The sequence below is a fragment of the Mus pahari genome, chromosome 5 (assembly GCF_900095145.1).
Source record: "Mus pahari chromosome 5, PAHARI_EIJ_v1.1, whole genome shotgun sequence".
In the NCBI taxonomy this organism is placed as follows: domain Eukaryota; kingdom Metazoa; phylum Chordata; class Mammalia; order Rodentia; family Muridae; genus Mus; species Mus pahari.
This window is the reverse complement of record NC_034594.1, coordinates 43,086,960-43,228,846: the sequence shown is the minus strand read 5'-3', so window position 1 is coordinate 43,228,846 and position 141,887 is coordinate 43,086,960. Positions and strand designations below refer to the sequence as shown.

Sequence of the window (141,887 nt, the reverse complement as noted above, 5' to 3'; positions counted from 1 at the left end):
GTGAGAGAGAGAGAGAGAGAGAGAGAGAGAGAGAGAGAGAGAGAGAGAGAGAGAGAGAGATATGAAACAGAAGGGAAGAGATCTTAAGATGGAGGAAAGAGAAGGTAATAGAATAAATACACGGAACATAAAACTTGAAAGGAGGAGAGTTCTTGGGGTGAAGAAAAGCAAGTGGAAGAAGGAGAAAAGGAAAGGCAAGTAAACAGTAAGTACATATGAAGCTGCCACTGGGAACTGTACTGCTTTAGAGGCTAACCTAAGAGTTAAATTCGTCAAACAAACTAGCCACTCAGGGCTGTGGTACGCAGGTTGCAACTGAAGTATCAGATGGTAGTGAGACATCTGTTAGCATCTCGAGGCCCCAGTTCCCTTGCTCTGTAGATGTGATGACTGTCACCCAAGAATCAATCCACCTGGTGTTTGGAGGTTGTCACACAGTGTCCACAATTTTATAAGCTGTCTTTAGTCCATGCACTCTTATTGGTAAATCTGAGGTGCCTCAAAATTAAAAAAAAATTATTTTGTTTGTACATTGGTGTTGCAATGTTCTGAGCAGCAACACCTGACCTAAATGATAAACGTTGTTGACTCTCCCTAATTTCACTTAGTGACATTTACTCGAGAAATATTGCACTAAAATCAATTTAATTAATGTATCTAATCTAAAAACTCTGACTTCAAAATACATCTACAGCCAAAGGGTTCAGAAAGGACACTGTTAATCTTGAAAGATAATGATGACAAAGGCGATAATAGCCACACTTTTGCCTTGATTGACTGTTTTTTGTTTGTTTGTTTGTTTGTTTGGTTGTTTTTCTTTTAATTGCGGTACATGATTCTTGATTTATTCTTGATTTGGGAATTTTCATCTCACACTGTCCTCTTTGTGGTGCCCTTTTGCTGCCACTATGGCACAGTTTCTTAGAATCTGTATTCTCTCTCCAATTCCTAATGCAGACCCCCTTTGATATTACAGGTCTTCCCACTCTCTGACACTTGGGCTCTGGTTTCTGGGCATAAGAAATTTGACCTTGCTCTTGCAAATACAAATATTCTTCTGTTTATAGGTTGGAGAAAGAAGATGGTTTATTTAGTAAGGATGGAAGCAAGACAGAAGAAAGATTCATCCCCTGTGAAACAGAATACATCCACACTCTGGTACCATCTTCATTTGTTATTGTTCACAATCCGTTCTATCTAAACAACTCTTTTGAGACAATTGTCTTGTGGTCTGAATTCTGTGATGGAAAACTGTGATCCAGTTGAGGGTCTGGGATCTGAAATGGGCTTAATTCCCCAGTGATGGGGTAGAGATAATACTTCCTTGGTATCCTTATTGTGAGATTAGGATGTTGTCTGTTCATTGACATATGCTCATAGACCAAGAAACACTTTCCTCATTTCTAAGAACATCTAGAAAAGGATTGCCCATTCAGCAGGGGCCTTTTCTGAGAATGATGCCCTACCAGTGTCTCTTTGGGTGTCTACCAAGCCAGGGTAGTGGTTTTCTCAGTCCTTTCTTACCCTGTGCTGAGTCGAATGATGTGTTTCCTCAAAGGTTCAGGTGTTTGAATATTTGATCTCCAGTTGGTGGCATGATTTGGGTACTTAGGAGATGTGGCCTTGCTGAAGGATGTGTGTCACTAGAGGTGGGCATGAGGCTTCAAAGCCATGTGCCATTCCTAGTTCACTATCTCTTGGCTTCCTGCTTGGAGTTCAATATGTGATGCCTCTAGCTGATGCTTACTGCAACTCTCCCTTGGGACCATGAACATTTATCACTTTGGAACCACAAGCTCAGATAGACCCGTCCTTCTATTAGTTACTCTGGTCATGGCGTTTTATCAGAGCAACAGGAAAGCTACTAACACAGAGTCCAAATCTACATTTCAATAATGTTCCATCAGCAAATACTTATCATAGGAGATGTCACATAAGATGCATGCATTTTTGGACTATATTCAGAGGCTGAAAATCCAAAGGCTTTTATTCTAGGGTCATTTCACCTGTAAGGTGGCCCATTGGCTTGGATCCAAAGGATATCCTCATTTACTTGCAACATTAGGAGACAAATCCATGGAAGAAGTGCAAGGTTGGCAGTAGGTGGATGTGTAGCATAAAAACCACAGTAATCAACTACAAGGTCCTGTAGAGAAGGGAGGCTAGCCCAGGTTAAAAATTGGAGATAATGGACTTGAGGTAAACCTTAGAAAGTGTATATGTCAAGATGATGGCGACCAGTCAGTGATGAAAGAAAAAAGGAATGCCATGATCTATGAACTATGAACTGTACCGAAAGAGAAAGACATGCGTTCAGGAAGTACAGGAAGAACTATAACGCTATTGTAGAAAAGGCATGTTGGAGAAAGCAACTTACAGACTCATCACAAAGCGCCTTGCTCAAGAGTCTAAATGTCTTGGTGTTTGTCTGATACTTAGTGTAGGGTCTGAAACAGAAGATAGTTTCACTGTAGCTTTATTTTAGCAAGAAAAAATTGAAGGTGTGTAAAGCAAGGAAGAAACAGATGATACCAAATGGTTAATATAACAAGCAGACTCAATGCTCACTTTACTGATCATTGTAACCAATACTCTGAGAAGTAGAAATTGCCAGCTCCATTTTTTTAAAAATGAGGTATGGTTGTGTTAAATCCCACATCTAGGGCCACACCATTAGCCAGTGGCTAGTGCAGAATTTAACCCAGATTTATTTGCAACCAGAGCTGCCAACCTGTAACCATACAACAGGGAGGACTCAGTTTCCAGATGATCTTATCTTTTGTGGTATTGGGGATAATACCCAGAGACTTGGGGATACCAGGCAATTGCTCTGCCAGTTTTCAGATCAGAAAGATCCTATTAGGGTGATGTAGCAGTGGTGACAATAAAGACCAGAGTTGACAAATACTCTTAAGGAAGAAGTGTGCATAGATGTGGTGACTAAGGACAAGTCAGGGGTCCAGTTTCCTTGCTTCAAGGCTGCCTATTTAGGAGACTTATAGAAACATCAGTTTAAAAGAAAGTTACAAGGGAGCCTTGGTTTGGAGAGACAGATGATGAATTATTGATGAAGCCACAGCCAACACAGGCCTCCTGTTCTCTCTCCTCTATCTGATCCCCACTATCTCTGCCTTTTATTACCAGTGTCTGTGGAAGGCAGTAAGATGCATGTTTTAGTCCTATTGTAAGTCATGTAAGATAAGATTTATAAAATGTTCGAGAAGGTGAAGCGAGTGCAGGGGGAAAGGGAAAATTGGTGTTTAATGAGAACCCTCTGCTGAATTCATCCTCAGTCATGGGGATTTACTGCAATCAAATTTTCCTGTAAAAACACCATTCTACTACTGACTTTGCACCCTTCTCTCCACTGTGGCATCGGGCCCATGGCGCAGTTACAGGACCAAATCTCAGTAGGCAATTAAAATTCATGGTCTTGCTACTGCATGGCAGAACAATATAAATTGAAAAGCACAGCCTGGATACCATCTTGTGGTTTTTATTAGGGGAAAATTAGTGGCACTTTGATTCACGAAGGGCTTGTGGCAGGCCTGGGCCCTGTGGTGGCCCTAATATAGCCATCACTGGAATGCCAAGAGGCAGCCTGCTGTGTTAACAGATGTCATTCTGTGCCAAACTCACATAACTGAAAGGTTATGGGCCAATAAAAAAAAAAAAAATCTGTGGCTCTCCTTCTTCGGTTACGAGACGCAAGAGCAAGCATTTTAGAAAGCAAACTGCCTTATTTCCTGTTAAAATATGCCTGTCAGAATGGCCAGTTTCTATGGTGTGAAGTATTTTGTAAACACATCACGTCAGCATCCCTTTGTCTGGTGGATGAGCCTTACTCGGATATACACTTATTGCTGAATACCATTGCTGAATACCAGACCAGTGTGAGAAACTGACACAGGATGGGGTGACTTCATCATTTTTTTGTCAGGTTGGTGGCTTGCAATGGGGCAAAGATGTCTCGGAGTCAGAATGGAGAACTAGATGATAACACACTCTGGTGAAAAATATCTGGTCTAGCTACCTAACAGTTATTTGATTTGGTATGAGCCACCCAGCTGGTGAGAGCCTGCGCTGTGCTATTTGTGAGTAGAATTTATTTTTAAAAGGTTTCAAAGACCAGAAAGAAATTATTAAGGTGGATTTGTCCCCTTCCAGTTAAAGAACAAAACAACAAATCCAAGTTCATTCTGATGCTGATTCAACTTCTGCCTGAAATGTGCTATTCTAGTATGATAAATCCTGATCTAGAATGATAAATCCCTTCCCAAGTAGGTTTGGTTGACTTTCTGTCTTACTTTGAAAGTGTTAATCCCAATGCTTATTAACTATATAGGCTTAGTTATTTAGGTTAAGAATCTACAGTAATAGGGACGAGAATTGTGACTCCTTTTATTTTTTGCTTCCCCCTGGCACAAACTCATTGTGTGTCTTATCCAAACTAGTAGAATCTCGACATTTGGGTTAGCATCAGGAAAATGCAAATAATGGTGTTATCTAGGAAGTGTTTCAAGGAATCAATTAAAGCACAAAATTATCCTGCTAATCTCCCCTGCGGGGCTGTGATGCTGCCAGCTCAATGATACTGAAGATCATTATACATCCAATGAGTGGCACACAAAACTCTAGGCATTTTAGCATTTAGCATACCCCTATGAGCAAGGATGCTTATCTTCCCTTCAGTGTGAGCATCCTAGAATGCTCTATGGGTTTGCACAGTCATTCTCCACTCCTTGTCTTGTGGTGGCTTCTAGGGAACACAGGGGACAGAACACCTCAGAACCCAGTCTCCCATGAAAATGGACTGCAGTGTTCAAATGCCTAGAGTTAAGAATTTGCATATCTTCCACTCTGGAGGTTTCTTTCAAGTAGTAATCAGGTGGTTGACATCGAGGTGGGCTTTGTATCTATAAATACCTTCCAGTATCCAAAGTGAGAGATAATTTTCTGTAAAGTAATTTGGGTACTTCTTCTATTTCCTTTTGTGATGCTTAAAAGTACTGTTACATGTCTCAACTCCATATAGTGGACACTGTTACATCCCTACCTTATAAAAAAGGAAAGTTTCACGGAAATCACTCAGTATGTGGTAAAACAGTCTTGGAATGCCAAAGCACAAAACACAGGATTACACAGTTTCTATTAAAGGTTTTCATTTCAGCCCCTAACAAGTACTGCCTACACATAGGCAATGGGATTTTTTTTTTTTCTGAGAGTTGGGTATGATTATTATTGAGCAAAGTCATGGGGTTGAGTTGGGGTGGTGGGTAATATCTAGCCTCAAATTCTGATTCTGCCACACAGTTGTCCAATCCTAAACAGATTAGTCCCAATGTGCACCATTTGGGGGAAGAAACACTTCATGGGGTTGTAGAAAGTAAATGCATTAAAACTTAAATCATACATAGTGACAGAGGATAGATACACTTGGAGTAGCTTTAAACAATGGTTCCTGAAGATTAAAGGAGATGATATGGAGCTCTTAGAAGAAGTCTTAGCACAGAGTTGGTCTCTGTAAGTGGTAACTATGAGCCACATTGATACATTTTATGGAGTATTTCCCTTAATTATGACTTTTGATTTGCGGTCTGACCACATGGCATCCCGTTTTGCAAAAGTTATCCCAAATTGTACATTGGTCCTGATTTCCTATTTCTATGCCACATGTGGACTTCCCATCTGTTTTTCAAAGTTTTCTTCTTAAGGTCTTTTGTTTGTTTGTTTGTTTGTTTATCAGAGCTGTCATTTCTTTTTTTTTTTTATTTTCTTTATTTACATTTCAAATGCTATCCCGAAAGTTCCCTATACCCCACCCCCACCCCTGCTCCCCTACCCACCCACTCCCACTACTTGGCCCTGGCCTTCCCCTGTGCTGGGTCATATGGCTTCTACCCACTCTCCAAGTCCCATCCTGCCCATCTCTGCTCTGTCCATGGTCCTGACTCTACATTCTTGACTCCTTCAGTTACACCAGTCCTCATGTTTAAAGCTGTAGTTAAAATTCCAGGTCTTTCAGAAAACTCTCTCTCTCTGATCACTTTAACTTCAGTCCTCACAGATTACTTATATGAGTTTTGGAAGTGCTTCAAAGCCCATGTGAATAATGCTTGATTTTTTTCCCTCCCATGGAGACCGTCAACTGTGACTGGGGGTGAACTGCACAGGTATCAAGGATACACCATATTTAGAGGTTATACATAATCAAAACCTGCACTGAGTACATTGTTAACAATCACGTGTAATATTGGTACAATAATACATCAGTAAATACATAGAGAAAGAGTAAATAAAAACATGAATTTCTATAAAATAGGCGAACTTCTAGAGAATATTCCTATTTCCTATCAAAATGTTCACAAATGTGTAAAAATGTGCAAAGGTGTTTATGGCACCATAAGACATCAAAACACTGATATATATATATATATGTGTGTGTATATATATATGTATATATATATATATATATATATATACACACACACACACATATATATATATTCTCAATGATATTTGAAATTGCCAAGCAGTCATGCAGAGAATACCATGTAGCCTCTAAAAAGATCAAAATAGATCTGTAAGTATTGACAAGAAAAGACAACCATGCTACAATATGTGTAAAAAGTCGCAACATCTTCTATTACTTCATTTTTATAAAACAGAATGTATTTTTGAATATGTCTTATGTTCATTTATAAGTAGAGAAAAACAAATGCCCACTGATTTGTTAAAATGTCTCTGAAGAGTGAGATATTGGAGGTAAAGGCGTGGTTAGTAGGATCACTTATGTTTTGAGTACCTATACAACAAATACAACAATAATTCCTTGATGTCATGCATTTCATCAACCCAAGACAGTCATACATGCTTACAAGGAAAACCTTGAGTATGTTTTCTTATAGTCTTAAGGTTTTTTTTTTTAATAGAGCGTTCATGATTTTAAGAATTGAATTTTTCTTATGTGAATTTCTTCCCAGCCATATGTGCTATTCCAGTTGTGACATAATTCTTCTTTAAAAAACCAGTGCATGTACTCAGATTTCATCATCCTAGTAAGTACAATGTGAGTGATGATATTTTAAAATTATATTAGATCTTAAATGGCTTTGTACTGACCAGTCAGGATGGAGGGTATATCATGGCATCCTGGCAGAAACCAGGCTTGTCTTTAGCTGTGTGAATTAGTTGAAAGTGTCACTTGAGTCTGTCCTTCACTTGTGTCCTCTTGCTTTCCACTTTTCCTGCCTATCCTTGAGTCAGGGATAACACTGAAGGACACTGCTCATCCAACAGGGTGGCAGGGACAGTTGTTCTGCATGTGCTTTGGTCAAGATGAAGCAAAGTGAGTTGGCATGATGGAGGAGAAAGAATGTGAGCTTTGGAGCTGACAGATCCAGGCTTGGTACCTGACTCTGTCATTGTCTACTTGTGTGGCCTTATGCAAACCAGTAATCTCTGGGAGCCACCGATCATGTGTAAAATGACAATAGCAATCACTACATCTTAGACGTGTGATCAGGTAAAATGAGGCAATCTGTCAAGTGTCTGGGGCATGATTGATACTAATACATGTTAATAATTTTTACTCCCTTTCCCCCAAATCCTCCTTCTCATATGCCCTTGACTTACCTTAAGAGTGTGAGTCAGAGATTTTCAGTATCTATTATGCTAGATAACTTTCTCTGCCGGGACTGTCCACTTTTCTCTTGTCCAGTGCTGTGTCATGTGGCCATTGTTTCTCTCGATTAAAGGGATAATGTCTCGAACACCAATGTTTTCTTTCAGCATCAAATGCAAAATCGTGCAAAGCTTAAAGTACATCAAATACAGCAACTCAGCTATTCAGTCCTTAGTAGTAAGCTAGGTCAATTTTACCCCTTTTCCCTCAACTGGAAGTTCTTTGACCTCAGACACCAATGTTGATCTACTCTCTCTGTATTGCACAATTATTAGTAGATGCATCAAATACCCACTGACTGAATGACTGACAGGCCCAGGCATTGCATAACCTCTTTAGGTATGGACAAAGCAGTCTTCCAAATGGCCAGGAGGACTTGATATAAAGCTCAACCCTGATTGTTGGGGCTTAATTACCCTTCCTAAGCAAACACAGCTACACCTATGTTATTTCAGATTAGATAAGATCTTCCATCTGTAGCTATCCTTCATTTTCTCATTGGCTTTACTGGGGCTCATTAGTGTAATAGAAATAACTTGAGGCAAGTTTCGATGGTCTGCGACACAGGCAGATGTCCCTGAGCTCAGGGAAAGTACCTGGTCAGGCCCTGGGAGAATGAGAAAAAGCTCTGGAGAAGGCAATTGAGAAAGCTCCCAGCGAGACATTGTCTGCGGATCACTGGCCCGCTATCACATAAAGGCCCCATCTGAGCCATTACAGCCTATTGTGTCAATGTGTTTTCCGGGGGACTGTCATCCATAGATCACCACTGGCAGTGAAGGTTCCATAGGAACTGTTACCACTTCCAGTCGGTGAATTCTATTAGAGGTCCATGGGTTACTGCCAGTGAAGTTCATATTAACTCTGTCAAGAGGATGGTGATCAATTCCACAGAGTTTTGTGAACACACACAGAATACATTTCATCCTGTCATTTGAGTTTTGTATTGCACTTCCATGATCCCTACCTACTCCATGGTAAATCTATTATCATCTACTAAAATTGCTACAGAGGAAAAGAAATTTTTCCCATGCCATTTCAAGGCTGAAATACTTGTTCACTTCTCTTCTTCTCCAGTCACTGAAGATTTAGACATAACTGCAAGCCACTGACTTCTCCTCTGACTCAAAAATTAGAGATTGGGTGCCCACTGTGTGCCTGAAAACAAAGATAGCTATCAGAAGATACCCAGAATGCAATACATTAGTGTTCTGAGAGAAGTTATGACGCTAGAGACACATGATTAAGGAGTGTCATTATGAAACAAGTAACAAGATAAGACAGACTAACTGCTAAGTAGGTCCCCCACTTGGTACAATGGCTGTGTTTGCCAAAAGATGGGTGTGTGTAAATCCTGTGGGGCACTGAGCTTAATAGAGTAACTAGACAGGCCTTCCTAATCTGCTGTGTGGGTATTAGCAGTTGTACACTTCAGGAATTAGTCTTTCCCCTGAGGTAGCAGGAGATCCTTCTTGGTTGCTGGGGATACTCTCCAAGATCCCATGTAGATGCCTGGGGTCATAAGTAGAGTCAAACTTTTATGTACTATGATTTTGTCCCGTACATACCTGTAATGACGTTTACTTTATGAATTATTCACAGTAAGATTATAAACTACAACCAATAATAAAAATAGAACAATTGGGATAAAATTCTGTATGATATTGTGTGAATATGATCTACCCAAATAATCAGATATTAGTATTTTTAGAACGTGGTTGACCATAGGTGATGGCAACCAGGAAAAGCGAAACCAGAAGTAATAGGTGACTACTGTATATGCTTTGGGTCACCAGTTCAGGAAAAACAGTAAGTGAAGGGGGAGCTTTAGGATGTTGCTTTGATGAGCTGGGGTTTAGATGAGAGGCAAATCAATGGTAAAGTCAAGAGCTGGTAGTGCCCCAGGAGAGGAACAACTTTTGTACATGCTCAAGGTGGGAGAGAATAGCATCAGATCTCCTTTCCTTCCTTTCCTTCCCTGTAGGTGCTGCTCAGTGTAGGGTAGATATAGATATAGATATAGATATAGATATAGATATAGATATAGATATAGATATAGATATAGATATAGATATAGATATAGATATAGATGGCTTATATACATATATATTACACACATATGCTTTATATACATATATGGCTTATATTCATGTATTATATAATATATTATACATATCATTATATATACACATATATTAACAGCATCTCAATTAATTGTTATGTATTTCATCTTTCCTTTTTCCAGATCATAAAATATTAAAAAACAAAACCAGACACCAGACGTGGTGGCGCACGCCTTTAATTCCAGCACTTGGGAGGCAGAGGAAGGTGGATTTCAGAGTTCGAGGCCAGCCTGGTCTACAGAATGAGTTCCAGGACAGCCAGGGCTATACAGAGAAACCCTGTCTCAAAAAACAAAAACAAAACCAAAAAAACAAACAAAAAAAAAACTATAAAAAACAAAACCAGCTATCCTCAAGTCCATAGTTGATGACCATCTAACAAGTTACCTATTGCTTACATTAATGAGTCCGTGTTTTTCATATGCATAACAAACTCCATCTTACCACACCGACACCCTCTCTGGACTGTTCTCTTATCACTGGGATTTCTCTTGCCTGTAAACTTTATCTTATCTCCTAAGTCATTTCCATTTCTCCTTCTGTAGTTTTTCTCCGGATGGCTCCAGAGTCCCACCCACTCTGCTCATCTGCCACAGTCTGACAAGCAGGTACAAACCCATCTTTTCTAGGATGCCTTCCTTGTTAAGGTGTTGATGTAGTGCTCTTTTCTGCTCCCCATTTAAAAATCACCTTCACAGCTCATCTTTTCCTCAGTATGCCACGTACTCATCCATACGGAGTTTCATTTGGAGGTTACGCTCCCTGGTTAGATCATTCCTTTCTAAAGATGAAAGCTAGGCTTCTGTTTCTTTTACTGCTCCCATTCGAGCCTTGCGGCACCAGAATACAGTGTTGCTTGAAGCCTGTTTTATAGGGATGGTCAGATTCTCTCCCCAAACATGAAATAAACATTCTGCTTTTTTTTTTCTTAACAAAATTTTAAATGTTGCTTAAGCTTCCTGTCAGACCTGCAAATGTCTACTTGTTCATAATATAGCATTAGTGTCATTAAGTTAATATTAGTGCTGCTGTGCTCTTACAACCCTAATGCATCTTCGTGCAAATTTTATGTACTAGGGGCAGTGCACTGGATGATGGCAAGCGAAAGAGAGAACTAGGCAGCAAAGAAATGTGGTCCCTTCTCTGGTTATAGGTTAGCAAGGTAAGTTATATATAGGTTACCTGTTAAGTTACCAAGGTAAACTTGAAATAAGAAAAAAAGCCCGAGCAATTATGGAGGTCTTCTTTGATTGATGAAGATCCGTTTTCTCTGAGGCTTAGAAATCATTTACACCGATGTGGAAGGGACCAAGGAGAGGAGTAACTGTGTGCAGAAAGATCCTGTGGTAGAAAATGCTTCCGTGCCTTCATGCCTGGAAGGTCACTGTGGCTACAACATGGATGTGAGTATTGGTAAGAAATGTTATTCTTGGAGACACAGAGGCCAGGTCCCACAGAGCTTGGGTCTCAATGAGGATGGAACCGAAAAGTGACAGGAAGCTCCTGGGAAAGGATTGTTTTTCAGATAAGTTGGATATGGCTTGTAGAATTCACTAGGCATTAACACGCTGTTTCCATGGGACGATGGTTTCTACAGGGTGGAAAAGAGGTATTGTGAATACAGAATGCTTGTGCAATAGTTTTAGACATGGCCAGAAGGAAATCCAACAAACAACCTTCTACATCCCATTGTGTGGAGTTGGGAATGCCCAGAGGTCTGTAACTGGTCTGTAGGGCTGAAAAAGTATGAGCTACATGCTGTCAGCAAGGCTAAAAGCGGAGGGCCGTGAGCAGAGGGTCAGTGAAAGCTAGATAGTTGCAGGGAAATCTGAAGCTTAAGCCCCAGCGAGACCGAATCCCAATCATTACTAAGGTCAGAGTGCATAGGTCACACAGGTGACTTTGGGAGTGAGAGAAGTAGAGGTGGCTCCTGATGTCAGTGATGGCATATATGTAACATGAGAGAGTCCACCTCCCCAAAGCAGTGACAGAGAACTCAGTGACAGGGGTTCTGTCTTAATTGCCCAGCCCTGAGGAATAACAGTGTGCCCTTAACTTACACAAGGTAATCTAGCAAGGTAATAAATTATGATATCAATTATTATTTCAATCTGGTCAAAGAAGCTAGGCATGAAGGAGAGGTCATGTCTGTTGTCTTGCCACTGTCTTCTCTGAGCCTAAAAGACTACTCACATATATAGTTTCCAGACGTTCTGTATGTGTAGTGGATGTCTGGGGTGGAATTAAATGTATGGAAAAGCTCCGTTAGGGTTCCACTGCTGGGAAGAGACACAATGGCCAAGACAACTCATATAAAGGGCTGGCTTATAGATTCAGAGGTTCAGTCCATTATCATCATGGTGGGAAGCATGCCAGCATGCAGGCAGACACCGTGCTGGAGAAGGAGCTGAGAGTTCTACATCTATTTTTTCTTATTTAGTTTTTATTCATAATCATAAACTTAACTTTGCAATCCAGCTAGACTCAAAGAGGAATGAGGAAAATATGGAACCCAAAGAACTTCAGTGAGAGCAGAGATCATAGGACATTGCGAGCACATGGGGTAGGGGCCATCTCCTGAGCTACAGAAGGAATAGTTTGATGGGTAAAATGCCCGCAAGTCAAAAGAAATTAGAGTTGTCCACAGTCGGCAATGGTGATCTTCTTGCTGGTCTTGCCATTCCTGGACCCAGAACACTCCATGGCTTCCAATGTTTACACCTTCTTTCACCTTCCCAGAGACCACATGCTTGCCATCCAGCCATTCAGTCTTGGCAGTGCAGATTAAAAAACTGGGAACCATTTGTGTTTGGTCCAGCATTTGCCATGGACAAGATGCTTCAGGATGAAATTCTCATCCTCAAATTTCTCTCCGTAGATGGACCTGCCACCAGTGCCATTATAGCATGTGAAGTCACCACCCTGGCACATGAATCCTGGAGTAATTCTGTGAAAGGAGGAACTTTTATAACCAAATCCTTTTCTCTCCAGTGTTCAGAGCAGGAAAGTTTTCTGCTGTCTTTTGAACTTTGTCTGCAAAGAGCTCGAAGGAGACGCGGCCGTGATGTTGAAGAACATGGTGGGGTTGACCATGGCTGCAGCAAACGGCGAAAAGCAATAGTGGCTTTGCAAAGCCGAGTTCTACATCTTAATCCAAAGGCTGCCAGAAGGAGACTGTCTTCACACTGGGCAGAGCTTGAGCACTAGCCCTCAAAGCCCGCCAATACAGTGAAACACGTCCTGCAGCAAAGCCACTCCTCCTCCAAGAAGGCCCCACCTCTTAATGGTGCCAGTCTCTGTGGCCGATCATTCAAACCACCACAGTTAACTATATTGAAAGAATGGTTTAAGGATAATAATTACTGAACAGATATACTACATTAGTAGTATATAATTGGTGAACAGAAATGTTACATAGAAGGCATGATCTTTCATTTCCGTTTCCTATTTCAGATAGGAAAAACAAAACAAAAACAAAAACCAAAGAACGAAAACCAATAATAGATCACACCGAAAATAACAGTGCTTCTGGGGGGAAATTTTTGATTGAGAAAAAAAAAAAAACCAATTAGCACTGAGGCAACATGTAAAGAGACCATCAATAAAAACATCCATTTCCAATAAACGATGGTAACTTAGACATTAAAAAAAAAATCATGTCAACTTCCTACTAAGTGTAGTGTAGCACACATAGGGCTTGTTAAAGGGGTTATTCGTGAAATTAACAGATGACTGCCAGTCGTGGAGACAAGACCAGAGTGGGCAGAGATTGAGGAAGATTGTGTAAATGATCATTTTTAAGACAGAGGAGAATAGACCCATATGGTGTCCCCCTGTGGTTTGCTACACTGAGCTGAGCTAATGTATTTTATATCCAGCAGCCAGCGCTGCATGGTATGAAACATTAATGTGTTGGCAGAAAAGTCTGTGCAGATGACCCAGTGTGATGCTCTACTGACAGGATCCTTTACCAGACATAGATGGTTTGCTTATCATTCTGTAAACAGGTTTAGATATACAGCAAATTTGATTTTCCAATCTCAAATAAAGAGCAATAGATTACTCCTCCTCAATACACTCTTGGCCCCATGATGGGTAACAGATTTCTTTTATGTAGACCTGCGGTTCTCAACCTATGGGTTGTGACCCCTTTACGGTCACGTATCAGATATCCTGCATCTCAGGTATTTACACTATGATTCAGAACAGTAACAAAATTACAATATCAATGAAATAATTTTATGGCTTAGCATCACCACAACATGAGTAACTATATTAAAGGGTCACAGCATTAGGAAGCTTGAGAACCACTGATGTAGACTCTGAGGTGTCTAGATATCAAAAATATATATGCGTGCTAGTTGGTATGTTTAGCATTCAGATATTCAGAGATTTAAATATCAAAATTGGGACTTTCTGTTTGCTATTTCTTCAGGACAATAATTCTGTAAACCAGTGGTAGGAGCCTCTCATTCAAACACTGATTCCATGCATTAATGGAACCTATACAAATTGTGTTGGCTGGTTCAATCTCACACTCTTCGGGGCTCTGGTCACATACACCTGTGTTAATAAGTAAGGTGTTTGTAAGTTAAGGAATGCCTGCAGTTTATTTATATCTACAGGTTTTTTTTTTTTTTTTTTTAACGTATGGACTTCTCATTATCTCAAATGCTTTTTTCTTTCATTTAAAACTAACCTAGATCCATACTAAACAGGTCACAGATAAGTGAGATAAATGAATCCCAGGAATAGAAAAAGAAATAATGAGTTTTGTGGGCAAATCAAACATTACTCTCCTAATTCCACCATTAGCTGCTTAAAGATCTGTTGGTCACCTTCGGGTAGTACATACTGTAGTGCATTCTTTTTAATTTAATGTGATTTGATTGCAGTGGTTCTTGTGGAAAGACAAATATATATAACATCAATGTATTTTTATTAGCTGCCTCATACATAATTACTTTAACATAAGCTAATCCCTTATTGCTAAATCTTGACATTTCATAACTAGCAGAAACAGAACTTAAAACCTTTACATTGCACTCTCTAGTTATTATTTATAATGTTGATCAGGTTATGGAAATGAAATCAATATGCATTTACATATTTGATTTTTTAATGAAGGTTTTGAATAGCTGTCTATATTATCCTAGAATATAAATCAGATACTAAGTTAATATCCTGTAGAACTCCTGTGTTTTAAAAGGACTGGTTTGGTACTTGACATTCCTTCACATCCAACTTCTATGGTATCTGTTAGGACCCCACCTTTGTTCCCCAGAGTGAGTAACCCTGTGTCTTAGTTAAGGTTTTCCTTCAGTGTACAGACACCATGACCAAGGCAAGTCTTAGAAAGGACATTTAATTGAGGCTGGATTACAGGTTCAGAGGTTCAGTCCATTATCATCAAGGGGGGAGCATGGTAGCTTCTAAGTATGGTACGGTGCAGGCAGAACTGAGAGTTTTACATCTTCATCTGAAGGCAGCTAGTGGAAGACTGACTTCCAGGCGGCTAGGATGAGGGTCTTAAAGTCCACAGCCACAGTGACACACCTACTCTAACAAGGTTACACCTTCTAATAGTGTCACCCCCTGGGCAGAGCATATACAAACCATCACACCCTGTGATCATGGAAGGGGTTGTATGAGGTTTAGGCCCTATCCCAGGGGGCTCATATCTCTGAACTTGCATTATTTTGTATCTGCGTTCACTGCACCACGTCTTATTTCAACAACAGTCGACAGTTCTGATCTAAGTCCATTATGCTAAAGGAAAATTTTTCTAAGGATGGCCACTATTTCTTCCCAGAATGAGAATGTCCTATAGAAGGTACAAAATCTACAATCTTAGCTATTGCTCTTATGGACAAAGAGTGCAAATGGAGAAGCCATAAAAATATAAGTACATGAAAAATTAATGTAATGGGTTCTTTTGTCCGGGTGATTTTACTTGGTTAATAGATTATTGACAAAAGCCACAAGCAGTCATCTAGCATGAGGTAATCTAGTAAATTATAACTAAATATTTTTAGGTCATACATATGTTAGCCCATTACACATTGAAGCTCAGTTTACTGTTCCTTTTGATGCTATTGATCTATAGCTGTGTTTTGATAATCAGATTAAGTACATTTCCTTTGTACCACCCCCACAATCATCATGTAACTGTTTTCTTCAAAATGACTCTAGTGGGGGCTGAAGAAATGGAACAAGTTTTTGAAATCACTTTCTGCAGTTCCAGAGGACCCAGGCTTGGTTCCCAGCACCTATGTTACGTGACAGTTCATAACTATAACTCCAGTCTCAGTGAATACTACAACCTCTTCTGAGCTCTGTGGGTACCAGACAAGCACACGGTATACAGACATACATGTATAAGGAATTCTCATATGCATAAAACATTTTAAATTATTATAGTTTTTGAATTTGTAGTCAAAGAGTTTATGATTTTTCACGTGAGCATCTTTCCATTGTAACATATTTCCATAAAAGTACAGTGTCGTAAAAGTTTGAGCACGCTTACCCTTCCCTAAAAGGCCACCTCTCACTGGCTAAGCATCTTCAGGTGTCACATTTACTGCAGCAGATGTCTCAAGTCATTCTTTACAACTGTTTTTATTTTAGACTTTTACATCTAGTTAAGTGTATATCAAACTTCAGAAGTATCTCTCCTCTTCAAATAAGTATTGCTTTACACTTTTTTCAAATTCTGTGCTCTACTGGTTTCTAAAACAAATTATATTCTCACTTATTCATGGTTATTTTAAAAGCTATTGAATAGATGCATACATTTTCTCTATCTTATCTGTAAAAACATTTTTTTTAAATCATTCTTTGAGAATCTTCTGCTTGGGAAGGGAGCATGTGAGTAGCGTGTGGTGTCCTGTTTGCAGTGCATGTCTTTGTGTTTTCTCAGACAGAGCTGAGCCCAGGGAGTTAGGAGAGCTGCCCATTCCTTGTGATGTTATTCTTATCCAGGACCTATTGTTCTGCATGCCTTGAAACAATGTAACAATACTACAACAACAATAAAGCCATAAATAGAAGCCATAGCTGAGATAAAGGAAATGAGAACCAGGGATGTCTCAAGTTTAGGATCAACAGTGAGCTGAAATCCACAGGGTACAGTTGTAGTTCAGTAGGTATTGTCCTTAGCAGGATGACAACCTCGGGTGAGAAGACACCGCATCTCTCTGGATTTCCTCAACTAGAAAGAGCAAGACCTGAACTAGAACATGATTTCTGAGGTCTCACCCTGCATTTGTATGCCAGGATTTTGTGACTTGTGTTCTCTAGAAACCACTACGCTAGATATAAAGAAAATATTGGTTTCTATGACTGAGGCATACCTTGCACACGTAGCCGGTTATTTTGTAATGAGGGTACTGTGGATCATGGCATAGAAATGCAAGGAAGTATGGAATATGTGGTCTGTCTCCAGCAGATTGAGTGAGTCTTAAAGTTCACTAAGAGGCACATTCATCAGGACATAATACGCAGTTTGACCCAAAGTATAATCGTTTGTCTTGGTCTGAACTGCAAAGTCCCCTTTCACCAATGAGAGAAAAAAAATCCTTAGATATGTTTATTAATTCACTTAGATGTGCATGTCCAATTTATTTTGAAGAAAAATAACTTTCTAGGTCTTACATCATAATATGATTACATGAAATGTTCAAGGGGAAAGCAGAAACAAGACAAAAAGAGACCAAGGTAGCAAATCCCACAACCCAGAATTCATACTCCCAAGCTTGCTCAGGTAAAAAGCTATTTTAAGAGCGAGCAGGTAGATAAAGGGCTTCATTAGAGCATATCATCTCAAACTTATCATTTTAAGCAGTGAGAAGTGATTTTAATTTGACTTAAATTTAGCACAAAGAAGAATAAATTGAAGTGAAATGGAAGACTTTGCTGAACCAGCATGCGTCCTGTGGATGGCAGGAGGAGGACACCTCTGCCCCAGTTTGTCCCCTATATTTATGGTTATACATAAGGAGGAGCAGAAGTCAAAACACTAAATGGTAAACTTCCCCCAACACACACACACACATACACACACACACACTAATTTTTGTTTCGCTATGATGTAAAGTGTTACATCTGTATAACTCCAATCAAGCATGGGGACAGAAACTTCTGAGGCCAAAACTAAAGAAAGGAGCCCATACGTTACCGTTTAACACGTGAGCCTTGGGGAGTTTCTGAAAAGTTCACACTGTGGCTCTAGGTTATAAGCAGTGCATACCATGTGCCCCTTTGCCCACACCAAAAAAAATAAAAAATAAAAAAATAAAAAATCAATGCCTTTTAAAAACCATAGGGTGGCACAATGGACAGATATACGTTCAGTGCAGTAAAGATCTGCCCAGCTCCCATGCCCGACTCAGTAAGATCGTGCGCGTGGAGAACACACCTCATGAGAAGAAAGTGAAGCTTGAAGCTAGTCTGACCAAAGGTCTTTGGGGAGAACGTTTTCACAATGCACACATTGCGTTCACAAGTGGAACAAGTTCATCACTTTCAAGGAGAATGCAGGTGTGCTTCGAAGATGCAAGCTCCAAGCTCTGTGTCAGTGTCTGTCAGTTGGCTCCTCCCCACACTTTCTATCCCCTCCTTCCCAGAGAGGCTGGGACATCCTTATGGTACACTGTTACCCCAGAGAAGTCAAATCCCAGAGACAGTGCAATGACGCAACTTGCGCTGAGAAGCCACCTTGTCCCACTTATCTCAATTCGTTAACGCTCTCCATTTCCCGGGTTTAATACATGTTTGTGGGAAGTTTCTCAAATATACACTCTGAATTAAAGGAAAAAGTGTCTCCATCAACTGGTTCAGGACAGGCATTCACGATTCCTGACGGATTCATATAAATCCTCATGCCTCGTCAGTACATGACCTAAAGGGAAAAACATAAATAGGTTCTGAAATCCTCCCACGTAGCCTATTTACACGATTGCTTTGCTTTGCTAAGAGTTTGCCTCTTGTAGACCTTTAAAACACCTATTAGAATATTTATCAGTTATTAATGCATATGTGCATGTGTGCATTCACAGAAAGAGACTAGCTCTCTACTTACTTCCTGCTGGGACTAATTTAGGTTATAATATCTTGTATGTGGATTTGAAAATAAGCAAGTCCAAGAAAGTAACCAATAACCAAGGAGGGGAGGCCTCCCTCACTCTGGAAGAGAAGAAGCCTGATCAGCCAGGAGGTGCCGATGTGGAGCTCGCTGCCTGCTACATTGGAGTTTCTGGATTCAAAGAGCCAGCCTCCTAATAACCCAGACATAGAACTAGTGTTGCCCATCACTGAGTGAATGGATGTACAAGTGCCACCACAACAAAATGCCACAGACTGGCTGGCTTCAATGAAGAAATAGTTCAAGAAGCTGCAACCCAATCCAAGTTCAATGCATTGTCAAGATCAGCTTCTTCTGAGCTCTCTCTCTCTCTCTCTCTCTCTCTCTCTCTCTCTCTCTCTCTCTCTCTCTCCCCTCTCTCTCTCTCTCTCTCTCTCTCTCTCTCTCTCTCTCTCTCTCCCTCCTCTGTATCTCTCTGTCTGTCTGTGTGTCTCTCTCTGTCTCTTTCTCTCTATTGCTCTCATTTACAGGTAATCACTTTTTCCTTGTCTCTTCTTCTAATCTCCCTCTGTGTCTGAGAAGGTCACAAGTCACAATGGTTTAGGGTCTATACTAATGACATTTTAATTCAGTTACCTCCTGTCCCCCAAACACAGTCACATCTGAGGCTCCGGAAGTTAGATTTTCATCATCTGAATGTGGACGAGATATAATTTCAATCCGTAAAGTGTAGCATTCCTTAAGGGGGTGGCTCCCTGGCCACCCTGACTGCAACTGCTAAGTCAGAGCTGAAATGGCTAGGAGAGTAGCTCCCTTTCACCAGCACTGTCTTTACACGGCTTTGTGAGGCTTTGTGAAGTGCTTTGTTGTGTCGCTATTAAAGAGTTTGTTGCTCTCTGTGCCAGAGATGGCTGTATTCCAGCAAGGATTGGAGCGTTTCCTGTGCCAATTCTGTAATGAAGAAAAGAGAGAGCAGAAAATTGGGTATACTAGGACATCCAACCATAGCCATCAGATAGTTGGGAGTGCAGGTTTTAGTCTCATTTGGAGGTTTCGTTTGCATGGGAAGAATGTTATTTATGGGTTAATGTAAAGCTTGAATATTTTCCTCCTCATTCAATCCAACCTGAAGGGACTTGAATTTGAATGCTCTGAAATACAGTGAAGAGAGTCAAAATAGAATGGGTTTGCTAAGTTATCATGCAAGCTCCCCTTGCTGGCACTTGCAGTATTTTCTTTGGCTGACCAAGTACTTTTCTCCCTAGAAAGTAAACAGAAAACAGCTGTCTAAGAAATGGGTCAGAGCAAACGTATTTGGCCAGGTGCAGGATAAATAGATCATAGATTGGCTAAAATTGCCCTAAATAAAACAAAACAAATCTCTTGAGTGATACAGACCCAACCTAAAGGCTTAAAGACAAAAATAAAATAAAATAAAATAAAATAAAATAAAATAAAATAAAATAAAATAAAATAAAATGTACTAATGGGTAGTTCATACTCTATGTCCCAAAGCTTGATTCTTGGAATTATAAGTGATCAAAATATTTTTTAAAAAAAATCAACCCAAAACACATTTGGAGCAAAATTGTTACAAATTATGATACTCTATGATGTCATCTATCACAGAGGTATGGAAATCTGGAATCTAAACCATAGATGTCACCACACAGTGAATACTACTCCACGAGGTAAGAGAAGAACACACTAAGTTGATAATAGAGGCTTATATTTTAGAAGACAAATTAGTCTTTTTGTGACCAGGAAAAAAATGCAAGAAATACAGGGACAAAACAAACAGAGAGAAGGTAAGGGGATGGCTCCGTGGATAAAGCGCATGCTCTACAGGCAGGAATCACTGAGTTCAAATCTCCAGCACCCATGTATGAGCTGGGTGCAGCAGAGTGCCCTGTAACCCCTGTCGGGGTAGTGGAGACAGGCGGAACCCTAGAGCTTGCAGCCAGCCAGTGGAGCCTGAACGGGAAGCCCAGGTTCATAGAGGAACCCTGGTTCCAGAAGTCAGATGGGGAAACCATAGGGGAAGGCAGTTGAGGTTAATCTTCAGCTTCCACAGGTACATACATGGGCATACACCCTGTGCCCACAGACACCTACACAGCACCTCTCTCTCTCTCTCTCTCTCTCTCTCTCTCTCTCTCTCTCACACACACACACACACACACACACATACACACATGGGGGCAAAAATTTGACTTGAAGAGGAGGACAAAAACACCCTATCAATCTTATCAAAAGTGAAATAAAACAATTGTTTTGTGTTTGTTCACAAAGAAAATGAGATATTTAATGAATCCACTCGACAGAACATCCCTGTGACCTTTTTGGGGTTTTCCCCTATTGTGTTTCAATTGTCTCCATCCCTTGGTAAAATTAATATTGTTATAGGTATAACTGGCATGAGAGAATTCTAGAGTTCAGAGGTAACTTATGGATTTTCCCCTGGAACTCCTTTGATTTAGATGGTACTGCTCAGCCTCTCACTTCTCTCGTTGAAATTTTTGTCTTCTGCACGCAGCCATCTTTATTCTGTGCATCTTTAAATATCAACGGTTCTGTCCTTCACAGTCCTTTCTATGCCTGGGAGATCGTTGCCTTTAGCAACCTCCCTGTACTGATAACTCCTACTGCACATCTGTACCATAGCTCATAAATCCAGCTTGTTACTGGATTTAGAGTCTACTGTGACTCTAAGTGTTTTACATTCAAAACCAAACACCCCAAACTGAGGTTTTCAGCATCTTCACTTGTGGCCACTTTCCAAGATGACCCAGTGATCACAGCTCTTAGTGTTTATGCCACTGGATACCTCTGTTCATACCAGAGAGCACTGATCAGTGTCACTCAAGTGACACTGTGAAAGTGACTGCATAAGTTGGGTCTTAGAAGAAACTGTGGCTTCTTTAAGGTCTCTTGTACCCCACTCACTGTAGGAGAAGGCTGCCGCTATGTCATGAAAATGAGTCCCATAGAGAGACCCCTTGTTACAAGTGTTTCCTCCTGCTAGCAAACAGCATGAACTCGACACCCGCCTTGCCTTCTTCTAGACAGGAGACAAGCCTCAGCCAAGCCCTGATGCCTGCAACCTTGGCTAACACCTTCATTAACTACAGGAGACCCTGAGTGAACCATCGTTGAATAAGTCACTCTTAAACACAACCTCACAGAAACTACAGAATAACTCATTTCTATTTTGGTTTGGGTCTCTATGTTTGGCAATATTTTGTCATGTTGCAAATACATAACCAGCGCTCGAACAAGAACCTACAACACCTATTTCTTTCCTCAGTGGTCCGCACCAGAATTCAAGTTCATCAGTTCATACAATAACTAATGTCAGCCTCAGTCAAGGTAGTGACAAGAAGTGAATGGACTAAAGAGACATTTCAATCTGTCTGTTGGAATTTGGGAACAGGAGGTAGTGAAGGTGTTAGAGAAGGGTAGGGTTTTAGGGTGTTCTAGGTTTTCCTGATATTAAGTTTAAATGGTACGACAATGTCAATTATGACAGGATGAAAAACATATCAATGGGATGTCACCATTACTGAAGAATGCTGACAATCTTTTGCATTTTTGTTTGCACTCTTGAAATGTCCTCTATGTACATTATCCTATTTTCAATTTACAATAATACTGTGTGTTATTGGATTATTTTACAACATATGTAGCAAGAGGAGATATTTGTCTTAGCATTACTATTGCTATGTTGAAACACCGTGATCAAAGCAATTAGGGAGGAAAGGGTTTCATCACCTTACACTTCTACATCATAGTTCATTATCAAAGGGAGTCAGGACAGCACTGAAGCAGGGCAGGATCCTGGAGGCAGGAGCTGGTGCAGAGGCCATGGAGGGATGCTGCTTACTGGCTTGCTCTTCATGGATCGCTCAGCCTGCTTTCTTAAAGAACACAGTACCACCAGCCCAGGGATGGCACCATCCACAATTGCCTGAGCCCTCCCCCATCAATCAATAATTAAGAAAATGCCGTACAGGCTTGCCCACAACCCATCTAATGGAGGCTTTTTCTCAACTGAGGCTCCATGCTCTCTGATGACTCTAGCCTGTATCAAGTTGATATAAAACCATTCTGAACAATATTGTATATCTGTTAGGAGGAGATCATTTTATAGAAATTGTGACAGAGGACCCAGTGAAAAGTGACTCAAGCTGAAGACTGAGTTTATAACGAAAATGGCAGGAACAGGAACAGCTTTAGATAAGTGTGATTCCATCTTCAGCAAGGTGGGTGCGTCTATCTCTTAGCTTTGCTTCACCATTTCCTGGTGCTGTCACTCTCTGGCTTCACTCTTGTAGCATGGTGATTTCAGGCTCCCAGCCTGACTATACCCAGCATTAGATTAATGCAGCTATAGCCAATCTCTTCAGCTAAATTGTAGGAACATCCTGAAGTTCACTCTGATTGGATGTCTACTCCCAAGTCAACCATTACACTAACTGACTTTTAAAAAAAGGGGGGGGGGCAACCATTGTCCCCATGAAATGCTACATGTAAAAGCTGGGCACAAGCATTTGAGCCTCAGAGCTTACAAAAGAAGAAGTTGTTAGGTCCAAATGTAAACGGAGAGTGAAAACAAGATAGTGCTTAAGCTAAAATTAGAATCAATTGACTGAATACTGAAAAGTGTCATTGTACCCTATCATGGGAGGTGAACAGTCTCGAAGGTTTCAAGGAGAGAATGGCTTCCATGGCAGAGAGGAGAGAGGAGAGAAATAGAGGCCAGCTATGACCACATGGTGGTGGGGGATGAGGAGGGGGGAGCAAGGGGGCAAAAGGCAAGAGAGCAAGAATAAGAGTAAGAAGAGAGAGGAGGGGTCAAGCAGCCCCTTTCATAGTGGGCCAGGCCCACCTGGAAGTTGCCAGGTAACTGTGGGGAGGAGCATACCTGGCTGTTGCCAGGTAACTGTGGGGATGGAGTCCAGACATTATACCAACATCAGTCCTTCTACTCCCAGCTATCATTTCACTTCACGCTGGGTCAAAGCATCCTCTGCTCTACATGCAGTGAGTGGAGCCTTGTCTATGTCAATGCACTGTTGCTTTGCAATTCAGATGCCGCAAAGTTCCTTGGGACAGAACGAGAATGAGATAGGGGAGACCCCATAGCTGTGGGCACTGAACAGAGACCTCCTGACTTCTTTCCTGTGTGCTAAGACCCGGTTTTCAGCCTGGAGTCTGGGAGGGAAACCTCACTCCCACTGCAGGCAGGGAGGAGGCAGCCTCTGCTGTATGCTGTCATGCTGTCAGTAAGCATGTTTCCCTGGAGCAGCTGGCAGAGCATTTGTCCTTCAGGAGAGCACTGGGGGGAAGCCATCAGGGGATGCCTGCTCTGTGGAAGCTTCCCAAGCTCCCTACTCAGACTTCTTATTTGGCTGTCCTGGGTTAGCTTTGAGACCATCCAATGTACTCTAAGATTTAAAGACTTTTGGAGAACAAAAGCCCAATTTGAAAGCAGGTTCTCCAGCCCAGTCACACTGTCCATTGTGTGTTCCTTCTCACGTAGGATCAGACTTTATTTTTTGTCTTCCACGAGAGCTAATTAATTCTAGCATAGGGAAGCTAAAAGATATTTCTTCCTGACTTCTGACCTCACTTTCTTTTCAATTCAATGACTTTCACACATGATGTACTTCAGATACTTCAGGGCAAATAGTGTGCTGCAGTAACACAGTGAGGATGGAAATACCCAGAAAGACAAAAAGCAGGATTTAAGCCAGTATGCCATTGTAGTCCTCATTAACATTAGCAATGAGAATGGAAGTAACGAGCCTACATTCAGAAAGAAAAAATGGGCAAAATATACCCATGAATTTTTTTTTTAAAGGATGGACAGTAATACTTAGTGGTTGGTTTTACATAGAACACAAAGGAGCAAATTGAGAATTTCTGCCTTTTGGAATGTGTGCACACTCAGTACAAGGAAGAAGCAGCTCTTTGCATTTGAGATACCAAATGAAAACGAAAGTGACTTCAAGTTTTAGTCATTAGTTTTCACACATTTCTAACAATAACTTTCAGATATGTTTACACTCATCTTTTACTAATTTTGGGACATTTTCTGGTATAGGTGATCATAAATCCTGAGAGGACTATTGCTATCTTTTTGAAATGAGCAGTTTTTAAATTTTAAAATGGTGAGTCCTTGGTGGGTGAGGGGGGCCACTGTCACATCCCTGACATGCCCTCTCTTTCCAGCAGAGATGCTCCATACAGGTTTGGCATCCCATGGTTGCCACCAATTTATGGAGACTGTCCCATCCAGAAAGGGCACATCATCAAGTCTTTCTGCTAATTCGATCTTGTCTGCCTGGAATTTGTAATATTTTTCTTATATGGATAGGGAATATTTTTTGAGAGTGCACAGTCATGTTAAAGTAAATACCCTGGAGAAATACTTTCAATTAAAATTCAGAGAGTTTAGAAATCCAGGCTAGAAAGGATTTCCCTGACCTATAAAACCTAATAAGATTTTTTTTCTTTTCCATTGTATTCCTTCTCATGCCTCCTAAGTGTGTGAGGCTGTCCTGCTTTCCTACCTGGTGGCCCCATTTAGATATGCCCTCTAGACATCTCAGTCAGAAAATGGCTTTCAAGATTATTTAGAGAAAACTTGACATACTGATCTACTCTCAAACTCAATGATTTTTTTTTTTCTGGTGGAAAAGAGAAAGAAGCCACACACACATATGTGTGTGTTTGTTTTAAGTACATGTACATGTACTGTCATACCACGCACATGTACATGACAGTACATGTACACATGCATACACATGTGGCCATAGCTGTAAATGCGTGTGTGGAGGTCAGGGGTTGGTGTTGACTGCCTTCCTTGATTGCTTGACATCTTAATATTTTTATTTACTTAGTGTGGATGTGTATACATGTGGAGGTCAGAGGACAAGTTCCACCATGCGGGTTCCAGGGATCAAACTTGGGTTTTTAGGCTTGGTAGTCTGAGCCATCTTGCTGGGTCCATCTGTCCACCTTACATTTGAGACACATCTCTCATTAAAGCAGAGCTCATGGATTTTTGGCTGTCCTGGCTGGCCGATGAGCTTAGTGATCTCTATCTGTCGCTGTGCCTTTGGTGCTACAATTACAGATGTATGCTGCTGCACTCAGCTTTTATGTGGATGCTAGGGTTCTGAACTCAAGTACTATACTCATGATGGGAACTCTACCGACTGGGCCATTCCCATAGCCCAAACAGCAGCAGCAGCAGCAGCAGCAGCAGCAGCAGCAGCAGCAGCAACAACAACAACAACAACAATAACAACAACCTTTTAGTAAGGAAATCTCTGACTAGAATAACAACGACAACAACAACAACAACAACAACAACAACCTTTTAGTAAAGAAATCTCTGACTAGAATAAAATAAGTGGTGCATTTGGGAGCCTGAGACAGGAGGCTCACCTAGATCCAGGAAAGCTTAGGCTACATAGCTGTCACACTGTCTGAAAAACAACCACATAAACCAAATCAAATAGATGACAAAACTTCCCTCCAGTCACAACAATACAAACCAAGGAGAAGGTAAACATTGTGATGAAAGACTAAAGAAAACAAGGGCGGAACTGGAAAGATGGCATGGTGGTTAAGCGAGCTGCTCTTAGAGAGGATCCAAATTCAGTTCCTAGCACCAATAACAAGTAGCAGACAACTGCCTATAACCAGCTTCAGGGGAATCCTCAGCCTTCCTTTGGTGCAAATAACCACATGCAGATACACACACACACACACACACACACACACACATATGCAATTAAGAAGAAGTAAATCCTAAGGAAACAGGGACTGGAGACTTGAAGGCGAGCAGAGGAAGGATGCGACGTGTTGTTTCAGCACGTGGCTAGGCCGTTAGAAAGCGTCCTCTCTCCTGTATGGCTTCAGCCCTGGCATTTCATCTGTCACATGGGCTAAGGATGCATGGACTGAGAATTTCTTGGTGAGTTTCACACACACACAGTATATGTGACATATGTGTCCTGTTTAAGGGCAGTGCCTAAAACATAGCAACTTGCTCTAAAATACTAAATGCCTGGGCTCTTCTAAGGGAAAGAAACCTCTTTATCTGTAAATGTATCCTCATTAGGAATCTGGTTAAAAGTAAAGATAATCAACCCAAATTTGCTCAAACACCGATATTCAAGCCAAAAAAAAAACAAAACAAAAAAAAAACCAGGAGATAGGTGACTTGAACGCAGAGTACAAATGTTCATTAGAACTGATTCATTCTTTTTTCCTTTTTTAAAAATTTGGATATTTTGTTTATTTACATTTCAAATGTTATTCCCTTTCCTAATTTTCCCTCCCCCTGCTTCTATGAGTGTGTACCCTCTCCTATCCACCCCCTCCCACCTCCCTGCTCTTGCATTCTCCTACACTGGGGCATTGAGTTTTCACTGGACCAAGGGCCTCTTCTCCCATTGATGCCCGACAAGGCCATCCTCTGCTACATATGGCTGGAGCCATGGGTCCATCCATGTGTACCCCTTGGTTGGTAGTTTAGACCCTGGGAGCTCTGGTTGGTTGATATTGTTTTTCTTCTTATGGGATTGCAAACTCCTTCAGCTCCTTCAGTCCTTCCTCTAACTCCTCCATTGGGGACTTTGTGATCTGTTCAATGGTTGTCTGCAAGCATCCACCTCTGTATATGTCAGGCTCTGGAAGAGCCTCTCAGGAGACAGCTATATCTAGCTTCTGTCAGCATGCACTTCTTGGCATCCACAATATTGTCCACATTTGGTGATTGTATATGGGATGGATCCCCAAGTGGAACAGTTTCTGGATGGCCTTTCCTTCTTCAGTCTCTGCTTCACACTTTGACTCCATGTTTGCTCCTGTGAGTATTTTGTTAACCCTTCTAAGAAGGACTGAAGGACCCACACTTTGGTCTTCCTTCTTCTTGAGTTTCAGGTGATCTGTGAATTGTATCTTGGGTATTCTGAGCTTTTGGACTAATATCCACGTATCAGTGAGTGCATACTATGTGTGTTCTTTTGTGATACGGTTACCTCACTCAGGATATTTTCTACTTCCATCTATTTGTCTACAAATTTCATGAATCCATTGTTTTTAATAGCTGATGAGTACTCCATTGTGTATCCATTCATTCGTTGAAGGCTATCTTGGTTCTTTCCAGCTTCTGACTATTATAAATAAGGCTGTTATCAACATAGTGGAACATGTGTCCTTAGATGTACTACAGAGCAATAATGATAAAAAACTGTATGGTATTGGTACAGAAACAGACAGGAAGATCAATGGAACAGAACTGAAGATCCAGAAATGAACCCATACACCTATGGTCACTTGATCTTTGACAAAGGAGCTAAAAACCATCCAGTGGAAAAAAGACAGCATTTTCCACAAATGGTGCTAGTTCAACTGGCAGTCAGCATGTAGAAGAATGCAAATTGATCCATTCTTATCTTCTTGTACAAAGCTCAAGTCGAAGTAGATCAAGGACCTCCACATAAAACCAGGTAAACTGAAACTAATAGAAGAGAAAGTGCGGAAGAGCCTCGAATACATGGGCACAGGGGGAAAGTTCCTGAACAGAACACCAATGGCTTATGCTCTAAGAGCAAGAATTGACAAATGGTACCTCAAAGCTTCTATAAGGAAAAGGACACTGTCAACAGGACAAAATGGCACCCAACAGATTGGGAAAAGATCTTTACCAACCCTACATCCAATAGAGGGCTAATATCCAATATATACAAAGAACTCAAGAAGTTAGACTCCAGAGAACCAAATAACCCTATTAAAAGTGGGGTACAGAGCTAAACAAAAAAATTCTCAACTGAGGAAATCTGAATGGTCAAGAAGCACCTAAAGACATATTCAACATCCTTAGTCATCAGGGAAATCCAAATCAAAACAACCCTGAGATTCCATCTCACCCCAGTCAGAGTGGCTAAGATCAAAAACTCAGGTGACAGCAGATGCTGGTGAGGATGTGGAGAAAGAGGAACACTCCTCCATTGTTGGTGCGATTGCAAGCTGGTACAACCACTCTGGAAATCAGTTTTGCAGTTCCTCAGAAAATTGGACATAGCATTACTTGAGGACCCAGCTATATCACTCCTGGGCATATACCCAGAAGATGCTCCAACATAAAGTTGATTTCTGCTGTAGGTTAATAGGGTGTTCCAAGAGAAGCACTGGACCAGACATTTAGGAGACCTTCTGCCTAGAGGACTACAGGCCGTAGCCTGCACAGAGCACCAAGAGAGTATCTCTGTTAAATGAATGCCCTGTGTGACTCTCTGGAAATACAGCAACCACTATTGCTGAAGAACTCGAAGAAAGTTTTGTGGGACCTACCCCATGTGAGGGAACAGAGCTTTGTGGACAATGATGAAGTTGAATTAACAGAAATGCTCCCATGTTCGGTCATTATAACCCTTTCCATTGCTGAGGGTAACCTCGAGTCATGACCTCATTCTCTCTCATGCCAGTTTTAGTGAAGACGCTAAGAATAGCAAGTAGGATTCTTTTTATTGGATTTCCAGGGAACCCACGGGGGGTTGGGGGGAAGAAGAGAAACAACTGTCACCTTCAAAAGCTGAGCCCCATGTGGAAGAAGTCAAGCCAAGTGCCTAATGAACCTCAAGAAACAGGGCAAAAGAACTCAGAGAATACTATACAATTTCTCTGTAAAGGGAGCACAGATGGGACTCCTAGGTACAATGATGCAGAATTGTCCTTAGAAAAGATAGAAGCCTGGGGATGTAGCATCAGTGGCATTGTGCTTACTTATGATGCTTGAAGCCTTAGTTTCAACCCTAAATACCGAATATCCCAAGTGTGGTGGCCGAAGACTACAATCCCAAGGCTCAGGGAAGTGGAAACATTAGGACGAAATCACTCTGTCCTCCACTGTAAACTTGAAGCCAGCCTGAACTACATGAGTCTCAGGAAAGTATTAAGAAAAGTCAAGACAAAGGATCAGGGTTAGGGTTACGGTTAGGATTAGGGTTAGGGTTAGGGTTAGGGCTAGGGAAAGGGTTAGGGTTAGGGTAAGGGTTAGGGTTAGCACAAGGGTTAGGGTTAGGGCTAGGGTAAGGGATAGGGTTAGGGTAAGGGTTAGGGTTAGCGCAAGGGTTAGGGTTAGGGCTAGGGTTAGGGTTAGGGCTAGGGTAAGGGTTAGGGTTAGGGTTAGGGTTAGGGTAAGGGTTAGGGCAAAGTTCACTTCACTGATAGTGATAGAGCCTCTGATTACTTTACCTCTCAAAAGGCATGCCACACTCAAGCAGTCCCTTAAGACCAGCTACCAACTTCTGTAGTGACCTGGCAACAGTCCTGGAGCGTTTACTTCACTCTACTGTCCTTCCACCCCAGGCTCTCTGACGCCTAGAGAACCACTAGTTAAAACCTAACTTGTACTTAGTGGCTTCCTGTCCTGTGGCTACCTGCAATGGGCTAGGTAGCAAGACCAAGGTTACATTTTCTGGAACTTATTCTCCCCCCTATAATCTGTATTGTAAGATCACCTCACCCCATTCCCATTGTTCTGTGGAACTGAGGCCTCTGTCTTTTTTCTCTCAGGAAGCCCATCATGCTACACAAGGTACATTCTTTCTGTTATGTATTCTTATGCTCCTATCAGAAGATCCCACTTCAGGGCTCCATCATGATTCCCTATAGTCATGACTCTGTTCTATTAAGCTCATTGGAAGGGGAAAAACAAAATAAAAAAAAAGAAAAGAAAAAAGGAAAAGAAAAAGAACTACCTTCAAAGATGATAGTTTGCAATTTGTATTCAGATTTTAGCCCAGATGTTTCTTTGAGACAGCTTATTTAAAGGGTTTGCAAGGGTGTGGCACACTTTGGGCTGGCTCTAAACCTATTCTCCTCCTGACTCATTCTCTTCAGCATTTGCCATCTAGCATGTGCCAGCAGAGCAGGCAAGGGGTCCTACTTTCAGTCTGCAATTCATTCAACTGCCCTCTCAATGGAAACCATCTGTAGACATAACCTGGTAGCAACCGTTTTAGAGAAAAGCAATTTGTACTGTCATAGGGAAATGCTTGGCTAGTGTAATAGGAAATCTAAATGTAGCGTCTTTCAGCACACAGCCTTAGTTTTCTAGTGTAAGATGGTATCCAGGCAAGTATTCTTTCACTTTGCTTGACCTTGGGTCTTCTTGGTTATCCATTCATAACCAAAATATGACTGAGCAGATCTAGCTAGCTGAGGTAGACAGGAAAAGCTCCGGGAAGATATGGAGTGGCAGTCCCAACTGTAAGGTAAACAGATGCCTCCCCAAACAAGAGACTATTCCAGTGTTATGCTTGAACTGTACCTCCTCCTAAATGAACATGTTGCACTCTTTACCCCTTGGTCCTTGGGAGAATGGATATCTTTGGAGACAAGCTCTTGGTTGCAATCAAATTAAAACGGGGGTCATTTGTGTGCACCTTAGTCAATATGTCTGGTTTCCTTCCTTGTGAAGGGCCATCTATTGTTGCTGTCTACTGCTCTCTGACCCTGGCCACTTACTGTGCCATATTGATGATCTCAAGCCTCCCCACACCCTCCACCCCACGATGCTAGAGAAAAACAAAACAAAACAAAACAAAACAAAGCAAAACAGATCAGCCAAGGTCTTGCATACGCTAAACAAGTGTTCCAACACTGATCTGTCTGGAGCTTGCTATCACCTGTCTCAACATCCAGCGTGTTGGGATTACAGGTGTGTACCACCAGGCCTAGTAAAAACCTAGCGTTTTGAAGTTATTGAAATGTCTCGTTTGCTCACATATTCAGTTGTGTTTGCTACTTAGCTTCCAGCCTCAGTCTTCCTTAGAATTATTTCAGTGACATACAACTCTGTTGGTTATAATTCAGTCAAACTTTGCTGGGTCTTCCTTTCTCTGCAGGAACTAGGCTTGGTGAGTTTTTCTTGTGCTATTGATGTTTGCATTGTTTACCTAAATTTTCTGTTTATTTTCAGTGGGAGCATCTGTCTAACAGCCATCTGGTCTACCTTTGCTGGTGGCACATTGAGCCTGACTGTTGTGTGGATACACTATCTAAAATCCAAGGCTGGGAACACGGAGTTCTAGGATACTCATTGTAAATGCCATGTGGAATCTGACCGGCATTCAAATTTCCACCCAGAAATTTCTTATTTTCTTGGCAGCTCAGCTATGATTTTGTCCATATCTGTTTCATTTAGATCTGTCTTCGACTAACATGTCAGTTCTGAAAGGGAAAGAATCACATTCATCCTTGTAGGCCTAACCCTCAACCTAGTAGTGCTTGACAGAACAGGTTGTTGGCAGTTTCCGAGTAATTGAAATTATATAGCTCTGAATGAGAGAATCTTGGTAGTTGACTTACCAGAAATGAAAAACCTGTAGCTCAGTTTTCTTCCACCAGTTCAAATGCTAAAGGACTAAATTCACAGAGGTGAGATTTGTGTGTGTGTGTGTGTGTGTGTGTGTGTGTTCCAGGGACATTGATTAACAAAGCAAATTTACAAGTACTAATTTATAAAAAAAAAAAGCACTGTATGATCAGTATTTAATTGGAGCTTTAATATATAACTTTTATCTTTTATTAAATATAAATAGGTTTTTGTATTAAAGATATTATTTTTTATTATACTTATTCATATGATTCTCTGGGAGTAGAAATAATAGAAAAGAATAAAATTAAATAAAAATTGATACCATGTGTTTATCCACATGTTACCAAGGGCAATCTTGTATAAGTCAGTCCATTCTGAAAACGAAGTCATAGACCAGGGGTTGGCAGGGTAAGGACGAATCAGAAAGGGGAAATTCAAGGTTGCCAGATACTCACTTTAAAATGTCTGAAGGGGTTCTTGTTCAAGACTAAGTGATCTTTAAAGGTTGTTTAGTGCCAGGATGTCTTAACTCCTGACAATGTGGGAGAAGCTTGCAGATAACAAATTCTTCCTCACCAGAACTGCTGCTGGGTCATAACAACAATTCATTACCATTGGTGTTATGTAATGTGATGATATTAAGATCACATAGTTTCTCTTTAAAAGTGTAGCTTGAGCATTTGCTGATAGAGTTGTATTATGACTTAGCTTTAAATCCTACAAAGGTTCACTAGATAAAGATTTGGTCCTCAGTCTATGGAGATGTTAAGACATGGTGGGACTTTTAGGAACCGGGGACCAGTTGAAGTTTATGTCTTCATAAAGGAAGACCCTTGTCTCTTTCCCGTTACATCCCAGTTGCCAAGAGGTGACTATTTCTCCTCCTCCTCACATTCCCATCATGATGGACTGTGATGCCACAACCAAAAGAGATGAGGTCAAACAACTGTGGATCAAAAATCTCTAAAAGCACGAGCCAAGGTAAACCATTCTTCCATTTAATTTAATTTCCTCAATACTTTGTCACAATGAGGGGAAACTGATACAACCAGGGAACACCTTATAGAAAAACAGAGAGAGGTTGTGTGTGCTGGCACATGACAGTAGTCCCAGCAATCAGGATTTTGAGACAGGAGAATTATAAGTTTGAGGTCAGCTTGGGCTGTATAGTGAGATTCAGACCAGCTTGAACCAGAAAATGAGAGTTTGCCCTTAAAAAACAAACAAACAAAACAACAACGTACATACTGAACACTATAAGTTAAACATAGTATTAATATATATACATTTAGTTACTGAATACTAATATTCCCCAGTGTTCAAGGCCCTTGCATAAAGTGGTAGAGAATTTACATATAACCTCCACACATCCTCCTGTGTATTTTAAATCATCTTTTGCTTATTCATAATACTTAATACGATGTAAATGCTGTGTAAATACTTGTCGTACTGTATTGCTTAGAGAATCACTAAAGAAAAACGTTGATGCCTATTGAAGACATTCTTTGGGTGTATGAGGGCATTTCTGCCTCATAGCTGAATCTGGAGCTGTGGAATTCATACAAAAACCCAAAAGCACAGAGATTTTCTTAGAAATCTTAGAACTTTCATTTTCTTGAAGTGTATCTGACATCATTTGAAGTAACATTTCTCTAGTTTAGCCAATTAGACAGAAGCTGGTGTGATGTCCAAACACAACTGGAGGAAGAGGGATAGTATTTAAAACTTTTATTTTAAATATAAGTAAAATATAAATATTTTAAATAAGTATTTAAAAATAAAACATATTTTATTAGAAAAGATAAATGAATTATTTTATTCTTCACATGCATAACTATAATATACAAACATGTGTATATATATGTATATTCACCGGTATGTGCTGGTCCCTAAGCAGGCACATATATGTGAGTCTGTGTACAGGCAGAGTTTGACATTGTGTGTCTTCCTTTGATTACTCTCCTTTTATAGTAAGACAGGGTCTTTCACTTGAACCCAAAGCTCACTGACTCGAGTCAGTGGAGTTAGCCAGCTATCCACAGTGATTCCCCTGTCTCTGACTCCTGAACCCTGGAATTACAGGCAGGCTTCAGTGTCCACTTGGTTTTTAAGTGGGTGATGTGAATCTTAACTCCCACTCTCAAGCTAGTGGACCAAACATTTTACTCACTGAGTCCTCTGTCCAGCCCTAAATTGAGTACGTTATTTAAAAACTGATGTATTTCTACAGATGGTATGAAAATCTCTGTAGGATGCTCAGACAATTCTCAGAGAAAGTTGTCTCCTCAAAACAGTTCTGATGTAAGGCATGTGCAGAAAGAACAACTGGACAAAGGAACTCAACTAAAGCAGACATTCCTCAAACTGTGAGAACTGGTACTCACAAAGGAAAGGGAAATTAACCTGTGACACAGGGAGACAGGGTGGAGGTTCATTTGCAAGGTTAGGTGTAGAGAAGAGTCCTCTCTGGATTGCCCTGCTTTGGGTCTTTGCGAAATGGGACTGTTTTGTCTTCCCAAGAAGAGGCATCTCAACTTGCAGCAACAGTACGGCAAACAGCATTTGTCAAAAAGCCAAGATGAAATGACTACCCGGGGAAAACATGACCACATTTACTTAAAGCCATCTTTGACCAATATGAACAGCAAAGAGATGAGAGTTGGTGGAGAGCTGTGACCAGTCTCAGCTGGGGACTGAACGGTTGTGTCTCCATTGATGTTGTGGGGTAGGGTGTCCCAGTGGGCTCCTTCTGAGAAGAGCAGGGATCACCATGAAGAACTGCAATTCACTGGACTTTTCTACCCACGCTAATAAGCATTCTTGGTAAAGAAAATTCAGTAGAATTCAAAGGAGCCACCCGTCAGCAAAAAAAGAGAAAAAAAGGGAGAAAAACCTGCTGCTGACATTATTAATCTTCCAAATTACTCAGATCCATCATATACATAAAAACTCGTCATCAGGCACCTGTGGAGCAGGTATCCTTCACTTAAGAAATGGCCATTGTCAGCAAGGTTTGCGGCACAGAGACTTTCTATCAAATCAATCTTATTTTCCCATTGATTTCCATTACAAAATCTGAGGTGCATTCTGCTGTTAACTACCATTAATGACCTACGGAACTCTTTGGAAATGGCACATTTAAAAGAAAAATGATAACATTCCAATAAAAGTGGCATTGACATGTAACATATTAATAATAACATTGTGTTGCATTCAACATATCACAACAACAACACCAACAATAACAACAACAACAACAACAAAAAAAAAACCTTTCAGGGTGAAATATAAAACTGGCTCACATTCACAATGGGAAATAATCCCTAAAACATGGGAGCTTAATTTATCACTACCTTTATAACTGGCTCGCCATTTCTGTCCTTCTACAGGAAAAGTCATATTTTATCATTTAGAAAAATCTTTTCTCATTTCCTGCTGGTTCCTTTCTTTAAATCTTTGCTCAGAAACCCCTTAATGGCTTCTGATATAGTCTCTAGATGAGGGAAATCAGCCTACCAGGCTTAGTCATAGTGGTCCAACCCTGTGTGCCTGCCAAGATTCCCCACTGTTTTAGGGAACCGAGTGTCACCTGGAAGGAACACTACACAAGCAAGCACTGAATCTCATGAAGCAGAGGCTAGATCACTGGTTCTCAACCTGTGGGTCATGACCCGCTGAGGTGTCACATATCAGATCTTTATACCAAGATTCATCATAGTAGCAAAATCACAGTTATGAAGTAGCGATGAGATAATGTTATGGCCTGGGGGGAGAGGGGTCACCACAACATGAGGAACTGTATTAAAGGGTTGCAGCATTAGGAAGGTTGAGAACCACTGTGCTAGATGTTTCTAGAGCCTTGTCTAGTTCCTGGGACAGAGTACTACTGGGTGACTCTGTGATATGTCTGTGTTTATCATATTTTTTTCAATCTATGCCACTCACACAATATGCTGTTAGACTTGAGTATTTTACTGAATATATGTTGAAGGGCCCATTGAGTTTCAATGACTGTATATTCTTCATTAGTGCTTCTAAGGGCTAGTACTTACAACTAGATAAGTTGACTAATGAAATCGGTTTCCATAAGAATCATGCCATAATAGTGGCCTTAAACATCTAAACAACATAAATGCTGGGCTAGACATTTTTAACAATGGGCTTTTGCTGCCTTATTGAGTTCCTTACCTTTTCATCATGGTAGATAACTTTCTGTCAAGCAGTAGATCACTCAAGTTAGGGGGAGAAGCATATTGTCTCCCTCACCCACACTTGCTACCAGCAATGCACCTAAGTAATCCTTTTACCCAATCTGTCTGACCCAGGACAAAGCAAGCGTCAATGTTCTGGGTTGCCTTCGCCATTTTATGTTAAAATAAATGTTCTATTAAACTATTAACCACAGAATTCTGAAAGATTAAAACCAGAAAGACTGGTACCACTTGAAGTAACATTAGATGGGAATTAGCAAAGAGTTCTTGGTTAATTCAACCAAGACCAACATTTATTTGGCCAATCATCTTCAGAATTCTCAGCATGTCAATGTCTCAAAACTGAACCAATGCAGAGAGTGAGGTTCATGCTAACAAGACTCATAAGGAATGCTGTGGTGGTTTTGAATAAGTTTGTCCCATAGAAAATGGCAGAATTAGGAGGTATGGCCTTGTTGGAATAGGTGCAGCTTTGTTGGAGGAAGTGTGTCACTGTGGGGGTGGGCAAACAGACTCTCCTAGCTGCCTGTAAGGCAGAAGTCTCCTCCTAACTGCCTTTGGACCAAGATGAAGAACTCTTAGCTCCTCCAGCACCATGTCTTCCTGGACATTGCCATGTTTCCTCCCATGATGATAATGGACTAAACCTCTGAAATTGTAAATGAGCCCCACCTGAACATTTTCTTTTATAAGACTTGCCTTGGTCATGGTGTCTCTTTATAGCAATGGAAACCCTAACTAAGACACATTCACATCCAATTAGATTGTCTTTGTATTGACAGCAGCAGTCACTATGGTCACAGTGGCCATTTTCCTTAAGGAGGCACATCTTTTCCCTATAGGCTGAATGAGTCATATGAGTAGAAGATGACAACAGAGCAAAGACTAAGAGAGATGTTTAGTCTCTAGAAATCGCATTCTATCCATGGGTAGTGCTTTGAATGAGAAATGCCCGGGCCCATGCTGGGGGAGGTATGCCACTGTGGTTGGGTTCTGAGAGCTTAAGGCCTCACCCTACTTCCAGTTCACTCTCTCTGCCTCATGCTTACAGTTCAAGATGTGAGCTCCCAGCATTCTGCCCCAGCCACCACTGCCTGCCACTTGCTGCCACACTGTCCCTGCCATCATGGACCCCAAATCTTTGGAACTGTAAGCCAAAAATTAAGTTGTCTATATGTTTTCTTGGTCATGGTGTTTTGTCACAGCAACAGAAAAATAACCAATACAAGACAAGAGGTCACATAAAGTTGATTTCTTTTTCCTTGACACTGAATCACAGGGACAACTCTCTCTTCACTCTCGCCCCTCTTTCAATCTTCCACATTTAAACCTTGTCTTCTGCTTTTAATCCACTTCTCCCTCTTGCTAGATACTCTTGTTTACATGATGCAACCACAGAATGTTCTCTACTTTCACATTTTATTTTAATAAGAGTGTAAAGGAAGGGAATCATGACTAATTGAAAGTATTTTAGAATTATTATTGCATATTAATTAGACATATTAATGAGTTTCATTGTGATATATCTCTGCATGGAAAGTATTTATTGATGGTAAGACCATTGGTAAGTTGGTCTCTTATTCAAAGGTTTCTTCTTAATACTCCCCTTCCCCATGAAGACAAAGGCAATATAATGCAAATACATTCAACTCTGTTGTGAGATGAAACTGCAGATCTTGCAAGAAGTAGAAGGGTTCATAATGCCAATGAGAATGAGGTCAGAAAAGCCACTATCAAATAAGGGCTGCAGAGTAGAACTCAAAAGGAAGGTAAAATCAACAGGCAAGGTGACTATATTGTTGCATCAGAAAAGAAGACCTTGATTATGAAAGGATGGAGATCTTTGAAGAAATGTATGAAGTCTCCTATTTTCACAAAATGACACTCTTTTTCATTTTGCTGTTAATTAGACAAAGTGACTTAGGAGTTGACTAGTTCTCACCTCCCACTGTAAGGTTTATGTCTTATATACTAATAGGAAAAGACTGACTTAGAAGAGAAAGGACATCCGATTTATTGAAAGAAGCATAGTTTTGTGTGGGATGAGGCCCTTCAGAAAGGAGAAGCCAAGGAAGGAGTGTACTTTTGTGCTTAGGTTTGATGAACAACGGGCAGTTGTGTGCAAGTAGGACTGGACAAAGGGCATATGACTTAAACTAGGGGAATACTCAAGGCCTGCTGCTCACATGCTTCTGCCAGTGTAGGGCAGGATGTGTGTGTGCTGCATGATGTTCTTAGGCAAGACAGTGAGAAGTCCCAGGGTGATATTCTTACTAGCTATGGCTCACTGTGGAGGAAAAGAATCCAACTTCTGCCACAACTTCAGGGGAGTTAAGGAGGGGCCAGGGTAGCCCAGAAAGATCTTGCTTCATTTTCAACTCCAATTTCTCAGCACAACACAACAAATACTGTGGAATACTGTTTCCATACCCCAGACAGGTGCTTTGCATTTTATAGGCAAAAGCAAGTCAGTAAAATCGTGATCTTATTCATTGCATAATTAGCAGAGAGCTGAACAAAGATATCTTTGCTCTGCTAGCTCAGAACCACACAGACTAGGAATCTTGAGAGTTTTCAAATTTTCTTTCTTTTCTTTTCTTTTCTTTTCTTTTCTTTTCTTTTCTTTTCTTTTCTTTCTTTCTTTCTTTCTTTTTTTTTTTTTTTTTTTGAGAATTTCACATTTATGCACAAGGTCACATTTAAGTACAATTCCTCTCTCACCTGCCACCGATCCTTCCCCATTTTATCTACTCTTGGTTTTAAAACCCACTGAGTCCACTTGCTGCTACATGCATTTAACTTTAAGTTTTAGTTTCCAATAAAATTCCAAATAAACCTTTAAACAAACAAACAAACAAACAACCAATGCTGTAAAACTCATTCCCTGTTTTAAAAAGTCGATTTTCCTTGAAGACGCTCTACCAGACCTAAGCACAAAGGGAGAAGGCAGTTGTGTATAAATGAAGCTGAACTTATCTGGTGTAATGAACGCCTTCGTTACATCTGTGAGTGACATCAGCTACTTTCATGTTGTCAAGTTTCATTGCTCAGGAACAACTTAAGACAAGGAAGGTTTATTTGGGCTTATGGTTTTGGAGAGACTGCTTTGCCTGTGGCTGTAGGATCATGAATAGAGTGGTCCTATCTAGTGAGCCATGAAGTAAAGAGAGAAGAAGGTCTGGACATAGGCAGGTACATCTTTAGAGGCTCCACCACTTCCTATCTAATGTGGACCGTCAGGCCCCACCTTCTAAAGGCTCTGCCACCTCTCAAACACCTGGGTGGTGGATTTGAAAACTCAAACCATGACCCCATAGGGGACATTCAGATTTAAACCGTGGTCCTATTGACATAGTCAATTAAAATGTTTTAAAGATTTATGTGTACGGACATTTTGCTTACATGTATATATATATGTATACCACTTGTGTGACTGGTGCCTTCAGAGGTCAGAAGACATCAGCACTTCTGGAACTGGAGTTACAGATGGTTTCGAGCCACCATGTGGGTCCTGGAAATCAAACCAGGGTCTTCTACAAGAACAGCAAGCACTCTTAACTACTGAGCCATCTTTCTAGCCCTGTATGTTAAATTTTTATTATTATTATTTTAAATAGTTTCATTTCTGAATTCATGGGGTTAGTATTATTTACTCTTGGGTAGTACCCGCAGTACCGCTTCCAAAGCATTTCATTTATTAGCTTATTTAAGACAGACTCTGTGTAGCCCTAGCCAGCCTGCGCACACAGACATTCTGGTAGCTCTACTTTCCAGATGTTCAAGCTAAAGGCATGCACCACCACATCCAGCCATTATTACTGGAAACATTTTCATTAGTGTTTCCCAAGGCAATGTTTATGTAGGAGGCAGGTTATGTGGTTAAATTGGAGCAACACCTATATTTGAATTTAATAGACATGGGACAATGAGCAAAATACATGCGTTCTCTGAACTCCAGTATCTTCATCCATTAAAACAGATCAACATTTCATAATAGTAAAGACCTGATGTGAAAAGCTGAAAAATATCAGATTGCAAAGGATTTTGATAAGTACAGATTATTTTTGCTCCCTATGGTCTTAATTTATTGATCATTTTATATATTGGGATACTTTATGTGTTTTTGCAATATGAAACTAGGATTTCTAGTCTATTAAAAGTATCTAACAAAACTCCTAATATATATGAGAAACCTCTTTGTGAGTTGCTGGTCAATGGAGTCCAAGAGACTCCTAAAACAATTTAGGCTATTTCTATTGGCCTTGGTTGCTTACCCAGAGGTTGAAGGTAGATCCCTATTCCTGAAAACATATACTTTAGAGGTTGCACACAGAGGATCCAAGCTAGAGACAATCTGAAAGACTCTTCCATGAGGATTAGTTTTTATAGCATGGGAAGGCACTATGCAAACTTCCAAGAGAGGGAAGCAAGGCTACCCAGTTGGTATGCCTACAAATCTCAACAACCAGCACGGCACAGTAACCCCAGTGGCTCTCATCTTGGTAGTAATCAACAGCTCTCTAATTGGACTTAAGGCCTCTCAACAGGAGGGAGATCATGATTGGTACTGGTAACCTAGCCAAGTACCCAGGATCTTACAGGAGAACCTAGTACTGCTACTTATTTGGCCACCTTATCTGCATACCCACAGATGAGGGTGGCTCTCGCTCCTCATCAATAGAATGCCTCTTGATAACCCTAACAGAAAACCACAACTTGTCAAAACTGAGAGAACAAGTAATCTTGGGATGCCCTGCCTCAGTTGCTAAATCTACAACAAAATTCCTGCATCCAAGGCTCAGGGAGCATCAAGGAAGAAGAGGCAGAGAGATCTTAAGAGCCAGAGGACCAAGGAAATCTGCTGCGAGGCTGTGTCTTCTAAAAATGACAGGGAGCATTTCCTCAAGACTCAAACAAGCACAATACCAATAGACACAGTAACAGGGAAGGGGGAATTCTCACAGGGCCTACCCTGTAGACAAAACAAACGGCAGACAACTGCTGAGAGCAGGAGAGACAGACTTCATCAGGCATGAGCTCCCTACTGGCCAGCCAATACCAATGGGTCAGTCCTAAAATCAGATGCATACATGCAACACTAAGCGGACTGAATAGGTTGCACATATATTTATATATTCTCTCTCTCTCTCTCTCTCTCTCTCTCTCTCTCTCTCTCTTTTCAAAGAGAAGGAGACCATGAATTTGAGAGGGAAAGGGGAGAGGACATGAGAGGAGTTGGAAAGAGGAAAGGGAAAGAAGTAAATTTAATTAACAAATTAAAAATTATAATATTTAAATATGATGAATGTTGAAAGCATACATTTTAGAGTCCTTCGTTGCATACCCCCTTAGAACAAATTCGTTTTTTTTTTTTTTCTTCTTTTTTTTTGGTTTTTCGAGACAGGGTTTCTGTCTAGCCCTGGCTGTCCTGGAACTCACTCTGTAGACCAGACTGGCCTTGAACTCAGAAATTCGCCTGCCTCTGCCTCCGAAGTGCTGGGATTAAAGGCCTGTGCCACCATGCCCGCTAGAACAAATTCTTAAATGTCCTATAACACTTTGAAAAAGACCTCCAAATGTAATTTGTAAGATTTACTTTGTAAAGTGTCACTGAATGTTTTGTTGTTGTTGTTATTGTTGATTGTTTGTTGTTTGTGTGCTTTGTAGCCTGGATGCCTGAAAGTTACATGGGGAAAGCTTTGGCAGCAGTCTTGTAACCCACTGGAGCAATTTCTATAAACACATATTAACTTAAAACCAAAACCTCAAGGTTTTGCCATGTGGAGCCTCATGCAGAAGCCTTATACGTCAGACACTCCTGGACTTGAAGCACAGCCTGACCACTTCCTGCTTATCTGAACATCATTAATTTATATACTAAGCTTGGGGATGCTCATCCCTTAAGGTGAGAATCCCTATGCTGGTGTCCAGCTGGGTGAAAGGATATATGGCACATAAAAACATGGCACATAAAAACACGTCTGTGTACGTAGAGCAGAATGTGTGAGAAATATTTACCAAAATCTTCAAACTCAAAAGTTAAGATATACTTTGATCAAAAATGGCAATAAGCCGGGTTTGGTGGAACCCACACTCAGGAGTGAGAGGCAGGTCTACAAAACTGAGTTCCAGGGCAGGTCAGGGCTAAACAGGGCTCACACAAAACAAACCAACCAAAATCCAAACCAACCAAATAAAAATAGGAATAGTATAAATATAAAACACAAAAATTAAATTCCCTCGCGCCTTAATCAGCAAATTATGTGATCTCACCTTGATGTTTACCTATTGTATCCAAGGTTGCTTTTTTTTTTCTTTTTTTCCTTTATTACTCATATATACATCTACATTAAGACCTCCCAATGGATTTCTGCCCAAGCCCTACAACCAGATAGTGTTGGGGGAAGAGTGGACAGGGTGAGCTCTAACAAATTATTGCAAGGTTTTGCTATCTTGTTTTCTTCTTCTAGTCGCTGGCCTGTTCTCTATGGAGACTATTAGTTCAGGTACTATTTAATTTCTTTAAAGTCTGGGAACAGTGGACAGCAACATTTAATGCCCCTTAACAGTGACATACTACCCTAGGTGAATTGCAAACCATATTTTGTTTCTTCTAACAAGAATGGCAGATATTTGCATTCTTGTTCCTGTGATTGTTCCTAGGAAGCCCAGGCCTTTACTGCCATTTGCTCAAGTCATGGAGCTGATCAGAGGCAGCACATTGTAAGCAAGGAATCAATTATACAAAGAATTTTGTTTCTGTTACCAACAAGAATCTCAGGCACTAAAGGGCAAATAAACCAGCTTTTCTCCAATCTTAGTAATTTATTTAATTTCTTCTGGGGGAATGGGTGATCTTTTGTCTTATGAAACAAATGTAATATTGTTATCAATTGAAAGGAATGAGATGGAGTCGATTAAATTGTATTTCTTCCATTGAAGGTACGAGGTCGTTCTTCGTGTCTAAGTACTGAATTCTGTAGTTTTTCTAAAGGAGTCCAGCTTTCGGTGTATTTTGAAGAAGCCACACTAGCCATTTAAGGTCAAGCAAACAACTGGGCAACTCTTAACCACGTGCATTGTAAAGGTTTCCATTTCTGAGCTTGCGGAATCTCGAAATCTTTAGAGCCCTGCTCCATACCTGCTCCAGGAAGTTACTGGATAAACCTCTTGTAAGGATCTGCTAGCTAGCTGCTCCCAGCTCCAGTCTGAACCCTAATTCGACCCTTGCTCCCCCTATTCTCTTTCATGCACACGCTAAGATGCAGGACTCCAGACTCCTGGCCAGGTTTTAGGCTCGGTTCAGAGGAACAGGAGAGAGGTAGGCGATCGGCGGCGCGCACGGAGGCGCGCGGGTCGGGGCGGGGACAGCGTGCAGCGTCGGGGGCGGGCGCAAGCAAGTCTCCTTGCAGCTCGCCTTTGTTCTCTGCCATTGTGAGGCACTTCCTCCTCTGGCACTTCATTTCTGCAACCTGTGGGGAATTCGGAACTGGCTTTTGGGCTTTAGTCTGGGGTACGTGATGTTGTTCTGAGCCTGGCCTCTCCCTTGCTACCCTTCTTCCCCATGCTTGGCAGGAAGGCCGAGTGCAAAGAGCTACTTGCCCCCGACGGCTGCGCCGCCGCTCTACCGGCTGCTCCTGCAGGAGGCATCCTAACCCAGGACCGGGACCGCACCTCCCGGTCGGCCACCGCGGCAACCCGTCCCCTCATGGGGTACGGGCGCCAGCGGCTCGGGCGAGCTCTTCAGCGAGGGTCGGAGGCCAGCGCGTAGCCGGAACCCGGCCGCCTTGGCGTCCCAGGAGCCAGCGCCAGTGTCGCAGCAGCACTCCCTGGCGCTCGAGCTCCCCGGCCGCCTGGCGGACTCTCTACCCCCTTATATAGCCCTCTAAAAATAGCTTGCCTCGTACCGCCTTGTAAGGCAGCAGGGAGATCCGCAGCGCGCCAATCGGCGGCTGCCGTCGGGGCCAGGCCCCGCCCCATGGTCCTCTCCGAGTGCCGCATTGGTCCTCAGTGACTTCATGAGCCCCCTGTTTACCTTACATGGTCACACGCGGCCTAATGGACGCCCTCCTCCGAGATCCCACGGCTGCGCGCAAAGCGGGGCGGAGGGAGGGAGTTTGGGGAGGGGGAAGAGCAGGAGGAGGAGACAAGAGTGGAGGGGGGGGACTACAAACTAGCAAGGATGGGGTGGGGGGTGGGGAGGGAAGGGAAGGGGTGGGGGGGAGAGAAGCGATCGCGAGAAAAAAAATGCAACCTCCCAAAATAAAGAGCAAAGATTGCATTAGGAGCGAACAGCGCTGCAGATATAGATGGCAGCTTCGTGTCAGTGAGTTTGCGTCCCCCTTCCTGATCCACGAGCTGGAGTGATTAGAGCCCTGGAAGGGAATTGTTACTCCCGTGAAGTCCCCTTTTCCTGGCAGTCATCTGCACTGTACACGCTGGATCCCTCTCTCCATCCACCCCACTCACTCGCTCCTCTCTCACCTCCTCTCTCCCTCTCTCCTGCATTGATTTTTTTCTCTCCTTTTTTTAGTTGACTGAAACAAAACAAAACAAAAGGGCCACTGGATGTCTGCCTTCTTGTGGGGTGAGCCAGACAGACTGACAAACAAACAGACCCAGCTGAGCTCGGGGGAGGGTTTCTCCTCCGGTTTTGCCCGGCAGCAGCAGCATGGACGTGTTGGCTAGTTATAGTATATTCCAGGAGCTACAACTTGTCCACGACACCGGCTACTTCTCAGCTTTGCCATCCCTGGAGGAGACCTGGCAGCAGGTGAATGATTTAAATTACTTGTGTAAATCGTGTGGCGGCGGCGGAGACGCAGGGGCTTCGTTTGGTGTGGGCTTTGAGTTGAAATTTTTAAAATTATTTTTTCTTTTTATTTATTTATTTATTTGGCTGTGTGTTGTTTAAAATGTTTTGTGAAACAATCATATGCGCTTACCTCTCCACCCACCCCTAACCCCCTTAGTGTGCTGAGCTGAGCCGGTCCTAGCTGCCTGCATTTCTGTCACCAACACACATCCTTGCGTACACGTTGTTGGCTCCGCTGTTCCCCAGCAGAGAATTGCTGGCGAACTTCTGGGGTTTGGAGGAGCCGGGTGGGAAGGTGGTCGAGCAATGGTTGACAGGATACCACGTTCTTAGATGCAGGAGTTCTGACCTTAGTACTTAAATCAGCTTTATCCATTTCAACTGGTCCTGAAGACCGACTTGGGGGGGGTGTGCTTCGTCAAGGGGGTTGGGGAGGGAGCACGGAGTGTTTTTCCCAGTAATTTACCGAGTGTCAATAAAAGAATAGGAGCTTGATTTTTAGATTATACAAGGTGAGCTGTACGAAAAGAAGCCAGGTGACAAAAGATGCTTAAGGATACGTACAAGGAAGATGGGAAGATGTGTCTCTCTTAGGCTGACAATGTATTGTACGTTTCCCTAGCTAATGCCTCCAGAGAGCAGCCTATATACTGTGTGCTTGCTTTTTGTTTGTTTGTTTGGGGTGCCTCTCAGGTTAGCACTACCTTGGACAAAGGGTGATGTGTGCTTCCTTGCTTCCCTACTTTGTCTTAGAGGACTAGTTAAGAAAACTCCTAGGATGCTAAAAGGGTACCGGTGCCAAGTTCGACTTGGCATCTCCGGGAGGTTGAAGCCTGACTGGGGACAAGTTCACTGGGCTTTGTGAAGTGGAATAAAGAAAGTGCTGGTCAGTGGAAAGTGCTGGGTGTGCTGCGGAAACAGTGGTTTTTCCAGCAGCGATTAGGAGGTGCTGAGGGGGGGGACATTCTGCAGGGAAGATGGTGGTGGGTGGGGGCAGGGCAGCTGGGACTAGGGACACCATGGGTGTTTAAAAACTCTACAGTGTGCACCGTGGAAAGTCCAGGAAGACAGTCTGGATTTGCACGTTCAGAGTGTGAATTTGTACAGTCCATCCTGGAGAGAAAAAAAAAAAAAAAAAACAAAATACCCTTGCCCTTGGGGAGGGCCCTGCGATCCTTGGTGTGTGGCTGCTCATGTAACTTCTCTGCTCAGTGACAGCAGCTTGTTAAGGCTAATGAACGGCTGAGTTTCCTCTGCCAGGATCCAAAGCAGGGTTTGCCAGCTTGAGGCTGGGATGTAACAGTTGCTGCTTTCGGAAGAGATGCTAAGCTCATGGTATAGGGAGCCAGTGGTAAAGCGCTCACTCTTTTAAGACTGTGCCATTGTTACTAGTTGGTGCCTGGCTGGAAGCTGCTGCAGAGTTTTCCTCCAGGTATTCGCTGCCATGTCTGTGTGTCTGTGTAGCGCATGGATTCTAGTTGGAAGGCTGGCAGATGCTGTCCTTTGCTAAACACTCAGGCAGAATACTCACATCGTTTCTTTAATACGTCCTTTCCTGCTGTCCTTAACAAGAGCATGTCTTGTGTAGGATCTCCCTACATCCTTTCTTTTTTATTTTGATATGAAGCAAGCCAAAATGTTGCCAGAATCTCTTTTTTTTTCTAAACAGCCTTCTTTTCACCCTGTCAGCCCACGGGTGTGGAATCAGTTGCATATTAACTACAGTCTAGACTGGTTAGGGAAGGGAATCTGTTGATTTAGTCAGCGTGCCCGAGGCAGCCCTTGTTTGTGACTAACTGTTAAGCAGTGTTGGAGGGAAGAAAGTTGGCTTTATTTGTTACAACGTTCCCTCCAGATGAATCACACAACTTTGTTTTGGTTCCAGTTTTCAGGGTAGTAAAGCCTGCTCCTGGGGCTGGGGGTGGGGGCTTCTTTAGAGGAAACCTGCTTTTCTAGATCTGCCTAGAGGATCCAGAAGATACAGCTTCAAGGAAACATCACTGGCTTGACAATTAGGGGATGTATTAGATCTATTGTTTCCTCAGAAGCCAGCTCTGCTCTTCCTCTCCCCCTCCTTCTCCCTCCTCCCCCTTCTAGAAACCTCTAGCTTAGTTTTATTTTATTTTATTTTATTTTTTTAAAATACATCACCAGGCAAAGGAATCCTTACTTCCACCCTCTTTCTTATTTCTTGTCTCAACTGTCTCCAGCTGCCATCTTCTCTCATCTTAAAACCCCTCCCCAAGTCCACATGGAAACATAAGTTGCAGGCAAGCACTTCTAAACAAGGTACCATGGCCAGGAGCGCCCTGCCCAGGACTCTGTTCAGAGTTGCTCTGTAGAAGGGTGACTAGGATCCTGAGTTCATGCTTATGACGAAACCTTTAGCTTTTATCTCTTCCTTCTTCCCCATCTCCACACCCCCTTGCTTCTGACTCTTAGGGGGTAGTGGTGGTTTTATGCAACTGCTAGTTCAAAATTAACCAGATGGTGAAATTCTGAGACTCCTTTGCTCAAAACAGCTCTAGAAGGTTGCTACAAAAACCCCAGGCAGAAGGAAGTTTCCCTATGCTCTGGGGTAATCAGATTTTAGAGGTCAAATGAGGAATCATTATTGGATGTTTTTCTTAAAGCGAGCAGTATACTCGGGGACATGCGCACAGGAGGAGGGGGTGTGTGTATGGAGATCCTGATAATCTAATTTGGTTTCTAGAGAATGGCTTTGAATGATAAACCCAAGAACATCTGTGCATTGGAAGACTGAGGAGGGAGTGTTTGTCCTTGTTGCTTCAAACTTAGGCCGAGGGATAGTTTCCTTGGTCAGTGAGCCTGTGGCAAAGGCAGCGATGGAGACAGTACTACCTTGTTGTCACTTGCACATGAATTTGTGGACAGGGATACTCAACCAGGATTCCAGCTCCCACATGGACATCCCAGATCCACTGCTCCCCATCTCTGAGCTCTAACTGCATGCCCAAGCACTTGGCCCAAGCAATATCATCGCTGCCTGTCGTGTCACTGTGAATTATACCGCGTTTATGTGCTTATGTGCTCTGTTATTTATGACATTCATCTGACACAACTCTGAAGGCTGCCGGCCTGAAAACTTATAGGAAATATTTCAGAAGCTGTTTGATCAGACATTGAAAACAGCTGAGATTAGGACGGAAGCTAGAGTAGATTTTAGGGTACCATATGATGATAAAGGGAGATACATCCACAGTGTTACAAGAGAAGCTGGACTCTTTGAACTGGCTACTGACTCAGAAAGTAAAAAGCACTTCATATATAACACTTCCATTTTCTTCCAGACTCTACAGAGCTGTAGAATTTTTATAGAGTCTTTATTCCCAGCATGCTGTTTCATAAGGATAGTCCGTAATGACGCCGAGTATTATGTGCTACATGGCATTGGGGAGCATGGCATGAGTACTTGAAAACTCCTATGGAATTATGATCATTGTTAATGCTGATTCATAATTGGCAGATGGGGTCAATTTCAGGCCTCCGTTTTGCTTGGAGAAAAATTTTCCACTGCTACTGGAAACAAATAAATAAATCATAGAACATTCTCCCCTCCTCCCCCACTCCCCCATTGTTTTAAACTAATGGCACACTTGGCTTCTGTAAGGATTGAAGTGTCCCTGTAACTCTGCAATTTCATCTTGGTTTCAGGCATCCCGAAACACTTTTTATGAGGGCTTTTGGTATGAGGCATCTCTAGGGGAAAACCTACAGAAATGGTTGCCTTCCAAGAACAGCCTCGTAGTACCGGGGGCTGGGATTTGGTCTGTGAGCCACATTTTCCTCCCTCTGTGTGATCCTTCCCCTCACATTGCCTTCCACAGACCGGGCAGCCAGGTGCTGTCTCAGAAAAACAAAGCAAACTGCAGAGTCTGTGTATCCGCAGGTTTGCCACTGTCCCAATTTGCAGAAAACCTTATCATGAATTAGAATTTCTTGGCAACAGCACCACCCTGAGAAATTTGTAGACACAAAGGAGCCTTGGTAACCACATGGAAAGAATAAAATAGCTGGCTATTTATTTATTTATCTTTGTATGTGATTTGTGTGTTCGTCAATTAATGTAAATCTTTTTTTTTTTTTTTTTTTGAAACAGAAGCTAAACTGCCCTGATTCTCCAGCTTGTCTTTATAAAGATGCAGCCACTACAGAAACGTGGCTTTAAAAAATGAAAGCACGTGTGAGTGCCATCAGTCACACCTTGAGCCTTTCTGTAATAGATTCATTTTTATGTTCTTTTCATACACACATCTTCATGTGGGCACTTAATCCTTCAGTCTACCTGTCTGCCACTTGGTATTTTAAAGTAAGAAAGGGTATGAGTGCAGATGTTGCCTCTACACCTGTCCTTAAGAAGAGAGAGGAACTCACCCTTCTTTGTTCTCCATGTATCACACGCCCGTACTCACCACCCTGAGGAGAGAGGGATGATGGGGTGTGTGGGGGTCCTATCCCTTTAAAAAGCTAAGTAGAAGATACAGGCTGACAGCTTTGCCATGAGATGATTTATGGATGGGCATGTTGGAGACCTTAAGTGTTCAAATGTGGGCTCTTCTCTCCCAGCCCCCTTCTAAATAGAAATGCCTGTTGAAGCTAATTTGCTTCGCCACTTAAATGGAGATAGTTTAAAGAGGGTCAGAATGGAGCTTTTAATAGCCATTCTCTTACCAATCTGAAAAGTCTCCCTTCACAGAATCCCTCTTGTTTAGTACAAAGCATACTTTGGCCAGTCCCAGCCAGCTCGTGTTGGTGGGATACCTGCACTGATATTTGGCCAGCTAGTTGGTAGATGTTCCCACCTCTGCTTAACATAGTATGTCTGGAGTTTTTAGTCACCATCACTGTGTCCATCGCTGATGATTGCATACAGTGCCTCCCCGATGCTGGCTCACTCGCTGTAGCTCCAACTCACTTGCTGTTGGAGTTACAGCTGCAGCTACAGTGACGTGGTAGCTGTAACTCCAACAGCAGGCATGTTGGAGTTAGGATTTGCTGAAAGTTTAGGACAGCTCCCCAATTTAATGGGAGCCATGCCTGGATGGTGAGGGCAGAGACTCTGTGTCCCTTTGTTCTTCCAAGTCAGCTAAGTGCTTGCTTAGCACAAACAGGTAAAAATGTGTTCACCTCAATTGCCAGCCCACTCTACTCCAAAAAAGGACCCAGAAAACTCTAGAGCTTCTCCTGATACCTAATCAGAATGTATATAACACTGACAAACTAGAAAACACTACGTTTTTCCCATCTTAGAACATCCTCATGAGAAAATATTCTTATTAAATCTCATGTAGGAGTCCCCCACATAAAGTCTTGTCAGTTTTTAGATGTGTATTTGCCTGAGTGGCCTTGATCTTCCTCTTATCTTGCAACATCACTTCTACTGCCATGGGCCAAAGATGCTAACTTGCTTGTCATTCTCTGTGAACCCAAGAACTTGGTCTGGTGGTCTGCAATCTGTCTGTCCCACTCTCTGTTACAGGAGCTCTGTCTGCCACGTGCTGTGGGTTTGTGCAGGGTCAGCAGCTGCCTTGGGGGAAATGAGTCCCAGTGTCCACCTGCTTGAGATGAGGATGGGGGAAACCATTCCTGATTGAGCTGCCAGTAGACCGAGTGTGGCGATGTGAGACTTTGCTCTTAATAAAGTATTCTGTATAAAACTATATTAAGTCTATTCTGTGCTAAATGTTTCACTTCCTAAGCCCTAATTTATGCAGACTATTGTGTTTGGGTGATGCAAAGGTAAAAAGGATGTAGATAGTGCCCCACTTCATTCTAGAAGAGGGCACATTTAAAATTAATTGATACAGAATAAGAGATCACTGCAAAAATGAACTCTTCAGTACTGGCTTTGAACACTAGTCTGTCCTTGTCTTTAAAAAAAAAAACAAAAAACAAAAAAAACAACAACAACTTATGGGCTTGTTTATATAAACCAGGCATGAGATTTGCTTAGCTCTGTTGTGGGCATGCTTTTAGCTCAGGGCATGTTGGGGACTGGTAAGCAACAGTGTGACTTCACATGTCCATAATGTCCAGGAAATGGCGTTTGTGTCTGTGTCATTCGGAAATGACTTGACATAATTAAAACAATTAATGTCGAGCCACATGCAATATCTATTTCTGAATATGGATTCATTAACATTTCCTGAGGGTCATCTTGAAAGTCTGGCCTCTAGCTTGCAACAGAGCTCAGAACCTGGAATCTTATCATTTCAAGTCCTGAAAGGGGTTTTGGTTTATACAGCTCTGAAGTACTGGAGTTGAATCACTGTGGACTGTCACAGCCAAAGGTGTTACATTCTTCAGGTTCATGTTAGCATTGCTGATTCTGAGTCCCAGGGCTCAGACACTGGAGTAAGTTTCAAACCACTGCTTATTTCTCAGACTACCGTCTCAAAGAGACAGGAGAAAATATTTCTGTTACTTCTGGGTACCAGTATCAAACAAACAAACAAACTAACTAACTAACAAACACATTGACATTGCCTGGCCCCTAGATCAAAGCACAGAGTAGTTTAACGTCACCCTTCTCCAACTCTCAATACTCTATAGTAATTTTGAAACAGTAAAAATATGTTCTTTTTATGTATGGGGAAAGGCAAGAGCTCCCACAGTAATAATGCTACTCAAAAAAGGGTGTTATCTTTTAAGTAGTAACAAATGGGTGGGCAGGTGCATCAAAATGTTTGTCCTTAGAGGCTGGATAAAAGGCAGACCTGGGCTTATATAGAAAGCAGCAACTGTGAAATGGTCCGGTGACAGTGACATCTTGCATAAAACCAAGGGACTGTGTAAAACAACCACCTGTTCATGGCCCAGTTCATAACAATCTTTTCCTACATGTTCTAACTTATTTGGAGATGTGGGTAGATGTGAGGTTGGAATGTTATATAAAGTTAACCAAAAGGTACCATCCTTCATCATAAGGCAGGAGGAGGTTCAGTGTCACAGACAGCATACAGACATTCATACATCTGTCCTCTCACTCAGGGAGGGCAGGCTCCTCTATCCCTTCACACTCCCTGCTGGTCCTGATGGGACCTTCTCTCCTGGAACTCACCTCATGGTTCTCTTTTGCCAAGAGCTTAGAAACTGAAGTTTCTCCCCTACAGTTGAAGTCTTCTTTATTTTCTCAGAGCCCTGTTCTGCTCTGTCTCTGGGGTCCTCATTTTTGAATTAGAGATGTGCCACAAGGGTGTTTAGGGTTGCTCACTATTGTCACAGCTGAGGACATTTCAAAGCCCCATCCCTTTGATTTCTACCTTTGACCTTTCTTCTCCCATCCTCCCTGCTCCTTCTGTGGATATGATAACCCTTCTCATGATTTAGCTTCGACTTACCAGCCGTCTTTCACAGCTCTCTGTATACTCTAGAGTAAAGAAACTTCTAGACTGAAGAACCCTAGGAGTTAATATCAGTCTCCTATTGCGTTGTCTGGGTGTGTTACTGCAGACCTTCCATTTTGGTCCCCTCTGCCAGTGCTCTGGGTTTGCCTTCACACTTCAGTCACCTTCTGTGGTCAGCTTTCAAGCCTCCAGTGCCTCCATTTCACACACAGGATGGGTCCAAAACCTCTAAGTATCAAGTTGTTCTGAGATTGGGCCTGTGTAACATTAGCAAATCCTTCCTACATTTCGGAGTGACAGATACCATCCAAATGAGATGTGTCACTTTTGACACCTTTGCTTTTAATTTAGGGTTCTCCTTTTCCCTCTTTTCCACCTCTTTCCCCCTCCATACCCCTCTTTGACTAAATCAGCAGTTCTCAACCTTCGTAACACTGTGACCCTGCAATACAGTTCCTCATGCTGTCGTGACCCCAAAGCCATAAAATTATGGCTACTAAAATTACTTGCTACTACTTCATAACTATAACATAACATTTGCTACTGTTACGAACTGTAATGTAAATATCTGTGTTTTCTGATGGTCTTAGGTGACCCCTGTGAAAGGGTCATTCGAATCCCAAAGGGGTTGCGACCCACAGGTTGGGAACTGCTGGTCTAAATTCTATATCCTTTAACTTTTAGACAGTTACTTTATTTCTCAGGAAATCAGTCCCCTGTCTCCCTGGTCTTTAGTCAATAGCAACTGCTAATATTTTTCACAATTTTTTGTTCAACTCTTTTATTTCTGTAGGATATTTCTTTTCTTGTAACATTTTCCACTTAGGTTATATTGCTTAAAACAGAGTTGTTATGATTTTGATAATTACCCTTTAATATTTAATCTGGGGTTTAGTGAGTCCAGTAGAAATTCCATAGTTACTTGAATGCTTACTGTAGCTATCGTTTAAGATTTAAGTTTTTAACAGTGGTATTCAGTCACATAGACCAAGCAAATTGGGGTCTTGTTGGGAGGGACTCAATGAGACTTCCACGTTTGTAGGCTTCTAGTTGATTCCAGTATGCAGCCTCGGATTTGAACCATTGCTATACAGAGGGTTAACTAACAGTCACAGGGCCCTACTCCTTACATCAGAGCATGTTATGCTTTCTATAATTTGAATTATAAGATTGCCAGATATTTCTAACAAAGCAGAACAGAGCTGAAAACTATTCCTCATCCAGCTCATTTGTTAGGGGTAACTGCCCAAGTGTTCCACCCTTCATATTTTGGCTTTCAGGACTTGGTGTGTCTAAGGCACTTCTGTTTGGCTCACATTTCCTCTGACCCACCCCGAGTTTACTTAACCTGGTCAAATTCCACTTCTGGAAACTTTGTGGTGTTGGGCTTTAATATCCAGTTATATGACATTTCAGATAATTTGTCCTCGGTAAGTCTGTGTTCATGATTTTCCACTTACCTTAGTTTAAAACCACTCGCCATGGTTTTAAAGGGATATATGAGTATATGAGTGTATGTAGCATGTCAGATCATACCGATAGGGATTAGGTTCCACTTCTCCATTTTTTCTTACTGACCACACTGTTAGACATAGACTTTGTTTATATATATATATATATATATATATATATATATATATATATATATATATATATATTGATCAAAGGATCCATCCTTGTAGTAAGAGGGATAAAAATAGACTGCAGAAAAATTGCTACAGAGGACATTCAGGCAAAGAGGCGGCCTCCAGATCCATGCAAGGCTTGACTCCTGTGGTAAAGACTATGAACATGTGGTGACATTCACAAAGAAGCCTTAGAAATGCCTCTTTCTCAAACTGTGATGTTTGCAAAATGGTATCTCCTGGAGCTTTGTCCTTTTATCTATAAACTGCCTTTGAAGGGGCATGGTCGGCAAGAGAGACCACCAGGAGAAGAGCTCAGGGCTCACAGTTGAAGGATGCTTTTTTGGAAAGCACAGCCCAGCTGTGAAAATGGCAATTAGCCATGGAGCAGTTGCCCTGCCTGCTCTTGACCCTGCTCACGTTCACCTTCCAGGGCAGAGCGAGCAGAATTCAATGGAGTGGTCATTGTCTTGTTGCTTATTTTTGGAGAGGCAGCAGATTTGCACAATCTACAAAAGAACAGAAATAGATTCTACCTATACATTTTGAGCTTTTATGTTTTATTCATCTGGCACTGTAGTGCCTGCTCCAGGGGTACAGCTCCTCCTAGAGCATGGGAGGTCTGTGAGGAGGTTGTGTATGGAGCAGCTCTCCTGTGAACCATAGGAGATCCTGCTCAGTGTCGGATGGAGTCACTGAATTCTGCACTCAAAACTTGTCAGTCCTTAACTGTATGTCTTCCCCCGTGACTCAAGATTCTTACTTCCTTTACTACTGACCAAGAGATAATTTATTCCATGATAAAGAGTTTCATATTTGTTTATGAGCATCTCCACCAGCAGATATATTGACGCTAAAAGTTCTGAGGGGCTCGTGGCCTCTTGTGTAACTGAGAAGCAGGCAAATATTACAGAATTTCCTACTCAGGGGTGAGAAACTTGAGGTGGAGATGATGAAGCCAGTTATCTTACAGTGGCTGAACAGTAAACAAGTTGCAAAAGTGGTGTAAGAGTATGCCTGTGTCTGCCCTTCTTGCCTCTGGTACTATTCTTATCATCGTACAAAACATCAAAATAATACTAATACATGTCAGAGACTTCCCAGAGATTATCTCCTTTGAGTACATATGTCATTTCATTTTACCTTCTCTACAACCATGGGAAACACAGATTTCTGCTTGTCCCCACTTTACAGATGGAGTCACTGTGGTTTTAGATCCTGTAGCTTACTTAAAATCGCATGCCATGAAAGTGGTTTGGCAGAATCCAAGCCTAGACAGACCTCCAACACCTTCAGGTGTTATATGGATACTGACCCTTAGTTTGGTGGGAGATGTGAATAGAAGTCAGAGGTATGGCTTGGTACCAGTAGATCTGTAAGGATGTATGTGAGCAGAGTGTAGATCTTGGTTTTTGAACCTTGGTTTTCTCAATTATGCATGTCCCAGGTACATTACATGGATGTGTATCTGGAACCTTGAGAAGGTCGTTGCCAAGACTGATTCCTAAGAGCTGGTTCTGTGACCCAGCATAGGGCTTAGAAGTCACTCAGCAAACATTCTTAGTACTTAGAACTAGGAAAAGGAATACATTGACCCAAGAAACTGGACCTAGGGTGATTGACATTCTTTCCCTCTCCTCTCCTCCTCTCCCCCCCCCCAGTATCAGAATTAGGCACATATAACATAATACAGTGCTAGTTATCACACCTTCCATTTCCAGTTTACCTGATGACTGAGCTTACAGCAGCTCCTGAGAACAAATCAGGTTTTATGAGATCTATAAATATCTCAGATAGGAATTTTATTTCATTTTCCTCCTTCAAATAAGACATAATGGAAGCACTCATATACACAAGGAATATTCTTTCTGTGATAAAGTGGGGTGTTTGTGAATAGGCCTCTGAAAAGCAATCGTTTGATATGGTTGTTCATGTTGGGAGTTTTTTCTTGGGGAGGGGGCTTAGCTACACATACACTGCTATAAAACTTTAAGATTATATCTTGGAATTTAAGGTTTAATTCAGCACCTATGAAGAGGTTTATTTTACAGATGCCAGCCTGGTGTAGACCGCACTCCTTCCTTTAGTAGATTTTTGCATCTCTTGTGTTTTTAGAGATAGAGAAACCGGCTAGGGGAGCCCCATTGAAGAGTGAGTGACAATCTCCCTGAAGCAGTGGTTCTCAACCTTCCTAATGCTGTGACCCTTTACTGGAGTTTCCCAGGTTGTGCTGACCCACAACCATAACATTATTTTTGCTACTTCATACCTGCAAGTTTGCTCCGGTTGTGAGTCGTAACGTAAGCATCTGATGTGCAGAACATCTAATGTGTGACCGAAGCGGGTTTTGAGTCACAGATTAGGAACCTCTGCCCCGAAGAGTTCCTTGGCTAGTTACTTCTCTTCCAGTTGTCTCTAGGTGAAGATGTTCTCACCCCTCCTTCACTTCATGGGCTGTCCTGGGAAGATGTCAGACCACTGCGCGGTGCCCAGCGTATTACTTTCCTCTGGATTTAGACTTCTAATACTTGTAAGCTTAGACATGGTCATTGTATTAACCGATACCTAGACATGGAACAACCTTTTCTAAAAACCTTTTCCTTTGAATAGTATCTGGAAGGAACTACGAGCTTAGATATTAAATCATATATTTTACAGCAGACACACAGTGAAGTAGCTGTTGCATGAGCCTAACTTTTCCTGTCTGTACAATGGAAACCCCAGACTGACTGTGTCATATCTTATTCAGGGCTTTCTTTAGCAGTTTAGGTATAAATTTAACAGGTTTTGTTGTTTGTTTTTGTTTTGGCATTTTGGGGATTTTGTTTTGGGGGGTATTTTTTAATTTCATGTCAGACTTGACCACTGAAGTTATTTATTTATTTTTTTTCTTTTTAGCACAAATTCCTCCTCATCTCACCCCCATCCTCTGTAACTCATTTAACTAGGGTATAATTTAATTTGTTCTTGAAACAGTGAGTCATTTGAACGAAGTATACACAGAAGAGGACTTTCCTCCTAATGTTATTTAATTTTTCTGCTTAACTTTGCATCCGTGTGCAACGTAGTTCTAGCATTTGGCTCTGCTATGTACAGCTTTCTTCTTGTGTTTCTCCTCCAAAGGCTTTTTCTCCTCTTCAGTCTCCTAAGGTTTACCATGGAGCTAGAAGTAGGAGCTATGATATAGTCAGATACATAAAAAGGAAACTCACTGACTTGAGGCTCTGTCTTATTTGGCTAGGATTCATATTCCAGTTTTCTTTATACTTTAGATGTTTTTGGACATACTTGTCAGGCTAACCTCATCTCCAATGTCCCTGACCCACTTCATTTGTGATCACAGCCGAGGCAGCTCGCATGTGGGTTTGACCCCCAAGCACTCTTGAGACACTGTCACCTCCTAACAGCTACTGCCTAGGGACAGTCTTGCCTTTGCCATCACTCAGGATCCATTTTAATTTTCTTTTTAATCTCTCCATCTTGTTGAATGTCTTTGTTTGGGACTGATTCTATTTTATAAGGCAATTTCCAAATTGCATCTCCCTTTTTCCTGGTCATCCAGGTTCTGTTGTAGATCATGGAAATATGGGGTGGAAAAGACCATCTGTCTTGCCCCGCCCCCGCCTGTGCTGAACAGTTGCTCCTGAGCGTTCATTCTTTCTTGGTTTCTGCAACATTTTCCAACTTGGGAAGCAAGTGGCTTTGAGTTTCCTGAGTGTGCAGCCTCCTTCTTGTCTTAAGTGGGAGTAAAATGGAATTTAAAAGAAAAAAGAAAAAGGCAAAACAAAAACTCAAAACTCCTCAACCCCTTCAGTACTATTTATGGTAAAAATTAAAATTAACATATTATTAAATAAAATTAAGTGAGAATTTAAAACAAAACAAAAACAACCACTTAAAAATCTTTTTTTTCCCCCAGTCAGGCATTGCATGCCCATTAACAAAAAATGCTTTTGTCCTGGTGGTTCCCTTGGCCTCTTTCAGTGACTAAACTAACAAATGGTGGGAAAACACTTTTTGGGGTGTGTGTGTGTGTGTGTGTGTGTGTGTGTGAATAACCATTTCAGGGATTTTCTTAGAAACCCTGATGTAGAAACATGTACAGAATTCTCCTTTAGCTGCCTTTTTTGATTTCTTTCTTTCTTTTTTGTGGAAGTTGACTTTGTGGGACTTATTGCACTTAAAGAAGTGATGCTCTGTGTAAAGAGTCCCAGTATTATAATAAAGTCCTTTCCAAGTCTCAAGTGCTCTGCTGTCTTCCAGAAATTGCCAGCATGCCACTTGGCCTTCATTTTCTAGTGCTTTCAGGATGCTATTCTACATTAGGGGTGCTTAAAGGAATTATTCTTTTATATTGGCTTCCTTGTGTTACTAAGGATGTCCCTATTGTTGCCCAGATGGGGACTTTTTTTTTTTTCAGGGTCATTTTTACCCTCTTTAAAGCTGCCCCTGTGACTTACATAATATGAAGTATTTCCCCTTCTTTTCTCCAATCTCTATTTTTTCTTTTGTAAAATTTCTGGCTGCTAAATGGTGACTCAAGGTCAGTCTCTTTCTCCCCTCCCCATCCCCACCCCCTTCCTCCCCATCCCCTTCCCTCCTGGTCTCCTTTTCTCCATCCTGTGTGTGTGTGTTTGAACGACTTTTCAACTCCAAGTGCCATTTATATTACTGTGGAGTGAATTACTATGAAAATGTAGGAGAAAAAGGAGAAAAGGGATGATAGACAGGATACAGGCATAAAAGGAACCTACAGACCAGACACGGAGTGCAGCCCACTTGCTGGACTCGAGGTGAATGCCTGTTGACTTTTTCCTCCAGCCTTTGCACCATGAGACCCAGATTTATAAAGATTAAAACTTTAGGAGCTCTAGACATTTCATGGTCTCCCTTCTCCTCCCCCTCGATTTGCAAATAACCCAGCTGAGCTTTAAGGGTCATTAAGTCCAAGCCAGGATTGGTCTCTCAAGAATCCCGAGCCCCCTTTGCAATAATGTAAACGTATTTGCATGTTAGCACAGTGCAGGTTCAGCATGGTTTACTTAAGCCAGTGCAGGGGTTTTGTGAGCATGGTGCTAAGTAACACAGAATCAACCTTGGGAGACAGTTTCATTCTACTCTCAGCTTTTTTACATCCTTCTAATACAAAGGACAAGTCGGCTGTGGAGTGGCTCCTGCACTAGCCTTTCTGTCCTTCCATGCTTCCTCGTTCCTTTCTTTTGATTGTATTTCTAACACCGTTATTCCTAGTTAAGATGAAGAGAATAGGTTGCAGATCCAGGATATCTGATTGGCCGACATTTGGTTCAAAGTTTATAATATTTGTTTTAAGTTCATGTTTTCCATTTTACGATTGTCCCATATTAACAAGCATTTTTAGTAAGAAATTTTAAGAATATATATATATATATATATATATATATATATATATATATATGCATACGCGGACTACCCACAGGAGCACAGACATCCTACTAGGATCATATCCCAGAAGAAAATTGCCCTCTCCCTGCCGTCAGCTGCCAATAGCTCCTCAGCTAGGGTTGGGTGCTTGCTAAACACTTCCTGCTCCATGATGTAATGTTGACTTGTTTGATCTTGTGCAGATAACCACATAGCTGCTGTGAGATCACGAGTACTACGGTCCTGCCACATCTAGGAGACAACATTGCCCAATGCTTCTCCCTATTCTCCCTCGAACGTTCTTCTTCCCCTTCCCCATGATATTCTCTGAGTCAAGGGGGTGGGGTTTGGTATAGATTAGGGCTCAGCACTTGTCCTAGTTTGATCTTTATTGCTGTGACCAAACACTGACCAAAACCACCTTAGAAATGTTTTCTTTAGTGGACAGGTTATAGCCAGTCATCAAGGGGCAGGCACCAAGGCAGGACCCTGGAGGTAGGAACAGAAGCAGAAACCACGGAGGTACGCTGCCTACTGGCATGCTCCCTCTGCTTGCTCAGTGACCTCTATTATGTAGGCCCTCCTGCTTAGGGGATTACACCTCCTACGGTGGACTGGGCTCTCCTACATCAACTAGTGATTAAGAAAACGCTAAACACACATGTCCACAGGCCATTCTGATTTGAGCAATTCTTCAGTAGGTTCTCTCTTCTCAGCTGACCTTAGGTTTGTGTCATCGTTGACAGCTGAAGCCAACTATGCCAGCACTCAACAGTTACTCATTCTCAGTGATCAGTGACCAGCGATCAGTCTTGGCATTGACTGCTGCCTAGTGAAAAAGAAGCTATTCTGACCAAAATTCAGAGCTACCTAACCTGTGGGTATAAACAAATATTTAGAAGGCAGTTTTGACAACATGAGCATTTAGCAAAAACAATACCAGCAAGTTCTACATTAAGGCCAGTGACCTACCTAGCTGTGGGCTTTTGGACAAGCTGTGGGCTTTTTTGCACAGTGTCAGGCATGAGTGGGCCTCAAATCAAGTGAGAAGGCGGGTGGTTACCTCCATGATTTAGGTCATGCTATCATTAGGTGCATCATGCGGGGCAGGGTTTTGCAATATGCAGGGTCTACCACTAGGTAAGTCCGTTGTAGATTTTTCTCTACCAGTGGCCTCCATAGCACCTTCAGGTTATGAAAGCTAGCCAGCAGGAAGTTAGCTTACTATTTATTTTGAGATTGATGTCTCAGTATCCTGCAACAAAAGCATGTACCACTAATTTCTTATTTTTTTTTGTACAAGATTTTTAAACAATAATCATAATAATAATAATTATTATTATTATTTGTGTGTGTGTGTGTGTGTGTGTGTGTGTGTGTGAGAGAGAGAGAGAGAGAGAGAGAGAGAGAGAGAGAGAGAGAGAGAGAACCTGAGAGGACAACTTTGTGGAATCAGTTCTCTCTTTCAACCTTTACCTAGGTTCTAGGTATTTGATCTCAGGTTGTCTTGTCGGCTTTGCACATAAAATACTTTTACCCAGTGAGCCATGTCACTGACTCCGATCTCTTATTCTTGTCTAAGAATCCAAAGCATCTACATGGAACCTAGGAGAAGGCAGATATCAGCCCTTAATGGCTGCTGAAAAGTGCACATGCTCTAGGTAGAACAAAAGGGGGTGTTGACACATTTCTTTCCTCTTGTGGCTATAAGCAAAACAAAGACATTTCGAGGGTCTTGGAGTGGGGTAGCAGAGTAAAGACTGGGTTTGTAGCACAGGGTAAGATCCCCAAGAATTTAGACAGTGGAGAACAGTTTGGGGGATAGAAGGGTGGAAGGAGATTATTTCCCTGGCACAGTAGACATTAGCAAATGAAAAGAGTGCTGGAGCTATAGGCATGGATACCAGGAGCCAAGGAGAGAGTCTGGCAGAGTGCAAGTTAATGGAGAGGCGGCAACATTGGCTGTGTACAGTATTTGCCCATTTAAAGGGGACGCTACCATTCACTGCCAGCCAGATGCTGCTATAAGGGACACAAAAATCTTCTGACAGATCTCAGAGTTTAAGAGGAGCTAAAACAAACAAACAAACAAACAAACCATTTAAAAAAGAAAACAATCAGAATTTAAGAATTGTAGCTTCCTGGTTATTAAACAAAGGTAGAATAAAAATATTGAATGTTCAAATAAACACTGTGGGCCAGACTTGGACACTGGGCCATTGGGCGTTTAGCCCATTTACCTTTGGCATAGGCAGATCTGTCCCTTCATGTCCTTTTGAAGTGAAAGTTTGAATTTCAGGATGACATTGGGCAGTTGTGTTATCTACCAGGACTTTCTTGGTTTGCCTGCTTGAGTAGACAGGCTTTAGGTAGAATTCAGTGGGAGTCTCAGAAGTTCACAGCTTCCATTGGTCTAGGCTGTAGATTTCTGTAAGGAAGAAGAGGTGAAGCTGGGCTATTAGTCATCAAAAGGTGTGAAGCTGGGCTAATAGTCATCAAAAGGTGTGAAGCTGGGCTAATAGTCATCAAGAGGTGTGAAGCTGGGCTAATAGTCATCAAAGGGTGTGAAGCTGGGCTAATAGTCATCAAGAGATATGAAGCTGGGCTAATGGTCATCAAGAGGTGTGAAGCTGGGCTAATAGTCATCAGCCTCCTGACCACTTCTCCAAGGATTTCTTGGGGCATACATTTAGCTCAACTTCCCACCTGAACAGTGGCATTAGAGAAGCAACAGAACACTTGAGCATGCCACTAGGTTTAGCCACCAATATGAATTTTGGGCAAGTGTGGCCATAAAATGCTTAAGTTATGAGTTGGATAAACTCTATCGGGAAAGCTGTACCTTTCTCTGTAAACTTAAATAATTGTCTATTTTGAAGGTGTAGTTTTGATTTTTAAGAGAGGATAAAAAGGCTCAACTATTTAAAAATGTTAAATGGTTCAGATCAAGTAGCAACATTCAAAGCTCATAACTAAGACAGTTAGCTTCATTGGAAAACACTGTTATGTTCTTTTAAAAAATCAAATATATCCTAAAATAGTTCAAAAACTGGCTGGCTTTGTCACCCTGGCCCAGGGACCATAGAAGTAGCCAGGCCAGGGTAGGTAGTGATGTTTGTAAATCTTTGCTCTCCCTAAGTAGGTCCCTTTTCTCTTACATTAGGGGCTCCCCACTGTGCCTTGGCCCTTAAAGCATGGGCTTGCTTCATTTTTGAAGAACTTTTTATTTTGAAATAATTACAGACTCATGGGACGTTGCAAAAAAAAAGTACAAAGAGGCCTGTGTGTCCTTTACCCAGCTTCCTCCAATGGGGCCTACACACTCATCCTAAGACTTGTTTTATTTTAAGACATTTCTTAGGAGGTGTGGGCGTGGCAGGAGGGGTGCCTAGAAAAACCACGCTGTTATGAGAAATAAGGGCTGAGGCTGAGGTGGGGGAGGGGCTGCTCTGCCCTAGCCTCTGTACCTTTCAGCTGTTAAAAATGAAAAGCCAATCACTTTCCTTCTATGTATGAGAGAAGAAAAGGTAATTTAAAAAATAATCTGTTATGGGTGCCGATGTACATAAAATTTCAATCAAAAACATATGAAAACATTTATTGACAGTTTGGGGAAAGGGGAAGAGTTATAAGAGGAACTCAGAAAAGGTCCTTACTTTTACATTTTGAAAGAGCAGTCTAGGTAATAGAATGATGAACCAGCTATGTTTTCCTGTGTGTGCGCGCGCGTGTGTGTGCATGTGCGTGTGTGTGTGTGTGTGTGTGTGTGTTAAGTCTTAGGTGTTAGCTTACATGATAGCCAGGTTCATAGGAGGTCTGGACCATTAAGAGAGCCCTGTAATAAGAATTGCTGCTCTTTCAGCAAGGACAATAAATGGACCTTTCATCTCCCTGCAGCCTCCACAGAGAGGGCACAGGAGCTAGACAGGTGCAAGTCAAGTGCCAGCTGTGTCACTGATCAGGCTGCACACAGACCCAGAAAGAGCACTGTAGTCTCACATCCATATCTCCAACCACTTCTTGCCCTGGCTTGAGCCACCACTGGACAGATGTGTATCGTTTGTGGTTCCTCTGCTGCCTGGGTTCAGTGGAGCCACTGTGTCTTGGCTTGTGATAGGGTCGACTCAGGAGAAGACAGGGAGAGGGAGAGGTAGGTAGGGACGAGATAGGTGAGCCACGCACTGAGCTATTTCCTCTTTTCTCATTTCTCTTGGGCAGCAGCAGGTGAAGGGAGTAAAAGGACTTCTGGCTAGCTGAGTTCCCAGGGTACCTTGAAAGGATCTCCTTGTCAGTGAAGGTCTCATGGAATCATAGGACAAGGCAAAGACCTCCTGTAAGAAAATGGAGATTAAGATAAGGCAGAACTTCCCAGAGGATGTGAAGAGAAGGTTGGGGGACACAGGGATCATTGGGGGAGAGAAGGGAACTAGAAAGTAACGCCAGCAGACATTGGCCTTGCTCGGGAATAGGGCTCAAGGGAATATCTCCTCTTAGTATTTGGGAGAGTGGCAGAATGGAGCTAGTTAAAGGGAATGATTTCGGGACTGACTTTGCCTAAAAGAAAAAATGGAGAGAAAAATGAGAGGAGCATTTGCCAGGAACCTTAGTGGGCAGGTAGTATAACTAGAACAACAAGAACACAAGCGTCCCTGGCTTTCCACACTCTGGCTTGCCCACCGGTTACTTGCCTGTTCTTTTTCACTTCACATCATCCCCCTAGACCCTCATCCACCAACAGTGCATGAGCACGTGAGAACACCATCATAGGCATTCACTGTAAACCAGTGGATACTTGACAAAGAAGGGGAGCCTGCCTCATCTGCAGCTCTAGCTCAGGGAACCCCTTTTGTTGTTTTCTTTCATTCCTTAATTCCTCCTTTCCTTGATTCTTCCTTCTCTTTCTTTCATGATAGGGCTAAGCTCTGTGTGATGTGTTGAGGATACCATAGTGAACCAAAGGGGCATTGTCCCTGCTCCATGGAGCTTAGTGTGTAGAGGTAGAACACGAAGAGAAGAAAACAACTGTGGAAGAGTGGACTATCATTTGGGGCAGAAGGAAAGCAATGGGCTGCCAAGAGTGGATGATGTCCATAGATATGTCTGACATAGCCAAGGAACTTTCCTACCCATCTTCCCAAAACTGATCTCTCAGAACTTTCCCCAGAAGTTTATAGTTACTACTCAGAAAGACTCTAAAATGGAGCAAATATTTGACAATTCTTGGAACTCTTGAACATCTGCATTTCATTATTTTGAGTCTCCTTACGTTGTATAAAATCCCTTTCTCCATATTCTGCTGCATGTTGCTAAACAAAGACATTATCACCCTCCACATTCTCAGTATGGTGGCTTTGTGTATCTATTTAAACTATAGGTCAAAATTTTTAGAAAGTAATCTCTGTAACTGAGCATGTGTGCATGTTTTTTTTTTTTTTTAAAAAAAACAAAACCAAAATTCCATATCCTTTCCTAAACAATGTGGTCCAGTGGGTAGTTTCAAAGAGCCTCAGGAACAATCTAGAAATTATTTAAAGAGGCCTGCAGATTACATACAAATATCATTCTATTTTAGATAGAGTGTTTGAACAGATTTTAATGTCTGATATAGAGGGGTTGTTCTAAAAAATGAGCCTCCCACATTCTAGAATTGAGTGTTGTTGTTAGCATTGGATCAATGCGTTGTTTAAAGTTTTTTTTTTTCTTCCCTTGTTTGGGGAGGTGGGAAGGGATGAAGTAAAGAAAAGAAAAAGTTAATAGGTGTTTCTGTGTCACTTAGTAAATTCTGTCAGACAAGAGGAAACCCTGATGATATGTTGGCAAACAGCACCACAGAGCCCACAGATACAAAAGCAGCAGGTGGTGTGTGGCCATCATGATGGTGGTTTGTTTCTGCGTGTAGATTGTGGTGATGTTCTCGTCCTGAAGTTCTGCTGGAGGCCTGATTAGCAAGATGCCATTGTACTCTGTTGGCAGGTGTGAGTGTTGATAAGTAGAACAGGCTGCAGGAGTCTGATTCTGCTTGGTCCTTTCTGGGGAAAGTAGTGCTCCCTTAACAGCAAATGGGCTAAACTCATGTCTGGTTTACAGTAGGGAATGCCTCCCCTTCTATTTAGACTCAAAAGCCAGAATCCGAGAAGCTGAAGGAAGCTGTGACTCGGACATGGGGAGTGCTATGTGTCTGAAAACTTGCTTTGTTTACCTTTCGTGATAGTTGTCACTAGGGCTACTGAGGTGTGGTGTCTGGGGACAGCCCGTGCTTTCACGTGAAGGCAGAAACTAGGAACTGGGCATTGTGGGCTTTAATGGTGATTCGGATCTTGTGATGGGGGCATTGGGATTGAGTAATGAAACCTAGTGGCAGGAATGGTGTCTGCTGGGTGAGAGTCCTAGGCAAAGTGGGAATGAGTCAAAGACAGCATCTTGGTGCAGATCGAATGATATACCCTCTGCCTTTTGTCCTGCTGAAAACAAAACAAACAAAACATGTTCCTTTTGGTGCTTGAAGGTAACTCAAGAAATTTGAGTGGAAAATTAGTAACAGGAGATGCTTTAAGCATTTATGGCTGTGGATGAAGGCACACCATGCCTGTGTGGTACACTTCCAACTTTTGCCTTAGCCCCTTGGCATTCAAGAAGCTACCAGATACTAGCTCTTTGCTGGCCTCGACTTTACCTGGTATAGCTCTTCTTGATGCACTGTGACAACATTTGGATCTGGAGAGTTTTCTTTTTAAGGGAGCTCTGGGTTCCTCTGTTGTCCCTTCAGGGCTAAGGCATGGACAGTGTAAGATGGGTAGATAACATCCTCTCTTACATCTGACAGCCTCTTCCCAACCCCCATTTCTCTCCATGTAGGCAGTTTTGAAGCTCTCTCACATGATATTGCAGAGTCCATAATGCTGCCGTATTGATTTTGCCGGCTGCAGTCACAGGAAAGCATGTGGGGGCTGGGCCTGGAACATGGAGTGAGCTGCTTGCAACTCTCAGAAGCTGCAGGCTGGAGCTAGATTTTCAAAGGTCAGGCATACCTGAACACTCTATTGTGAATGAGGGAGCCCTGCCCTGGAGCCCTTCCTAGGTGACCAGCATTGAACCTGAGCTGTAGCACAGTCCCAGCTCCATAACCAGGTGCCTCCACTGGACCTAGACTACCACCCTGCATCTGGTGATGGGGCCTGGGAGCTTTGAGTGCCGTTGGCTGCCACAGTAGGGTCAGAAACTGCAGCCTACAGGAATGGGAGAGGTTTCCTCTTTGCATAGAGAGCCAGAAAAACATCCACAGTGAGATGTTGCAAAAGAGAAAAACACGCTTAGGCCATGAACCTGTGGTTGGATCTTTGACAAATCATTTTTGAGGGTTTTGCAGGAAAGTTTCTCATTGTAAGAAAAATTTTTGTGTAGGGGACAAGTTATTCCCATGATCCAATTTCAACACACACACACACACACACACACACACACACACACACACACACACACACAAGCACAATCTGTATTTATTTTAAACCCAATGAACAAGGGAGCAGCAGCTCAAGTTGTTTGGTAGTGAGACTTCCTTAGCTCATTGAGGGCTGTGTTTAATTTAGGATCTTTTTTTTTTTTTTTTTTTTAAAGTTGTCTGTGGGTAGGGGGTATATCTGTGTTGATTTATTATTTTTTTTTTTACTGTGTTTTGATTCTATTTTGTATTTGTTATGAGTGTGCTTTATGTTGGGGGTATAAATCTGGAAAAGCAATGCCCAAGAAGACTTTGTGAAAACTTCACAAAGCTTCAGAAATCCCACTTCCCTGAACTGTCACGGAGCACCTCAAAGCAGCCAGAGCCTTTCAAAGAGTGTCCCAGTGCAGCAGAAATAGAGGAAACTAGCCATGTGATCTGCGGCTGAATGCCCCTGGCCTTTTCTGGGCCTTGCTGGTACTTTTCTTGCTATTCTTGATCATATGCTTCAGAACCCCCTAGACTGACACTCTTTTTCCCAAGTACACACATAGCCTTGATGCCTCCACACCTCCACACCTGCACACCTGCACTGTGTGGTATATCCTTTGAGAATTTCATTGTCCTGTCCTCCACTCTACAAAGCTCTCTCATTTGTCAGGGTCTACATCAAATGTGACTTGGTTGTTCCAATGTCATACATTGATTCCTTCTCTGTGTTGCCCCAGCAGTGAATCCATCCCAGTTACTAGTTACACAGATGCCAGATCACCTTCCATGGTTTGTATTTCTGAACACAAACACAGCCCTAGCTCCATAACCAGATGTCTTGACGGGACCTGGATGGCTACCCAGGAGCAGGAGAAAGGACCATTGGCTGCCATAATTGGATTAGAAACACCAGCATGATGTACTATGGGCAACTTGTAGGGAGGACCAGGATCCCCTGAAGTTTCCATCAGTGCCTGATAAAAAGTAGAAATTCAGAAAGTGAGTGTTGAATTACATTCAGAGCAGTGAAAGATATAGGCCCTGCCTCTTGATGATGTACAATTCAGATAGACAGCTAACATTTTTCATTCAGTTGAAGGAGAATTGTGTCTTTAGTTGTGAACCCTCTGCTGAGCCCAGCAGACTCCAAGAGATGTACCTACGAACCCCAGACACAGATGGCCCTAGTTAAGCTTGGTAGTTAACAAAACAAAGAGATATGAACGTGAAAGTGGGAGAGATTTGTGGGGTGGGGGATGGGTATACATGGCTACTAGGGAGATGAGATGTCTGAAATTGTCCATATGCAAAGTGTACACGTATGAAATTGTAAAACAAACAAACAAACAAATAAATGTAAAAGGTATATAGAATACCAAAAATTATATTGAAACATAATCATCTAGTTCATCAATGACTTTTTTAAATACAAAAATGTTTTCATATAAATGTCATTTTACTGAACAGCTACTAATTGTGCCCAACACCATGCTTAGCCTAACAGGCATTTAAAGCTTCAGGGTTGCTGGATGTTGTCATTGCTTCCACCCGTCACTCCCATGCTGCTGCCTCTGTAGTTTGTGTCCCTAGGCTGAGATGCTGAGTAAGACTAGAGACTGCAGCCAGGGCTGCTGAACAAGAGCATTCAACAGAACTCAGCACGCAGTGCTGTGTGCTCAGTACTCCTGGCTGCTGAACAAGAGCATTCAAGAGAACTCAGCACGCAGCGCTGTGTGCTCAGTACTCTTTCCCATGGGTCTCTCCTCCAGAGGGGCATTTCCTCAGGACATGGGGGAGCATGGTTTGGGTCTTCCTAGATGGTAGCTACTTAAGAGCCAGAGTCCACAGCAGGAACGAACTGTACAGAGGTGCCTGGATTTTTGCCCTCTTCTACTTTCTTTTCAAATAGAAGCCGCAGTTTGCCTCCTGTGGGACATAACCTTATCAGGTACACTCTAATTTTTAATAATTTAGACATCCAGGAGATTTTAGATAACCTTGAATTTGAAGCTTCTTTAAAAAGGGGGCAGGGGTCAACCTTGGGTCTTCATTTCCCACATGATATCAGCGAGCTGAAACCACACAGTCTCTTTCTCTTTTAGATGGTGTGTGCAATCCAGTTTACCATGGTCCCTGCTCCTTCCTGCTGCCTTATGCCTTTCACTAACATATCTTATTTTTCTTGTCCCTTGTTTATATTTGAGAACTATTGATTTATCAGGAAGAGGACAATGCCTATAGGTAGTTACGTACAGAAATAATACTATCTGCTCCAGGGTAACAGTTGGACTTTGTCTATGAGATGGGGCAGATGCTGTAGTTCCAAGTGTGTGATCGAGATTCCTGGAGATGTGGGCTTTTGTACGTAGAGGGATCAGGCTGGTAAATAACATCTCCTTTGTACCTAGCTTCTTATAGACAGGCAAGATTTGGCCATAAGTTTATTATATTTACAGTCAGGGGATGTTTATGGTATTGAAAAGGATTGTGTATAGCTAGTCTGTTTTATTAACACCTTTAGTTGAATAAGGTCAAGGTGACTCACTGAAGGACACACACAGTTAATTAAGTAAAAGAATCTGGCGAAAGTTCTCTTCACTTTGGTCTACATTCTTTGCCCCATATTACCCTTGATAATACATGCTTTAAAAACATCCCAAAGTTGAAAGCCTTTGCTATTTAGGGCAGTCTGGTTGTCCTTTTCCTCAAAGGTCCTAACAAAGATGNTGCGCCACCATCCACATCTGAGCCACACTCAACTTCTATCTCCAGTGTCCTTTTCTCATTTAGTCTGTTACTACCAGATGATTACAGACAAGATGCTTTGAGATTAATGTTTACATTCCAGGTAGGAAGCAAAGCCAAGTGTTTGCTGCATCTTCACATCCCAAAGGACGAGGCTTGCTCTTCTGTTTCCATTGCTTCCATTTCTCCTCCTCCTCTGCTTTTTTAAAATTATTTTTAAAGTCTTATTTTTCATTATTTTGTTTATGTATATCCACGTGTGTCTGCATAGGGGTATGCATGCGCACCTGAGATTGTGTCCTGAGAGTACAAAGGCATTGGATCCCCCAGAATCTCAAGGTATGGTCAGTTGTGAGTTGCATGACGTGGGGGCTGGCAACAAACTTTGTGTTCTCTCAAAGAGGAGTATGTACTCTTAACCAATGAGCTGATGAGCCATCTCTCCAGCACACCTCCCTCGTGTGTGTGTGTGTGTGTGTGTGTGTGTGTATGTATGTGTGTATGTGTGTGTATGTGTGTGTATGTCTGTGGTAGGATGCTCAAGGAGACCAGTCAAGGGCATCTGATTCCCTGGAGCTGGACTTACAGGTAGTTGTGAGCCACCCAAGGTAGGTGTTGGGAACAGAATCCAGGCTCTCTAGAAGAACAGTAAGCTCTCTTAACCACTGAGCCATCTTTCCAGCCCCCTCCTCTTAATGACATTTTCTTGAGTTTCTTTTTGCTAGCTGCCTTTTCTACTTGATACTTGAACAAAATGAATGAGTGATTGGTAAAAATGTGCCAAGTGAGTCAGTGAGCTGGCTCAAGGGGTAAAGGGGCTTGCAACCAAGCATGATGTCACAAGTTCAATCCGAAGGACCCACATGGGGAAAGGCAGATCCAGCTCCTATATATTGTCTTTGGACCTCCACGCATCTGCTATGGCATGCACACACACACACACACACACACACACACACCACACACACACGCATCATACAAACCTAAATGTGGAGAGAGAGAGAGAGAGAGAGAGAGAGAGAGAGAGAGAGAGAGAGAGAGAGAGAGAGAGGTATATATATATTCAAGTCAGGTGATATGTTTACAATGTTGGGTAATGGGCTCAAAACTCTCCCTTATTATACCTGTTTGTTCATATATATTTGGCATTGATCAAATAAATAAAATGAGGCCTTCAGTATAAGTTTTCTCTGGCCACATATTAAAGAATTACACTAGTTTCATTTCTTTACATCTCAACAGCTCACATTGGAAGTTGAGAGATTAAAATGACTAAATCCCATTTGCCATCAATGGTTTCACCAAAGTATGGAATGACCCTGGAGGACCAGGGTACTTTCTGAACCAAGGCCACCCATCCATCCCAAGGTTATCTGAAGTGGCAGAAAGAATGTAGTCACAAGTTTCTAGTTTGGCATCTGCTTTTGTGTTTTTGTTGTTTGTTTGTTTGTTTGTTTGTTTTTGTTTGGTTTGGTTTGGTTTTGATTCAGAAGATCCCATTCCCTCATCGGGCATGCTCGTGCCTCAGACATTTCTGAGGGATGATGCTGTGCTGAAGCTGTCGACCTCACTGAGAGCCTTTATCAGCCATCCAGGGTGGGGCAGAATTGTTGAACCTAATTGTTATTTGCCAGAATCCTTTTGATTCTATTTCTGGTTTTACTGGTGATTTAGTTGTGTAATGGTGGAAATACCAATTTTCTTACTAGGTCAGATTCCCTATAAATTGGAATTTTAATCCTCACAGCCTAGAGGGCCTCACAAGGAGACTCCCAGGTGGGAGATTGTGAAAAATGCTAATAAGCATTTTTAGATGGTTTTCAGAACATTGATTCTGTTTCCTAAAAAAAAAAAAAGTGAAGTCAAGTGATTTTCCTGTGTGGACTGAACCTGCAGAGTCCTACACTCACCTGCGTTCTCTCTATGGTTTTGTTCTTTGTCTGACAGCTTGGTTTTGGTCTTGTGTTTTTAGAGAGAAACGGAAGGTTTATATAGATTTCTGAATCAGTAAATCTTGGGATTCAGCTCACAGTGTATTTTTAAAACACTCTATAGATAGTGACCCCTCCATTCATGGGGACACTAACAAACACTGAGAGTACAGATGTCATTGTTGTTTTTCAAGAAAATGAGTCACGTGCAAGGAAGAGCGGTAAGTTGTTGAAGATCAAACCAAATCTTAACAAACTTGCAATGACAAGACATTCATACAAAAACATCAAAATTCTCCTTAATTAAAGTAATGGCTCTGCCAGGGCCCACATTCCAGGATTCTCAGTAGAGAAAACATGTTTTCTTTTTAGGCAAGTTTTATTAACAGTGATGTTCCGGTATGTGGTTCAGGTTAATTAATGATGCAGTCACCCTGGTGTCTTGCCATGAGCCTTATTCCAGTAAGTAGGGCACTAGGAAATCACATTGGCTTATCTTGCCATACCATAGAGAAATCCGTAATTTGGGATTACATTATAATATGTATCTGTGAGGTATGTCAACAAAGTAATTTAAGAATTCTTACATGAATACCACCTTTGACTAAGAATTAGTTCACTATAAGTGGTAAGTGTCCCATGCAGTGCTTTGCGTGTTCTCAACTATTTTATTGGCTGAAATGATTGAAACCTCAAGTTCAGACCACCCACAAAGTCCCATGGTACCGACCTTCATTGTATAAGGAGATTTGTACCGAGGGCCATTTTTCTCTCCTGAGAGTTTTTTATTATTATTAATTTTTTATCATGGTAATGTTTTAAAAACTTAATTTGGGTTGTGCATACATAGCAACCTTCCTTGGAGGTTGAAACAACAAAGCAACTGGATTGGAAATTAGATTTCCCTTCCGAGGCTAATGCAGTTCTCATTCCTTTGGGAGTTCCCTTTCGCATGGGCTGATGATGTCTCTGAAACTCTATGGAAATTGGTTCAGACAGGAACAAAGGGGGAGAGAGGACGGACGGCAGTGATGATTCAAATTAGTGTCTCTTCTTCAATGAGGGTCTGGTGTGCTTGAAAGTGCATGTCATCCGATATCAGTCAAGCCACCTAAGGTTAAGTGAGGTGCCACGGTGACAGGAATCCAAACTTCAGGGTCCCAGCAGTTGAGTCTTCCTGTCAAGTTGGGTTGAATAGTTAATTTGAAACCTGTACCATCTTCACACGTGGTTCAGAAATGGGCCACATGCAATTTTACTTTTCCTTACATGGTGGAAAGCCATCTCTTCTTTGATCTGTCCCCAGGCAGCCCATGAAAGATTCCTAGTGCCTAACTTAATTTCAAAAGGGTACAGGTTTGTGACTCACCACAATGACAGCTTTAGGAAGAGACATCTAGAGTACATTAAAAAGAATATACACTTGCTGTCAGTGGTGTCCGTGCAAACACACACACATTCAAGGGAATCCTGTACAGACACTATTCAATATTTTCACCTCCAGCTCATACTGGTTTAAACGCCATCCCCTGTTAATTGAATTTTGGCTTATTTCCAGTGTTTGAGAGCCTGTACCCATAAAAATAATGCCTTGAAAGAACTAGTACCTCTCAGTAGAGATATCTTTTTATGTAAAATTCTTGAAGGGAATAGAGGGGAAGGAAATGCTTCTATGTTTGGAAATTATGGGAGAAACAGACAAATGGGCTAACAAAAGGGTCTTAAAGGACCTCACCCATGAAATTAGTCTGAATGTCAGAAAACGGTGGTTCCTGAACACGCCCAGGCTTGAATGGACTTTTCCATGGAAGGACTTCTTACTTAAGGTTTGATGGTTCTATAACTGCTAGTCCTAGAGGACAGATTGTTATGTGCTTTTCATGCTTTGGCGTCCAATGGTCAGAGTTGCCTTTGTCACGGACATCCCATTAGTGATGGCAGAAATGGTAGTAAATGTTATAGAGTATGTTGAGCCTCTCTGTTGTTCCCCTGTTCCCCCAGGACAGCGGTTAATAAGCTTCCTTCATGCAGGTGCCGAGAGGGGTGGCTTTTGTTCATCTGAGTGGCACTAGAAGTTCATGATGCAATACAGACTGCGGGGAAGAAACAGGCAGGTGTTTGCATCTGTCTGGAGTGGGCCAGAATGTGCAGCCAAGTCTTTGTCTTCAGCAGAGACTGTTGCCCTCCTGTTTGATGAGTGTGAATCTGTAGCAGGTACCGTCTAGGTGAAATGATGGTACCCTTCAAAGCAATAGGACAGCATTTTAGGATGGATTTCTTGGCTCAAGAGATCACCTCAGGTTACCTAAAATTCCAAGTTGAAACACAAGTTTCATATGTTCATTCAACCAGAATATCTTGGGGGCGTTATAAAGGCATTTTGCTGCTTGCTGGGGCCTAACTGGTACATTACAGTCCATTCTCTGAACTCTTAGTAGGGAAAGATGGGCAGTTCAACATGAAAACGGAGAGCTGAGACCTTGTAAACACTAAATTGCAAGTAAAATGAAGTAGTATGGAGATGGATGGATGGATGGGGGGCTGTTTTGGGTTTGCTTGTTCAGGCAAGCCAAAGAAGGGCTGTCTGTGTAGGTAACAATGAACTGAAACATAATAGGTTAAACAGTGCTGATGTGCAGTAACTCAGAAGCCTACGTACTGGGGAGGAGGAGGGCAGGTACAGGTACTAGGGTTTGGAAAGGTACTTGGTCTTAGAATGAAGTCTGCCTAAGGGACACTGCTCATGCTTTGACCCTGCTCTTCCTTTGATCTTCCCATTGCCCTTTCAAGCCGTCTGAGTCCCACAGACTGTGCATACACTGTGAGTTCAGCCCATCCTTCCAGAAGACGAGAATACCGAGCTCAGAGAGGTTGAGGTGGCTCCCAGTCATGCGGCCATTTTAAATATTTTAGGAAATTGATTTTGCCGGCACACAGTTACACAAAATCACAACTGTCGCGCAAGAAAAGCCGTTCTGGGCTTGCTTTCATTGGGCCCTTGGCTGCCATTTTCCATGGTCTGAGGAAGTACAACACTCTTCCTGTACCCTGCGTTGTCTGTAACATTCCGAACCGGAGGATCCTGGAAGCTGTATTTGAGTGTCTCTGTGATTGTCAGCACCTAGATCGCATCTGCCACTGAGGGCCCAAGTGGGCTTTGAACCTCTTCTTCTCTGGAAATTCAGGCCGTTGAGAGGGAGAGGACAACACTGTCCATGAGTGCAATGGTGCCCTGAGTCAAAGAACTGTGTGTGTGTGTGTGTGTGTGTGTGTGTGTGTGTGTACACGTACCTACTATGGAGAATAGAGGAAGGACATATTTAATTAACCCAACTGAGAAGACTGTAACAGTGTTCTAGGAGGGAGTCAGCGAGATGACTTTACTAAATAAATAAGAATCCCAGCAGCCCCCAGTCAGGCTGAGCAGTGACCTGGGAGAGGAAGTGGAGATGATGTCATCGGTTCGGCATGTTCCCATCCTGACTGTTGAGAGTAAGCAGGCCCATGGAGTTTGTGGAGAGTGTGTGAGCTTGTACAGGGTTAATAGGAACGGGTGGGGTGTGTACGAGTGAGCTGTAAAACAGGATTAATAACCCCTTGTCAGACCTTTCCCCGTTAACTGTGTTTTTCAGTAATTTTGGTTTGAATGAGAGAGAGCTCTCTAGCCAATTAGTGTTTATTTGTTTCTTTTGGCAAGGCATGTTGTGTGTGTGTGTGGGGGGGGGGATGGGGGATGGGGAAGGGATTGAGATTGGTGAGTTTCAAATTTTTGGTTTGTTTTTGCATTTTGGAGGAAGTGAGTTTGGGTTCTCAGTGCTGCTCCCCGCTCCCTCCCCGCTTTTAAGAGGCAGGAGGCAAGCCGTGGCCAGCTGGTGCCTTGAACTGACACAGGTGCAGAGGCTGTGGGGGGTGGGGAGCCAAGAATAATTACAGGTTTCTGAAGCATCAGGCCCTGCCTGACACAAGCGCTCGTCAAGAAAACGGCTCTTTATGGAAAATTAATGGTGAAGCTGAAAACCCGTCGGGCTCATTGTTGTTCTTGGGACACCATCTTGCAGAAAAGAGGTCTCTCCCCAGGTCCGTGGGCTCTGGGAGAAGCCTTCCTTCCCGAACAGGGACTGCTTAGCGTTGTCACCGACTGGAATAGAATTTTCCTTTAGGAGTTGTCAACTTGAGATCCCTTTGGGGTTGCGTATCAGAAATCCTGCTTATCAGATATATTTACATTACAATTCCTAACAGTAGCAAAATTACAGTTACGACGAAGCAACGCAATTCTATGGTTAGGGTCACCACAACTCGAGGAACTGTATTAAAGGGTTACAGCATTAGAAACACTAAGAACCACTGCCTTAAGGAGTCATCTTGTTTAATTTTCAGATCTATCTCTTGACAGCAGTAGAGAGTAATTTTCTTTGATTCTTAAGGCATGGATTTTATTATGTTCATGTGAATGAAATAATGACTAAAATTGGGATATCTATTGAGACTTGGTTTTAGGGTACTTAAGTAGCAGCAGATAGTAATAGTGTTTCCACCTGTTTGATCCTAAACGGTGACTTGGTTGGAAGAGATGGATAGAGGAGACAAAGAATCATCTGTATGTCTAGCTGTTCGTGTGCACTAGTGTCTTAATCACTCCAGAGTTGGAAGTTAATTAGCTTAGTAGCTGAAGAACAGTGAGGAGCCTTCTTGAGGGCCAACTGGAGACCCATGGACTTCAAACTGATATGTTTGGGGAGGTAGCACCCAGAAAAACAATGAAGAACTGATGTCTGTCTGTGCTTGGTCCATGTGACATCCAGTTGACACTATGACCTTGAAAATTGATGGTAAGAGCCAGGATAAGGCATTCCTAGTTGGAGAAGAAGGGAAGCCTAGAGTCTTCCTTCAAGAACCCAGAGCCCAGCTTTGCCCTGATTGTGCGACTTTAGTGTCAAATTCGGAACAGAGTGGTTTGTAGGATTCACGTTATGCATTGCAACTAAAGATCCCTCAGGAGATCAAAGGGGTATTTGAGGATGCTGTACATCGTGTACCCCGGGGGAAGTAATGTCAAAGACACTGTCCTCCTCCCAGGCCTTTAATCTCTTCTCCTTCCTTCCTGCTTCCTCAAGGAAAAATATACAAACAGATATTTTCTTTGTATGCTGGAAATGATTTGGGGAGGAGAAACACTAAAGAGGTTTTGCTATAAATTTCCTAACTTTCGTGTTTGTTTAGAATTAATTTTCACAGCATTGTCTCTCAGAATTTACAAATTGCTAGAGGGAAATGTTTAATTTGGTTTCAGTTCTGGCAACCAGTGGATCTGAGAAAGAGGAGGAATTTCATTGGCTCCAGAACCCTGGTTGTTTTGTGGAGTTCAGCAGTTCTGACAGCAGTGTGTAATACTATTGTACCTATGGGGTATGCTACTGATGTGGGTTTTTCTTTTTTAAACCTAGTAGTTAAAACACAAAGTAAGAGATTTTTACTTGTACCGTATTCTTGCTTACTCGAGTTTTCTAGATAGAATCCACTCCTTTCCAGCTTTCTATGCTAATGTGCTGGTGATAAAAATCAAGAAATGGTAAAAATTGTCTTGAGACTGACTTCCTAAGCTGTAGGAGGTGGATTGTACACTGGTTCATTTGCTCATTCTGCCCTGAAGGATGTTCAGTGTGACTGTGTTCTTCCTCAACCCATTTTAAAATGTTGAGGCCACAGAGTCCGAGTGCTTGGAAATCGAGGTTCTCCCACAGGCTTACTGGGTTTGTCAGTGCTGGCTCTTCTCATCCAGTCACAGAGAAAAAAGGTACCAAGTCTCACTGGTTTTTTCCCATCTTTCAACTCTGACCTAATTTCAAAAGAGTGGAAATATATCAGCATCTTTGATCCTATCTCTTTAAGAGAGAAAACCCATTAAGTTCACACCCATATCAACCTTTATGAATCTTTTTGTTGATTTTAGGAGTTGGATGAATTCTTTTTTGATTAAAAGTCTAAGTATATGCACATCCACAAAGTCTCTGGAAAGAATATTTTAGAAAATGTCTACAGAAAAGGAACCTGATTTCCCTCCCTATCAGTAGCTTGTCTGATATGCTGAATTTCCATTCTGGGGTGTGTCTGAAGGTTTCAAAGCACACACGCAAAACGTGAGTTTTAGGCCCCCCCCAAAAGAAAGAAAAAGGTTGCTCCCCTCTTTTTCTCTGTGAGACTCTTTAGGGACCTTGGCACTGTGGTTAATAGCACGTGGCAAAACCGCATATAATAATTGGCAGGAAGAGGTTCCCATGGGCAGCCAAGTGCAGTTCACCGGTGTGTAATTACCTGGGTGAACATTCTTGCTTGGAACAAAAGTTCACCCCTTCCTTGCCAGGAGCATCGTCATCACTGATGGTTACCACCATTAAGAGCAACACCAGGTCAAGGTCTGATCTCAGAAGAAGCACCACTTTGCATGTTTCAAAAAGTGGGAGGCTGGCTTTCTCCATGTTTCTGCAGCTCTATGTCTTTCTTAAAATCGTCTTATCTCTGTGTAGGCTTAACTCTTGACCCTTTTAGGTGAGGGAAGTGGCATTATTGTGAGGAAGGACAACTGGCAAAAGGACCACAAATGACTATGGATTGATTAGCAAATTACGTATTGACTGCTGGCCTTTTATTTCTTTGACTTTGCATTATTCCAGAAAAATAACCATTAGCAAAGTGCAATTTCTTTTCCTTTTTTTTTTTTTTTTTTAACTTGCCATCTTGGATACATAGATCCAAAGACTTCAGGCTATGTACTTGTCATGCCACAGTTATTAAGTAGTAGCAAAAAATATTTCACCTACGTCTTCATCTCATTTTCAAATTGAGACCCAAAATAAAAATTAAAACTTTTTATGCCCTAGTAGGTTTCGGGAGGGGGTGTGTGGTCACCAGGAGCCTAGGCACTGCACTTTGTGCTTTTAAGATCATAATCTTAAGCATCCAGACACCCCAGCAGTGTGTGTGCACTCAGATGCATTTAGCAGATATGTTTCATTGCCCAGGCTTGGGGAAGAGTGTCTTTCAACATTTGGCAATCAGGCCATTTTCTCAGAACTGTGTTTTGTAGACCAGCCTTCCTGTGGGAGATTGACTCCGTACTGGAATGTGAGTGAAGACTGATTAGTAGGGGGTTAGGTGAAAGACTGCTTCAAGTCTGTGGACTTGGGGAAAGTCAAGACGAAATATGAGTGAGAGAAACCCTTTAGGGAGGTCTTGAGAAGAAATGGTAACAGTTTGCCCTCTGCATTAGTGGGTTAGGGGATAGTTTTTGATACAGTAGGCATGGGTCGAACAAAAGCCATTTGATGACTTTGGCATCATATAACCAAGTATCTTAGATTTCTCTTGAACCCAGGACAGTAACTGCTTACTGCCAGAGGGAGGGGAGTTTTGATGGGCCTATCTGCTACAAGACTGGAATTTTGCTCTTCTCCTTTAACTCTGGTTTCTGGAATTTGTCATAGAAGTAGAGGGTATGGCAGTAACAGGTTTGAAGTCTTTTCTTTTTAAAATACTGTTTTATCATTTTGTGTGTGTGTGTGTGTGTGTGTGTGTGTGTGTGTGTGTGCTAGGAATCACACTCGAAACTCAGGTCATCTGGAATGGCCTCCAGGGCCTTCACCCATGGAGCCTGTTCACCAGTGCATTTTCTTTCTTCTGCTAAAGCCAAGTCTTGGATTATTACCTTTAACAAGCTTGTTTCAACAAGCAAAGGGGCTGTGAAAGCATGAAGCAAGTTATTAGAGGAGCTTTTAGGGCCATAGCTTCGGAGGCAGCTTCAGATGATATTTACTAGGAGACTAGGTAGGGAAGCCATGCATTTCAGAGTTGGGATATCATGGTCTTCACAGAGCTCATCTGTGACTCATAAATATCTGAGAGTCATTTAGCACTTGGAAAGATTCTCAGGTTGATACAATGGATCAAGCCTTAAGTTGTGTTGCTAGGTCAGCCAGGAGAAGCCTCTCTCAGCAAGGTGAGATAGCAGATCAGCATAATTTGTGTCATTAAACTGACACCTGCTGACCCAGACTTGGAGTTTGGTGGCTGGAGTGTCACTGGAATGGAGAGAAACATGTGAACTCTATTCAAATTTATAGCCTAGAGACATGACTAGCTTGCTTACGCTTGCTCTATTTCAGTCTTCCCTTCCCTTCCATGTAACTGACTATAGTAGTATTATCATCACCAGGAAATTATCATTCAGAAAAATACCATTAGCTAGTTTATACACTTCATTTGAATTGCATTGTTTTACTAATATTTTATTGGTCTAAGAGCCATTGTATTTAAATGTCACATCATCTCTTCTAGTCTGTGACAGCTTCTCAGCCTTTCTTTATGGTATATGACCTGGACATTTGTAACCGGCCAGTTGTTTTGTATAATGGATTCTATTTGGGCTTGTCTGATGTTTTCTCATGATTAGATTGGGTTGGTGCATCTTGGGCAGGAATGCCACAGATAATGCAGTACCTCTTTGAACCTATCACACAGAGGGTGCATGTTGTCACTGTTATATTAAGTATGATCACGTGGGTCAGGTGCTATCCACTATCTTTCCCCACTGTGAAGTTGCCATTTTTGTCTTTGGATTTAACGTCTGGTTGGGTGGTTGTCCGCTGAGAGGACAGAAACCTTGTTCTTCCATGTTTGTGTCTTGACTTGAACTTCCATTGATGAGTCTCAATTGTATCATTATTGCTTTGCTGTTTGTCCTGTGGTTGTTTTTAAGTTATTATCAGCCCTTTCCCACATAAATTATAATTTTATGCAAGGAAAAACTGCTCTTTTCCCTCTGTTTAAACATTCATTTATGGTAGCACGGGGTTTTGTTTTATTTGATGGGTTATAATTCATTATCATTAACAAAATTTTCCTTCATTGTCCAGATTTGGCCACTAGGACCCCTTTAACAGCACAGAGTCTTTGCTGCGCCCTCTTCCTTTCTCCCTTATGTTTCCTTATTTTCGGAGTCCATCAGATCTTCTAGGCTTAGTTTACAGTGTTTGCCCCAGTCTGTGAAACAAGTAGCTTTCCAGTCAATTCTGCTGCTCTTTGATGGATAATCATATTTAGGAACCAAGGCTTCTGTGCCATTGCTAGTAGGGTATCTTTACCTTTAATATTTTAGTAAGACAGTGAGGTAATACCTGTATGTATACCTGTACATAATATAAACACATTTCTTTCTGTATTCACCTGTATGTGTGTATAGAATTAATAATATTAAAACCCATGAACACCTAATAGCACCAGTTTCAAATTAAACATTGAAGGCATTGGTTAAAGCAGTCTTACAGATATTTACAAATGGTATTTCAAGTGAACTCTTGGTCTTGGATATAGTTTCATCATAACATTCTCTTTACCTGTAGCATTTTAGTTTCTACATTCTTGACAGGAAATTCTTTAAACTCTTCATCCTAGTTCCTGCTGAAAGTATGACATTTATCTAAGCTACTTATTTATTATTTATTTTTAATGGAGATTACAGGGTCTAGTTTTCTTAAGACAAAAAAATAATAATAATAATCCCTCATAGTAACTGTATGGGGTTTTCTGCACCTCCTGGTTGACAGTCATGGAAGGTACCCTACAAGCTACAGCCTTCCTAAAGCAGCCCAGATTTTAGAAACTGCGTTATTTCCTTGTTCCTAGTACAGAGACTCCTTGGAGGCAAAGCCTGGTGTACTGAGAAAGCTATTTTTTTTTTAAATCCTTCTATAATAGTGTCTGAATGTATTTAAAATATTCCAGCTTCTCAGAATGTGCAGTATGAAGGGATCTGAGCCTCATACCAATCCATTTATTTCACATCTTTGAATTGAAATCTGTATAAATAGACAGGGTATAGTAAAGCTCTCTCCGCAGACAACAGTCACTAGGTGTGTCACATTAATCCTTGAACAGGAGACAGAGAACTGCCCCAAGGACATCCACTAACCCATGACTCAGCTGACTTTTACCTGGAGCATGTCCGCCTCTCAAAGTTCTTTGGGCAAAAGGGCAAGAAACATTCTTGATTCTGATTGTATATTCAAAGCCATGTTTTAGTGGTCATTTCTAAAACTGCCTGCCTCAGCAAGATGGGCCATACTCTGCACTGTAATGGAAACCTCAGTAAATTTAAAGGGCTTGATACCCATAAAGTCTGTCATTTGATCACAAAGAAATAAAACCAGGAAACAGTAATAGATATCTAGAAAAAAAATCTCCAAATATCTAGACATTAACGTACCTTTTATTCGCTCCCAGCAATGATGGATTCCTCTACTGAACCAGCTATAAAATAATAAGCATAACAGAAAAACAGTGAAGGTGCTGGAGAGCTAAGAGAAGCAAATAGATTTTGATGGAAGAGGAAGGGAACTAACTCTACAGTTATACTCCAGGTTTTTCTTTTTGTTTTTCTAATCTTCACTAGGTGTGGAGGGTGAGGCAGTTGCTGGGGTAACTGACTTCTGAGAAGTGGAGGAGATATAATGGCCACAGCAGTAGTGCACAGTCATCACACCCTTGATAAACACCAAGTACCTGTTGGGTGCCAGGCACTGTATGTAGTGGGGAAACAGCTTAAGGGGGCAGAGTGGGCTTAATAGCTTCAAGATTAGAATTTTATAACACAGAAGTGAATCTACTAGGGTGCTGACTGAGGGCTTCCACGGTGAAAAGAAGGTGATAAAATTCACAGCAATTAGGTGGAGAACAAAAGGTTCAGACATAGGATTCGGAAAGGGCTCCAGCAAAGGGTATTGCAAATTCTAGACCCGAGAAGGTGGCAGTTTGTATTTAAAGTGCCTGGAAGGCCCAAGCCAGATATTTGTTTAGTCGGTAACTAAAGTCAGAACTTAGTTTTCAAATAAGCCTTCCATGGTGAGCGCCGCCACATTTAGACAGTGGAGAGTTCCTTACTCGCTGACCCCTTAACAACTTAGGGGTGCATTTGCTATCACCCCACTTTGTGGATTCTTGCCACTTTCAGCTTCTGACTGCTGCTCTGCGCCTACATTGCATGCATCTATGATCACATCTTTATCATATAGATCGCCGAGCCTTGCTTCAGGCATGGTATTGTATGAATACTTGTAATGTGAATGTTGAGCGAATATGGAAACTGTTCATTAGCTCATGCCTCACTACATACCAGCAGCGAAGCCCAGAGCTGATTTTTTTTTTTTTTTTTTTTGGTTAGGATTCTGGTTCTTATTCAGAAATGCAAAGACTTACCTGAAGTCTGACTAAAAACTGGTTGGCTTAAGTGTTACCAAAATAGAATCCTTGACAGACACAACATGACTTGGTATATCATCAGAATATGTTCTGAACAGAATAGCTTCCTATAGCCAGCACACTGGCTGGTTCGAAGCATCATCGTGGAGGCAGTGAATCTGGAGCTAGTCATATTTTGAATTGCCATTAGCATTTCTTTTTTGAAGCCTTTAGAAGAGGGTGGAAGTGAGGTGATTGCGCAAGTTAGCAATGCCCTTTTATGTAAGAGTTTGGAGTAGCAAAATGGGGAACTTTGAAATACAAACTTACATTTGACCACGTCCTTACCATTTTGCAAGGACTTATTTAGCACCTTGGTCGAAGATTTTTTTTTTTACTAAAACTAAACTTTGTTGGCTCCTCTCTATTTACCAGGTGAAAGGTTTATGCTGTGCTTTGTAATCTTACATCTTTTCTAGCTCCTTTACTTGCTATTTAGGTCAGGCTGGCCAGAGACTCAGATCTGCCTGTCTCTGACTCCTGAGTACTGGGATTAAAAGTATGCTCCGCCACACCCAGCCCCTCTGATATGTCTTAATTGCCGTCTTGGAACGAACTTAGGATTGTCAGAGGTGCTAAGCAATCATAATGAGATCCATGCCCCTTGCCACACAGTGGAGAGCAACTGCATTTGTTATGGGGTACTAGATGGATAATAGGGGTTTTTGTCTTAGTCTCATGGATTTTATAATAGACATTCTGTAGAATGATATCTATTCCTTGTAGTCATGGAATCCAGGCCCAACCCAAGGCAGGGCTGGCTCTTGGCTGATGGCTTCACATGTTGCTTCTTTGTTTAGCTCTGGTTTTCTGTGCAGATCAATTCGTAAAGCTGTCTTAGTTTTGTGACTTAAACCAAGTCTGTTTTGAGGATTGAGATGGGGCCATGAGCAGTCTTTCTATTTGCATCGTGCTTCCATGGAATCCTAGGAATGTTTGCAGTGTCTTACCTGCTGGACTGATAGAGTGGAACAAGACCAGGATTTAGATGTTGGGGTTCTATGGATTTTGCAAGTGTAAGGTAGTTCTGGGGCCCTGGGTTTCTCTCTGCAACAGTGGTTCAAGTCATTCCATGTGGCCCTGCTGAACTCTTTAGAAATACTCAAAGAGTAAATACCAAAGCATCAGGCCCATAGGCAAGAAGAGCATTTCAGACACTAGCCATGAACATCTTCTCTGTCTTTCCCTGTTTGCCTGTCAATGTATGCATGGCGTCTTGGTTTCCTTTACCTCTGATGGTTACTTCTCTCCTTCCTTCCTCCACAGACATGCCTTGAGTTGGAACGCTACCTCCAGACAGAACCCCGGCGGATCTCTGAGACCTTTGGTGAGGACTTGGACTGCTTCCTCCACGCTTCTCCTCCCCCGTGCATTGAGGAGAGCTTCCGGCGCCTAGACCCCCTGCTGCTCCCAGTGGAAGCCACCATTTGCGAGAAGAGCTCCGCAGTGGACATTTTGCTCTCTCGGGACAAGTTGCTGTCTGAGACCTGCCTCAGCCTCCAGCCAACCAGCTCTTCTCTAGACAGCTACACAGCCGTCAACCAGGCCCAGCTCAACGCAGTGACCTCATTAACGCCCCCCTCATCCCCTGAGCTCAGCCGCCATCTGGTCAAAACCTCACAGACTCTCTCAGCCGTGGATGGCACAGTGACGTTGAAACTGGTGGCCAAGAAGGCTTCCCTCAGCTCAGTGAAGGTGGGAGGGGTGGCGGCGGCGGCAGCCGTGACACCAGCTGGAGCAGTTAAGAGTGGACAGAGCGACAGTGAGCAAGGAGGGGGAGGGGCTGACACATGCCCTGAAAACAAGAAGAGGGTCCATCGCTGTCAGTTTAACGGGTGCCGGAAAGTTTATACAAAAAGCTCCCACTTAAAGGCCCACCAGAGGACTCACACAGGTAGTGGTACAAGTTGGCCGCAGGTCATTTCTTCCTCTTTTGGGTGTTCCCTTTGTGGCGGGATGGGCTTCTCTTATAAGAAGTTATCTTCATGCTCACTGGAGGGTACAGAGAGGCAGGAGGGAAATGGAGTGACTCACTTCCAACCCTAAGTTCCAGCACAGGACATGGATTTGTCATTGCCTGGCTGAGGAGAGAGCTAGTTTCAGAGGCATTGCCAACCCCAGCAGAGAACCAGGCCATCCTGAGTCTAATGGAAGGTGGGGGTGTGCAGTGGTAGGACTCACAGACCTATGTGGCATTCCCCAGTCCCTCCATACTGGCATTTGCCATAGTTTTGTGAGTGTGTCTCTGCAGGTTTGATCAACATTACAAGTTGAAGGGCTACATTTCAAAGCATTCACAGTTAAACAAGGTAGCCAGGACGTCCCTGTTCAATCTTTTCCCGGCATCCCTGATTTTTTATCAAAGTCACCAACAGCAGGAGGGTTTCAGAGTTCATTAGATGTGATCATTCTATAATTAATTGGCATCTCCTCTTTTGCATTGTTCTCTGGCGCGTGCTTTATGGGGAGATGGCAGAATTGCTTTTTAATGAGCTTGTTACCGGGAAGAAGTTGCTAAAGTGATTATATTGCTCTATGTGTGTGTTGGGGGGGGGGGAAGGAAGGGTGGGGAAGGAAGGACGACTGGGGGACTATATATTCCACTTAGAATTTCTGTGCTGATCCCAAGGAATCGTACTGGTCTTTAGGGCAGTGGGACTATTTGGGAGTGAGGGGTTCACACAGCAAAGAAGGAAATAGCCATTTTCCTTGAGACTGTCTTTGTTTTCAGCTCTGGGGTTGGAGCTTGGGGTGATGTTTCTTCTCGGTCGGCTAATGTGCCACTAGGAGCAATGACTGGGATCGGTGGTTTTTAAGTGAGTCGATAACAGTGTATCACTTGTATGGTCCTTGTGTACTGTGTAGGGAGACTCCCCAGTGGTATTAGAGAGAACGTGTTCTCAGGGTAAGTGGGTGATGGCCTATGAGGGAAGAGATGTGCCTGGGGTCAGATATGGTAGTGTAGGCCTTTCAGTCCCAGGACTTGAAAGGCAGAAACACGTGGCTAGATCTCTATGAGTTCTAGGCCAGTCTTATCTACTTAAGTGAGTACCAGTCAGCAAGGGCCACATAGTGACACCCTGCCTAAAACCACAACCAAGCCATCCAACCTGGGTTTGGGATGGGGCATGGGGGCATAGTGGCATGGTGATGGTGGATGTTGTACTCTGTGTCACCAAGGAAGTTGCCTTGGCTAATAAGTCAGACAACCTGGGTTCTGTTTCTAGCTCTGCCACTGACTAACTCTGTGACTATGTGTCTATTGCTTGAGCCCTGTTTTCCATGTTTGTCAAACAATATGGCCCTGATGTTTGGGTGGATGGACCCTGTGATGTCTTTGTGAGATGGTGAACGGTGTTCCTGAGGGAAAATGAATCCTGTGTGAGCAGATGCCATAGGCTTCAACATCAGGGATACTCTCGTGCAATGAAGAGGACTTATATTGCTTCCTATGTCTTGACTTAGGCATACACCACTAGGACTGAGCTGAAAGCTCTGTGTGGCTCTTGCTAGGTTTGGGCAGTTGTCTCCCTAGCACAGCTGTTGCATCTCATAGCCCATCTTCAGATTCCTATCTGAATCTGAGCTCAAGTTCTCCAGTTTGACACACCAAAGTCAATGCTTCCTTGTGTTGTCTGCCCTTTCCCTTGATACCGTTCTAAACTTTCAACTTTTCTTTCTTTCTTTGTTGAGTCAGAGAAGAAAGTAATAACAAGATGCTACAGTACCTCCAGATGACGATACACAACTCACTCCTCCTGTGCCCTAAGGAAACCAGACAAGGCAAAATTAAGCAAGAATGTTGAGATGTGCTGGGTTGTGAAAGACATGGCAGTAGATAGATACCTTTCTGAACTTTTGACACTAAACAGGCTCCCTCTTGTGTAGGAGCTCAGCAGCTCTGAGGAACAGAGATTTGGGGAGTGGTGGGTAAAATTCCAGGCCATTTTCTTCTTTCCACCTGTTACCCCAACAGAGATGTCCAGATGGTAACTGGTGATTGGTGTGTTATTTGGGCGTTTGTTCTTTGAGACTGTCTACTGAGAGTATGTACCAAGGTGGAGCTTGATATGCACAGCTCCAGTAACTACTTGCTTTGTGATGGATACAAGTGCCAAGATCCCTCTCAACAGGATTTACCAACTTGTCTTGTCAGTGTGTATTATGAGAAAGGCAGTATTGAGTAGCAGTTAAGAGCCATGCGCTATAGCCAAGTCCACTTGGGTTTGTGTTCTGTCTCTACTAGACTTATGACTCGCATAAATTAGTTCCTCTGAGCTTCAGTCTCCTCATCTATAAAGAAAGATAACTATGTCCATATAACAGATAGTTTCCAAGGTTGAATAAGCAGTTCTCTTGGCAGGTCATAGTAGCTCATTAACAGTAGTCGTGGAGTTGTTTTGTTATTATTACTGCTGTAGTGGTTTGGGTTATTACTCTTGATGTTGACACTGGTTATCAATAACTGAGTGAGACAGCTTTATGCAAACTTAAGATCTAGAGATGAGTCGGTTGGCTAGAGATAGAGAAAGGTTGAATATCATTGACCACAAACCCAAAATGTTCCAAGCCCTTAACACTCTTTTTTAGTGTGTTTGTGGGGGTTCCAGGTATGTGCACACACATGGATGCCAGAAGTCAATATTCAGTGCCTCCCTCAATCTCTTTCCCATCTTAGTTTGTGAGGAACTCTCTTATACTGAACATGAAGCTCACTGATTGTCTAGGCTCTCTGGCACAGTGAGTGTTTAGGATCCTCCTGTCTCCACTTCTCCAGCTTTAGGATTATAGACATACTCTGCCATAGTTGGTATTTATGTATTTATTTATTCATCCATCCACCCATCCATTCACTTATTTATTCCTTATTTTCTTATTTACCTACTTCCTTACTTATTTATTTACCTACTTACTTATTGAACATAGATTCTTTTCTCATACAATACATCCTAACCAAAGTTTCCACTCCTCCCAACTCTCCCTCTACCTCTCCTCTCCCCTAAATCTGCTCCCCCTCCCGCCCGCCATTTCCCTTCAGAATGGAGCAGGCCTCTTGGAGACAACAACTAAACACAATGAAACAAGATACAGTAAGACAAGGAAAAAGCCTCCATAAGGAGACTGTACAAGGCAACCCAATAGGAGGAAAATAATTCCAAGAGCAGGCAAAAGAATCAGAGATATCCCGACTCCCACTGTTAGGAGTCCCACAAAAGCACCAAGCTTACAGCCATAATTTATATGCAGAGGGCCTGATGCATACCCACGCAGTCTCTGTGATTCCATATGAGCCCTGTTTAGTTGCTTCAGTGGACCATGTTTCCACTGAATCATGGAAAGTAAGATTTTGGTGTCTTCCATCCCCTCTGACCTTTGTCATTTTTCCTCCCCCCTTTCCTCTGGGTTCCCGGAGCTTTGAGAGAATGGAGCCCATGGAGACCTCTGATTTAGATTCTCTCCTCATAACTGCTAGCTGTGTGTCTCTGCATCCTCTCCAGTCTGCTGCTGGTCTCTGATGAGGACAAGGTGCCATCTGAGGATGGCAGACTATCGTTAAGAATCATCTCATCCATTCTTTTTTGTGGTTGCTGAAGATCAGAACTCAGATCCTCATGCTTCTTCTGTGGTAAACACTGAACCAGTAGTCATCTCTGCTGACCCTCTGCAAATTTATTTGAGATTCCTATTTGACACCACAAGTAGACAGTTCCACACCTGACTATTTACACAAAGAATGGTCAAAATGCAGGTAAATCAAAAAATGCTATAAAATATTGCTTTCGGGCTATGTATGTAAGGTGTTCATGAGACTAAAGTAATTCGTGTTTGAACTGAGTCTTATGCCCAAGATACTTCATCATGGTTATTCCAAGACCAGAAAATACAATGTCTCTGACGTTTCTGCACCCAAGCATTTGGAAGAAGTACATTCATAGTCAAGTGAGTTTTCTTATCTTACTCCAGTGACTGATGTGTTCCCTGGGGAGGGATGATGCTCATGCATGCCAGGGTGCAGAGTTAAACTGTCCTTGCACGCTCTAGCCTATGGAAATTGACAGGGATGTAGAACAAGGCTTTCCTAAGATAGCAAGAGAAGCAGCCACTCTCCATCCTACAAGAGTCTTCTAGGTCTACACTGTCCTGGAAGACAAGCATGGTAAAAGAAGAGGGGCCAGTGCTGTAAGAAAGAGAAATGCATGAGAAGTGTGGCAGGAGTAGGGATGGAGGATGGGAGAGGGAATATGAATTAATTTGGATTAAATGGATGGGAATCAAGTATTTATTTGGAATTGGTGTGAATGGGGCACATGGGGAACTGAAAACAAAGGCGCTAATTTATGTGCTGTGGATGAACTAAGTAATGAAAAAAGCATGAAGGGTAAAATCAGATTAAGTGCCTACATATAAAGGGAATGGGCTGGAGAAAGCTTAAGGGCATGGGTAGATGGCAGTGGGACCTGGGGTGGGAGAGTCTGCTTGCTGATAGAAGTAGTGTAGAGGGGAGAGCGCTGGCCAAACATCGAAATGAAGTTTAAAAATGGGCTATGGATGGATCCAGGCAAACTATTCAAGGATAAGATTCACTCCAAGTCAGTGGAAATATATCTTATTTTTATGGTGTTTGGGGATAGAAAAAGACCTTATGAAAAGAATCCCAGAGAAAGGAGAGATACTGGCTCTAGAGTTCATATATGTGTATATATGTGTGTGTGTGTATACAGTTATATAATTGTATGGTAGTATGTTGCAAAGGAGACATAATTGGGAAATGAAATGAAATAAAATAAAACATGTGAGCCTCTGTCTTCTCCACATAAAGACAATACATTTTTGGCGATAGGGATTTGCTCACATTGAGGAATTTTAAAAATGTTATTCATTAAGTCTTTATATAGATGAGATTTAGTGGCTGGAAAAACACTCACTCTTCTTTTTTTTCTTCCTCTTTGGCTGTTTTTGAAAATGCTGAGTTCTGCAAAGTTTTTGGCCCAAAGCATATCAGGCAATAAGATGTATGGGGTTTGGGGGGTTGTTTTTTGTTTGTTTTATTTTGGGGGGTGGGGTTTTTTTGTAACAGATGATGTTCAAGTTGGTAAATTGGGCCTAAATACTGTTTTCTAAAGGAGGAGAAGTTAGAGATGGGATCCAGGGTTGAGGGGCAAGAAGGTGAGACGGAATGGGGTGACAGGGACATTGAGAAGGATCTTGGAAGAGGGAGGTGTGTGTACATGATGGCGTGTAATTAATTCAGCTTTTCAGTAGTCATGACATTGTAGGCCTTTGATGCCCCCTTTTCTGATATGTGATATACTTTCTCAATTATTGACTCTTTGTTGTCATAGCTTTCCCTATCCTGTCTACAACTAGCACATTTGAATACCAGGGACCTTTACACCCGGTGTTTAAGAAAATCACCCCAGAATGTTCATTTTCAGCAGCACACAATCTGTAAGATGTGAGTAGTCTTATGCACAGAGACAAAGCTGTTTTTCCCATTTCTCCCTGGTCACTTCTCAGAAGAAATGACTTTGTCGGAAGAGTTCTGTGTGCACGAGACAGCATTTCTTGTTTGGAGATTCACAGAAAGGCATGTCCGAGTTCAGAGTGTTCAGAGTGGACTTATGCAGACAAAGTCAATGCAGAGACCAGCAATTAAATCTTGGTTTCTGGGTCACTCGTTGGCAGATATGAAGGGGCCCCGCTCTCTTGGGTGTTCCTTGGAGAATTCTTTCTGTGGGATGGGAGTGCTGGGAGGGAGGTATTTAATGTACAGAAGGAGATAGGTTTTGCATTGAGGAGTGTAACAGGATGCTTTGCAGCTGAGGGAACACAAGAGTGAAGTTAGTTTTAGCACTTCAGTCTACTTTGGGGAAGTTTTAATTGAAGTCAAGAGGTGATAGATATTTCAAACAAAGGGACAAGTGTGGATGTTTGGGAGATAAACAGAAGTAATTTTAATATACATATAATATACATAAATTATACATAGTGAAAGTTCTTTAAAATTTGAACATAATTTGTTTATTTACTTGTTCAACAGGCACCTTAAAAGTACCACTGTGCGCCAGGCCTTGTTCACACGCATCTTTTATAAATATGATCCTGATCCTTTCAGTTCCCATGTTAAATGGGTATTGTCTTGATTTACATATGAAGAAATGAAATAATCAGAGAGGTCAGATCATTTTTTTCAGCATCACACAGCTCACAGATGATTGGGCAAGGATTCGAATCAAGAAACAGTGCTCAGGTCTCAGTTTTTAACTTCATGCTCTAATGACAAGGGGAAGTAAGATTTTCTTCATAAACCTTTCCTTAAGAGGAGATAGAAACATAGTTTAAATATAGATGGACAAGGAAAATACCTTTAAAAATTGTTAAAGGAGTTAGGGCCACCTTACATATACTTCTTCTTTTTAGGCACCTGGGACTCGGAACAAGGAAATAGCAAAGCTAGCTACTGTCATTATGATCATTACCATCTTTGTCTTTAGGATTAAGGGGATTAAAACAGTAAGAATTAATCACTAACCCTGCGGGGGAAACTGAGGGCTAGAAAGGGAAACTGAGAGTGTAGGCTATGCCATCCTCCATCCCCACGGGCAGAGTCACAGTGGGACCTGTGGGTTTTCATTCAAGGCAACAGTTGCCTTGCTTCCTCTATTTGTTCTTCAGCTGTCTGTCCCTCAAGTGGGTACGACCTGTGCTGACAGTACCTGCTGTGCTTGCTGCTGTGACTGAACACCTGCCAGTGTAAGGAGGAAAGAGTTTACTGTGGCTGCTAGTTTCAGGGATAGCCCCTCATGCCTGCAAGACGGCTGATCATCCCGTGACTGCAGTCAGGCAGTACAGAGACACGCGTTTGGGGATTCATACTTTCTCCTTTCTTTTCAGTCTGGCACTCCTGGCTCGTGGAGTGGTGCTGGCCGTGTTTAGGTCTTCCCACCTGTTAGACATCTAGGAAATGCCCTCCACCAGCACACTTAAGAGATTTTTCAACCTTGAGACAATGCCAAATCCCGTGAAGTTGAGAATCAAGTCTACCTGTCACTTTGCCCACAGGTGTGAGGCACCATGCCACTTAGTCACCATCAGTGAACAGGGAAGGCCATTCTGAGGAATCTTTTGGGAGGAATTGGCAGTGAATGGGCAAGGGCTTTATCAACAGGAAGAGGCAGCATGGAAGATTCGGGATTAAAAAGTCACTTTTCCCTTTTTGCATGGGATGTTTAGTGATGCTGTTCATGCTTTTAAATGACAGGAATGTTATAATACACTAATTTATATAAATAGAAGACCTAATTCAAGGTCAGGCATATCAGCAGGATAAAATTAAATACCTCAGCATCAATCTGCAGGGGGCCTATTGGCCCACTTTCAACTGCCTCCTGCTGTCGATAGGATTCCTTTGAATTTGTACAATAGCCACTGAAATAGGGACAATTTAAAGACATTAAAGGGGCCTTTAAGTTGCTAAGACACATGGCTGCTAATGACATTTATCCATGTGTTGAGGCAGAAACTCATTTAGGCCTCTATTATGGGATGGGAAGCAGAATAGGGGTTAAAGGCTGAGTTTACAAGGGGGGAGAGTTTAATAGTCTGCATTTAGTAGACTTGGAGCTTGAAACGAAGATGTATGAAATGAGGTGATAGGAAGCAGTTAATGGGATAATTTTATGATTCTGAGAAATCTAGACTTCACCACATGATAATCTAGTAACATGAAATCTCTAAACATTTATGAAGATAAATTTATGTAAACACATGTTGGGTAGAATGGTTTAAACTCAGCATATACACAATAAGCACATTAATTTTATCATTATACTTATAGTAATAAATACAGGCTTTGTGGGATGCTTATTGCAGATGTCCTTTTTGTGGATAATTGGTGTTCACACAGTAAATAAGTATGTTAAAATAAAGGAACCAAAAAGAGAGAAACATGAAATTAATCAGTATTTTATTGCTCTACTAGAAGTTCTTCCTTACTCTCATCTCTGAGAATATGTCTCTTCTAGACCAGAAGCCTAAAATTTTTGAATTGGGACCCTCTTCCCCTGGGAGAGTACAGAGCTGCCTCGTGTTTTGTTACAGGAAGCATAGGAAGACCATAGTGCTCATAGCCCTCCTCTAACGATGTCGGCAAGTGAAGTGGTGCTCTGTAAGGAGTAGAAGTTAAGGGATTAAGGGGCTCTTATGGGACCTTGCTGGCGGTGGGCAAGAGATTTTATAAGTCTCCTGGACTCCTGAAGCTGAGCAATAATGAAGTGATTCTGTTTGAATTAGGAAAAAGAGTTGAACCTTAAAAACAATTAGAGGACAACAACAAATAACTTGGACCTTTTCCTGAAAGTGAAAAGATGACAGACGAAAGGATTCCTGTAACACAGCGTGTCTTTGGGGGAATGTGTGTGCACATGTTCTATACACACATGTGTGGAGGCCAAAGGACAACCTCGGGAAGCTTTCAATCTTGTTTTGAAGGCAGGATCTCTCACTGTGAGCCGAGGCGGGCTGATTAGACTAGGCTGGCCTCGAACTCAGAAATCCGCCTGCCTCTGCCTCCTGAGTGCTGGGATTAAAGGCGGGCGCCACCACGCCCGGCTCAACCTTGTTTTGAAGGCAGGATCTCTCACTGTGAGCCGAGGCGGGCTGGTTAGACCAGCCTCATCTTCCTGTCTCTTCCACCCAGTACTGTCAGGTCAAGTGTACCCCACCACAGCCAACTTTTTCTGTGGGTGCTGGGTTGGAACTCCGATCCTCAAGGTTGCAGAACAAGCATTGAGCTGACTAAGTCGGATGAAAAGTTCATAGTTTGGTTTTGGTGGTTGTTGTTCTAGAGGGAAGATATATTACTGTGTGTGTGTGTGTGTGTGTGTGTGTGTGATAGTAGTTGACCTCTTCCCTTTCCTCGCCCCTTGCTGCCCCCTCACTTGTCTAATTCGTGTACCCATGTGTTGCTCTCTGCGTTCATGTCTCTGAGTGTGTGCCTGTGTTGTGTGTGTAAGTAAACTAGATGGTGCACAAGTGACCTCTTGATTCTCCTGATCACCCTGTGTTGTCCAACCATCCCTTCTTTAGACTCCCCCCACTTACCACCCCGCCCAGGCTTTCTCTGTCACATATGTGTTCATACTTAAGCCTAGGTTCCACACATGAGGGAAAACATGCAGTGTTTGTCTGGGTCTGGTTGGTTTCATTCTATTTAGTTAATTTTCATCTAGTGGAAGTTACAGTTGAAGCCTTGACAGGGCATCACTGGGAAACCAGCTTTTCATATCAAGGAGTTCTGAGGAGCCCCAGGAATTGCTTGGGGATCTGGGCCTTCATGCTGACTAGACACATAGAAAGCTTGACCCTTCTCATCCAGACAGTTCCTAATGGGAGCAAACTGAAGGCCCCCGGAAGTCTGGTTTCCTCAAATCTCAGTTCCTTTCTTCTGCACTCCCTACCCAAATACCTGAGACAAAGCCCTTGGTCCCCTCCTCCCGTTCTCTTTGTAGCCTTCTGTAAATTAGGATCCAGTATCAGTGAATAAGGTTGACTGGTGGCTTACATGTAACTGGCCATTACATGTAACAATTTCTTCTTTTAATTTTTTGTTTGTTTGTTTTTTGTTTTTTTGAGACAGGGTCTCTCTCTGTAGCCTTGGCTGTCCTGGAATTCACTCTGTAGACCAGGCTGGGCTCGAACTCAGAAATCCGCCTGCCTCTGCCTCCCAAGTGCTGGGATTAAAGGCGTGCGCCACCACGCCCGGCTCTTCTTTTAATTTTTAAAATTCTCAGTTATAGGAGATTATAGAATATGAAGAGTCACTAAGTCAGTTGGGAGACATGATGGATGGATGGATTCGAATTGACTCCATTCTTCACCATTCTTCTCTCTGGGTTCTCTGTCTTTTCCTAAGAGTAGCTTCTCTCCAGTTTTGTGTACAGATAATATATTGGCATGGCAATTATCATACTAAATGTTAGTGGAGACATGACCATTAAAATAATCAAACAGCAGCAGCTTTTAAGGTGTTCGTTATTCGCTGAGGCAAAGCTGGGGTTAGCCTCCATTGGTACAGTGCTATTGCTCTCAAGCACTCAATGCTATTGCCTTCGAGCTTATGATGCATGAGGCTCAAACCTTCAGGTAAACGGAGATGGAGGTCAAGAAATAACCCATTGACAGTTCCTTACAGAGTCTAGATACAGTCTTGTCCTAGGCCAAGCCTCTTTGAAAGGCCTTCTCTTTTGACCTGTGTCTTCCCCTTTCTCTCCTCTAAGATTGAGTCTGCACTCAGGTAAGATCTCTTTTATTTGTGTTCACAAATTAAAGCGCGTTTAAAATCTGAACCTCTTCTATGTTATGAACAAGTCACTTAGCATCATAACAGATACTCTGGTGTCTTTTGTTGTTTCTGCCTTCACAATGTATCCATGATGAACACTAAATATATGGAAACCAGGGAAGAGGTGCATTCTGTTCTCAGGAACTTATGCTTCAAAATTCCCAGGCGTATTGGGACAAAACAGTCCACCTATTTCACCAGATGCACTAAAGATCATAAAGGATGTCAGTCTTTTTGTTGCATCCAAGAAGGTGGATCTCCCCTCCATATGGGAAATTGTCTAGTTAGGCGTGCTATTCTTTCTAACACCATCCTTTGGAGCCCTCGGTTCCATATCAAGGGAGTCTGAAAGAAAGACTATGCATTGTTCTTAAATCTACATCATGCCAAAGGGGGAAGATCCTAGAATTCTGACAGGCACCCTGAGAAAAGTAGAACTGTCCAATGTTTGATGGTGGATAGAATATAAGGGGAAGGTTCACTGTGGTATATGTTCCACTGAATACCAACATCAAGTATAACAGGAAATATATTTTAGAATAACCGTAGAAAATACATATTAAAAGTTTTTCTGTATTATTTGTATGTTCACGGAGTTCCATGTCACCTCAGTGGGATTCATTGCTTGGTTATGAACTGATAACATGGAAGTAGAAGCTTCTCTACAGTGGGATACACAGCATCCTTCACTCCACTCGACTTGTAGGAAGGAAATAATGATTGCTCATATTGAATTCGCAATTGCTCATGAGCCTGTTGAAACTAGTATTGGTATTTTAGAAAGAGCAACAAAAGATACATCTCCCTTCTGTGATACAGGTAATAAGACATTTTATGTTCCTAGTGTTCAGGAAAGCATCAGAAAATCAATATGAATAAATTCAAGTACAGAGAGGATCCGACCTATTTGAAGATGCAGAGCAAGGCAATGTTAGCACGTATTATAAACACCTTTATTCCACTTGTATGCAAACACTTGCATGTAGAAAAGGTTTCATAGGTTCCTTAGACATTTGGGCCCAGGGAGAAGTGCTGGCTTTTCTTTTTCTTCATTCTTTGTTGTTGTTGTTTAGCGTTTCAAGGCTTATAGCTAAACTGATTTTGAAACTAAATACTGTCATTACAGAAGATTTTTTTTTTCCTGAGTTCTTCCAATTTCTCTGGGGACAAAATAATGGTTGCTTGAAGCAGAGGAGAAACAGTAATTAGGGCAAATAGTAATACTGTGCATGATTGAGGAAAACGTGGGGTGGGGGAGAGAATTCAACACACAGACTTGTACAGCTTGTTACTAGGAAACCACATCAGCATTAAATACAGTGTGCTAATTGGCTATCCTGCTTCTGCCTGGGTACCAGCCTGGGCCTGCTACACAGCTGTTTCTGCTCCTTCTGGTTGCTAGGTAACTGCATCATTTCTTCTCCCCCTCCCCCTTTGTATTCTGGAGGGTAATTGGCTACTTCTGCTCCTGGTGTTGCTGCTGGGTACCAGTCTGGGCCTGCTGCTCTGCTGTTTTCCAGAGGGATTTAGTGGGGGAGGGGAGGAAAGGGGAGAGGAAGATATGCTGGCAATTAATGGAGCATAAGTGCGAATTCTACACAATGTCTGGCACCTGCGTCCCCTCATCCTGCTTTCTCCACTAAACCCTTTAGCTCTGAAAAACGCATTAGACTCTTGAAGTCTTTCCTTTCTCTGTGTGCCTTATGAGTGTAGTTTAAAAGAAATAAGGCATTTAAAGACCAATCACATAAATGATAGATTGGGCCTTCTTATGAAAAAAAAAAAAAAAAACTGGCAAAACATTACACACTGGTATTTGATAGAGGCACCAGGAGAATCTGCACAAACATTAAAATTACCAAGTCACTAACAAAGCAGCGGCTCGAGCGTCTCCAGGGTAGTACCAATTTCTCTCTTAAACGGACAGGATTCTTTTGTAAGGCTTGTTGATTCACGGCCCACAAAGTACAAAATAAAGTGAACCAAAACATAATGGGATTTTTCCCGGTGGTTTTGTTCCCTACCAAGTAATAAAGGAAGGCCTCTGGACCCTGCTGACTTGGCATTATGGGTTTTGTTCCTCTGGTGTGCACAGCACACATCTTAGGCTTAAGGACAGTATGTTGTTGCAGCCACACAAAAAATTATAATGCGTGTTTTACACAACTTGATCACTTACAGCCGGTGACCAGATACGAAGCAAAATAAATTTGAAGGTAATTCTGGGATTCTTAAAAAGGGTGTTTTTTTGTTTGTTTGTTTTTAAGTAAAATGTATAATTACTGTTGATATCATCTGTTCAAGAAGAAGTTTCCGTTTCATCGTTACTGAAATTCTCACTGGAAGTGTGAGGAGGATTTTTGAGATGTGAAGTCATGCTCCAAGGATAGCCACTTTAAATGGTTGAGAAAGTCTGTGTAAATTGGGGCTCCTTGAAGAGACAGCTTATTCCCCTGGGATGGAGCTGTTTTATTGGGAAAACTTTGAGCATGTCGGGTGACTGTACACAGACATAGTGATCAAAAGCAACTCACTCTTACTTAACACTTATGGCCACTGCTGGTTTTCCATCCTTGCGATGTCACTGTGCCCTTTTGGAAGTGTGACAGGAAGAGCCTGATGGAGATGCAGACCCTTTCCACTGTTAAGACCAGGCTCTGTGAAATCATTTCTGCTTATCAGGGCTTCATAATCGGTGGGTAGACTCACGTTCTGCTAGGTGGATGTCGAGACTGTGGTGTCTCCCATAGGCCAGCAGAAAACCAGCTAGCCATTAGTTGCATTCAGCAAGCAAGAGACAAATCTCACCTTTAGAGGATACCACAGAGCAGATACAGTGTTATTTCTGTTGTCCGTATTAAGAGTTCCAGTTGTTAATTACTCCTAAATATTATATATTGAAAAGATGTACCATTTGCTCGTGTGGAACCACCAAAAGTCAAAACATTCATTTGTTGTGAGACAAGTTTTATATTCTGATGGGAAGAGTGTTGGTAATTGGAAGGTTTAGCCATTGTTGGTAACAGATTACCAGAATAACAACTTCTTAAATGTATGTTGTAGATTGTTCCTAGCTGACTTAAGCAGTGTGTGAATTGAAAAGTCCCAAAGGAATTCTGAGCGGTTTTTGTGCATGGCCCTGTTTGTCTTTGTCCATTACTTGGATATGATAATATGGCCTCACTGTATTTCTGATTAAGGAAGCTCAAGGTGGGGGGTCTTTGAAGTCTTGGGTGATTGTGGTTAGTCCCAGTGACAGGTGACCATCAGTACGGAGTTCCCTTTGTACTGTCTGAGAAAATAGATTTCTTGTCTTGGGGCATTTCCATTTCTAAAGCAATTGCCCCAATGCAGGTATTGGATCAGGTATGCTCTGGGGTTTGAAGAAAGGAGGCAGACCATAAAGCTACTTCAACTCTGTAGTCTTAGAAGCGGGCTGCTATGCTCATGCTTCATAAGCTAACACCTATCGCATCAGGCTAGACAGCTGGGCCATCTGGAAAGAGGAGTCCGGTCAGTACTTCCTGACCTGGATCAGTGGTAGCTCTTAGCACTCCTTTGTGGGGATTGGAACTGGTGCCCCCAGCATGGGGCAGATGCGGCCCTGTGCTTGGGAGCAGAGCTGAATTCCAACCCACTCTGCCTTTTAGGTGGACATTGTGTGTTTCCTGCCTTACATGGCCACCTTCTCACTAGGGTAGTGACCTGCTCAGATACATGTTTCCTGAGTCTTAAGCACAGAGGCTAATGAGGCTTCAACAAGCACATGAAAGTCAGCAGTCCGAGGGGAAACTGAGGCCGCCTCTCCGTGGCTGAACAGGCCATGGCATGTGAAAGCAAACTTTCACTCAGTTCCAGCTGTTTTCACAAATGTGAGATCATGGCCAAGGGTGGGGGGAGAGTTTGCCCTCAGGGGACATCTGCCGAGGTCTGAGGAATGCATTTCATCTGCCATCTTGGTAGAGGTGGAGGGCGGTAATACTAGCATCTGGTGAATGGAGGTTAAGAGTCTGCTGAATATCCCACGATGCACAGAACAGCTTCACAACTGAGGTGGAGAGCTTCGTGCCTGATACAGCCTCGTCATCTGCTCTCCAAGTTGCTCTAAACAACTTGAAGACTATTTCCTATACACTTAAGATCATCACCCAGGCTTTGCCTTCTGTTTAATGGTCTTTGACAATATGGACCAAATAGATGCACTGCACACTATTATTTCTGTTGAGACTTAGAACATATGCTGTTCCCCCCCCCCCTTAGGAGGTGAAAGAAATCACCTTACCTGCTAGATGCTTAGCTTTCTAGATTAGAACTCCATGCATACTGCTTTTGCTGAAGGCTCCTGACCTGTAATAATTTGAGATTTTGCAGAGGCAAAGAGGTTTGAATTACATGAGCTTCCAGGCTGGTATATAGGAGGGCAGTACTTTGCTAGAAGTGGGCCTAGCTGACCAGGGCAAAAGGCTCCGCACTGCCATGTGGTATTGTCTTTCTATACCTGTCTGCTCATGTGGCATGCCCACAGAGATTTATGAAACCGATTTCCCTGCTATCAAGAAGATTAACTCTTATAGTACAGAAATAAGAGAGATGTATTTCCAGCCTAAAGATATCACCTTTATTGAGGAGGCTTGGCATTGTGTTTGATTTGCTGCTTCGGTACATTTTCAGTCATTCACTGTTCAGATCTGCAAAAGCACCGCAAGGAATATCCTAGAAGTATTTGGAATTTGTAGGGAGAACAGTGCTATTTCAGGTAAAAGGACTTAAGAGGCACAGTCTACTGCACGTGTACTTTATATGTGCATTTTGCGAGGAGACGTGAATTATGCATTGGCTCCGTTAGCTTTATTCACATGCGTAGAAAATAGGATTGTCAGACATGCTATCCCCAGATACAATGGACAATATGCTATTATAATTGTATGCCACTGTTCTTGCTGTTTGGATATAATACTGCTGACAGTATTGCTCTTATACATGTGAATGTGGCTGTAGAGAGTACGTGACATCTGTGGCTTTCACGCAGATTAGCTTATCCGTTGCCACTTGGAGAGATTGCCATTGGTGATCTGGCCTCGTGGGGTCACAGTAAGTGTCATGTTTTGGATCACAGTTGTTATTGGACCTTAGTTTTAGACTCTGTCAGGAATCAGTAATATTTATCTTGATGACCTATAGATGCAATGGTTATTTTACCAGTTTCCCAGAGCAGATGTGCCAAAGAAGGGAGAGGCTTAGGCATTGTGTCTTGGGCTAGCTTTGAGGGTGAGAAGGCAATTTGGTACAAAGTCTGGGAATAGCCTTTCTACATCACTTAAACACTTAAGTAAGCAGTACTGTCCCTTAAATCAGTCTGTACAACTTACAAAGCTCTCTCTCACGCATCCTCTCATTTAACTCTCACCTGCCTGAGTTATTCTCATACCCGTTTTACAGATGAGAAGGACTATAGAAGATCGCCAACCATGGTCACTGGTGACTGTAGCAGGGCTTCTCACACTATTTCCCCTGAGGGCCTGCTGTTTCTTTGGGGAACCCTGACAACACAGACCAAGGGTGTTTGGTGGAAAATAAATGATTCACTGGTTTCTATTCTGCATAACACACATGTGCCAACGATCATAGGAAGAATTGGTCTAGTCCAGTGGGATGACAAATTCGCAGTAGCTGAGAAAATGGAGTGTCTTAGGCATTCTCTCCATGGGTTGCCTTGGGTAGTCCTCAGTCATTGGTAGATACTGTGTGGATATCCTCAACCCTAAGCTAGTGTGAAAGGTGCAAACAAGTGCAAGGTGCAGACTCTTGAAATCACATCCACTAACAGAGAATTGATGGCAAGAAGTGTGAGCAGAAGGTTTTCCCCTGGCCCCTTAGTAGCCACCGTCTTTGCTCACAAAGCTGGAAAGTCAAATGAAGGTACTGCAGGGAAATTCAAGGATGCTGCCTATGGGTCTCATATAAGGTTCTCATTCCGGTTTCCAGAGCCTTCCTGGCTGCATTTGAAAGAGTGATCTCTTTGCTTATATTTTTGCCTATATGAAAACTATGAAGTTAGGAACAATTCTGTTGGGTATGAACCCCCCACCCTGCCCCCAAGCCCACTTTTCTGAGGATCGTTGTGGATGAGCTAAATGTCTTCAGAAGAGGATGGCTTGGGAAATGCAGTGGCTATGTGTTCACTAGTGGGCAAGAGCACGAACCTGGGCTAGCACAGCTTAGCGTGTGCTGTGATCTCTCCTCTGCATTCAGAGAACACACAGTGAAGAAGAACGGCTGTCCTCCATCTTGCCTAAAGGATGTACAGGAACAGCAGAACTGTGGGCACCCACCGCATTGTCTTCCAGAGATCTGAAGAAGAAGAAAAAAAAGATACTAATGCCAACGGGGGCAGATTCTTAGACAGCAAAGTGAATGGCATGCATTACTGCTGAGGGCTCACCCTTCTGAGGACTGTGCCCGTGGATTCTCCTTTGTGTGGTCCTTTATTTCCATGAATCATTGTGTTTCCGAATCTATTTCTTCCTTTCATTTTATCCTACCTGCCAAGGAAATAAACTTAAGAAGCCATTGTAATTGGCATGACCTACCCCCATCTACATTTGATAATACTTGTTTGGAATTTGCTGCTAAGCATTTAGAGTGCGTACCAGTCCACCTGTGTGTCCTCGTTTCCCTGCCCTGCTGCCACAGGTTTTTCTGTGATTTCCCTTGCTGTTCCTCCTTCAACTAAAACCAGGATGGTTAATGATCAAAGCCAAGGGCTGGAAAGAATCCTTTTTAGCCAAGGAGAGCCCTGCATGCACCCTTCCCACATTTGTCACAGAGTGGCCTCGAAGGGCCATGCGCACAAAGCTTATTGGATCAATTACCACGGGCTCACTGTTAAACTTTTTTTTTTTTTTAAATCTTTTGTGAGATGAATAAAGCAATACTTAAAATTAGCTGAGCAGCTCTTGCTCTATTGAGGCATCAGATCTTTGTATACACAACTACATTGTCCAAACGCAAGTCCTTTTTCAGATGTGATTTAGACTCAAACCACTGAAATTTTGAGGTCTGTGGGTCAAGGGCCCACATTGACATGGTTTGAAAAGTCACCTGATTATTTTTGTGGATGAAGGGCCGGGAGCCCATGGAGCTCCCTGCCTTGGTGCCACGGCACAAAGAAGATGTGGCTGGCATTTGGCAGATAGTTTGTGTGTGACAAGCTGGGAGAGGGGGGAGACTGTACATGAAGAGAGGCTGGCTGTGGGGTGCCAGTGGGGAGCACTTGGGAACCTCTGGGGCCCAGGCAATGAGGCAGCCTGGCTGTGGAGAAAACAGCAGTTATAAAATATAAATGTGTTTATTATTATACTGGGCCCATGCTATATAATTTTACACACAGTCATATTTGTGATTTACGGCTGCAAGTCCATATGGAGGGGAGGCTTGCTAATTTAGCCAAATTGACAAGGAGGGCTCTGAAGACGCTCAGGGTGGAAGGAGGAGATGGAGCTAGGAAAATGGGCTCCTGAACAGCCTTTAAAAGGTGGGGGCAGGGACTGCTCTGTCAGAGAAGCCTTTGTTCATTTATTTTGATAAGCAGAGCTTGGCTTTAATTATTCATGATAATGCTTGCCCTGGAAGGAGCAGGCCTCCGATGTCACGGCAGCCGCAGGCTGGTGTTCTGCTCTCTGTACAGTTAACACTCACATGCCCACCTCACTTTTCTTGGGAGATTTCCTGTGCTTTCCTCCACCTGAGCCCCGAGAACTAGCTTCATGTACACCCTGTGCCCTCTCTGAGGAATCAGTGTTGGCTGGAGTAGAGGGAAAACACTGAGTTTTTGGAACTCAATGGTAAAAAATTAGGGAGTCCAGTGGTTCTTGATCGGGGCTATTTCACTGAATGCTTACAGGCAAGGCAGGATTTTTTTCCAGTGCAGGAGCTTGGGTGTGTCTGCACTAAGTGGTCAAGGAGTTGAGGTGACCTTGAAGCCTGGGTGTGTTTGTGAAGCTTTTTCTGCCTGCCGCACCATTATGCTAAAATTCCCTAGGAAGGAAACTAAGAAACGGGTACCAGTAGCAAAGACCCCGCCCCTTCCAGCCCAGTGGGTCCCATTTGCTGCACTTTCAGCCTCTTTCCTGGACTCAGCATCAATTACTATCATCATTTCCGGCAGCATTCCAAAGTGTTTCTTGGCTTAGCAGAAGTCGTAGGTAGTTGGTCTGAGCTCTTCAGAAAGAAAGCACTTTGGAGCAGCGTGCTCTAATTCCACCATCCCCAGGGCTTCTGTGATGCATGCCTCTTGAAGAAGAGCTCATGCACACTGGCTGCTGCAACCTCAGAATACTCGATAAACCATAAATATTAGCAATCTAACGCTGAGTGGTGGCATGTCCACGCTGCACTCGGCAGAGCCCTGGGAGACAGCTCGGATGCACTCCCTTTCAGCCAGTGGCCATGTCTAAGGTCACTGCTGTCTAAGTATGTTTTGTATCTTCGTACTTTCTCCAGCTCTGCGGCTGTGAATGGTCACATCCATGCTGGAATCACTAGCTTCTCTCCCTGGGGTGCTTATAGAGCCTTTTAGGGTTCCCTGCTTTTTTTCACCCCAAACCATCGTCTGCTTCAGCCCATTCTCTACTGTGGAGTCAGTGATGTCTTCCAAGTTTAATCCTGATCATGTCTGGCCTCTGTTGAAAAGTTCACAGTCCCACACTCATAGAGTGAAGTCCAAGATGTTAAACCTGGCCCTAAGAGGTTTCAACAAAAAGACGATAGGGGCCACATATGTAATTAAAAATTTTTTCTACCACTTTCCATTAAAATGCAATCAGTTGTTCCAATTAATTAATTCTAATGCTGTTTTATTTACTTGGTATACCCAAAATATAATTTCAAATGTAATCAATATAAATAATTACTGAGCTAGTTTATATTCCTTTCATTACCACCTTCCTCCCCCATTTCACAGACTGCAGTCCTGTGTGTACTGTACACTTAGGATGCATCTCCATACAGATTGCTCACAGTGGAATCCTTCAGCATCTGCAGTGCTGAAGACTCGGGAAGCCTGCACAATCGGCCTTTTCCCTATTCTCCAGTCACATTCTGTATCTCTCTGGTGTGTGACAAGACTTTCTGAGGAGATGCAGCACACATGTCTACCCACTGCAGAGTAGTAATTCATTACTACTGGTGAGCCAATGAGTTTTCTTGGGGTTACTTACAGGAACAGAAAGGATCAAAGACAGCTGCATCCCATGCAGTGTACCCCAGCATAGGTGACAGCTCACAAGGGCTGGGAACCTGGTGCACACTGCATAGCCTATAGGCAGTCAGCTCCACAGGTTAGAGAGTGTCCTCTCCAGGTGCATCAGTTGATCTAAACATTTTCTTCCAGGCAGCTCAGCTGGTTTCTCTTTGTTCTAGGCAGTTGGTCTGTTCTCAGTCCTTTTTGCAGCTTGTGTTGTCTGAGGTAATTCTCATTATGGTCTTTATGGTTTATTCTTGGGAAAGAGGGGCTTGGTGAATCTGGTCAGTTTCAGGGTCTTCCTGAAGCTATTTTAGATTTTTTTGTCTTCTAGCTTATGGAGCATCTCTGCAGGATCAAATGTTTCCACCTGGGAGGACTATGCTACAGAGCTTCCAAGGTTCAGTTCCTCTCTTTGCTTGGGTCAGGTAGAGGAGAGGATGTGTCCGAGGAATGAGAGAACCTCGATCCCTGTGGAGAACCTGTGGGAAACATTCTCTGGCGAGGTTTACAGCCTTTGCAGATACTGGTGAAGAATGACTACTTGCTTTGTAGTTGGCCTTGAGGCATTCTGGTTTTGGTTTCGCTAGAACTGTTTCAGGTAACAGGGATGTTGGAGAAAGCGGAGAAAGTGAAATGAGAAAATGCTGATAAGGGTGGCCGGCAGTCTTGCCTACCCACTCTCCTCTCCTGTAGCCAGTAGTACTATTCTGAACACCAAACGTGAGGCCTCGAACCTATTGGAGAGGAGGGCTTTTAGTCTTTGCAGGTTACGTGCCTTCGCTTCTTCCTGTTTTAAAAGCACTACTCTGTGAGTACATCTAAGCAGCTCTGGCGTTCTTTCCCATCGAAACCTTTGTTTTATCAGAACCTATCTCCAAAGGGACGTAAAGACGCGTTTTCCTTTTCTATTATCATAGTTGAAGGGGGCAGTGATGTAGTGATGATGTATGTTCCGCAAGCTAAGGTTAGACTGCCTGGTCTGAAATCTTCATTCTTTCTCTCATATACCAGGTGAATTGGTAAATAACTTGATTTCTCTTCTAGAAGAACAAAGGGGCCACTGTCTCATTGGGGGCTATTGAGAGGGTTAAAGAACAGAATATCCGCAAAGCAACTCAAGGGCCTAAGGGATACAGTATTTAGAAGGTGCTTGATGAATGGATATTAACGTATGGCCCATCCCACCATGATTTGTAAAACACAATCAGCCATCAAGAAGAGGTAGAATCAGGTCACTTGTCTAGGTGCACACTTTGTTCCTCTCCCCCACATCCGTTCTCATTTTTCTCCTTCGCTCTCTCACCCTAGGATAGATGCCTAGATGTATCAGGCAAAATTACAGACATCTAGAAAAGGGAGACACATTTCACTGAATGAATTATGTGACATCGGTGAGTTACACACCGTAGTTGAGTAGTGTTTGGACTTTGGGCTGTATTTATAAATGCAGTGTCGAGGTTATGTTGTATGGCCCCGATCCTTTGCTTTTTGTAATCAGCACCACATCATGTGTTTCAGAGATGTGGAAGAGCATCTCTACTGAATGAAACACTGGTCTCAGGACGTGTCATCCAGAGACCCCTTCACACTGGTCTCTGGGCATCTTCGTCATTTCTTTGTACTTCACAATAGGCCTGTGAGACTGATGCCAGAGAAGAAATTAGCTCCATTTAGTTGAGGAGAACAAATTCACAGACCATATAACTCTCCTAAGAACGCACAGTAATATCAGGAGATAGACTAGAACCCAGGCCTCATGCTGTTGAGGAGCTTGCCTACATATGCATGTAGATGTGTTTCTGTTATGCTGTATTTGCATACACGGTACCTGTTCTGGAGACTCTGTGACTGAGTGATGGGATAGTTTTTTTATGCTGTAGGTCCTGGTCATTTGATATGGATCCTTTTCATCTCCGTTATCCTATAAATTCACTGGGTCCTTAACAGCTTTTGTGTCCCAAGATTCAAGCTAACTGAAGATTATGTGTAAGATTCTCTCTCTCTCTCTCTCTCTTTTGAAAAGCCTGGGCTCTTAGCTCTGTTCTAAGAAGTTGTTTACCACCAGGACTCATTGTTGTCTTGTGTTCCCTGTCCTGAAGTGTCAGGTTTTAAGGAATTGCTTGTCCCCATTATTCAAGATGGCTCCCAGCAAGTCCGCTTTCCACTCCTGTCTTAACAGCCGGGGCTTAGTCATGCATCATCCAGCCACGCAGCGGAGCCAAGATTATTTGCTTGCTTGCTTGCTTGCTTGTTTGTTTGTTTGTTACTTTTTGAGACCTTTTGAGGCAGGGTCTTGCTTTATAGCCCAGTCTTCCCCAAGCTGGTAGAGCTTGTGCTTCAGCTTCTGCAGCACTCAAAGGATAAGTACGTACACTGAGTGGTCACGCATTTAACTAACAGTCAGGGGAGCTTACTGTAGTTAAGAAGTGTGTAAGTGGAGGCAGGAGCTGCTATCTGCTTTTGCTCTTAAAAATCGTTTCTGTTTTAACCTCTAATACAACCCTCCTAATATAAAATGCTTGGCTCATGAATTTCCTAATGTGGCCCATGGTCTGGGGGAAATCCCTAGTGCATTCCTAGTTGGTGGTGCATTGGGAATCAAAATCAATGTGTGCAAGTTAGCTGCCTGTGAAGTGGAGGAAGTTGGTTGGAAGCTTCCTGTACATTTTGCATTTCATGAGAATATAGCACTATTGGAATAATTTGATGCAGATACGAAATCACCACCTTGAGAGAGCAAAGCCTATAGGGTCAGATTGGCCACACGCTAATATTTCTTGCACATTTTCTCCCTCCTGAATGCAAAGTCAAATTGCATTGACATTTTCTTCCCAGGATGCCTTCATTTTTCAGTACAAGAATAAAGAGAAAATATCATAGCTGTGGGTTTAGCACAGAAGAAATTCAGGCTGTTTGAGGTTAGGGCTCTGGAGTCTGACAGATTGTGTGGGGGCGCTTCTGCATATGTGGGTGTCAGGTGTTTGTGCTGAATTGTTTGCAGATTTGAGGGGAAGGGGAGGTCTTGTGTGTGCTAACGTAGATTCCGTGGATGGCTCCATCATCAAGCTTTCTCGATGATCACCATTAGGAAGCATCACACCGAGGACAAATGCAGACTGAGGAGACAGTGGTGGGAGGAAGGGCAGGAGGTAGAGCAGGCCTGGGTGTGAGTGTTCACACCAGGTTAATGGGAGGACTCTGACAGATCTCCATTATGCTTAGGCCATGTCACAAAAGGCAGGAGGGGGGACAGAAGGATGAGGCAAGCAGTCAGGCAGGGGCAGGGGTGGGGCAAGCGGGGAGTCTGGGGGGGGAGGGGAGGTGGAGAACCCGCCTGTGGTGGGGAAACTTCCCAAGTACAAGCTTCTGGAAGTATGGAGGTCATACATTGTGTCATGTTCTAAACATACAATTATCACAAGCTAGTTCTAGGGCTCTGGCCTCAAGACAATCAGTTTGTAATTAAGACCCCTTGGTCTGACTGTTACCATCTGTCTGTCCATTCTCAGGATTGTTCCCCGTGTATTCACCCTTCACTTCGCTATGATAAGCCACTGCCGCTTACCATATCTGGGCCTTTTCACATATCGGTCCTTCTCTTTGGAATGCCCTTGTCCCTGACATCCTTCAGATTTCAGTATGTCTGCTGTCCTCTGGGAGCTTCTGCCTTAATGGTTCTAATGAGTTGAAGGTCTTTCCTCTCCACATGGCAGCACACGCGCGCGCGCGTACACACACACACACACACACACACACATACACACACACATACCAAACACCCTGGGCCCTGCAGTGTTTCTGTGTGAGCCTGATGCTTTCCCTCTGGGATTTCTCTGATGGAGCGATTCTTTCCCATTCACTTTCATCTCCAGCCATGTAATTGGCAGATGCATATTAGAACTAATGCTCGTGGAACTTAGTGTGTGTTACAAAGCTGAACCTCTTTTTTTCCTATCAGTGAATTAGAGAAGAAGTCTAAGAATTGACCTGGCTTGATTCCTGTGGACAGAGATGAAGAGTCCATTATCCTTAAGACAATGCATCTTAAAGATCTGCGGATCTGGTAGGCAAGGCAGTAACAAGCTCTTGTACTATTGGATTTTGGTTGATCGCTGACTTGTTAATTAGCAAGTGTTGGATTGGGTGCAAACGTGTCTGAGCCTGTGTTTGAATCTTCCTGATGAAAGAGGCAAACAACAAAACATCTGTACCAGTGCTTGGGATGGCATTTATTATAAAGTATGTAGCATATAGTATTTATTATATACTTAGTATTTATTGTATTGCAAGTATAAAATGTCTCAGTTTAAAAATACTTTGCATCTGATTCTGGTGGGGAAAATCAGGACAGAATACTGTGCCATTTAAAGATAAGTTAAGTATCTATAAGAAACAAAAAGTAGGGGACCAAAGATTGAAGATGTGGAGAAAGCCAAAATTGGAGGGGGAGGTTAATAGGTAAAATGCTTTAGTAGGGGTGACATGTGGGAGCAAACACCATACAAGTAGACAAGAAGGACACTCCAGTCAGGAGTGGTGTAGCAAGGGGTACTTAGGGACGGTGGGCGCTCCACATCTTAGAGACAGTCAATAGCTGGTGAGGTAGGAAAGCAGGTGACAGTTTCATAGACCCTAAGTACCTCTGCGGTGGCATGGAAACAGCAGCAGCCCTAGCGTGTCATTGGTCAGAAATACAAAATACAGACTTTCATTTTGGGGCTAATATTTTTCTTAGACTTGTATGCTAAGGTAAAATAGACAGTTGGGAGATTTAGATAATGGCGAGATCCAACCTCTGGAAAGCATGCCGATCTTTTTAGAAGAGATTTGTGTAGGTCCTTGAGGACCTAACCCTTTTCTTGTTTGATAGTCGTCTCTAAGGTAGATTCACACATACTCTGTTGAAAGGGAGTTCATCTAGAGGAGGCATCTGACTCCCATTGCCTCTGTGTAAGTTCTCTAAGTTGAACTTTCTGGGGTTTAATAGAATTACATTTTTGACTTGTTAAATTTTAGAGCAAACTACCTTACAAAAATGGCCGGGCTTAGGCTGCACCCCCGCATCTGAATTGGTATACTTAGGGAAAAACAATTGATACCATCATGATGTTAATCAAAACACTCTCAGGATGCTGACTCCAGCCTTTTTATAGTATATATGCTTTGGAAAAAGCGGCTCTGAGTAGTTTTGATAATCCTGTCCTATTTTTCTAAAAATCAAATATCATCTCTTTTTCTATTTATAACATATATAGTAGAAAGATAACTTCTCATCCTAATAGTAATTCAGGCTGATATTACTCAGTTTTTAGTCAGCAGTAAAAGAAAGTACAACATATCCAAGGCAGTACATTCATGTCATCAGCTGGATGGTGTCATCAGCTGGATGATGTCATCAACTGGATGATGTCATCAGCTGGATGTGCCTTTCAGAGTCTGTGATGTCATCAGTTGGATGTGCTGTTCAGAGTCTGTGTCTCAGCCCCAGCTTATTCTCTCAGCTGTCCTGCCCTTCCAGTCCCCTCCATTTTCTGTGATTCCTAAGCACCAGTCACATCACATAGTGGAGTGTCATTTAGGCCAGCCCTTACTCAGCCTTCAATGCTCTATGGTTCTTCCTTTTCTTACCACCAAATTCCAGTCAAGAAGAATAAACTCATTGTGATTTTCAATTGGATGAATGCTCTGGGGCTGTCAGTCTTTGAAATGGGTTGTCTGTAGGGATCCAGGCATTGTCTGAGAGGCAAAAGTGAATTATTTTGTCATTTACAAGTTTTGCTGTACTAAGAGTCTATTCTTTAATACTTTATGATGATCTTTATATTTGAAAGCAAATCCTAACAATTGACTAAAGGTGAGTTTAAATGAAGCTCATAGTTTTTAACAGTCAAATTTCTACCTAAATATCAGCAAGAATGACGGGAGCTTGACTTACAGAGGAATTATTGTGGTTGTAAATGGAAGAAACATCTTACAGATTCATTTGAAATTATTTCACATGGTGGTGAAGTTTTTATATGAAATGAAAAAGATGAATGCTTTAATAACTTTTTATTCAAATTTAACATATACCTAGTCCATAACTGTATTGTAACCAATCAGCAAAATATATTTAAGCCTCCAAATATAATTTAAATTTCCAAGATACATTTAAGTTTCATGCTTTTGTTAGATTAATCTCCAAAATAGATGATAAAAAATAAGTTTTAAAAGTAAACTCAAACCACATACGAATAAAACAAGAAAAATATTTTTGTAAGTATCTTGGTGCCTATTAAAAAAAAAGTAGTAGTTAAACTGTCTCAAGTTCAGGAGGTCATCATTTCCTGTTTCATAACTGGAGAGCATAGAGTGCTGAATATGGTGCTGTCTGTTTTCATCCCCCTCCCCCCNCCCCCCGCCTCTGTCACTCTCTTTTGAGGATTCCTTTGAGATTGCTGGCCTTGACCTTGCTGTGTAGCCAAGAATGACCTGGAATTGCTGCTTTATGCCTAGATGTTTAAATGAGTCTACAGTCTTAGGGGAGCAACAGTGCAGCTACCCTAACCACTGTGGGATGTTGTAGTGTTCGGGCTCTGATAGTCCCTGGTTGTTCTTTGCCCAGCCCTACTAGCACTTATGAGAGTACTTTGTACACTTTGAATTAAATAAGGAACTTGCCTACCACCATCCTTTGGCATCCTTTGGCTTTTGGGAAGCTAGTGTGGTGTGTCTCCAAGCACATGCGATGGAATCCCATATTGCATATTGAAAACCCTTCTTAACTTTCAACACTTAAACTTATTTCAGTATCTACATCATTTCCTTGTTTTCATGACCAATCCAGTTTTCCTCCAACATTTCAAACACAGTCACGACAAACCTGACACTTTGCCTCCCAAAGTTTGTGCTATGCTTTGTGAAAAAAGAATTTAAAAGTGGAACATGGCCCCAAAGGATTTGTCTGTTTCTGTGTGTTCTTCTGTCTGTGTTGTGCAGGGCAGTGTAAGCCATAGAGTGACTCGGAGTGTGCCCCGCTTGCAGCATAAGACTCCTGAAGAAGCCCTGTGTCCTTGCCCTCACATACACGTGACAAGGGACTCTGCTCCCACCATCTTTTCTGGCATCCCATGTTCCAGATCCGTTTTGCTGCCCCCACCACAAATTAAAGTAACACCTTCTGTTCGAGTGGGACTTGGTAGTTCACCAGTCATAGTCAGACACTAGGTTTCAAAGAGAGGCCCCAAAATACAAGTGGACGTCAGAGGCAAAGTCCGTTTCCATATCAACTGTGCTGTGTACGCTAGGCTAGGTGACACTCAGCCTCTAGGTGATTCTCTCTCTCCACCTCCTATCCCATTGTAGAATGTTGGGATTACAGATGTACACCACCACACCCAGCTGTTTTTACACAGGTTCCAGAGGTTGGACTTGGGTCATCGGGCTGCAGGCTTACGTTGGTAGTGCTTTTACCCACTGAGCAATCTTTCCAGCCCCAAGAACTTCTTACAGAAGGTCACTGCTGCTGGGCTCTGTGAGGACACGCTGTTGTTGTATGACAACAGTAGAGCTAGAATAAGACATTTCTCCCTTTGAAGCAATGGTTTCTGAAGCATCTGCTGGAAATTTGCTACAAGTGGGATTCCCGAGTCCTCAAATGAAGTTCTCCACTCAGGGTGGAGTCCGACTGTTATTCCTGGATCTTAAAGGGCCTCTAATGCAAATAGAAGTGAGAGAACTCCCACAGTAAGAGATTATTCACAGCAAGAGACATCACTATGGGAGGTAAAAATCTACTTAAAATTATGTTGGCCTCTTATGGCACTTTTGTGAAGTATATATGTCAAAATTAACACATATATGTTAAAGGCATAACTCAATACATATGTTAAACTTTCAATGGTGAAAGTTATGTAGCCCTACAAAGAGGGTAAAATATTTTTATGCTGCTTTTGTTTTGTATGTATGTTTATTCTCTCTCTCTCTCTCTCTCTCTCTCTCTCTCTCTCTCTCTCTCTCTCTCTCTCTCTCTCTCTCTCTCTCTCTCTCTCTCTCTCTCTCTCGTGCGTGCGCACATGTGCGCACACCCACACACAGAGGAAGTTAATGCTGTGCTTTGTGTAAAGAAGTTAATTATGGTTCCTGATCTCAATGAAGTTTGCTCTCTAGCAAGGAGAGACAGCAGCCATCTATTAAGTTTGGCTGTGGAGATCAGCGAAGGCTTCTTGGAGCCTTTTGATGTAAAGTTCCAAGCTTCTGCTCCCAGGCCCTCTACACATGTCCCTGTTTAAACGTAACAAAGTTTCCTTCCTTCCACGCTTGTGTAGTGCCTTCACCTGGACACCTTGTCTTGAATATCACTTGATCAGTCTCCAGCACTCATGCATAAGAGGTTCTCAAAGCAGATTCTTTTATAGAACAGTGACTTGGGTGATCAATCCCATTGTAACAACAAGGAGGAGAATCTTCTAACTCGGGAGGGCTGCCTTTATTCTTGGGGAGTTTGCCAGGCCCTTCCAGAGACATAATCGACAAGGGAACTGGGGGTATCTGGGAGGAGCAGGGGGCAGAAAGGAGGAAGTTTGAGGTTACACCAAAGTAGAATAACTGAGTGTGGATACCAAGACTCTCTCTCTCCTCCATCCTCTTGTAGTTGAGGATTCGTGTAAGATTATGAGTGTGGGAGAAAGCTTTCTCCCACATGTAAGAACATGGAAATGTCAACACTGGGTGTGAGGCCTTGGGGTGCCATGGGCAGCAAAATGCTAATATGGAGGAGGATGAACCTTTAAGGCTGAGTTGGTCGTGGGGCTTCTGTGAAGCTCAGTCCAGAGCAGAAATATATGTAAGCCACAGAGTCAAATTTTTATCTTCTTTAGGTAAAATGAAAGCTGGGAGTTATAGCCTAGTGGCAAGAATTTTTGCTTAGCTCAAGCAAAGCACTGCCAAAAAGTGAAAAAGAAACAGGGAAAAGTAATTTTGGCAACACACTTTACATAAACCAGTGTGAGCAAATATGACAACAGAAAATCAATATGAAAAAGGTATCAATATATCGTATCCTCCACTCCTTTTAGAGTGAGTCTTTAAAATCCACAATAAATTACTTTTGATGGCATATCTGAATCCATGTGTTAAACTTACAGGAGTATGGTCCTGCAAAGAGTACAAAGCATTTTGCGCTGCTTTAGTTTTTAAGGTCCATTTTACAGCTATAGGTTCAATTCTCTGGTTCCCTTAGTGCATTTCAAGGAGGCATATCACATGGGCCTTATGTCCAGTGTCCTGGTTGGAGGCTCTGAGAGCAAGTCAGACCCTCTCCCATCTCCATGTTCTGGCGTAGGATCTGTACATCTTCGAGAATGTGATTTCAGTTATTTATTTATTTTTGAACAACCATCATAAAGACACCCAAGACTATGAAGAGTTCAGCTAAACCAAGCTGGCCATTGCCTTAAAGCTGTTTAAAGAATGAATTAAAAAATGGAATATATAGTGACCTGCCCTAAAGAGTGGATACATGCTTTGTGTAAATGCAGTGGCTCTGGTCCCGGCACCTGCGAGGCCTTGGTGAGAGAATGATGGATGAGTGGAAGGTCAGTGCGGGATGGGGATTAGTGGAGATGCTCTTTATTGTATGTGGTAGCTATTGCAGATGTTTTTGATGTTCTAGAGAAGTATAGTTTTGTCTTCTTTTCTCTCTGTCAGCTAAGCCTTTTCTGGAGAAGAGAAACTACTTAAGATACAGCTAGAATCGAAGAGAAATCTGGGCAGTTTTTCAAAGCAGAAGCCATCAGTAACTCAGCATTGGTACTTTTTAACTGCAGGACCTATAGTCTGAGCTCTCAGCGTTGCCAGGTTGTGGACGGGTGTTTGCTAGTTGTTCTCTTCCTAGCATGAGGGAGCTCCATAGCATTGTCTCTACGATGCATTCCCTGGGTCTTTGCTAATGGCTGATAGTTGCTCCTAAAGGGAAACTGCAAGGATTCTCTATCCGTCCCACATCCTGACCTGAGAGATTTCCACGTTCTTAATCCAAGTCCTGAAAGGACCCTAACCTTGACATGTCCAGATGCCTAGTAATCACATTGCAAATAAATAAAGATTCAGATTAACCTTTGCAGAACTCTAGCCATGTCAAAATTCTTCTCTTTTTAAGACGTGGGTTAGAAATGATGTTTTTGCAGGTCAGGAAGTGGATTTAGAGTATTTGCATGCACAATGCTCATTTACAAGGTTCTTAAAAAAAAAAAAATCCCTGAGTGCATGATCCTGCTTCATGCTCATATTTCAGGGTACCATCTGTATCTTAAAGGCAAACTTGAAGCTCAGCACATCTGCTCAACCAGGGATGCTCTCTAGCCCAGCCCAGAGGCAGCCTTTATAAATGGGCTTCATAAGTTGATGCTTTCCTGGGGGCTGTTGCTCAGGAGACCTGGATCCTAGGCGTGCGATAGAGATGGTCAGGACCTTCTTTCTTTAGGCCCTGAGAGATGGGGAAGAGATGGAAGTGACCCCTGATAATGAAGGAATACATCACAGAGGAGCACACGTTCAAGAGGAATGTCAGACTTAAAAGGCCAAGCACGGTTTGCCTCTTAAGGCAGCCAGGGATTAGAATTCACACAAGCTATCTTGCTCCTGTGTGGACTCCAGTCTTTGTTGACAGTGAAGATGCAGTAGGTTTGGGGGACTGTTGTTGTTATTCACTGTCCATTTAGTGTGTTCTGTGGAGAACATGTAACAGTGGGTTAGAAATGACCTTTTTGCAGATCAGGAAGTGGATTTAGAGAATTGGGCTAATACTCTAAATTGGGCTAACACTCAGTGCTGTTGGCATTGCAGTAACAAAACGGATGCTTGCCTGAAGCTGATGGTCCAGCCGAGGAAAGGGACGATAGCACCCACCAACACCACGCCATCTCATTGCAAAGCAACCAAGTGCTGGATAAGGGAACAGGCTGCACCTTGTTTTCATTTAGAGACAAGGCTTCCCTTTGTGGTCCAGGCTGGCTTTGAACTCTGCATCCCCCTGCCTTTACCCCTCACAAGCTAAGATGACAGTGTGTGCCACTGTGTCGCCCTTTACTGACTTTTCTTTACAGAGGCTAAAGACGGTGGGCATACTCTGAGCCAGAGACTGAATGAAGAATTATGTGAAGGGGCAAGAATGTCCCAGGCATAGGGCAAAACAAGGGTGGGCAGAGGCCCTGAGGTGGAAGCACATTCGGGAAGCAGAGGGCCAAGGTGGTGATTCCTGGAAGGGGAGGTTGGTAGAGGAGAAAGATGAGATGAGAAAGGAGAAAGGTAGCCAGGAGTCAGGTCATACTGACTGCATCGTCTACTACTTGCAAGCTTGGGACTTTTAGTCTGAGGGTGATAGATAGGGAACTATTATATACTTGGATTTCATTTTAACCACTTCTAAGGCATGAATGTTTTTTGGTAGCCTGGTGTAGTCTAATGCCGCTTTTCACAAAAAAAAAAAAAATTGTGTATGTGTGTGTGTGTGTGTGCATGTGCGTGCCTATGTGTGTGTATGTGTGTGTGCGCACGCGTGCGTGTGCGTGTGTGTGTATGTGTGTGTGTGTGTTAGACTGCATACACATGTGCATGTGCGAGTGTGGAATTAAGTATTGGATGTCTTCTTCAGCTACTCTCTACCTCATTTGTTTTGAGAGAATCTCTCACTGAACCTAGAGCTCACTGATTTCGCTAGGCTGCCTGGCCAGTGAGTTTCAGGTATCCTGACTTCACCCACCCAGCCCTGGGACTGTAGCTGTGTGTCACAATGCTTGGATTTTCACGTGGGTCCTGGGATTCCAGACTCAGGTCTTCATGCTTTTATGGAAAGTATTTTACCTACTGAGCTATCTCCCCAGCCCTCAGAATAAGGTTTTCAAATTTGTAAAACAAAATTCAAATGCTCAAAACAGAATCCACCGCAGAATGTCAAGGAAGCCAATTTGTATGGATTTATAATACCTCAAGGTCCCCTGAAAGGGACACATGCTGTGACTTGAATTTTCAAAGTTTTTGTGACTCCTGTAAGAAGAATAAACTGTAAGGGCTCAGAGTGGAAGCGAACCAGTGGCATAGGGCCGAAGCATCAGCTTCCCTTTGCCTCCCAGGACCTGGCCTCAGAAGCTGCTCTTTTCAAGTGCAAGAGGAAAAAAGTATAACTTCTATTTATATTTAATTTACGATCTTTTCGAATGCAAGAAGAATAATGTATGGCTTTATTTATATTTAATTTGCCCTCATTCTTTTTAATTGCTCTATTGAATATAGGCTTTACGAATACTAGCATAGTAGCACTTCAGTACATTTATATAATTCGTGAATAAATCTAAATATGTTTGGGGTCCGTGGTCAGAAAGCATTTATGATGGTGTTGTTTGATGAATTACATCTGTGGATCACCATTTAGGGAGAGTGACCCTATGAGTAGCAGGGAGAATACCATGCTGGCTTAGAGCATGCTCCATTTCAGTTCCATTTTGTGGAAGTGTATGAATTCTTGCTGTAATTCAACCTCAATAAATATCAGTTGTGTTTCTCAGGCACCCTTACCTCCCCTTAAGAGCCCTCATCCAACTGTAAATCACCTCTGAGGTGGCATGTCTCCCCCTGGGAAGCACGTTTCTTGAGGTGATTGCCAGGCAGGCAAAGTGGTTCTTGATATTCAATGTGAAATCTGGGGGTTCTGAAGAGCGCTCTCCTTTCTGCACGGCAAGCTGGGCTCATAGCTGGGCACAGAGCCACCTCTGTGAAGGAAACACCTATATCTACTATGTGATCCACGGGGGACTCCGGACCTCATGCTTTATGTGTCCCCTAATCTGCCTGTGTCAAATGCCCTTCTCCTGGACATTTTTTGCTCACTCATGGGGCACAGCAAGCTGAATGATATAGCCATTCTAGGTGCCACACACCTGCCGTGTGCGTCACTTTTATATCTTGGAGCAGTGTCTGGTATAGACAAGAAAGCAGGGTGGAGGAGCAGGTCAGGTGGGAAGAAGAATGAGTAACAGCTTAGCCTGTTCCACTTACAACTGAGCATCTCCCTTTTCCTATTGTTCATCCTTCCCTTCTCCTCTCTCCATCCTCTTCTCCTCCCTCCTCTCCTTCATTGTATGACTCTCCCCTCTCTTCCTTCCACTCCCACCCCTTTCTCCTTCCCTCTCTCCGCCTCTGTCCCCCGCTCTCCCCACTCCCTCCACCTACTTCCTTCCCTGACTTCAGTTCCTATCTACTTTTCCTTCCTTTTTCCTTCTATAGCATTAAATTTTATTTTCTGTTCCAAACAGGAAAATCCCTTTATAAAGAAAGAAGATTAAACCTTTTATTGAGTGAGCAAATTTTCCCGCAGGTAGACTCGTAGGAACTTGTGCCTTGTTGGTATCAGTGTGTCCACACCTCATGGGGAGGTGGGGGTCTATGAAGAAGTAGTCTGGGCCATGATACAAATGCTAACAAGAATTCTACAAACCCATCTCACAAGTACAGACCAACGTAAGCATCTGGGCACAGAGTGTGGAAGCACTGCAGCCTAAGTGCCCTGCTCCTGAATGAGGAGGCATAGTCCCAACTCCATATATCAGCTCCGCTGACCACTGAACTCTGTGTGGTTCCAACACAGATCCTTTGTTTAGCTAAATTCTCTCATTCTCTCATGATTATTTAAATTTCCTCATTAATGAGTATTTGCAAAAATGGTAACTTGAAGGTAAACTGATTAGACATTAGGAAAAAAAAAAACAAAAGCAAATTAGCCTGGTGAGTCACCCGAATATAATTTTTGTGCCTAAGATGTCGGTCACAGTGGGGCCTGCCTTTTGCCCTGTTCCATGGTGCCTGACCACAGCAGACGGTGCTGGGAGAATGGGCCCTAAGCCACTTCAGGCCTCCTGCTCTCTCACACTGCCCTGTGACAAAAGTGTCATAGCCACCAGGACTCAGAACTCTCCTGCAGTGTGCCAGGAACAAATCAGGCAGCTGCGGTATCTTAGGGAAAACGACTAAAACTTCAGTGTTAATCTGTTCAGTTTGTTGTTTGTTTGTTTGTTTGTTTGTTTGAAACCATACACATTTTGACATGAGGAAATCAAATGTTAAGTGCCACCTGCTTCTGTCCTTCCTGGACCCTCCACCACAGGATTACTCTGCTGGACCAGCCAGCTCCAGCGTGAGCTCCTGGAGCAAAGGATATTGGCTTATTGCTATGGGATTTCATGGGGGTCCCTCAGTTGTTGGTTGTGATTTGACCATGTTTGGACCCTGGTACTAGGAACCTCCAGTCTTTAGACAGTGTTGTTGTTGTTGTTGTTGTTGTTGTTGTTGTTGTTGTTGTTTGAATGTCTTTGGGACTGGAAGGCATTTTGAATTTCTGGCCATTTAGGGGCCATAGTTATTTTTGTATCAGATCCCCATGTGAAAGAACAAAGCCACGTGAGTGTTTCGTGGGTGTCTTGCTGTGGTGTCCCTCTCATTCTGAACATTCCTGAAGAGCACTCTGGTCTTTTCTCTACCCACATACTAAAGAGCTATTAATACTTGAACTGTCTCCCTGTTTCCCCATATTTAAGCTATGTTGACTCCAACCTTGGCTGTCTGGAGCCGTGAGCTCCCAGTGTTTTTACTTGACATCTGATTAGGCCTTTCCCGACTAGCAGCTCGTGCAAACACAGGAACCAGGGGTGAGGGAGAAGAATTGAGGTTCACTGTCTATTCAGTAGGTACCTGTTGTATGCACCATAGCTTATTTCAAAATCGAAGGTTTACTAATAAGTTCACTCCCATTGGACAGGTAAAGGTACAGCATAATGAATTCAAACAAAGTCACTCCCAAGTTGAGGGACATCTCTCTTTCCTTCATCTGGTACATCCTTTCAAGTGTCTTACATCAAGGGGCTAGCATTAAAGTGAACCTAGTACTGCTTGGTGTTACACACACACACACACACACACACACACACACACACACACACGTGCACGCGCGCGCATGTGTGCATGGCTTCCAAAAATGAATATTTCCTTCTAGGCTCTCATCACTCTATGTATTCTTGGTTCTCTTTGAATGAAATTCATGTCTCCCTCCTCTTCTGAACTGGGTTTTGTAGAGCAGTGGGTTCACTGGGGCGCCAACTTAGTGAGGTAATAATTTCAAGCACATTAGATTTGATTCTAGGTGATAGAAACCAAGAATTGTGGATGCTTTGTCGTCAAGTTTAAAGGGGAGAAAATGTGGGAAGAAAAAAATATGCCAAATACAGTACCTGGGTACTGTCTTCTTAAAGGTTGTGTGGTGGAGATGTAGCTGATGAAAAGGGAGAAAGATGGGTATATACATAGTACTTTGGATGTGTAGTTTCTGTAGCCTGAAATTGTGTAGGGGGGGAGAGAGGGAGGGAGGGAGAGGGAGGGAAGTATGTGTGTATATACATACATATGTATTATGTGTTCTTGTAGCTGTGTCTATGCGTACATGCAGGTGCATATGCATATATGTGCTCACGATTGTGAAGGCCAGAAGTCAACATCACGTGTCTTCCTCAATTGCTCTCCCCTTTGGATTTTGATATAGAATCTCTCACGTAACCTGGAGCTTACCAGCTTGGCTAAGCACAGTGGTTGGTTGGCTGGCTGGCTGGCTGGTGAACGCCAGGAACCTGCTTGTCTCACCTTTCTAGTGGCAGCATTACAGGTGTGCACGGCTGTACCCAGCTCCTTTCCATGGATGCTGGAGATGGCTATTCATGTGCCCATGCTTATGCATCAAGCACTTAAGTGAGTCATCTCTCCAGAACTCAAATTACATACTCTATAATATTCACTGAGCCTATGAGTCTCCCATGCGCTAGCTACTGTGTCTAATTAATGTGATGTTTATTGCCACATTGTTACTCTTTCTAAACATTTTAGGGGCATGTGCACACTCTTGTTATCTGGAGAAAACAGGAGCAAAAAAAGCTTTTGTTAACTTACCCAAGGTTAGACAGTCACCCAGGATTAACCAGCCTGGCCTGTAGGACCCCAGGAAGGTTGGCTTTTGGACCCTAAACCCTTTGCTCATCTGCCTTTTGAGGACCGGGGCTGCATTTCATGATTTCATGGGTCTGTAAACATCATCGTTCTACTTAATTAGGATCAGCTCACTATATAGTTGGAAGGGTAAATATTTGTCCTGTTTGGTGACAGATATGATGGGTAAAAAAAAAAAAAAAAACCAAGTCCTGCATTTTTCGTATGTATCCTCCATCTGTATTTATTCTGTGGGAAGGTCACTTGAGCACCAGTGCTCGGATTCCATATCTCTCAGCAGCTTCCCTGTGGCTAAAACTTGCTCTACAAATTGACTTCTAAAATATTTTGCAACGGTGTATATTACTGTCCAGTATGAGCCCTCTAGAAGAGCCACTGAGTCATGGGAACCTCCGGGCAGTTTCTCCATGAATGCTGCGAGTCAGGAAGGGAGTTCATCTTACTCTCTCTCGGTCGTGGTCCTGTTGTCTGTCCACCCAGTCACATTTGGTGTAAGGAACACGGGTTCCAGGAGGCTGAGGTGTTTGTCTCAGCACTTAGGTCCCTGGCTATGGCTTGTGGTAGAAGAGGAGGGGTCAGGGAGAGACAAAAAAGACTGAAATGGCAAGTTACTGGAGGTTCTTGAGAAAAATAGAATTAGAAGCATTTGTGGTTCAGATGAAAATAGCAATTTCCTTTCTGCTTGGACCGTGGGGCTTGGAGTGCTCCGGGGAATAGAAAATAAATAAAAATTGATCCCTCACCAGTTGAAGGAAGTGCCCTGACTCTGGGAACCAAGATGATGATGGCTCAGAGGTTTGAAGGTTAAAAAAAAGGAAAGAGACAAAAGGAACACACAGCACCAGGAGGCTTTATTTATTATTATCATTTTTTTTTTTATGTTCTATGTTAGAAAATGTGGTCTACCAAAAATGATCTGAGAGGCCTCTGCTAAGACTAGCCACTGGGCAGCAGAACCCAGCAGACATGAGATCCTTCCTTGTTGACCATGGTCCTTCTGTGTCTCCTGCAGGTGAGAAGCCTTACAAGTGCTCATGGGAAGGATGCGAGTGGCGTTTTGCACGGAGTGATGAGCTCACTAGGCACTACAGGAAACACACAGGTGCAAAGCCCTTTAAGTGTAACCACTGCGACAGGTAAGGTGACTTGGAAGCTACAGGACTAAGGAGGGAGGTAGTGCAGTTAGGTTGGGGTCTCTATGTATGATCTGGGTCTAGTAGCAAGCAGGCCTGTCTCATGCCCAGCTCCATGGGCCTGGCAATATCTTTTACTTCTCTACTGCTTGTAAGGGTGAAAAGATGCATTCTCTTATGTAATAAAGTTTCAGGTTCTCCATTGGCTTACATAGCATTTACTCAGTGCTGGCTTTCAACCAGTGCTAGTAACTAGATACAAACAAGATGTCGTGATGTCATTCCTCACACAGGTAGTTGAGGCAGAGAATAAGAGAATTAACAGCGTATTGAAAAAGGTAATAGAAGTTGTCTCCTCTGGCCTTTTCAATATCATCCATACCACCTTTGTTCATCTCTTTCATATGTTTAAAAAAAAAAAAAAAGTTTGGTTGATGGGAGAAAGGCCGATTTCAAAGGCTTTTTCTAAAGCATTATTGAAAATGGGCCTATCCTTTGGACATCTGGACATCTTCCTTGCTGAAGACATACATGCTCAAGGGGCCAAAGATGGCAATACTCTGGAAACTCATCCTGTAATTCAATTTCAAACCTTCAGTATTTGATAGTCGAAAGGATCACGCAGCAACAGCTAGTACCCAAGTAATGGTATCTGACAGCCCTGGCATTATCAGCCGATAAACCCCAAAATGGAGACTGGGCAGGCCAAGGTGAAGGCAGGATTAGGTTTAGACATAATCAAATAATGGGCTTGCATCTGAGCATGTTATCCTTCTAATCCTATTTCTGTGTTTAAAAGGAAGCTTAAGAAAATTAACCATCTTTTTAATGCAATACTAAAGGTCTTGGTTATGATGAGGAAAATGCTCCTAATACAATAAAGCCCCCTAAAGCCTCAGGGTCCCCTCAGCTTGGACAGCAACAGCAGGATGGGGGAGGAGGGGGGAAGCAGGAATGGGGGGGAGGACAGGATGTCCAGGGGGAGGCCTGGCTGTCCTCAGAAGGAAATGAGCTCGGCCTCACTTCCTGCCTCTCCCAGTCCCTGTGCTCCACACCTGCCTCTCCCAGCAGCCAGGCCTTCCTCTAAGGGTTTGCTTGCTTGGAGCGTAGAGAGAGGATGCTCAAATCCATGCTCAGCCAAGTTGGCTCCAGGTGTTCTTTTGGGATGCTTATAAAGGACAGTTCTGGTTTTCCTCCCCCAGTCTTCCTGAGGAGGCTATTTTTCTCTTATCTTCATCCTCTGAGAACTAAATAAAGAGGCTTTGGCTCCTGGAGTGCAGAGATAACCTCTCCCCCAGGCTGGAGGAAGTGTGCCTCTCTCTGCTATTGTCTCCTTCTGCCTGGAGAGCAGCTTCTGCTACCCAGGAACACAGCCCTTGTTCCAGGGCCATCCCATTCCCTAGAAGGCCTCTGGAATGTGCAAAGGACAGCAGCCTTTCTTCCTCAGTGTGGCCCAGTCAGTGTCTGTTTGACAGTCTCTTCAGCATCCATCTCCCGTGTCCCTGGGTTCAGTCATTCCCAGCCTTGGCTAATAAAGAAACCTATAGGTTGTTGACTCTGCCCACAGACCTGGGCAGAAGATGTATCCACTGTATCACCCGGGATGAAGATGAGATCCCCGTGAGTTGTCACAGTGTGGTGGTTAAGGCACCCATCTCTGAAGGGTGTTGAGGCTGAGAAATTGTGGCATTATGTGTTTTGGAGAGTGAGGACTGACTAAGAAATTGCCATTTCAACTCACTGAGGAATTCCTAACGTTGAGCAGCCAATACACTAGCAGTCTCCCACTCATGTGGGTGATGTGGAAAAATATTTCAAGCCTGTTTGGTGTGAGAGAAATAGCAGTGACGGGTCATCCGGTTAGTCATTTGCTTTTCTCACCAGAGCACACTGTGGTCTCTGGAGACGGGATCTGCCGTACTGGTGGTAAAGATTCTGTGAAGGGATACCTCGGGAGATTCTGAGTCCACCAGCGTCCCATGCCCTGCAGCAGGAGTCCATTTTCAACGTCAGGAATGAGGACTGGTACTCACTAGTGTCTTATGACAGGCAGTCCCTCTCATTTTACTGCTTAGGGTGCTAAGAATAGACAGGTCTGGGAACTGTCGTGAGGCCCTAAAACAGATGAAAGGAAGGCCTGGAGAGATGGGGAGCTGCCATCCTTAGGTGACTTTGACCTTTGGAAACTGAGGACATCTGCACTTGGGAGCAAGAACCTGTTCCCCTTGGGCTTCTCTTGGCGTAAATGCAGGAGACCGGCCTCAGCGCTCGCTCTCTCTCTCTCTCTCTCTCTCTCTCTCTCTCTCTCTCTCTTTCTCTCTCTATCTCTTGGTTTACTCTTCCTTAATTTATGCTTTTATTTTTATGTGTGCAAGTTTTAAAAACACATGAACTAATTATATTTGATTTCTTTGTTCATGCTGAAGATGGTTAAATGTCCCATACGATACAAGTCGTGTTTGTAGTTCTACCTAGAACGATTGTAGCTGACCACTGTAGGCTTACATTCCCAGATGGCTGTCACGGACTGGAGCTGAGTAGCTGTCATGTACTGCAATGGTTGCTTGTTCTCCTATCCCCAGCACTCCCTCCTATTGCCAGTTCAGCATGAGAACAAGCCATTTGTTGTCCAGTCCTCTACTTTCTGTATTATTTCCTCTTTCAGAGAGTACTATTTCTCCATACTTGTTGCCTTACCACAAATGTAAAGAAACAGTCTGGGGGTGTTGCGTGTTTGTTATACTTAGCTCCATTGCATTGGATACTTTCCCTGCCTGGCCTCTGAAGGCACTCAGACTTCAGGCTCAGGCTGGAGGGAAACCCAGTGAGGTGATTACAGTAGATCCTCACTGTTTTATCACCACCACCGCCAGATGGAACCTACTGTAGCTCACCAAGCGATACAGTGCCAGAGGGACAGGTCTTTCACAGCCCAGAAAGCATGAGGCTACTGATGGTGGTGCACTGGCCCGCACTTCTTCTCTAGGGAACACACAGAAAAGCCTTCTCCTAAGTAAGCTGTTAGGATCCAGGTGGCGCTGTTACTCGGGTAGTCAGACAAGGCCTTGGAAAGCTGAGTGCGGGTGTTTTAGTGCTTACAACAGTACACCTTTAGGTGATGAAAGTATTAGCCTCTTAGTCCCCTAGAGAATTGCAGTTGGTTTAATAACACATTTGACTTCAAAGGGTCCTGACCGTAAGCAAGAGAACACCGACTAGACCTCTGTAACATAGCAGTCACAATCACTAAAGACCGTGTCATGTGAGGTCAGTAGGCTTTTGAGTCATTATGAGTACTTCCTGGGGTACGGTACCTTTAAAGTGATTGGATTCTGCACTTCTAGATGCCCTGCTTATCTATACTCTTTCCTGTTTCTATGCTGAGCTCAGTAAATGTAAATTGATAAATATAAATTAATCCCATCTAAGTACCTGACCTGGTCTATTGAATTTGAGTGGAAATCTTAATGGTGGGGAATCTGTTCTAGGTCTAAGTATCAAACATTTCCTGGAATTTGAGCAAATGAAGATGCCTGTTTGGGTCAGTTGGCATGCAGTGTGTATTTAATACCACGCCAAAGGGCTTGGCTGTTTTCCTGAAAAATATTACAGGATAAGGTCAGATAGTTGGGCATATATGGCTAGATGTCCTGTCACAGTAAAGCAGAGGAAAAGCTGAACAAGTGTGACTGGGTGAACCATGTTACATGTTCCCAGCACCTAAAAGGTGAAGTAAAGGGCCTAACCCTCTACCAGGACCTCTCCTTATCACACCAGTTCAAATCCCCAATTTCCCTGGAGACAGACAGGATTCCAAGGGCCTGTTCTCCTGATTTCTCTCGGATTCTAACCCCACCCTGACCACTGCCATAGCAACCAGTGATAACAGGTGTTTGTTTATTTTCATTACAAAATCATTCTCTTGACAGTCTATAGCTTTCAATTCAATATAAGGCCCTCTCCCGAGGCTATGTTGGTAGCCTGTCTTCTGTTGTAGAGGTTTGAGGGTCTAGAGTTTATTTATTGCCTTTTTCCAGGGTCTAGGATAGTGGGTCTCAACCTTCCTAGTGCTGCAACCCTTTAATACAGTTCCTCATGTAGTGGTGACCCCCAAGCGTAAAATTATTTTCATCCTACTTTATAACTGTCATTTTGGTATAGTTATGAATCCTAATGTAAAATCTGTGCATACTGATGGCCGTAGGTGACCCCTGAGAAAGGGTTGCAGCCCACAGGATGAGAACTGCCCGGCTGGAGGCTGCCTACACTCACTGCTGGAGACTCCAGTCTTCCACCATACGGGCTGCTCTGGCTCTTTCACCCACTCTGGCCTTTTTAAGGATTGTGCTTTGATGATGGAGGGTTGGAGTTTCCAGCAATGGTGTGGGCAGCCTCTAGATGCTAGAAAAGGCACAAAAGGGGGGATGGAGGGAAGGGAAGAGAACAAGACAGTGGACCCCATGACAGTACAGAACTGTGCATGTTCAAAGCTGAATTCCCTGCAGACTGTTTAACTATATCACTGTTTTATAATACATCAAATCTGTTTCAGTTATTTCATAGGGACAGTCCAGATAACATGTTTACTCCAAATTAAGGGCCTAAAATAAGTTGCTGGCACTGGTACTGTTATTCGGGGGATCATTGGAGTAGATTGTTCTGCTATAATTTTCCTGTTCTATAAGTTTTCTGTTATCTCTTTGTCTTTTTTTTTCTTTTTCTTTCATTTTGTTTTCTTTTGATTTTGTTTGTTTGTTTTGTTTTCTTTTGATTTTGTTTGTTCGTTTTGTTTTTTGAGACAGGGTTTCTCCGTATAGTCCTGGCTGTCCTGGAACTCACTCTGTAGACCAGGCTGGCCTCGAACTCAGAAATCTGCCTGCCCCTGCCTCCCGAGTGCGGGGATTAAAGGAGTGTGTCACCACTGCCTGACTTGTCTTTTTTTTTTTTTTTTTCTTATCATCTCCTGGGATCCTGTTGTACACATGTACCTATTTAAGGAATGGGCATAAACAGAGGGTGTGGAGAGTATGGGGTCAGCGAACAGGGTAGATTTGTGATTTGTTTGTTTAAGAATGAGCAAACACAGAGAAGTCTTGCTTCCGACAGGAAACTCTGCAAACCGGAATGGGTAGCTTGCTAATGTCCTAGCAAGGAATTTGAGTGGTGGAGCTATCTCAAGCTACAGGGATGCCTAGGAATGTCATCATAGGCTAGGCAAGGTCTAGCTCAAGGAGAGAGCGCACAGCCAGACCATGCTGTTGCTTTACATGCATCACAGCTGGTACTTCCACCAGACCCTGATATCGCATACTGTTAGTGCATGGAAATGCCCACACTGTTATTGGTAAGATGCAGAAACCTGCCTTAGACTGACATCAGTGTAAACGGTTACTTATTAACAAGCTTAGATTATTAGCTCGAATAACTATTAGAAATGGAATTCAGTTTGTCTTTAAGGTAGGCTAAATCCAAGTTCCCAGATACCATCCAGATTCTTTTCTTTACCCACTTTCTTCTCCAGCGGCAGTATGGGCACACTAGCAGCCCTAAGCTCATCTCCTAGCAATTTAGCATTCCCAGTGGAAGGAGCACGTCTCTCTTCCAGTAATTTCAGTAGCTATAGAACCACCTTTCCTTTGGCCTCTGTGGGTCATGTGACTGTTGCTTAGCAATCACTGCCGCCGTGGCTTTCCCTTTAGAAGGAAGGTCGGCTTTATACTAGTGAAAACATAAAAGGGTTTCTACCCAAGAGACTATCATGTGTCTAACTGTCAGAGTAAAGAGGAAGGAAGATGACCAGAGCATCTGCCAAGGAAGGCACTCGGTTATAGAACTTAAGCCCCAAGTGTTAGTCCAAGGGCCTCAGCCCCAGTCTCTAGTCCATGACTCTCCACCTGTGCAGCCTCACCTTAGCCCTTTAACACATACTGAGTCAGACAGACAGACAGGTGCACACACACACAGACTGACTGACTCACCATGGAGATGTCACCAGGGTAATGTTGAGGCTATCCCAGCACAGTGCCTGTATACTATAACACATTGAATCTGTGAACACCACTCTCCATTCTTTGCCTGGGCGTGAATATATTATGCCTGTGTGGACCTGGAATTATGGGTAATACACTCCTAGGCTTTCGTGGTAAAGCTAGAGACGGCAAACTGGGTGTTGAAACATCAGTGTTCCACTAACTGGTGACATAGGCCAGTTATTCATTATTGTATATACAGTGCATGAGCATGCCATGTGTTTAGAGAGCACTTCCCCATTTTGTTCCTTTTTAGATAAGTATAGTTATAATCATACCAGTCCCCGTGGAGTGACATCTTACTCTGTATGATGTGATATTCTGATACTTATCTTGCCCAATCCTTAAATGAATGCAAGAGAGAGTGCTGTGAGCATCCCATCAGCCACACAGCTACTGGAAGAGCTAGGGTTTGAGTTAAAGCAGTCTGACCCGAGCTGACTCCTCCAGCACTCCATAACTCACAGGTGCTGCCTCTTTAAAACTGAGAAGAGTCACCGGGACCTCTCTGACGTGCTTGTTGTTTGTCATTCTAGGTGTTTCTCCAGGTCTGACCATCTTGCGCTCCATATGAAGAGACATATCTAAACAAAACAAGACAAAATAAAAACAAACAAACAAAAGTAAACAACAAGAAGAACAAAACACCGCAAAGGCCAGAGTTGCCATGGCAGCAGCCAATGTCCGAAGGAAATGCCGTGAGGCAGAGGGCTGGACTTCAGGCGGGGAGAACTGCCTTGCAGAAGAAAGTTCTCGCTTACAAACCTCTGTGTGCATACATGTACACGCACACGTACACACACCCTCTCACACACAGACCCACACACAGACCCACTGTCATGCACTCAACTATATTTAAAGTATATACGTCTATTTCTTATGCCTTGCCCTAGCCAGATGATAGAAGACAAGGAAGAAGGAAGCCAGGTGAACTCAGGCGAGCACTGGCTGCTGACCCCAGCGCTACTGGATCACTTCCCAATGTTGCCAATGGAAAACGAAGCAAACGGATGTCTGTCTCCATGGTGGCCGGCAGTCCAAGAGGCTTACATAACTTACTTCTCAGTGCAACGTGATAAGAGAATCAAACATCTTATGGTTGCCTATGTGTAGCACTAATGTTTCTTTTTAAATAGTTGGGGGAGATTGACCTAGAAAACCAAATTGCAGTTTGGTAGCCAAACTTAACTCCTGGTTTATTTGTCCTTTGTGTGTGAAAAGTCCTACTATTCCATACGTCAGACTTCCTCACAGAACTGTCGGTTGGTTTTGGTTCTTCTTAGGACCATTGAGATCTTTTGAATTGCTAGCGACGGCCTTAGCGGCGGCAGACTGTGGATTTACACCTTACACCTTTCTGGCCTGCATCTCTCTAGACTTTACTCTCGAGGGAGGAGTTTTCTTTTCTTACCTTTTTTGACTTTCGCACATCATATGCACTAGGGATTCTGGAAACTTCTAGCATGACTGCAAAGTGGCCAAGAGAATAAAGTCCTTGATGATAAATCACAGTATACCCCTTGAGCCTCACCTTCTTGCCAGTGCTAGATTTTTTCTTTTTAAAATCTCTCTGATTTTTTGCTAATGAAAACTTGAAAAAAAAAAAAAAAAGCTTATTTGGAAGCTTAAATGTTTTATCTTTTCTCCGTGGACTAAACCTCTCCAGGACTCTCTCAGCACCTGGATGTCTAGCTCTCGAAGCAGCCAATCAGATGGGACATCCGAGTTCTCTCATCCTTCCTTAAGGCGTGATGACCTCAGCTCACAGTGAGCGGCTACTCTGCTGTCATTGCTACCCTATAACCACTTACAGCATAGATCTCGCTAGTCTCAAAGGGCAGCTGCGTATTTAATCTAACTCTGGGTTATGACCTGACAAAAAGCCAAAAATCTCACTCTTTCCAGGAGCGGGAGAGTCTGCGGATGCCTCCCAAGTCTAGAGGCTTCACAAAACATCATCCCATCCCTTCCCTCACTCACCCACTGAGATCATGGTACCCACTTGTTAAATGCATACTTCAAAATGCCATTGTGGGAATGAAGGTTGTCCATTTAGGAAAGGGTGGAGGTGTTACTCTTACGATGTCTCTACGGGTGTTGGGGGGGGCGCTTTCTTTAGGGGGTACTGGTTCTTTTTGGCTAGGCCTACCATGGTATGTGACCTAGAGCACCCAAGATCAACAGAGGCCTCATATTTACCCTGAAAGCTGATTCCAAGGGATTTATATTGCTCACTTGCATATTACACACACACACACACACACACACACACACACACACACCCAATGTTGGTTTCTATCTTCCCGAATTCTTAGCTAGCTGGCACTGGCCTAAACTCCAAAGACTGCCTTTAGGACCATTAACTGGCCTATGCAAGCAAGCAGGGTGGGTATTAAGGCAGATTGTATATTTTGTATATTCTGGGACCATCCCTTCAAGACACGTCTAACAAACAAAAGTGGCGTTTGGTCCATACAAGGTTGCTGCACCAGCTGGCTCCCTCCTGCCCTCCTCTGACTGTTTTATCCACTGACTGTTAAAATGCTGCCCATACATATTTGGGATGCAAAACTGAAGTCTTTTAAAGGAAATAATAATAATAATAATAATAATTTAAGCAACACATATGACAGCAACCTTCAAGATCCTTGGCACTTGGGTTCTCAGCTTTCTACAACTTTGGTTTTACTGAAATGTTGAATCTACTTGTCTGAGGGTCAAGGGACCGCTTTGTCACAAATGCATTAGCTTCCAGTTGGACAGTTGGGGCATTTCAAGGTCTAGCCTTTAGAAATTTCATTTTTGTTTTACTTTTTTTTTTCTAATTTAGACCAAAAAGAAAAAAGAAAAGACACCATTGTAAACACACATGCGTGCTCACACACACACACACACACATACACACACACACACACTCCATTTGCCAGAAGCAATTTTGTATATGTTAGTTGGAGGGTATTAAAGAAAAAAGAAATCCGATTTATTCCAAAGATTTAAAAGTGGACATGACTCAGAAACTGCTCTGGAGCACTGCTTGCTGACAATCTCGTTCTCCACTGCAATCGCGTGCGTGCACTCGCAGCCAGTCCATCAGGGCATGCCATGGGATTCTATTTGAATGTGTGCCGCATCCTTTTTTGGATGAAGGATGTGTGAGGGACCTTGAACCTCAACTGTATTGAACTGTAGCGCCTCCAGTCAGTGCCCTAGATGAAACTTTAGACTGCCCAAGTTCTACTGGTTTGTTTCTTTCTCCCCAGTCTGTAGCAGTCAGTGTCCAGCATGAATGCACGCACAGGCCAGGGATGGCATTAAAGCCATGGCTGCCACGAGTTACAGGTGTTCTTTCCCAGGCTGGAGCTGCTCTTGCTCTCAAATTTTCATTACTAAGGTTTATAGTACTTAATTTAATATTTTTTTTTGTACTGACCAATGCAAGGCTCTATTAAAAAAAAAAAAAGAAAAACGAAAAAAAGGAAAAAAAAGAAAGAAATGCAAAAGAGTAATCATTGCTGTTAGTCCCTCTCGCCATCTGTGGTTTCATTTGAATGTGGCAGAACAAAGGCCCCTTGGTCCTCTTTGGTGTCTGAAACGTTTGGTAATTTCTCTTTTGTATCAGTGAGGTCTTTGTGATTTGTTCCTGACCTCTCTTGGAGCAGGGCGCACTGAGATACCATGATGGTGCTTGCTTGCTTCAGAGTCCTTTGTTGACTGTGGGAATTGGCCTGAGAATTTGGTGGGTGCTAAGCTTATGGCTTTGAATCTGTTCTTCTCTAGCTTCCGTGAAGACCTGTGGAAGATTGCCGGTCCTTAGCTTGGGGCAGGCAGCCCTTGGACAGTCTAGAAATAGGTTTGTGACACGTCCTCCATCCGTTCTTCCTCAACTGCAGAGGCGGTTGCTTGACGCCTCTGGAGGGAGCAGGTTTTTCAAGAAATAACCTCAACATGCCCTTTGCTCCCAAGAGGACTGGGTATCTAGAATGGTGTCATGGATATTTGAAACATGAAATCCCTTTCACAATTTAAGACATTACCTCCTAGCATCCCAAGGGGATCCCAGATTTGAAAGGGCGAGCCTGGCATAAATGTGGCATAGTGTTCTATCCAGGGCCCAGAGTTGGCTATGTAGAAGGCATGGTTCTAAGCCACTGGTGATTTTCTTTACTTCAAGTTACGTCTCTTTCTCCTCCACGTGACCTTCAGGGATGTGGGGGCCAACATTGTAGTGCTGCTCTTTGTTCCTGTCCCACTGTCAGCTTACTGGCCCAACCTCACGCCTGTACGGATGAGTACTTTGTCCAGAAAGAAAGAGATGTTCGGATTCCATGTTAAAGCTGCATTTTTGTAAAAATATTGGAGGCACCCCCCCCCCAAAAAAATGACCTTCATTTCCCTGTCTGTCCCAGTTTCCTTCCCAAAGCCCTTCAACCACTCCCCTCTCTCCCTGCCACCACCTCCCCACGCACACCTCTACCCTTTTCCATCTTTGATCGCCTGATGATAACAGGGTAAAAAGAGAGCCAACCTCATGTCTGATGAGCAGGATGGATTCCTAGGATTTTTTTTTATTATTATTTATTTTTTATGTTTAAATCTTCTTTGAAATTAGAGAAGAGTGTATTTAGGGACTTGAATTTGGGATATGCTTCCAAATGGTCTGTGTCTATTTGCATCCAAGGGAAAACAAATGGGGGAGGGGAGGGTTGGCTAACTCAAGCATTCAGAACTGTCCTGCCTGCAGCCTCCACTCCTGCATCCCATGGGAAAGCCCAAAGAAATGGTTTGCCAATGCAAACCTCAGTGTGATTATTTTTCACAGTTCTGAGTGATTTCCTCCATGGGAATCACTTCATAATGTAAAAGTGGGGACTACTTATATCTCCTCTTCTGCGTGTGTGACTTCAGAAGGAAAGAGGAAGGAAATGTGAGCAACCCATTTGACTCCAGAAATCTGTCTGCCTTCTCTCCCTTTAAAAAAACAAACATACAAACAAACAAAAGACCTCACATCTGAACCTAAAATATTGTCCAAGTGGAACTTCAGTAAGTAGGACTTGGCTGAAATAAATTAATGAAAACTTTCCCTCAGTTTTATTTTAGAAGTGGCAGAAGTTGGGGCAGGAGGGTACCTGGTTCTGAGTGTCTGGGTTGCATTTCGGGAAACATGGTGATGCTTAATTTGGAACCGGAGGGCCCAGCCTGAGTGTCCATTGCTGCCTTCCTGATGGCATATGTTTCTCTTTGAGGATCTTTGGGAGCACTTGAGATGGACAATAGAAATATGTCAAAGGAAGCAAAATCTGCTCCTATGAAATGTGGTGTCTCATGACTAATGCCTGAGCTTCAGGGTTTCTTGTTTTTAACACTTAAGTCTCCTCTCTCGGTTCCTCTAACAGATCCCAGAAAGGAGATGGCTAAGCTGCAATTAACTTTCTTATGAGCATCTTTCCAATATAGTACTGTATTCTTCAGGTGTTCTGCATTTTCCAGTAAGTCCTCGGGAAACAGGTATCCACAACGGGAGTGAGATCAAAGCCGTCACTTAGCAAATATCCCAAACAAGATACTCTTTTTTTTCAAACAGGGCTCCCTCTCTGTGGTCATGAGGGAAGGTTGATGTGTTCTTGGTTGGGGACCGCTTACACGATTTTTTTCAACTGTGGGCTTTGGAATCGTAATTGCTTTGACCCCAGCTTCTGTCTACTGCCATACAAAGGACCCCACGTCAGAATAATGAGGGTGGTGTGTGTGCACACACTATATGTGTGTGCATACATACCTACTGTACCTTTGCAGAAGGAAAACAGGCTACTGAGGTATAAGAGGGGTAGCCACCAGTGCCTAATCTCTTTTGGGGATGGATGCTTATAATGCCAGTATATAAAAACCACACCACTGGGAGTTAGTTCCACATACAGGGGAGGGGCAGTGGGTGGGGATAGGGGACATTTCAATCCTAGCCCTTCGGACCAGAGGCAGAATAATTTCTGTAAACCGAGGTCCTGAAGATTTGGGGGCTCATTGGCCTTTTTTTTTCTTTTTGCTTCCTTCCCAGCATGCATTTGCTCACTCAAGCTCAGACAATTTGATTTCTTCCATCTCACTTCTGCTTCATCCCAGGGAGGAAAAATACACCTGTTAGGGCCAAGATTTCCTTGCTAACACAGAGGCAAACTAAATGTTTAATGTTTTTGGAGCCTCCCCTCATGCCCTCCAACCACCACGCCACCACCCCCAATCTTCTCCCCCCACCCCGCACTCTATCCCTCTTCCTGCTTCCAACACATGACTTCCCAGCCACCCCCAACCCCTCCCCTTCCTGCGCCCGACACATGACTTCCCAGCTACCATGACTTTCCTTTCTACTCTCTAGAACCCTCTTCACAGTTGCTTGAAGAAATTTAATTTTGCACTATACATTTTCGTTTTGCCGGATGTGTCTAACAAGTGTGTTTGGAAAGACCTGCTCCCAGCCCCTCCCCCCACCTCCCTGTCACATTCTCTCAGGCCTTCTCTGGTATTTATAATATATCACAGAAGTACCCAGTCTTATAGCCCTCGGTTATGCCTTTTTTTGACATTTTATTTTTTTTAAGCTTTTTATATATATATATAAATATATTACTTTGTCAAGTTTTTTTGCTGTACAAAAGTCTTAAGATTTAAAACTATTATTTGTATTATATGATGGTGGTATGTTAATGTTACAAAATTATTAATGAAGAAAAAATTTATTTTTGTTACTGGTCTGTTTCATAATTCTTTTTTAAATTGGTATATTGTAAGATATCTATGCAAAAATGTTATGTGACGCATTTTTATTTAAGAATGTAATATGTGTAATAAACAGTAGAATGTGTTTGGCCTTGGAATGGTTCACTGTATTTTCCCCTCAGCTCATTTCGTTAGGGGAAAAAAAAAAATTCCTCAAATAGATACAAATGACTCCTTATGTTCTTCAGACACATTTTCTTTCTTGGGAAGGGGAGGCAAAAAAAATGTCATTTTTCTCTGGCAGTGTGTACATGGGCACGTGCATGTGTGAGTTTATGTGCACACACACCTGAGTGTCCCTGTGTGTTCTTCATGGTTTCTGTGAATTAAAGGAGAAATAGCAAATGGTTAGAGGTTATGAAAAGCAATATTTTAGAATGAGGTTGATTATGGAATGGTATTTGTTTAGGGAGCTGGGTGAGGCTTATTGAAAGCAGGTTATTTGATGAGGGAAAAAGGGCCGTTTGCTCTGTGCTCATATTAACCAGGAGTGTGTTTAGAAAGGATCATTTAGAGAGGTTTGTGGAGAAGGCATGACGGGAGAAGGGTTGAGGGAATCCCTGGGGTAAGGATGAGGGAATATGTACAAGCAACAGTGGGTGAGAAAGGGCAGGAAGTGACCAAACAGGGCAGGAAAACTCGGGTGGCTCCACAAGAAAGAACAGATACAGATACAAGCACCCTAAGAAGCAAAAGAAAGCAGAGATTTGCGAGAATTCTTGGAAGGAAGAGCCTACTACTAACACGGACTCAGCGCTGGGCTTCTGCATCAAGGTAGGAAAGAACGCAGAGGACGCAGTGTCCCTAACCCCGCTGGTCTCCCGGGGTCAGCAGTAGTTTTAACCGTAAACAACAATAAACACTGTCCCAGGGCACACAAAGCTCCTGGGGGGTTCTTCTCATGTTCCGGGGTTTCTAAAATGGATCTGATGGCTAAAACCCTCTATCCCTAGTCGCATAAACCTGAAGGAAACATCAATAAGTGTTCACGTTAGAAACCATGGCTACAGGGACTGAACCTGCTACAAGAGCGAGCAGGAGGACTGGGCTGGGAGCTGCCAAGAGATAGATGGGTGATACTGTTTTTTCCACTTCAAAGTCTAGTGAGGGAAACAGTAGGTGCTTGGAGCCAGAGAAATGCTTTTGAAAGTTTAATTCTCAGATGCCACCTCTGAGCAGGTGGGTGGTTCAGATGTAGGCTAAAAGGCAGCACCTCGACCAGTGAGGGAAGACACAGCAGGAGAGCTGTGGAATTTCTTAGCCCCCAGCTTTTCATCCACTTCAGCAGATGAGCAATTGAATTCTCATCATCAAAATCACCCCCTCTGAGCAAGAAGGGAAAAGATAGCTTTGCAACATTACCTGGGACAAGGCTTGCTCCTCTACTCCTTGGTTTATAATAAGCTGTCGTACTGGGCATTTTAAATGCCGCACAGCCCTCACTGTGCTGGGATGCTGACAAGAGAGGGTAAGTCTAATCTATGCACCACGAGGAAGCAAGATGGTTACGTAAGGTAATATTCTAGAAGACTGAAGCATCCTTCTCTATATCACAATTTTTGCTTAGAATAGGTTGACATATACACTACCCACTTCACAATCTTTAGAACATCCTTTAAAAAAAAAAACATTTTTACTTGTGTATGTGCATAAGAGAGGGCCAGTATGAACAAAAGCGCACACACACACATGCACACATCATGGCGTGTTATGTGGAGGTCAGAGGACAACTTTCAGGAGTGAGTCCTACCTTGTTGGGGCTCAAAGATTGAACTCAAGATGGTAAGGCTTGTTGGCAAGCACCTTTAATGGTTGATACATCTTGCTGGTCCTTGAGCATCCATTTCATGCAGAGTACATTTGAGGAAAAGTCTAGTCTCTGGGCTTTGCTTGCCTCTCCCTGGAAGATTACACTTTATGTGGAGGAGTTTTATGGGTTGTTTGTTTGTTTGTTTTTGTGATCTTTGTCCTCTCTGGATATGGCAAAGTTTTTGTTTCTTATTTTTCTAGCAGATCAGGAAAATGAGGCTGGGGATGTCTTAATAAAAATAAAAATAAAACCTGCAATTGGAATCCAATAGTAGTCTGAGAGGGTGGCCTAACTCTCCTTGGATGTGAAGAACCTGAGCTCATTGCAGCTGTAATATGAGGCTGTGTATCCAGTCGAGAACGGTAGACTCAGACGTCTCAGAAAAAGCAGAGTTCAGTGGAATTGATAAATAATTTAGGGTTTTAGCTTATCTTCCACTTACAGATTTAGAAGAGGAGATGGTTACAATTTTTAACTAAAATAAGATTTTGAGGTTACCTAAAAGTGATGGTTCACCTATGATGTGCCAATTTCCCGATTTCAGCTCCCAACTCTCAATGTTTTACCTGCTATTTTAAAAACTATCAGTATTAACTGGTTTGAATTTTATTACCTTTAAAAAGTACATCTGATTTTGCTATAGCTATACATATAACCATGGCATTTTTTTTAAAAAAAATGATAAAATGCCCAAGGATAGTTCTGTTTCAGAGAATTTTTTCATTTCCCAAAGCTAGATCCAGCTTTCTATCAAGAGTGGATAGATTGAATAGAAACTGTCCACCAACATAGCCATTTGTACTCTTGAGTAGAGAAAATGGACACCCTCAAAGACAAATACTGTGAGGTGTCATTTATAGAGAGAATCTTTAAAAGGTAAATTCATAGAAGAAGAAGGCCACAACAGGCTGAGTGGAGATGTTGGTCAAAGGAGACAAAATTTCAGTCCAAAGGAGTAAGTTCAGTAGATCTATTTGGCCACACACTGACTAAAGTCAATTAAAGTGTATTCCTTTTTTAAAGAGTTGTTTTTAGTATTTTCTGTTTGTGGGGGGAGGGGCATGCATATGTGTGCATGTGTGAGTGCAGGCTGCATGGAGTCCAGAAGAGGGCATTGGAGCCTCTGGAGCTGAAGCAGGTGGTTGTGAATGGCCTAATGTAAGTTCTGGGAACAGAACTCAAGCCTTCAGCAAGAGCCTCAGTCGTCTAGGTGGCAAAGGCCACTAAGTCCCAAATAGTTATATTCTTGAAAATCACAAGCAGAATAGATTTTAAGTGTTCTCATCACAACAAATAAATAAATGGGTAAGTATGTGAAATAATATGCTAATTTTATTGATTTGAGTGGTCCACCATTCAATTCAAAGCATATACGATTTTGAAAGCTAAAATAATAACAATGAGTAAAGAAACTAGGGCTTAAGGAGGGTCCATGAGTTTTATTTGTGCCACATCCCACAAGTGACAGAGTTGGTCACCAGGTCCTTGCCTCCTAACCTGATACGTTTACTTTCTGTGTCCCTGCTTTAGGGAAACCAAGCATTACCCCAGGGTTTCAAACCACATCAGCCGCACTGGTTCCATCTCCTCGGTTCCTTCCCATTTATCACAGATGGTGACCCTCAGGGTACCTAGAGTACAAAGTGTCTTGGAGGTGTCTACCAATACCACTGTACCACTTGAGTTAGAGGGAATTCCACCTTGCTTAGGTTCATACAGCATGTTCTCTGCACAGCGAAGTCAGCCCAGGGGTGCTGATAGGCAGCCATGTCCTACTGGTCTTGGCTATGGTTCTTCAACTAGAGCTATTTGAGTGTGACCTTCAAGAGCCTGGTGATATCTTTGCATGAGTAATTATTTCTTTAGTAATTTTCTTCAGATCAGTGTGCTTTTGATTTGTTTTTGTTTGTTTGGGGTTTTTTTGGTGTTTTGTTGTTGTTGTTTTTGCTTTGCTTTGTTTTCCTTGAGACAGGGTTTCTCTGTGTAGCCCTGGCTGTCCTGAAACTTACTCTGTAGACCAGGCTGACCTTAAACTCACAGAGATCTTCCTGCCTTCAGATGCTGTGCCACCACACCCAGAAGTCAGTGTGCTTCTTAAGACATTAAATTTAGGTTCTAGTTTTGTGCTAAGCGAAGCCCTTCCCAGATCATTGGCTTGTTAACTATTGTCTTTTAAAATATAAGTGAAAATAAGTGAATAACTCAAAATCTAACTATGCTTCTTTGAATTACATTAAAATGCCCAGTGGCTGTGAGTACTTGAGAGACGGGGTCTCTCGCTGTTCCCTGAAGTGGCTTCTGCACGGTGTCTCTTTAGCTAATTGTTTAGCCCCTATGCCTCTCCTTGGAGCACATTTCCAATTGAATCTGAAAGCAAGTGCATGTGAAATTTTAATACAGACTGATTCGGCGGGGCGGTACTTCAAGGCACAGTGTTCTTGCAGCCTCCATGGCTTGTCAGTGAGGCAGATGTGTGTGCTCCGCCTCCCTTTCCCTGTTCTGGAAGACACAGCTCTGAAGACATTCTCACGGTGGGCTCACATGTATGCTGTGTGCTGTTAGCTTGGGAATGGAGGTTCCTCAAGTACGCAGCTGCAGTAGCAAATTCTCCTCCTTTATTCCTGCCCCACCGACAACAGTCAGTGCCTGAAAAGCAAAGCATGCTGGGTGGCCCATTTTCAAAGTGGGCTCACCTTCATGCCGTGGTTCCCAGTTGCTAGCCAGTGCTATACCCACATGTGCACACAGACACATAACTCAGACTCCCAAATACTTTCCTAATCATGTTGTAGATCCTTCATGTTCTATTAAATATTCATATTTTTGTGTAAGATCTTTCCTTTTTTTTTTCCACCTAAACTAGTCAAAAAGAGGTAATTCTTTCTGTCTTACCCATCCTTAATGTGGACACACATTAATATGAGTGAGTCTATTCTTCCACATGAAAACCTTTCAAGCACACAGATGATGAGAGGCATTGAGATTATTAGGCGAATGGAACAGAAGCAGTGGTCGACTTTGGAGTGCACAACAGCCAGACGGGCTATGCTTTACTCATTCCTGCCGGGCCGTGGGACAACCAGGGGATCAAGGGGCTGAAGTAGTATTTGTTGTCAGTAAAGTCTCCCAGGTGATCAAAAGAAGAATATTCAGGAACCTAGGTCTGCAGAGCTGACCTCAAGGAACAGCTACCGGGAAATGGGTCACTTCCAGATAAATAACCTTGCCAATTGCATACCCCTACCATGCAGGTGGGCTTGATTCTGTATTTTGAAATGACAGCTTCCAGCACCCTGGTCTCTCCAGTAGAAAGCCAACTGGCTCTCTAGACTGTTGAGGATGATTGAGCCAATGGGATGTATTTAAAGGCACATCACTGAGGACTCTAAATAACAACAAGCTAAAGCAGCAATGTCGTATTTTCTGCTATTCCGTGATATATTCTCTTCTTGGCATTAAAACCGCAAACTATTTTGAGACACACGGGAACTACTTGCAGACTTTCTGATAAAAGAATCTAACTATTAGAAATGAAAAGTGCAGGTAATGTGTACATGCTCTGGTGAACTCAGGGCAGAAGGTAGCCAGTGCCCGATAACAATACTAAGTAATAGGCAAAGTATAAATCTTGGCTTTGGTTCTGGGAACTTTGAATTTCTCACCTTGGAATCCTGTGTTTGCTGTTTTCTTTCTCTCTGCATTTATTCTCATTGTTGGGTTTTTCTTTCACATTCCCTTTTCTGTCCTCCTGTCAATATGAGGAACCAGTTTCAAGGTCCCCATTGGGCAATCCCTCTCTAGGATGGTCCCAGTGCCAGGCCTATCTTCCTCAGGTGTTTTTGCGTGCTCTTTTCCTCCTCTGTGCAGTCACCATCTCCCAATTCAAGAGTCTCTGTTTCTCCACAAAATGTAGGATGGTAATAAATACCAAATGCGATCAGTGGGTCTCCAGATTTCTCATGGTGCAGAGTCATCACATTGAAAAGTACATGGCAGACTCCAGCATATCTTCACATATTAAATTCTGTGACGCCAGGCAGCGAGTCTGCCACTTAGAAGACATGCTGTGTAAGATGAGTCAGCTATATAGATTCAATATTCCTTACTGCACATAGACACTGAAGTACATATAATAATGGAGTAGTGAGCTCATGAGTCCTAGAGGGACAGAGTTATAACATGACCAAATGGAAGCTCTTCCCTTAGTGTGCAGTCTGCTCTACCACGGTAAGGTAGGCTTTGATTGACATGAAGTAATTAATTCCCAAGCAGAAATTAACTGTTGGGATTCAGGCAAATGGCTGAGGTGTATATTTTACACACCAAGCCATTCCTGGCCTCCAGATCCTCTGAGCATCCCTCGGACCTTACCTGTTACAGGGCATGGCTGGCAAATACCCCATCCTCCACCCTGAACTTTATGGTCCAGGGGCTTCCCCTGTCCCAGAAGCTCTTACCTTTATAATCCAGACATTTTGGTTTCTCCTCCCTCCTCTCTCTCCCTCTCTGTTTTTTCTCTCTCTCTTCATGCAGCATGTTCTTTCTCTCTCTCTTTTCTGCCTCCCCTCTGTCTCCCTCCTTCCTTGGGAGCAGTGAATCTATGGGGGAGCAGCTTCCCAATGAACCTGCCTTTATATATTTTAATATGGCTTGAATTGGCTCATTTCACTGATGGAAAATATCACTAATCTCAGTTTAAATATATGCAGAAGCCTACTGTGTGCAATGTTTCTTGGTGTGGAAGCCAATGACTACGCATATCAGACTCAGCCAGCATTTGTTTTATAAGTGCCATGTTCTGTTTTCATTCCAGACTTGATTTAGACCACGATATCCAGGAGTTAGTGCCATGGGCTAGACAAGGATGTTTCTAACAGGCTCTGACAAGTCATTCCAGAATGCCTCCGTGTCAGAGACACTGATAGAGAAGGGATCAGATAGCAACACAAAGTAATATTTTTTTTATAAAGCAAATAAACATTTTCCTGGTTTTATTCTGTGAAAATACGGGCTTACAAAGGGCTGCAAGTGTGACTTGCAAGCTTGGTGCACCTGTTGTTGAGCCTGAGTCTTTTAGGGCCCATCACAGCGAAGACATCCCCTTACCACTGACTTCAGGTGACCCCAGAAGGCAGTTGTGGAAGGGAAAAAGTCAGACGTCTCCCTTTGAGGATGTGCTGAATGAAATGGGCCTTTTCCTTTAGACTTCTTCATTCATTTGTTTTTGAGTGTGTGTGCACGCTCATATAAATGTGTGTGTGTGTGTGTGAGTGTGTGTGTATATGTGTGTGAGTGTGTGTGTGAGAGTGTGTGTGTGAGTGTGTGTGAGTGTGTGTGAGTGTGTGTGTGAGTGTGTGTGTGAGTGTGAGTGTGTGTGTGAGTGTGTGTGTGTGTGAGTGTGTGTGTGTGTGTGTGTGTGTGT

At 42.8% G+C, this 141,887-nt stretch overlaps 1 protein-coding gene across 3 annotated transcripts; it reads left to right on the top strand.

Annotated features, from left to right (window-relative positions):
* Positions 1–43,945: 43,945 nt before the first annotated feature.
* On the top strand, positions 43,946–128,703 carry Klf7 (Kruppel like factor 7). 3 transcript variants are annotated; one of them, XM_029538381.1, is made up of 5 exons: positions 43,946–44,015; positions 45,036–45,275; positions 84,376–85,006; positions 121,732–121,855; positions 128,418–128,703. In XM_029538381.1, the coding sequence occupies exons 2-5, from the start codon at positions 45,174–45,176 to the stop codon at positions 128,467–128,469; spliced, it is 909 nt and encodes a 302-aa protein (XP_029394241.1). In that variant the 5' UTR covers positions 43,946–44,015; positions 45,036–45,173; the 3' UTR covers positions 128,470–128,703. The 3 variants fall into 3 exon arrangements, with proteins under 3 accessions (XP_029394241.1, XP_029394240.1, XP_021053534.1); XM_029538380.1 differs by lacking the exon at positions 43,946–44,015 and adding an exon at positions 44,738–44,828; XM_021197875.2 differs by lacking the exon at positions 43,946–44,015 and adding an exon at positions 44,739–44,828 and having other exon boundaries at positions 84,376–85,003; positions 128,418–128,499.
* Positions 128,704–141,887: the final 13,184 nt, after the last annotated feature.

What these genes read in the sequence shown, in the direction of transcription:
- Klf7 (XM_029538381.1), top strand. Translation starts at nt 45,174, where the DNA reads ATGGACGTGTTGGCTAGTTATAGTATATTCCAGGAGCTACAACTTGTC. An exon ending in TGGAGGAGACCTGGCAGCAG is followed by an intron (nt 45,276 to 84,375) that starts GTGAATGATTTA and finishes CTTCCTCCACAG; the next exon opens with ACATGCCTTGAGTTGGAACG. An exon ending in AAGTGTAACCACTGCGACAG is followed by an intron (nt 121,856 to 128,417) that starts GTAAGGTGACTT and finishes TTGTCATTCTAG; the next exon opens with GTGTTTCTCCAGGTCTGACC.